At 36.9% G+C, this 104837-nt stretch overlaps 11 protein-coding genes across 20 annotated transcripts; 4 read left to right on the forward strand and 7 right to left on the reverse strand.

Annotated features, from left to right (window-relative positions):
• Positions 1-515: 515 nt before the first annotated feature.
• On the forward strand, positions 516-9913 carry LOC128017229 (thyroid receptor-interacting protein 6). 4 transcript variants are annotated; one of them, XM_052602511.1, is made up of 10 exons: positions 516-612; positions 2330-2552; positions 3893-4050; positions 4384-4488; positions 5210-5773; positions 6909-7002; positions 7103-7272; positions 7377-7555; positions 7758-7878; positions 8159-9913. In XM_052602511.1, exons 2-10 carry the CDS (start codon positions 2339-2341, stop codon positions 8288-8290), a joined length of 1737 nt encoding a protein of 578 aa, XP_052458471.1. In that variant the 5' UTR covers positions 516-612; positions 2330-2338; the 3' UTR covers positions 8291-9913. The 4 variants fall into 4 exon arrangements, with proteins under 4 accessions (XP_052458471.1, XP_052458470.1, XP_052458472.1 ...); XM_052602510.1 differs by lacking the exon at positions 516-612 and adding an exon at positions 629-1052; XM_052602512.1 differs by lacking the exon at positions 516-612 and adding an exon at positions 1118-1440.
• Positions 9914-10135: 222 nt separating this feature from the next.
• Positions 10136-11520, reverse strand: LOC128017231 (somatostatin-1). Its single transcript, XM_052602514.1, has 2 exons — positions 11373-11520; positions 10136-10601 (listed from the first exon to the last, which is right to left on the reverse strand). The coding sequence occupies exons 1-2, from the start codon at positions 11502-11504 to the stop codon at positions 10410-10412; spliced, it is 324 nt and encodes a 107-aa protein (XP_052458474.1). The 5' UTR covers positions 11505-11520; the 3' UTR covers positions 10136-10409.
• Positions 11521-14055: 2535 nt separating this feature from the next.
• Positions 14056-18604, forward strand: LOC128017235 (sorting nexin-15). Its single transcript, XM_052602522.1, has 8 exons — positions 14056-14241; positions 14690-14725; positions 14799-14919; positions 15094-15209; positions 16131-16470; positions 16567-16716; positions 16823-17032; positions 17945-18604. Exons 1-8 carry the CDS (start codon positions 14140-14142, stop codon positions 18055-18057), a joined length of 1188 nt encoding a protein of 395 aa, XP_052458482.1. The 5' UTR covers positions 14056-14139; the 3' UTR covers positions 18058-18604.
• A 6200-nt stretch (positions 18605-24804) lies between these two features.
• Positions 24805-29006, forward strand: prox3 (prospero homeobox 3). The gene is made up of 5 exons (XM_052602515.1): positions 24805-24974; positions 25800-27342; positions 27932-28039; positions 28349-28549; positions 28643-29006. The coding sequence occupies exons 2-5, from the start codon at positions 25819-25821 to the stop codon at positions 28829-28831; spliced, it is 2022 nt and encodes a 673-aa protein (XP_052458475.1). The 5' UTR covers positions 24805-24974; positions 25800-25818; the 3' UTR covers positions 28832-29006.
• Positions 29007-29869: 863 nt separating this feature from the next.
• tmem179ba (transmembrane protein 179Ba) lies at positions 29870-34344 on the forward strand. Its single transcript, XM_052602523.1, has 5 exons — positions 29870-30035; positions 31141-31331; positions 31842-31979; positions 32082-32160; positions 32932-34344. Exons 1-5 carry the CDS (start codon positions 29940-29942, stop codon positions 33085-33087), a joined length of 660 nt encoding a protein of 219 aa, XP_052458483.1. The 5' UTR covers positions 29870-29939; the 3' UTR covers positions 33088-34344.
• Positions 34345-34722: 378 nt separating this feature from the next.
• On the reverse strand, positions 34723-44975 carry LOC128017233 (transmembrane protein 151B-like). Of its 4 annotated transcripts, XM_052602517.1 has the most exons (5): positions 44412-44975; positions 39638-41384; positions 36399-36595; positions 36115-36231; positions 34723-35125 (listed from the first exon to the last, which is right to left on the reverse strand). In XM_052602517.1, exons 1-3 carry the CDS (start codon positions 44469-44471, stop codon positions 36477-36479), a joined length of 1926 nt encoding a protein of 641 aa, XP_052458477.1. In that variant the 5' UTR covers positions 44472-44975; the 3' UTR covers positions 34723-35125; positions 36115-36231; positions 36399-36476. The 4 variants fall into 4 exon arrangements, 3 of the variants coding, with proteins under 3 accessions (XP_052458477.1, XP_052458478.1, XP_052458479.1); XM_052602518.1 differs by lacking the exon at positions 36115-36231; XR_008184385.1 differs by lacking the exons at positions 39638-41384; positions 44412-44975 and having other exon boundaries at positions 36327-36413.
• Positions 44976-45237: 262 nt separating this feature from the next.
• On the reverse strand, positions 45238-50744 carry mus81 (MUS81 structure-specific endonuclease subunit). Of its 2 annotated transcripts, none has more exons than XM_052602521.1 (17): positions 50671-50744; positions 50252-50416; positions 50021-50177; positions 49802-49914; positions 49610-49726; positions 49381-49461; positions 49209-49297; positions 48943-49119; positions 48639-48824; positions 48405-48532; positions 47613-47725; positions 47326-47445; positions 47151-47246; positions 46923-47051; positions 46357-46460; positions 46015-46098; positions 45238-45437 (listed from the first exon to the last, which is right to left on the reverse strand). In XM_052602521.1, exons 2-17 carry the CDS (start codon positions 50402-50404, stop codon positions 45371-45373), a joined length of 1914 nt encoding a protein of 637 aa, XP_052458481.1. In that variant the 5' UTR covers positions 50405-50416; positions 50671-50744; the 3' UTR covers positions 45238-45370. The 2 variants fall into 2 exon arrangements, with proteins under 2 accessions (XP_052458481.1, XP_052458480.1); XM_052602520.1 differs by having other exon boundaries at positions 48639-48827.
• Positions 50745-51623: 879 nt separating this feature from the next.
• ovol1a (ovo-like zinc finger 1a) lies at positions 51624-57661 on the reverse strand. The gene is made up of 4 exons (XM_052602527.1): positions 57060-57661; positions 53984-54222; positions 53458-53749; positions 51624-52551 (listed from the first exon to the last, which is right to left on the reverse strand). The coding sequence occupies exons 1-4, from the start codon at positions 57157-57159 to the stop codon at positions 52214-52216; spliced, it is 969 nt and encodes a 322-aa protein (XP_052458487.1). The 5' UTR covers positions 57160-57661; the 3' UTR covers positions 51624-52213.
• A 3667-nt stretch (positions 57662-61328) lies between these two features.
• Positions 61329-68909, reverse strand: LOC128017241 (E3 ubiquitin-protein ligase TRIM39). Of its 2 annotated transcripts, none has more exons than XM_052602526.1 (9): positions 67933-68909; positions 67309-67425; positions 66100-66841; positions 65618-65713; positions 65164-65397; positions 63474-63621; positions 63168-63212; positions 63012-63038; positions 61329-62111 (listed from the first exon to the last, which is right to left on the reverse strand). In XM_052602526.1, exons 3-9 carry the CDS (start codon positions 66787-66789, stop codon positions 61621-61623), a joined length of 1731 nt encoding a protein of 576 aa, XP_052458486.1. In that variant the 5' UTR covers positions 66790-66841; positions 67309-67425; positions 67933-68909; the 3' UTR covers positions 61329-61620. The 2 variants fall into 2 exon arrangements, with proteins under 2 accessions (XP_052458486.1, XP_052458485.1); XM_052602525.1 differs by having other exon boundaries at positions 61329-62162.
• Positions 68910-69045: 136 nt separating this feature from the next.
• On the reverse strand, positions 69046-80703 carry LOC128017237 (circularly permutated Ras protein 1). Its single transcript, XM_052602524.1, has 20 exons — positions 80486-80703; positions 79798-79881; positions 79314-79400; positions 76850-76945; positions 76561-76647; positions 76378-76475; positions 76094-76294; positions 75944-75994; positions 75764-75853; positions 74750-74901; positions 74392-74473; positions 74089-74213; positions 73242-73326; positions 72032-72138; positions 71789-71898; positions 71498-71609; positions 71047-71187; positions 70880-70973; positions 70032-70082; positions 69046-69863 (listed from the first exon to the last, which is right to left on the reverse strand). Exons 2-20 carry the CDS (start codon positions 79877-79879, stop codon positions 69768-69770), a joined length of 1947 nt encoding a protein of 648 aa, XP_052458484.1. The 5' UTR covers positions 79880-79881; positions 80486-80703; the 3' UTR covers positions 69046-69767.
• A 3774-nt stretch (positions 80704-84477) lies between these two features.
• On the reverse strand, positions 84478-92952 carry tkfc (triokinase/FMN cyclase). Of its 2 annotated transcripts, XM_052602529.1 has the most exons (16): positions 92849-92952; positions 92486-92675; positions 91310-91602; positions 91131-91209; positions 90913-91002; positions 90584-90618; positions 90160-90244; positions 89980-90069; positions 89676-89792; positions 89267-89383; positions 87686-87823; positions 86623-86729; positions 86395-86498; positions 86224-86257; positions 85411-85503; positions 84478-85316 (listed from the first exon to the last, which is right to left on the reverse strand). In XM_052602529.1, the coding sequence occupies exons 1-16, from the start codon at positions 92852-92854 to the stop codon at positions 85164-85166; spliced, it is 1731 nt and encodes a 576-aa protein (XP_052458489.1). In that variant the 5' UTR covers positions 92855-92952; the 3' UTR covers positions 84478-85163. The 2 variants fall into 2 exon arrangements, with proteins under 2 accessions (XP_052458489.1, XP_052458490.1); XM_052602530.1 differs by lacking the exon at positions 85411-85503 and having other exon boundaries at positions 85173-85341.
• Positions 92953-104837: the final 11885 nt, after the last annotated feature.

The following is a 104837-nucleotide window of genomic DNA, read 5'->3' on the forward strand; positions in this document are numbered from 1 at the left end:
ATGCAGCTCATTATGCAGGCCTTTGTCTTCTCAGGTGTAAATCACAATGATATTCATGATAGTTGACGCCTACTCGCATATGACTTTTACCAACAAAAAGTGTTTTAGAAAATTTAAATCAATATATTGTTTTCTGTGAGTGAGTAAACAAGATGATTTTCACATCATTCAGAAAGAAAAATTCTAGGCTACAAGCTCCAGTTCTCAACTTTTCCGGCAACCAATTTTATGTATGTGTTTTATTGCCTTATTCAAGTGATTTAACATTTTTAGTTTTTCACTAACCATGCATAACATTTTTTTTCTCAAAAATACAATCATGTACATGCATGCATTTCACATATTATTATAGCCCAGTTTGTGCTGATTACAGTGATATTAGACTTTACCCATTTAGATATTTATAAGAAACTGAAAAAAGCACAAATGTCAGGGCATGACAAAACTTCTCAAGGCCCCAAAAATACCCTTAGACTCCAGAGGGTTAACAGCAATAGAAATTGATCGTAGTTAGTGGAAAGGTAATTGTAAAAACCGCTTGCCATGTGACGTCACTCGTTTGGACTGCTCCACAAAGGCCTCTGTCAGACACTGCTGGATCCTCCAGGAAAAGTAGGTTGCTAAAATGACACCAACAGAGAACTAAAAAGTAGTTCACAAGTGTATTAGGTCAGCCACAAAACTAAAGCGAACACAACTTGCTGATAGTGTTTACTCACAGCGTGTGAGAGTGTTGCTTTTTAGAAGAACAAATCTCGTTTAAATCAGCCGAGGCGACTTGCAGTATTCGCAATATCTAACAAACAAATAAACAGTGTAAACTGTATTTATTGTTGCTCACCGATAAAGTGAATGATCGGTTATATTTTATTTAATGCATAGATAGTTTATTTATAATGCTTAACAGTTTCATTAATATATACTACTTAGAGGTGCACGGGGCATCTGGGACTACATGAACTGAACTTTACAAATGAAACCCCATAGAAATATCAGCTATGGACGCAGAGGCAGATGCTCGGTTGACTGGTAGTCTGTGGGGTTTTCAAAAGGTACGGGAAATTGTTAACGTCCTATTCCTTAAATAACCCAACACAGGACACAAGTTACATTAAATGAGTTAACGTTATAGCAAACGTTCATGCGCGGTAGAGTCGCGCTTTTATCAGTCGATGTAACTTTGCGATGTAACACGGGCTAATGCAGACGAAATCTGTAGTAACACTATATATCATAGATGAACGGGGTTTAAACGATGAAAAACATTGTCATACATACGGGTGATTCATCGGCCTAACAATCCCCGGCTTTGATTACCAGTTTTCACGGATTGCAGGGAAATCCAGGTCGGTGATTTTGGACATTTCTCTGGTTGCAAACTTGCACATTTGTTTGGATCTTGTTCACTGCAGTGATTAGAGATCAGAGCAAAAGTCACAGGTGAAAAATTCATCTTAAGATTTTATTTGTTTCATTACATGATAGCTGGTTATTATCTGGTTCAAGCTGGAAGACCAGTAACAAACAAACCAGTAAGTAACATTAGTTGGTTATATTAAGGTAGTAAAAGTTTTTTGTTGTGCTTGATAACTAATCAACCAGCTAATTACCAGTTAGAAACCAGCTACCATCTTAAACTGGACTATCCTGCACAGTTTTAAAGGATCTGTTTGTATTTTAATACTAAAGATTGCGTCCTTTTTCTTATTGTGTTTACAGCATTTGTTAGAATCTTATATTGTTGTGAAGTTTATTTCCTTTGTTTTCATAAGCTTATAATAACAAACACTCCTCAGCACTTGGATACACAGGACATTGTCCAGCGGACACCAGATGGCACAAATGAAAAATTGATTATTACACAACATTTCCTATATTATTTTCATGGACAGACTCCGTAGATAAAGGATTGTGGATTACAGTAAGTGTTGGGGACAATGGCTATTGTTCCAATGGGATACTTCCAATGGGAACGAATACATTGCGAAGGCTGTGCACCTGTGGGAATCGAATGCATGAGTGAGAGAGAAATGCAGTTCAACTAAGGAACCCTGGAATTCCCCTTTTGGCTGAGAATGGTTGCCTTTTCCTGCTTTTTAACTTAGCGCCCATTGTTTTCATGGAAATCATGTGTTGCCACTGGAAACCCAACATCAACCTGTTATGTGTAGTTACAGTCATTTATTTTTGCAAGCTTGGACAGCACTGCTTTAAGGCCTTAACCTATAGGTTTGCAGTAGTTTCTTTTCAAAATGCACAAATAAGACACTTTGAAATTTAAGAAGTTCTACAATAGTGACATCATTTACATTCTGTGCTGTCCTTGTAGAAGACTGGTATGTCTGGCCCCAACTGGATGCCTCCAAGAACGCTGGGTAGCCCAGATAGAGCCACAACACCAATGTCACACTCTGGCCACGCTGGCCCCGCTCTCTACAGACCTCCCAAGAAAGGTCTACCCGACCAGAGGCCCAAATATAACATGTATGACCAAAATGGTGGAACAGGAGGAAATAGCATGCCTGTAAGATATATGGCTACTGGACCTTCAGGTAAGAGCCCTATAACAGTAACATTTTAAGTTTTTTTTAGTGCATGTTTGTGCATCACATTTTCTGCTCTGAGAAAATTATTGTATTCTGTTGATACCCTTAAAAAGGATTTTAATCAAGTTAATCCATGTAGTTTAGAATTTAAATATCTTAAATAGATTTCTCTGCCCCGTATCATATTTGCTGAATGAAATCCAATACTTGTTTCATGCCAGTTTTGAGTTGCTGATTCCAAAAAAAAAGTGCCCGTTTTGCTCTAGCATGCATCTCACACTTTCTCAAAAAATATGTTCAGCTTTCAGCAACTGTTGGTGAATAAGGTTGTGCTTTCATCAGCTATGGGTGAATAAGGCTTGCATTTACCCTTAATTACCGGAAAACTGCCACAAAGACATGATTCCTAATTTTCCCTGAGGCATGTTCAAATGGTTTGTTCATTAACACATGTATGATGATTCTGAAGTCAACATTTTATGCCTAATCCTGATTCTGAGGTTAGAATTATTGCCAGTGATGGAATTCCAAATATGACCCAGATGTTTTCTCTGACATCTATGGGTTGCTGCATCCAAACATTAACAGGAAATTACCGGTACAGATTAAAAAAAAAAAAGTTATTTAATATATTTAAGTTATTTAATGTTGAATAGAGCATTCAAATGTATTTCTTTGCATTTTTAAAGTTAAATAATACATTTTTAATACTTGTCATTAAAGGGGACATCAGGTGCCCATTTTCCACAAGTTGGTATGATTCTGTAGGGTCCTTGTGAAATCTGTAACATACTTTGGTTAAAATTCCTCAATGGTTGTTTAAAATGACACCCTTTTTACCTTGTCAAAAACAGCTCTGTTCACAGATACCCATTTTGGTGCATGTCTCTTAAAATGATAAAGAGCTACTGCTCACCACATCCCTTTCTTCCATGGGGCTTATCAACACAAGACTCATGAAAATATCCATATATGGCTTGGAGGTGGTCTTAATTATATAGCTAACTATCTATGTAGAAACCTTCTGCAAATTGAAACGCTGGATGACAGTTCAGACTCAAACAGTCCATGACAAACTGGTTGTGTGTTTTTAGCATTTATTTGAAGACAGACATGCCAGAAACCATTCAAATGCGCAAAAAAAAAAAAAAAGTATTTACATGTGAGAGGTTCTTGTTTAAAATGGTTTAGAAGGGTCAACCTTACAAACACAGTTATATATGAAGCAGACACATTTTTGAAGCTTGTAATATTATGTTTTTTGTTTAATTTGTATCTTAAGACACACTTTGAATACTATTTGACAGTTTGTGTTTCGTATACTGAACTCATGTTTGTGTGCTCAGGTGTAACCATGCAACACCAGCATCAAGATGATCGCTCAGGGTCTACTACCTACCACCCCTTGTCTACACAATCAGGAGACCGATACTATGCTCTAGGCCAGGGACCTAAAGAAGAACGCCACACATGGAAGCCCCACATGGCCAGCCATGAACTTCATGTAAGTGATGCCTGCATCTTCATTTATAATTATTAATTCTCAGCAGGACTTGTTGTGGTGTTCTAAATATCATTGGAAGACAAGTCAGTTGATCAGTTATTCCTTAAACACCCCTAAAAATTGAAAAGGGAAAGTCCCCAGACAATGGAAGTAAATGAGAAGCATACGTTGTTACAGGTTTGGAACAGTTTGAGGATGAATAACTGATGAAAGAATTTAAAGTTTAGTCTGAATTATTTCTTTAAATCTGTTAAAACATTCCCCTCACATTTAGGCATTGTGTTCCTTGAATGTATAAAATGTGAGTTTTGTTTGTGGCTGTTGTTTGCTTAGAATCTGGGATCAGAGAAGCACATCTCTAATATTGATGCAGAGATAGACTCTCTTACGTGCATGCTGGCTGACCTGGACAGTCACCCTCAGAACTCAAGCACACAGGTACAACACACCTATACTGCAACACTTTTGGGTATGCTAAGTGAGTGAATATGTTTAAGACTGAAATACACTACACAACTTTTAAAATCTGAACAGTTTTTTAGTAAACCCTCACTGCAGAACACAAGATCCAGGGGGCATGGTTGGATCCACATCTAAGGGGTGGATATTGGAAGGTTTAGGGGTGGAGATGGGTGGGTTTAGGGATCAGGGGGTGGAGAGAGGTAGGTTTAGGTATATTTAAGGCGGGAGGAGTTGGATCTGGACCCAACCACACCCCTTGGATCTTGTGTTCTGCAGTGGGGACCATATCCACATTTTGAAGGTTGTGTTGGAAGCATCTTCTATAGTTGACTGCCTCAGTCTAATAAATTATTAGACAGGACTGTTTATCAACTGTGCATGAAAAAGTATCATAATGTTTGCTTTTTGCTTGATATCACAGTTGAAGTCTGTTAACTCCAGACTCAGTCTACCCAAAATCTGTAGACTGTCTCAATCACTAGCATCAACTCAACCTGACTGCAAATCATTGTAAAAAGTTGTGTAGTGCGTTCTAGCCTTTAGGAAATGTTTAGGATTGTGTTATTGTTGCACTGATTATAATTGTTCTGATTCTGTTTTTGGTTGTTTTTACGAAACTTTGTTTTCAATTTTAAAAGAAAGTTTACATTTTTGTATGAAAGAATAAATAAATAATAATTTCAAATTTTTTCAACAGTTGTATGACAATGTGCCTTACAGCAAGCACCTCCCTAGTGACCGCTATAACCCTCCCAACCAGATGGGGGCTCCACCACCAAGCAGACAATCAATGGGCTACCCCCCTCCACTCCAAAACCAGTACCACCCCGCCCCACCTTACACCTCTACACCTCAGCCAGACTATGTTTACTCCTCTGTTGCCTCTTCCGTCCACAAACCTTATCCACAACCAGTGCCTGCCTCCTATACCACTGCCTCCACCCCAACCGGTCCACGTTTCACAGTACAGGTGAAAACGGCTCAACCCGTCACCTATTCTCAGAGCGGACGGCAGGCAGAGCAAGCTTACACCCCTCCACCACCCAGCCAGCATGCGTCTTACCCCCCTCAGCAAGAACGGCCACATTATGAGACGCAGGGACAGCGCTGGTACCCAGCACCACCACCTCCTGCACAAGAACCTCATGGAGATCCAGCTGCCTATAAGGGGGGGTCAGGAAATATGTCCGGAGGGCGAGCCGGCCAGGGACCACCAGTGAAGAAGAGTCAAGACCAAGTGTCAGCGTATCAGTCTAACAAGGTAAGACTTATTTGTCGTTGAGGTCGAAGCTGGTTTGTCAAGTTGTGGTAGAGATGGAAATTTTCTGTCATGAATATTAACACACAATTTCTATTGAGTGTCATTTACAAAGAAGAAAAAGTTTTCTGGTATTTTTTTTCAGGTCTGTAACTATCTGTAAGTGAAGTGTTTAATATAAGTTTGTTTTTTTAGCAGTGGGGTTACCCAAGCCTGCTTGAATGCAGTGCGGAAGGTGCCTGTGAGGAAAGATGTGTTGATAATGTGTGTGAGTGCTGCTAAAAGTGTAGGAGAGATTGCTTGGAGGAGGTGTGAGGGTATTGGGTCCATTTTGTATGATGGCAATTAGCTAAACTTTTGAGAGTGCTTAAGTAGGATATAAGAATTTAATAAAAATAAAATTTAATTAAATTTTAAAATTTTAATTTAATGCATTTAGCAGACGCTTTTATCCAAAGTGATTGACAGTGCATTCAGGCTATCAGTTTTTACCTATCATGTGTTCCCGGGAAAAAACAAACCCCCCAACGCTTGATGGCGCAATGCTCTACCAATTGAGCTACAGGAACACTAATATAGCATTTATGGCAAATTCAAATATACTGTAATGTAATTTCTGTTGAAATTTGTATTTAAATTTGTTTGTAATTTGAAATAGTACTTTTAAATGTTCTATTGAATAACACACTACAATTACAAGTACTTAACATGTGCTTTAGTATGCTAGTCAACACATCAAAATAAATGTTCTACTGTAGGACATAAAAAAAAAAATTAAAACAATGATTTAAAAAAACCTTTAAGTAAAAGTTTTAATTTGACATTATTGTGAATTTTATTTAAGTGTACTTAAATTAAGAGTCAAGAGAGTTATATGCAAGTAAAATGTTTCCAATAGGCTTTTAAGATTTGTAGCACACTACTAAGTACATACAATACAATTAACTGCACTTTGATTTCACAAAGGTTGTGAATATGTCAGAAAGGTAGTATGATTTTTTTCGTTTTAACTCTACAGAAAGTATGAGACTGTATAAAGAATGCATCTGTATAAGAAAAATAAAATCTGTACAAAGTGAACAGCAGTAATGTTTCATATGTCCAGTATACTTATCAATGTTTTTCTATGTTCTGCCAGCAGGGGGCAGCACCACACCCAGAGGAAGAGTTGGAACGACTCACCAAGAAGTTAGTGTATGACATGAATCATCCCCCTACTGAGGAATATTTTGGTATGCTCCAATATTTTACATCCTCATTGTTGTGCTTTTGCTTTTACTTGTTTTATGTTTCAATCATTGTAATGGATTTCCCTGTCTATCTGTCTCTCAGGTCGATGTGCTCGGTGTGGGGATAATGTTTTGGGAGATGGCAGTGGCTGTATTGCCATGGAGCAGGTGTTTCACGTGGAGTGTTTCACCTGTATCACCTGTCATGCCCGTCTGAGAGGCCAGCCGTTCTATGCACTAGACAGGAAGAGCTACTGCGAGAGCTGCTATATAGTGAGTTCTATTTATTTGTTGACTTGTGTTTGTTTCTACCCTTTTATTGTATGTTTTTACTTTGGACATTCAAACTTTTCTCACTTGTTCTTCCTCTCTTGCAGAGCACACTTGAGCGTTGTTCGAAATGCTCAGAGCCCATCCTGGACCGGATCTTGAGGGCGATGGGAAAGGCTTACCACCCTCGCTGTTTCACATGTGTGGTTTGCGGCTGTTGCTTAGATGGAGTGCCTTTTACTGTGGATGCCACATCTCAGATCCACTGTATTGATGACTTTCACAGGTACTCACAACTTTTAGTTTTTTTTTTTTTTTTTCTGCTGTTACTGTGTGGTGTGTAGTCTCTGTTTATATTGATTGACAATCAAATGCAAATAGTGGAATGCCATTTTGTTTTTTTGAATGGATGTGAGGTTCTACCAAATGTCTGACCAGTTACTCAGGGATTTTATTATTAAAACCTTGTTTGCTGCTTCTTTGAACAGGAAGTTTGCTCCCCGCTGCTCGGTATGCAGCCAGCCCATAATGCCAGAGCCTGGGCAGGAGGAAACCGTGAGGATCGTTGCACTGGATCGCAGTTTCCATGTTAACTGCTACGTATGTGAGGTAAGATCTTTGAGGCTGAATTTTGAGGCAGGTGTTTTGCCTGTAGTGTCGTGCCTTAATTAAATTATAATAATAAGACATTTTCAGAACTGTTACCGATCAAATGAAATCAGCATCAACAAAAGCCATCTTTGCACTGCAGAGGTGACATATATTTAGTTGTATTTGCACATTGTTAAATGCAATTTTTATACAATTTTGAATATGGAATGATGTAAATGCATAATAATAAGTAAAAAGAACTAAATGAGTGCTACAGAAAACTGTTTTTTGGTTGTAGGACTGTGGTCTTCTCCTCTCTTCAGAGGGCGAGGGCAGAGGCTGCTATCCCCTGGACGGACACATCCTGTGCAAGAGCTGCAGCGCCCGTCGCATCCAAGATCTTTCTGCCAAAATCTCCACCGACTGCTAACGCCCTCGTCCCATCACTCTGTGCCCTTTCTCTCCTTCATGCTTATTTTTCGGAATGTACCACCATCTAAACATCCACCACCTGGGATTTCTTTCTCATCCTTGACTTTACGTGTTGATCGCACAAATAATATGAAGTCGTCCCTCTCAGGGTAGCATAGAGCTGAGGAGAAAAATATAGCTCTTGTGCTTAGGGTAGTTTTACTGGAAAGCTGTTTCCTCAAGAATATAGAAAAACAGGTGGTGAATGAAGTATGATTGTTATTGTGTATAATGTGAGTCTTGTAAACAGGGTGCATTTCTTCCTTTGGAGAAACAGTCACTTTTACAACACTTAAAATAATAACCTTTAATGGAAATACAGTAACAATGACAGTTTTCTCAATGCCCCAATTCTGCTGGCAGTTGGGGTCAATTCATATTGTCTCCATTCACATCATCTCTGTTCTTTTATCCTCTCAAAAAACAAAAACGTGTTGTCAGCGGATATCCAGTGTTCATTTTAATACTTGAAATCATGAATGTTGAAGGATATTATTACTGTATTACGTTTACTAGCTTGATATCGGTTAATTATCATTGTGTTCATCATGATGCGATGATAGTTCTGGTAAAAAGGTGGGAAAAGTTAAACACGGGCAGCTGTTTGGTTCTGATTTCCCTTCAGTATCTAGATGGTTTATGCTGATTTCTGAAACTCTTACAAGAGACGTGTTGTCAGATAATAAAGGGTCAGTGTATTTAATGACCGCTTCAATGAAGGAAATCTTTTGGCAGGTGTGTGTTGGATCAAAGTGCTTGGTTTCATTCTAAAGCTTAGTAGCTGCTGTCAGGTTATTTGAGATTTTTGCTATGTTCGGTGGTTTGGTTTTGGCAGCAGAGTGCATCATTTTCAATGAGTTTGAAAAGTGAGAGAAATAGAGAGTGATTAGTGAAAGAAATCCACTAGGCTAGATGAAACCGAACTCATAACATCAAGGAACTTTGTTGCAATTTTGACTAACAGAATGTAAATGGTCAAGTATGAAGGTTAGGAGGAGGTAAAGCACATACTAGAGATATTACTTTCAGATTGTTACGCGGAGATTGTTACTGATTGGGTATTTGTTTTTTTTACATCTTTTCTGTATTTTCTTTATATTCTGTCAAAATGCATTTTTAATGGTCTGGTATTTGAATAATGTCTAATAGCAAGCATTAGTTGCTTAATGCTGTTATATAAAAAGGTTTCAAATAAGGTGTTTATTGTTTGATGCAAAATAATTAAGTGCTGGGGTTTGAGTTTGATGAATGATGCAATTATCTAGAAACTAAAAGCATAAAGTGGCTCAGATGGTTGCATGCTTTATTTATTGATTTGTCTGGAATAGTTTGTAAGATTATTCCAATAGTGTCCATCTGGTCAATTTGCTGCCAAAAAACTTTTTCTAAACCCGTCATTGCAGATGATTGCTAATTGATAAACTGCCCTGGAACTGCACATTCTGTTTTAATGGCTGATTTACTTTGTGAGCTGCCAGTTTATTTCAGGGCACGGTTGGATGAGATCGCTTTTTTTCCTCTGATGTTGATTGTAGGGAGAGAAAAAGGTCAGTTTTATAAATTCATCTGTTTTTACTGCAAATGTGTATTGACTTCTAGTTTGTACTGCCGTTTTTCTGATTGATGGTTGAACTGATGAACTGTGAGAAAAAAAAGACTTAATGCTGTTTGCATTACATCCCATAGAGCCTATCACACATAAACGCACTTTCCCTGATCACACTTTATTACAGAGGCAATTCAATGACATTGAACCTCTCAAGAATTTTTCAATTTAATTTAAACTTTAATATAATCACTAGCAATCAATTCCACCCATGAAACAAATATTTTATAGCATCCAGTACATAAAAATGCATAAACACTCTTTGTACCGGAATCGTACTACTGGTGTCATGTGCTGGTGAATTAAAGAACATTCTTGGTTAGTACAAGATAGAGGAGAAACCGAAGAACATGGAAATTGGTTATTACAATCCATGATGTATGCACAGGACCAGAAATCCTCTTAGTGTTGATGCCTACACAAGTATAACAATGTTTGAAATGGTATTGAAATTTGAAACTAAGTAGGTTGATTAACAAGAGGTGAAGGTCTTCCAGTAGAAATTCCGGCAGCCTGCTTTGCGTTCCCGCTGGGAGAGGGGAATCTGCCGAATCACTTCATTACGAGCCTCAAGATCATCAAAGCTCTCAAGAGCATCTTTCTCCTCTGGTGCCACGGACTCAGAAAGCTGCTTCAGAAACAGCAGACGAGAGAAATCCTGAAGCTGAAGAGAGAAAAGAACGATGATTCAGAAACTTTTCACTATCAAAAAGAAAAACAAGACTCTACTTTGAAATTGCTTTGGTGCTTAGACAAGCATGTTATTATTTTCTATATTTACTCAGACATTACCTTCACAAACTAAGTGCACTGTAATTTTTTTTTAAGTTGTAATAAAGATTATTGGTGTAGGTTTTACAAAAAAAATACCACTCATTCTTTCAACTTTGAAATTTCAAATTTTGTTCAATGTTTTACTTGCTGTTTATTTGTAATTATTTGTGGTAATTATTAACAATTTCTGAGTAAGGATTGTTTTAAAGCCATTCTTCACTGTACAATTATATTACAAATATCACTCAGTAATTGCTTAGAAAAGGGTTTATTTATTAACATTAAATATTTACATGAACAATGTTTCTTAAATATCCGATATATAGTAATACAAACTAAAATCAAAAGTTGTATCTAATCTGTATTAAATCTGTATTATTTAATGAAAATGAGATAACAGCAGAAATCATGTCCCATTAATGTTAGTGCATTAGCTAACAATTTTCATCAAAATTAACACTTAATTAAACTGAAATAGAAATTTCTTGTAAAACATCCTCCAAAAATGTGTATAAAAAAAAAAACTTTTTTTTTTTTTTTTTTTTTTTTTTTTTACAGTTTTTGCCATTTTTCTCATTGTTCACGGAAAAATGGTGTAGAAAACACACAGAGTCAAATATGGACAAAAGTTGTAAAAATTGTAGAAAGGTTTCTCTCTCACCTCATTCTCCTTGGAATCCACTTCTGAACGTAGCAGCTGGAGCAGCGTGTCTCCTCTTGGAGCCGAACTGACGCTGCAAAGCAGCAAAGACATGGACAGAGTCACAAAAACCACCTGTAATGGGGAGAACATCTTCTCAGAACTGTAATCGCTGCCTTTTAGAGGGGTTTAAAGGTGGCAGGCTTTTATAGGCACCAAAGGTGGGATCCATGGGTCGATTAGAGAACATGTATTGGCCGAAATAATGGTGGGTGGTGGGTGTAGAGGAGCAGGGCTAAAGGGTAAAGAGACATTTTTGCATGGGGAGGGACTCTCAGTCCCAGTAGGAAAGATGTTTGATAAGGTCACACTAAGATGTTACTTTAGCATCAGAAGCCTTATCAATTCTGTCGTTTGCAACAATATATCATGAAAAAATGGATTGTCTAAGACTTAAATATACTCCTTTTTGACAGGTGAAATGTTATTAATTTCAGTGGAAAGGTACTAATGTACTGGTAGGGTGTTAATTATTACAGGGTGATGATGCTGTTATGTTCCGGTAAGGCGTGTGGTGTCACTTGTAATTTGAAGAGCCATGCATTTCTGTGTCTTGTTCTCACTATGAGGTCCTCATTAGACTAAAGGATTAATGATGCAAAGTGACTCAAATGTTAATAGAGGGTGCAGAGGGTGGTGAAAACTGCCCAGCGCATCACAGGGACACCACTTCCTGCTCTTGAGGACATCCAGAGGAAACGCTGCCTACGTCGAGCTCGCAGCATTCTGAAGGACTCCTCTCACCCTGACCACGGACTGTTTAACCTCCTCCCCTCCGGGAGGCGTTTCAGGAGCCTCCGAACAAGGACCACAAGATTCAGGAACAGCTTTTTCCCTAAAGCTGTCTCCTTGCTGAACTCTGCCCTCTGACACCCTTCAACACCCCCTACACCACACACATAGACTCCTCCCCCTCTTCAACACTGTGACTGATTTATTTATTTATTCACAACAAGCAAAAAACAGTAACTTGTTATTACTTGCACTACTGTCTGTTCATCCAGGAACACTGTATAATCCATTTGCACATTGTAATATTTTCTATGCACTTTACTCTCCATTGCAATACTGTAAATTATGTTCATAGTTCTGCCTATAGTGTACATACACTTTTACATAGCCCATCTGTATAGTATGTTCATAGTACACCTATCTGTATATCGTGCTTATAGTATTTAATATCTGTAAATTATGTCCATAATACTTACCTGTATAGTTATTGTACATATTATAGAACTTTATTCTGTACTTACTGCTTATTGCACTTCTGGTTAGATGCTAACTGCATTTCGTTGCCTTGTACCTACATGTGCAGTGACAATAAAGTTGAATCTAATCTAATCTAATCTAATAGGTCTGCTTAATCATTATTTCACACCATCTTCCATCTCTGGTGATTTAGTTGACTGCATTGCATATACAGTATACAGAGAGATCCAGAATATGTGATCGAATGTGAGACTCGTTTGTGGATGATATCAATTATGTTTGCAGCTATACGTGACATTAGTCTAAATCCCTCACATAAACCAAGACTTCGAGATCTCAGAGGGCAATTACTCAGACTTGGCCATCTCAATGGGGGGCCATTAACATTTACAAAGGAGAGTTGGGCTTGTCAGTGCCATCAGCATCATGCTGAGCAAGTAAATCACACCCGTCTCATCCTTGGTTTAATATGCATGAAGTACATAAGAATGTTTTTTTTATCTATCTATCTATCTATCTATCTATCTATCTATCTATCTATCTATCTATCTATCTATCTATCTATCTATCTATCTATCTATCTATCATTATGCTTTCTTTTTTAATATATTTGTATATTATTGTTTTCGTAATATTCATATTCTGACCTGCACTTTAAGCAAAATTCTATACATGAAAAGGGCTGCTGAATTAAATTTAGCTTAATAAACAAATGTTGCTGTTACTGTTCTATCATTATTTATTCATTTATTAAATATTTTATTTTTATATTCTGACCTGCATATTCTGAACTACATTCAGAGCCTATGTGAAAGGAGCAGACAAACCCTTATTATATATATTATATTTTATATTATATTATATATTATATATATAAAATTGTTTATGTGTGTGTGTAATGTATTATTTTATTAAATAATAACAGTAATAATAACAGTAATAACAGTAATAATAACAGTATTTTTTTATTATGTTAATAAATTATTATTTCAGTTTTTTTGATAAATTTGTATTTTTTTTTTTTTTAAAGCATCTTAGCATATAGGCAAAACATAACACAATGTGAAAAATTAAAAAGTCGACATTCTTTCTGCATCTACTTTACCTATGTATAAAAAATATTACAGTTTAATATAAAATAATTTTCACTTAATAGCAGGCAGTTTTGATATAATGATTACAAATACATTGCACTTACATAGTCACATAATTATTTTATTTTACTTATTTTATTTTATTTATCAGTATACACAATCATACAAATATTCCCTAAACAAAGTATTTTTTAAATGCTGTTGATCCACAACTGGGTCAAACGCTTTCATTTATTCGCACGTTCAATGAAGACACCATAACTAAAAATCCTAACTTGACCTGACATGACTTGTATTTTGAAGTGTCGCTGATATCAGTCTGCGCATGCGCTTCTCACAAAGCAGGAAGTATCTGTTCCACACTGACAACAACAACAGTCCAATCACGGGCCCTTCATTCTAATTTAAACATATAAGTGACAGTGATGTCTCGAAAAAACAAAAAAGAGGAATACCACCGCTTCTTCACTGTGACAGATCCACGCACACACGAGAAAGGACACACGGAATATAACGTGACAGCAAGGGTTAGTAGCATCAAATATCACTGAGAGGAATAATACAGTGTCGTTATTAACAGTTGACCTCAGATTTCTGAGTAGTTTGTTTTGAATGGACTGTTGTGCTGATTTCAGGTATGTTATTTATTAATATTATAAATAACCAAGATCTTTATCATTTAACTACTCGTCAACTGCTTTGTACACTTTGATAAACTGTGCTTCATAGCTACAAAAAAAATATATCAAAATAACTGATCCTCATAGAGAGTGTTAATAACTCTTAGTACAAGGCGTTGTTAATCTGGTTTGCTTCGAAACTCGTGATTTAAAGAGTCTGGAACGAGGTCACGTGACTTCAGTGTCTCATGCACCAGTCTCCCCCCTTCCTCATTCATGCTTACAATAATCAGCCCTTTCAAATCCTCTCCCTTCGGTGTAATGTGCTTTAACTGATCTGTGTCTTTCTCCACAGTTTGTATCAAAGACACAGCCGGCGAATGTTAAAGAGGTATGAATATCCTTGTGTATTTGCATCAAGTTGCATCAAGATGCATCAGGCTCATTGCTAGTTTGATTGGCAGGTTGTGGTGTGGAAGAGGTACTCAGAGCTGAAAAAATTACATGGAGAGCTAGCGTACACTCATAGGAACCTGTTCAGACGATTAGAGGAGTTTCCCCCTTTTCCACGAGCACAGGTTTTTGGTAAAGTAAACAGGAATTGCTAAGAAATTATGCAAATAAAATATTTACTGGTTGGTCATTTTTTATGACTTCACTTTTTAAAGCACTTAGTCTGCTTCATTGTATTTTGTTTGACATCTCCCACTGCTCTCTATTCTGTGTTATGTAATGTATTTCTCTGTCTCGCTCTCACAGGGCGTTTTGATGAGGCTGTGATTGAAGAGAGGAGGAAAGCAGCTGAGGCCATGCTGCTCTTCACTACAAATATTCCTGCTCTGTACAACAGCCCTCAACTCAAAGAGTTCTTCAGGGTTAGACATATACAGACATTATGAGAAATATATATTTATATCATTTATTTTGTTTGTATTTTTTTTACCTATAAAATCTTCACACTACAATTTAAAAGTTTGGGGTAAGCTTGATTTTATTTTTTTTTATTTTTTTTATTATTATATATTATTTTTATTTAAATAAATTAATACATTTATTCAGCAAGGATGCATTAATGGGGTTCGTACCCCATCTGTGCCTCAAAAAAAAAAAAAAGTTTACATTGTTACAGAAAATTCTGTTTTAATACTGGTTCGTTTAATCTATTCAGCATAAGAATCACGAAAAGAAATTGATAATAATGAAGGCACATGTTTAAACTGTGACATAAAAACTGTGAAGCTGTGATAGACTAAACTAACCAGTATTTATGTGAAATAATTTTCTGTAAAACTGTCACTTTTCATCAGATCTGCATATTAGAATTATTTCTGAAGGATCATGTGACACTAAAGACTGGAGTAATGATGCTGAAAATTCAATAAATAAATTAAATGTGACCCTGAATCACAAAACCAGTCTTAAATCGCTGGGGTATATTTTTAGCAATAGCCAAAAAAACATTGTATTTGTCAAAATGATATTTTTTTTCTTTTATGTCAAAAATCATTAGGGTATTAAGTAAAGATTATGTTCCATGAAGATATTTAGAAAATTTACTACTGTAAATATATCAAAACTTTATTTTTAGTATTTAGATTTTTTTTGCACCTTCCAGATTTTCAAATAGTTGTATCTCAGCCAAATATTGTCAGATCCTAACAAACATAGATCAATGGAAAGCTTATTTATTCAGCTTTAAGATGATGTATAAATCTCAATTTGGAACAACATGAGGATGAGTAAATGACAAAATGTTTATTTTATGTTTACATTTGTCTTTTTTTCTCCTGTCTCAGGGAGGAGACGTGAGAAGACCAATGGAGACAGCTGCCGTATCTCCATCTCTTCCGCCGCCTCTCATTCCCCTTCCTGAGAGGAACGCTGAGCTGTCCGCTGAAGAGGAGACAGGGAGAGAGGATCCTATCCAGGCCCAGGAGCTAGAGTCCAGCCAAAGACTGACCGATCTAACCCAACCTGAAGTGGCTGTTGAGGCTCTCAGTGACATGGAAAGCAGCCCCACACGAGAAACACAAACAGAAATACAAGGACTGACAGAAACAGAGAAAGAGACTGACATCACAACACATAAGACTAATGGCACAGACCAATACGCTGCTGCTTCCGACACTACAAACCGTTAGTTTGTTACAGTTATCAATCATAAAAAGTCCTTTTATTCTGTTTTTATATGATTTCCATCTTATTTTTTCATTGCTGCTCTCCATCTTCCAGCTGTCTCACTTGGAATTCCCGGCTCTCCACTCGACCAATCAGAAGAGTTTGATTCACTGTTTGACTTAGGATTGGATGATCATTCAGACAAGGCCCCGCCTCCGCTTTCAGATAGAGACCTCGCTATTTTTGACCCATGTGCCAAAGAAGGTAATGAAGTCTGCACAGTTTAACTCATCATTTCTACATATAATTGGTTTTCTTGTTGTTTTTTTTAAACCAAACCTCACTCTCATCACCTTACTCAATCTTTCAGATCAACCGTATGGATCACCCAGCCACGCTGAACTCCTGTCCGTTCCTCTAACCGCTCCAGATGGGACTGAGTCTGCTGGAGATGTGAGCTACGTGTACCAGGCCAACGAAGAGCTGAGTGCTGCCAAGGAACGAGAGCGAGAGGGCAAATACAGTACAGCAGTACAACGATACAGGACGGCTGTTGATATATTTATGAAAGGAGTGCACGGTAAGAGAAGGAGGCTGTTCTTGATAGTAGACAAACCAACTGCAGTATCATACAATGCTTGACATTACTTCATTTCCAGAGTGACGTATGAACTAAAAGTTATAAAGTGTACAAAACTGAGGGTAAAATGCTAAATAGGTTCACTACCGTTCAAAATGTTGTGGTCGGTAAGATTTATTAATATAAAAATGTTTTGTTTTATGCTTATTTAAGGCTGCATTTATTTGATCCAAAAAATACAGTAAAAAAGGCAGTAATATTGTGAAATATTATTATAATTTATAATACCTGTTTAAAATTGTAATACATTTAAAAATTTCATTTATTCCTGTGCATTTTCAGCATTACTTCAGTCTTCAGTGTCACATAATCCTTCAGAAATAATTTGTAATATGCTGATTTGGTGCTCGAGAAATATTTCTTATCATTTCTAGTCAGTTGTGCTGCTCAGTATTTTTGTGGAAACTGTCATACATATTCTTTAATGAATAGACATAACAAAAGTATTAATTTCATTCCAAAAAGTATTTAAATAATGAAATCATACTCAATATTCCAATATTTAAAGACACCACAATGTTTTAATAAGCTACATGACCAAAACATTGCTATTTCAATGAATATAGTAATTTTTTTATTTTTTTTATTTTTGTGTTCCATCTAAATAAAAACAAAATTGAAAAACTGGCGTATTACATATGCAGATTACAGATCCTAAATCAGCCAAATGCCAGTTTGCTGTTAACACAAGGACGTTAACATGCAATGTATTTTTTTTTTCCCTCAAAGCAGGAAACAAGCTCTATTCGGATGCAATACACAATATTTAAATAGTTGGACTAAACTAAACCTCACAGCATCCCTTTGTTCTACCCTTCTCTTCTCTTTCTATTACTCATTCTCTCTCGCTAGGAGATGTAGATTTGAAGAGGAGAGAAGCAGTGAAGAGGAAGATTGCTGAAATCCTAGAGCATGCGGAGAGACTTCTCTCCATACAGACTCCCACTCACGAGCACAATACATAGAGAAACAATTTAAACACACACGCACACATACATACCCACTCAAGCTTCATCAAACCTGGGATACCCAAGCACACTCCCACATACATACTCTCATCAACCTGAGTTTTGACTAACACACACACAAACACACACACACACATATATATATTGAAACCACAGTTTCACTTAAGTGCAACTCGCCGGCCACCCACACAGTCAACACACACACACACACACACACACACACACACACACACACACTTGAGTCCCACACTTACCTTCCCGCTCACTCAGTTACACTTGCAGGATATGTCCATCGGTACTATACTCCCTGCAATGTAAGACCACCACAACAGAGTTTTACTTCATATGACACTATTTTAACTTAATAATCTGATCCTAAGGAACTGGAAATGGCTTTTATTAATCCAGTGGTTGATCTGTTGTGTGTATTAAGCTATGTTATGTAAATGACTGTTTAAATGAAGACATTGCCTTTTCAGTGAATACTGCCTGTTTTGTAAATTAAAACTAAATGAATATATAAATTGTTATTATCAACATGAAATGGCATTTGTGACCTATTTTACTTCTGTTATATGAAAATTCAGTATGGAACAGGATGTTCAGTGACTGTGTGTAGTCAAAATGTAGGGAAGGGGTTTGATTCCATCCACTGGGAATCGATTGGATTGTGGGCGTTTCATAATAGAGTTTACAGTCGATTGTAAAATTATACTCCAGTCCTGAAACTGTGCGCTTCATTTTGGGGAGGCTGTCATTATTGGCTATTATTGCTGTAGCATTTATTACATTAGCATTAGCTGGCATTAAATTGCTGCATGTTCTCATACTACAGTAGCTTAAGGAATATGTTACAGGTTCAATACAAGTTGATACTGTAAAGGAATAGTTCACCAAAAATAAATAAAAATAGCTAAAAAATGTACTTACCCTTAAGCAGATTTGAATTTGTTTCTTCATCAGAACAGAATTGAAGATTTGGATTTAGCATTGCATCACTTGCTCACTAATGAACTCTCTGCAGTGAATGGGTGCCGTCAGAATGAGAGTTTAAACAACTGATAAAACATCACAAGCAATCCACATGACTCTAGTGAAAACTCCATCTTTGTTAGAAAAAACAAATCCATCATCAAGACATTTTGACTTCAAACTGTTGCTCTTCTATAATATTGCTTTCTCCAGTGAAAAAGCTGTCTGAATCAGGAGAGAAATATGCACTGATCGAGCACTGTTTACAAGCAAGAACAGTCTGAAACATAAATATGGATTTTGACATGAAAGGACAACAGGCGATGGACTTTTTCACTAAAGGAAGCATTATTTTGGATTATTGACTGGTACTTTGGCTAGTTTAAAGATTAAAAACATCTTGATGGGTTTGTTTCTTTAAGACATTCAGCTTTGCACTTCACAAGCCATTAATTCATATACTTGAGTCATGTGAATTACTGGATTATTGTATTACTGGATTATTGTAATATTTTCTTAGCTGTTTGGACTCTCATTCTGACGGCACCCATTCACTGCAAAGGATCCATTGGTGGGCAAGTTTTGTAATACAAAATATCTCCAAATCAAACAAACTCATTTACATCTTGGATGGCCTGAGGGTGAGTACATTTATAGCAGATTTTAATTTTGGGGTGAACTATTTTTTAACATAATGAATTTAAATGATTCAGTTCATGTCATGATGACTTGAATGAGTTTGAGTGCAGTTTATTGAACACTCCACCAGATGTCGCTGTTTTGCCTGAACTAGATCAAGACATCAGCGCAGATAAATCTCCATCTCTAGAGCCGTCATGTGTCTTGTGCACTTTGGCTCTGTTTCTGGAGTTGGGTAGAAGGGAAGTAACGAGTATAAAGGACACACAAAAACAGATAACATAGCAGAAAGAACTAAAGGGATGAGCTGAGGATGAGTGTGGATCATCTCTATTGTCAGTGGATGGAAAATTCCCTCTCTTTTCCCTCCTACTGTTGTTTTCTCTCTCTTTCTCGCTCTCCCGTCGGGCTTGTGTATTTGCTGTTTTGGCTGCCTGGGGAGAATGTGGAATGGAGAGATGTTACCGCACCTGTCTGTGTGTGTGTGAGAGATGGAGAGAGTGACAAAAAGGAAAACGGGGGGAGATGGAGTGTGTTTGGGCATTAGCATGCTGAGAGTGTCAGCTCTCGATGTCCCTCTCTCCCCCTCTCCATCCCTCATTCTATCTCTCACTCACCAATCCCTCTCTCCTCAGTGTCCATGGCAATTATACCATCAAAACACTCCAGCCAAAGAGGATAATTGCAACCTGAGTACTGCGGAGAGACTGAGAGGGAGAGCGAGTGAGATTGTGTGTGCGCGGGCGCGTTTTCTCACGTCTGTGGTATCTGTGAGAGTGCGAGTCGGTGCATTTGATTGTGTTCCTGAGGTTCTCCACCGCATTGTGAGAGTCATTTCGGTCAAAGATCAAAGAATATGTTTGCGGTGCTGAGAGGACAAGGACAATCCATTGAAGACATGCACACACTCACAGTTTTAATGATGTGCATTACCGCAGTCAGTTAGTGAAGCTCAAGGTCAGAGGCGTAAACTCGAAACACAGCTTCAGTTTTATCAGAAAGCTGCTGAAACAGTGGCTCGACTGGATCCAGCATCCAGTGTTGTGATGGTTACATTTAGTGATATCTGAGACGCAGGGTGGCTGATATATGCCTATTTATGCTATAGATGACTCTTCATAAAATTCACAGGCTCAAAACTATATTTTAAAGTGTATGCTCCAAAAACTGTTAAAAGGTATAGGGTCATTAATATATTTTTTAAAGCAATGAATACTTTTATTCAGCAAGGATGTTTTAAATTGATCAAAAGTGAGATCAAATGTATTTATGATGTTACAAAATATTCTATTTCAAATAAATGCTGTTCTTTTGAACAACTTTATGTAAAGAGGAAAAAAAAAGCAGCACAGCAGTTTTCAACATTGATAATATATAAAATATATAATAATTTATTAAGAACCAAATCAGCATGTTAGAATGATTGAAGATCATGAGAGTAATGATGCTGAAAATTCAGCTTTACCATCACAGGAATAAATTACATTTTAAAATGTTAAAATAGAAAACAGTTATTTTAAATTGTAATAATATATATATATATATATATATATATATATATATATATATATATATATATATATATATATATATATATATATATATATTTAATAATATTACTTTTATTTATTAATTTTATCAAATAAACGCAACATGGAGAGTGTAAAAGATTTATTTAAAAAGCATTTTAAAAAATCTTGACAACCTCAAACAAATATAATATAGATTAAAACCTATATACATAAACGCTGTTAAAAATATATATAAAAAATATATTTTTTGTTACAGTACACTGAAAAATGACTTTGAAACACTTTTAACTCAGAAATAAACAAAGATTAGCAAAAATTAAACGCTAAATATTGCAGAAGCAAAACTTAAGCAATTATTATGGCTAATTAATTGATGTTAACAAGCTAAACCTTGTTGTAAAGGGGGCTAAAGATATTTTTGAAAACATGATAACCAATGTCATGTGCATAAAGTAATTTATTCCATACTGGCACTAGTAAAATTACCATTTCTAAGTCATTCTGCTCAGTTATTGTCTTCTTATGTCAAAATATTTCAAATTTGATCAGTCTGCCTGATGTATGCATCTGTATAAAATATCCCCTTAAACACGCTCACATCCTGCATGTGTGGATTAGTCGTCTTTGGTGTTTTTACGTCTATGTGGTACTAATTTCTGAGGACTGGATTCATTATTCTGTCCCTTCAGTTTGAATATCCTCCAGTTCAACTGCAGTTGTCACTCATTGTCTCTCCTCAGTCACCTTGCCCAGGGCTGAATGTGTGAGTGCTCTTTCCTCTCATACACACTTTCCCTCAGAGGCGGCCAATGGGCAAACACTTTGCCTGTCCATCGACCCCCTCAAACGTCTATCCCTGCTCCTGCTTTCTCTTTCTCTCTCTCCCTGCTGGAAACCACATTTTCATTCCGCGCATATTACCGACTCATAATGCAATATGTTTGATCGTGACTCATTCAAATGAGACATTTTGATATGTCTCCCACCATTTGAAAGGATCGACATTCGTGTGGCATTTTTAAAACACTGCTCGCAAATGGCTGCGTCCCTTTGGTGTATTTCATAGCTCTTTGTTAGAATTGCTCATGCATTTTAATATTGTTTGCTGTCAGTCATTTGGCTCCAGTTCAAAGGATTCAGTGTGAGTTGCTAATGTAGTTCAAAAGCCTTTCGGCCTGACCTTACAAAAGGTGTGTGTATGTTTACAGTGCAGATGGACTGTATTAGCGGATAAGGAATTTAGCAATGCATTTAACACCTGCATCGCACAGTTTTTACAGAGAAATATAAATGAGTCAGAAATGAAGCAGACAGAAATCCGTTAGCATTAATGCCACTTGTCGAAGTATGCAGGATTTTTTAATGTCCTGTCTGCTACTGTATTTATCCAATATTTATGTTTTCAATTTCAATTACACTTGGATCGCTCTACAGTCGCAAGGACCTTTTATTAATAATGCTTTGTGTCACATTTCTTGTTTCCATAACAACTGGGTTATTGTGAACAGTTTGGTTGGTTGAGGGGTATTTCAGTGAAGTGGGGGAGAGAGGGAGTGATGGAAACAATGAAAGAGAGAGACAAGGGGTGCTATGAAGAGGAGTGGAGGGACCGATAATCAGCTTTCACACATTGAGGGGTGGAGGAGTCTCTGATTATGAAGAGCTCTGTTGCTGCTTTTTCATTCCGGCCTTGGCATACAGTCTCAAAGGGCACATGTCTGGGGGAATACGTAATAATAATAAAAAAAAAAGTTAATTTAGAACAACAAAAAACAGACCCCTTTAGTTCTGAAATATTGTTTATATTATGTATTGGCCAATTATCTACTAACATATTTTTATGCATGCTGGTAGATATTCATGATCTCTCATAACACTCAATACTAAGTCAGATGTTTATTCAAGCTTCCTGACAAAAATTGTAATCATATGTTTCCAACATACTACACTCAGTGTTGTTATGATCTAGCTTGTATGTAGCATTAGTCATAATTGTTATTAAAAAGAAAATGTGAAAAAAAGAATGTGGACAATTCCTATTAGAATCCTGTTATTATTTAGAACCTCTCCTAAAGCATTCTGGTGAAAACAAAAAAGAATCCTCCTATAACCAAATGTGACCCTGGAGCACAAAACCAGTCTTAAGTCGCTGGGGTATATTTTTAGCAATAGCCAAAAAAAGAAAAAACATTGTATGGGCGAAAATTATTGATTTTTCTTTTATGCCAAAAATCATTAGGATATTAAGTAAAGATCATGTTCCATGTAGATGTTTTGCAAATTTCCTATCGTAAATATATCAAAACGTATTTTTCGATTAGTAATATGCATTTCTAAGAATTCATTTGGACAACTTTAAAGGTGATTTTCTCAGTATTTAGATTTTTTTGCACATTCAGATTCCAGATTTTCAAATAGTTGTATCTCAGCCAAATATCGTCAGATCCTAATAAACCATACATCAATGGAAAACTTTCACTTTCACAAAATTGACACTTAAGACTGGTTTTGTGGCCCAGGGTCACAAATATAAAATAAATAAATTCTTACATTTTGCATGATCTTTATCAGTTAACCTACTATTGTAATAATATCTTTTAAATATTAATTTAAAATAGCTGGAAGAGGGTTACAATTCTGAAATATTTTCTTTACATTGCTTGTGATATACACTACCGATAAAAAGTTTGTGCGCTGTAAAATACAGTGAAAACATTAATATTGTTAAAAAATATAAAAAGAACTGATTCCTATTTTTAAAGATAATTTATTCTTATGATGCAAAGCTGGATTTTCAGCATCATTACTTCAGTCTCCAGTGTCACATGATCTTTCAGAAATCGTTTTAGTATGCTGATTTGCTGCTCAAGAAACGTGCTGCCCAATTTTTTTAGGGGAACTGGGATCAGGATTTTCTGATGAATAGGAAATTTAAAAGAATAGCTTTTATTTGAAATATAATGTTTTGTAGCAAAATCTTTACTGCTACTTTAGTGTGTCTTCTTTTTAAGAAATAAAATATTATCACTGACCCCAAGCGTTGAAGCAGCAGTGTAATAGAGACATCTTGTGAACATTGTAGTCCTGTGGTGAGCTTTGTGTATCAGAAAATACATAGATCTACTGTGTGTTCTGCTCTAAGAAAATTCTCTCTTTTTAGCATCACTTTCAGACATAATAACAGTTCCATTTGTTTTAAGAATTATCCATTTGATTTGTGACTTCAGATGAAACGGAAAGCTTCTTACATTACTTGAATGAGATATATTTCTAATCAATAATTAATAAAAATATTAGCAATAACTGTAGTAATTTTGGCAGGGAAAAAAAGGTCACCATTGTAAATGTACCTTATATGTACTTCAGATTATTTTGGTAAATCTGGTCCTTTTTATTGGTGCACGCTAATAACCAGTAGTTGCCCCACGTGGAGAGTGAGAGAAACAGTGAACTCTCTCTCTCTCTCTCTCTCTCTCTCTCTCTCTCTCTGTGTGTGTGTGTGTGTGTGTGTGTGTGTGTGTGTGCGCGCGCGCGCGCGGAGCAGCGGACATCCCTCCCTCACGCCTCGACGCCCACTGGCTGATCACCACGCGATAGAGTGCGCGAGAATGAGAGATGGACAGCGCGAGACGGGAGCGACAGCAATAACAGGAAACTCGGTGGCGCTTTTAACGCTGATGCTGCCGGTGACCAGCGGACCCCTCGACAAGACCCAAATAAAACACGACAGGAAAGCGACGGACCGGGAGATGCTTTCTGACTGACTATTTCGTAAGTTTTTAGATTTTTTTTTTTATTCCTTTTTTATCTTTTGGGACATCTGCGTAGGCTATTTGTTTGTCCTTGTTAACTGCGCCTCATCATTATCTGTTAATGAATCTGCGTCGCGCGCACAGAGGTTACAAATGTCCGCTCGTGCGTTCTGCACCGCTATTCGAGCAGAAGCGGTGTATCTGTCTTCATAACCAGAAGAAAACTTTGATGTGAACTCTGCGATATTATTTACGGCGAGTTGGTTCGTGTGGCAGTAATTAACGCAAATCAGTTTCTGTAATTTATCCATGAGGGTGTTGTCCTTCCATCTGCTACTTTTTTTTTTCATGGCAGTTAAACGGCTTTATATTCGAGCAGTAATCTGATGACATCTGTGGCGTTTGTGCCAATGAGGAAAAGGCATAAACGTCAATTTAGGAGAGTAATTTCTTATAATCTGATTTATCTGTCTATCTGTCTGTCTATCTATCTATAAACAAAACTATTTAGTACTAATGTATGAATTAAGAAAAAAATTCAGATTTAGAGCTTTGGGACTATGGTAATCTCATTAAAATATTTACTGTCTCACCATCCATATATGTGTGGGAGAGAGAGAGAGAAAAAGAAGGATGAGAGCAATAGAGTCAACAGTCTGAACAAACACAGGGTACAGCTGTCAGCGGATAGATAACGCACACATGCAGAGAGGAAAAAAAGAGGTGATGATGATGCCGATAACAATGAGAGGATTATGAACAATTTTTAAACCGATCCAAATAGCTGCATTTTTTTTGTCTGCCATTATGCATTGATTTTCAGCAAATTGTGCTCTCTTTAAAGATCCCGAAACCATAATTGAATGCAAAAGGCGGCAATGGATTCCCCTTCGGATCGATTTCATCAGCAGCCCTCCCAGATGTGTCCCTTCGAACTGTATCGCAGCTTGCCAGATTCCAACCCCTCAAGCCACAGATTTTCCCCCGGCAGTCTGTCTTCCCACCCGCTCTTCTCCCCTCTCATGCACCCCAACAGCGTGTCCCAAAGGTGGGGTAGTTTCCGACAGCGTCAGGGCTTGTTCCCTGGGCTTCTGGTAGATGATGATGTAAGTGAAGAGGACATGTTTGGGAAGAGAGAGTTTGCCGTTAGGGCTACGCCATCATTGCAGCGCTGTCCGGAAGAACGGGGACAACGTTCGGCTACTGAGCCTGGAGACTGGGGGCAGGATTTTGCTAGAGTCAGGAGACTCAGGATGGACTCGGCAGCTAGAAGTGAAGAAGAAATGAGGAGAGAAGGCAAGAGGGGGAGGAAGAGCACTGCCTCGGTTAGAATGGACGAGAAGAAGGCAGCAGAACAAGGGAACAGGAGGGAAAGCAGGGAAGGTAGGAAACGACAGCGGCAAGAACTGAAGCTCCAGCTGGAGGAAACCAGAGGGAAACTTCTAGAACTCCAACGCAAGGTGTGGAAAGTGTACGGAGGGCAGGCGGATGACGAGAAAGGAGGAGAGGAAGAACAAGAGAACGAACCGATCAATCTCGATGAGGTTGCAGAGATGTTTTCCGACAGCGATGATCCGCTAATTGGCAGTGGTTTTTCACCTCCGCACTGTTCGTCTAAGAAACCCAGTGAAACTAATGGCAATGCCGGGATGTTTCCAGAGACCTCTGTGGACCTGGATTTGGAGTTAAATGGTGATCAGGTGTGGCTGGGATGCAGCCTGATCAGAGGTGAGTGGGAGAGCGCAGAAGGAGGTCAGAAGTTTGCTCAAGCCCTAAAACAGGAGCTGGCAAATGTTGTGGCTCAAGTTATTGACAGAGTTGTCCGTCTCTATGCCGAAACCGACCCCTCAGCAGTCACAGTGTCCAATGTTCCCAAAGAAACCAGCATGACGTTAGATCTAAACCCAGACCAGAGGCCGAGACCTCATCTGTCAGAGCAGGTGGAAGCATTGCCACTTCTCACAAAGAGTCCTCAAGACAAGAGGGCCCCTATTGCTCAGAGTGTGCCCAAGGACCTCCTCCTCCCTCGAGCAAATGCGAGCCTCCCTCCACTACCCCAGCCTCCTCTCCCGGCACTATTACCTCCTAGGAGCAAAGACCACTTCCTACCCTCCTATCCCCCAGACAACCCCGTTCCCCTGCCCCTTCTTCACTACACCATGCAGAATCTCTTCGCCCGCTCCCTCTCCAGTTTGCCTCTTCATAAGGACTGCCTGTCTGAATCTTTCATGGACTTCCGTTCACACAACTCTGCGTTCCCACCCCTCCCTTTGCTGGGCCAGCTAGAACCCCCTCCGTCAGATAGAGCGAGAGAAGGGGGGATGAGGGGAGGCGGAGCAGGAGTGGTAGATGGAGGAGATGCAGCACTCTATCTTGCTGCTGGGTCAATATCCTTTTATAAAAATGATGAAAATAGACACGCATATATAAATATATGTACACTGCAAAAGTTTGGGGTCAGTAAGAGTTTTTTTTTTTAAGAAATCAATAGTTTTATTCAACAAGGAAGGATGTATTAAATGTATAATGTAATTCAGTATTTCAAATAAATGCATCAAGGAATCCTGAAGAAAAACATATCACTATTTCCACAATAAATATTAAGCAACTGTTTTCGAAGCTGATAATGATGTTCCTTCAGCAGCAAATCAGTATATTACAATGATGATGATCATGCGACGCTGAAGATTGGAGTCATTTCTGCTGAACATTTAGCCAGGTCATTACAGCAATAAATAACATTTTATTTCAAATATTACATTATTTTAAAATAGAAAACATTTATTTTAAATTGCCATAACATTTCACAATATTAGAGTTTTCCCAGTATTTTCGATTAAATAGCCTTGGTGAGCATGAGAGACTTACTTCAAAATTAATAATAATAAAAAAACTGACCCCAAACATTTGAACGGTAGTACATAGTTAATGTATTTGTTTGTTTATTTGTACCAAACATTCCTTAACCATCTACACTCTCAGGAAGGTCTCTCTCCGTGCCACCTGAAGAAAGCCAAACTCATGTTCTTCTACGCACGCTACCCCAGCTCCAGCACACTCAAGACATATTTCCCTGATGTCAAAGTGAGCATTATTCCTATCCTGAACACCAAATAGTATAGCTGTGTGTTCATAACCTGCACAAATTATATGGGCTAATGACTTATTGAATGAATTTGCACTGACCTATATACAGCAGTGTGGCATGGTTTCCTTTTGAAACAATTTGAATCAATTTGAACAATCAGAAATGTCACTACATTTACAATGAATTAATATCAACGGAATTTTTATTTAAAAAATTACATGTACTGTGTTATAATAAAGCTGTATTGGTATCTTGATTGATATTATGCTGGATCTATCTCAGCGTTTCTGTTTTTCTCTACACAGTTCAATCGCTGTGTCACTTCCCAGCTGATTAAGTGGTTCAGTAACTTCCGGGAGTTCTTCTATATCCAGATGGAGCGCTTTGCCCGTCAGGCAGCCAGAGAGGGGCTTGCATCTGCCAGGGAAAGAGCACTCCGCCTGGGCAGAGACACTGAGCTCTACCGAATTCTCAACATGCACTACAATAAGAGCAATGATTACCAGGTCAGTGTGTGCATGTGCACATGAGTAAAGGCTGTAAAGTGGTGCATGTAACCATTCAGTAATGTGTAAAAAAAAATCATGCCCATTTTCCAGGTTCCAGAGAGGTTTGTGGAAGTGTCTGAAGTGGCCCTGAGGGAGTTTTTCACTGCCATACAGAGTGGTCGGGATGCTGATCCGTGCTGGAAGAAGGCCATCTACAAGATCATCTGTAAATTAGACAGCCCGGTGCCTGACAGCTTCCGTCTGCCTGGCTGCCCCACGGACACCTACCGGATGGGTTAAACAGAGTTTATCACACACACATGCACACACATCCATACCACATGAAACACTGTGCACGGTTTGATATCATGAGTGTGCACAGAGCAGTTAACAAGTAGTGACAAAGAACCAAGAAGGAAATACTAAATTGTTCTGTAAAGATTGAGAACACTGAATAAATGGTTTATTATCATTATCATGCTCAAACGTATTACTCGACTGATGATTCTACTTTAGTCCAGCATTGTTCCAGTTAACACTGAAAAATGTTTTGATTATTTGGAGAAAAATAATCTCATTTTCTTCGCTGTTACATTAATGCTTATTAATTAATCTGAAAATGCAGGCCTGGCTGTCTTTTGATTTATATGTATATATATATATATATATATATATATACATATACATATTACTTGTTACAATTACAATGTTGTTGAGTTTCTGTGAACCTGTGGTATCGTGTAATAAAATAAGTCGACCCTCCTTGCTGGCAGTCAACGCTACAAATTAGTGCTATAGTATAAATTATAATTGTCAAATGTTTATGCAGTCTTACATGTAATACTGTCTGAGTACCCTAAACAACATGAACATTTTATATGCTCTACTGTGAAAGAGTAAGGAGACCCTGGCTCTCAAATAATGAAAATGTGACAGTTACTTACCCTGAAGCTAAGCCCAAACACCTGACAGCTACCACGAGTCTACAGTGGAATGAGCATCTACAGCAGTCAATACAGATGGTCAGATATAAATTAATATTGCCAGCTTTTTTTGCTGTGTGGGACTGATCTGAACAGAAATGAAAATAGTTCAGTTAGAAGTAATAAGGTCTTGATATAATCATAGTTAATCTAGTTATACACTAAAATCTAGTTAGAAGTCGGTAAAACATTTTGAACAAAACATTTATGCATTTACTAAAATAAGGTGGTATGGTTATTATCATAAATGTGACATATTTTGATGCTATTCTTAAAAATGCAAGGGGAATGTGGTTCCAACTGATATTTTGTGCAATCACATGATCGTAGTTAACTCATGATGCGTTTTGGGCGCATGAGGGTGTATGCGCGCCCCCGCGGCTGGTTAAAGACATCGTAGCGTTGTTGCACGCGCACTGCACGCTATGGCGCTTCCGTGGCCTCTGCTGCTGGAGCTGCTGTTGTACGGGAGCTGTTTTATCTGCGGGATCGTCACAGCCGCCTCTGTTACAATCTCACAGGTATCTGCTGTTTGTTATTTCACACATACCTTGGTGATACACGGTGCTCTGCGCCCGGAAACAAAATACAAAATGCAAGTTTCAAACTTTGATGACGTTAGCTGAAAGCTTGTTTACAGTTTACAGCTTTGTTTAGTGCCGTTCTTTGCTTAGAATGTGTTTTTGATGTTTTCTCTAGCAATATCGACATGCAAAATCATAACTTTCCCCTCTGGAGGTATTCTGTGCTCGTCTCACGAGCTGCTCTTAACATCGTCATAGTCATGTGACTGAAGAAAATAAGACAAGAGATGTTTTAAAAAATGTCAAGTGTATTTATCCATGCGTTAGGTTAGAAGAAATAATACGGTTTGGAGGTAAAACCCGGAAGTGAAGACAAACTGAAAGTGTGAGAAGTAACTAATCTTCCACTTCTGTCACTTTCTCCGGTTTTTGTGTGTCATGTGACCATCTAAAGAATCTGCTCCCGAGAGTAATTGGCTTATTAAAGTCAGATGAGCAGAAAAATAGTGTGTAAAAATATTTGAAGGAGACTCAGTCGGGTTTCCTGCTAGCATAAGGAGAAGAATGAAGGAGAGAGAGAGAGAGAACCCTTAAAGATAATTTTGTCCACCAGGGATGATGGTCTTTATGTAGTACAGGCACATTTCACTCATATTCTTTTTAAAGGCTTAGAAGCACACGTCCCTTGTTTGTTTGTTTTTTAGATAATAGATATGTTTGATAGACTATTATCTAACATAACATTAAACATCAGAAGTACCTTTTAATTGCATCAAATGACTATATTTCACTCCTCAATTTGGACTTTGGGGTATTGAACCAACAATTAACCATCTGCATCCAAAAAAATAAAAATCATCCTGACAGTTAATTAAATTGATATTCAGTCTGTTGTTGTAAACAAATAAGTAACTTAATTTTTTAAAATATATTTCCCCATAGAAAATGAATTTAAAAAAAAAATATATACGCTCATTCTATTTTTTTTATTTATATAGCTAAAGGTAAAAAATAAATGTTATATCTTATTCTTAAGAAGTGTTTACTATGGTCATAACAAGATGCATTTTTGTAACCCAGAATTTTCTCTTCAATTAAACAGGGCAGTTTTGATGGGAAGTGCATGCTGTATGGTTCAGTGCATCTGAACTCCTCATCCATCGCTGTGCTTTCATCCAGTTCTCCCTCCCTTTGTTACTTTGTGTCAGCCATCTCCGTGTGTGTGGCCGTCTTCTGCTTTTCACTCACTCTCTACTGGATCTACATCGCCTGTTTTGACGGAGAAGTGAAAAGGTATGTCCAGGAATAAAGTAAATCCAGTTTGATTCAAGAATGAGAACAGGGGTTATCTGAAGGTACCTACGTTTGTTTTTCTGTTATGTCGTGCACTAGTATGAATGGATTGCAGGTTGAACTCTAAACAGACATGATGCAAACTCATAAAAATAAGCTGGGGCCAGAGTTTTTTTATTTAAGAAGTTTATCCTTCTATTCCAGTAAGGATGCATTAAATTGATCAAAAGTGATGGGAAAGACTTAAATAATGTCACAAAAGTTATAATCTATTTCATAATTTCACTTATAACAAAATGATCAGAATCCCCTTAATGCACCATTATTAAATGTAAAATAATAATAATAATTTCAAATCCAGTAAAAGATTTTACAGTAGTCCTGAACTGTCAAACCTAGTAAAACCTTGTTCTTTTAACCTGTAAATTACTAGGAATACTCATAATTAGTTTAATACATTAAGATAAAAAAAAAAAAAAAAAAAAAATGTGCAATGTTGTCTGATATTAGAGAGAAATTATGGATGAATATTACCCTTGGCTTGTGTGGAGTCTTCCTCTTCTTCCTCTTGGTGACGGGATGCATCCTGAAAATCGGCCGAGACCGACTGTGTGACTCAGTGATTCAGGCATTGAAGGAAATAACCAAGTAAGTGTGAGAGAGAGACCTCAGTAATAGCTTTTGATTATTGCAGGCAAACAGTATTGTACATGATAACAACCATAAATGACTTGTTTTGTGCATTTGTAGGTGTGAAGAAGCACAGAATAAGCCTTGGATGAGCCCTACAAATGGGAGCCAGTTCTACACCAGACTACACAGTGCAGAGGTACCTGTAGCTACAAACTCCCTTGATCACAAACATAATAGATACTGTAATCACTTTTCATATGTTCATATAGTTTTTTGAATTACTTGGACAATGCAAAAATAAATTTTAAAATTATTTAATAATCAATTTTTTTATTTGTAATTTTGTTCTGTTTTGGCATTATTATTATTATTATTATTTCTTTGTCAGACGTATTTTTAATATGTCTAGTTAAAAAAAAATTAAATTCAGTTTTAGTTGTCTTAGTACATTACGTTTAACTGATTAAAAATGAAAATTGTTACCTTGACTAGTTAAAAATATTATACATTACACACTACTGGTCAAAAAGCTGCATTTATTTAAGAATGCAGTAAAAGCAGTTATATTGTGACACATTGTTATAATTTAAAATAGCGGGCTTCTATTTTAATATACTTACATTTAATTAATGAATTTTAAATGGAGTAATGTAGTATCTTTTTTTTAGCAGCCAATACTGTAGTCCGTAGTGTTACATACTTCAGAAATCATTGTTAAAAAAATAAGAGAAATTTGACCGATGGCATTTAAAAAAATAAATAAATGTCTTAATAATATATGTAGAGAAAATTAAAATAGAGAAAAAGCTTCATAAAATACCTCATTGTGAAATGATTTTATCATTGGTTATTTATTTATTTGGATAAATGTCTCTAGTTACAATTGCCTACAAATGACTTTTTATTATTTGTTAATTTATTTATTTTGGACATCAACTTTAAGAAATTGTTATTTTTTCATTTTCAGACAGCAGTATGGGTGAATTTCTTCTTTTGGTTGATCATAGCAGTTCTGGTGCTGATCCAGCGTAACAAAGGGTCAGAAGTCCGGACAGTAGATGCAGACCCAGCAGCGACTCCTTCTGAAACTGAGCCCTTGTTCAACCCCGCAGGACACTCTTAGTGACCAGAGACACGGCTAATCTATGTCGCTCCACACTAACGCAGTCTATGTGTTGCCTGAACACACACACTCACTCACTCACTCACTCACACACACATACATACATACGCTCGCATTGACAATCGCACTGCTGGCTAGCAGTTGGATAGTTGAGCCAAGAGGATTTTGGCAGCGCCAGTATACGGTCTTGATTTTGTTCACGAGCATTGCCAAGGGTTAGTTGCCATGGTTACTGATCTGCGGCTGGCAGCACAGACCTGGCAGGTGATAGTGTGCGGTTGCCAGATTGGTGCTGTGACCTGAACTGATTGAGACGCCGCTTTATGTAAAGAGATCAAATCAGACAGCATTGTCAGCGTTTTTATGAGCGGCAAAACAATATAAAAAAATAAACCTGAGGAGATGATACTTAAATCTTCAACAACAACAAAAAAAGGCTTTATATTTCTATACTACGACTCTCTGGCTAAAACACTTCAAGGGTACATAAGTCAATTAAAAGACTTTTGTATAATAACAACCATTATATTGAACCTAACTGACCTGGAGTCAAACCAAGTTAACCACTGTACTGTGACTTTTAACCTTTCTTAAGTAAAACCTGCTTTATATCAATGTACAACTTTTTCGCCCTCTGCTGTCTGTTTATATGAATTGCTCTGTAAATCCCATTGGACAGTGCTCCTATGCCTATTTTGTGGGCCAGGAATGTCCCATAAGTGATCCCCTCCCATATTTCACATTTCTCGTACTCATAGTCCTTGGCGTACTTAACATGGGCAAAACTGCTTGAGAGTGTCTTTCCGAGAGTGTTTCGCTATTAATCTTGTGCCCAGTAGATGTCATTTTTTTAATGGCTTTTTCCTGCACACAGCCATGGGAGGTAGGAGTGTGTGCGTGTGTGTGTTTGGGATGACAGGGACATAAATCCATAATTTGGCCTGTGATGGTATCCGCTTTCCACAGGCGAAGTGCCAAATCTGAGGTGCTGCCCACAGCACTAAAGTCCTCAGAAACACAGTGTCCTTGTCCCCTGTCCACTAAATGCTTCATCATCATCTAAAAATTTCACCTCCTGTTTTCATGCAACTTTTTGTAAGTTTTCATTTAACTTGCAACCATTATTTCAGATTTGCTGGTTATGGATTATGCACTGGCGTTTTTTTTTATATAAATACTAAATCTGTTGTATAACCCTCTATGTCAGAGTTTATGGCTATGTCAACATTTCAAAGCAATTAAATTTATCAACCAAGAGCTTATGGTCTCACAATATGTCTATGTATTAAAGGTGCATGATAATATCTTTGATATTATTAGTATATGGGATTTTATACCCAGGGATTTCATTCGGCTGCTATATGAAATAAGTATATGAATAATAATAATAATAATAATTAAAATATAAGCAAAGAGAAACAATGGCACCCTTTTTCATATAATCTGAGGCAAGATGGACATGAGTTTGTTCCCACAACTGAACAGATATGGAGAAATTTTTTGCATTACATCACTTACTCACCAGTGAATGGGTGCCGTCAGAATAACAGTCAAAAAAAGATAAAACCTCAGAATAATCCACACAACTCCAGTTCACTCTAGCAAATTCAATAAGTAAAGCTTACAGAATCAGAATCATGTTTGCCATAATTAAACTTTATTTATATACTTTTATATAATTGTAGCCTACTTTCTCTCATGCATTCGCTTTCTGACAGTTCTAATCTGTGTCCATTAAAATAGTACTCGTTCTTTAAAGCTGCTTGCTAAGTTTTCGGGTCTGTCTCTCACGGGCCTCGAAGGCATGCTTTGTATCCAGTAGCTCGTCTAGCATCCGTCGGAGGCGGGCCATGTCCAGCTGTGTGGTCTCACAGTGCTCCCTCAGGCTCTGGGTCTCCTCGTGCAGCTCCACTGAGGCTGCAGCCAGCTCCGCGCTGCGCTCCTTGCACTGGATTTGTAGTCGAGCAGCATCCGCCAACATGGACTCCACACTGGACACCACCGAATCAGTCTGTGCCTTTGCTATCTCAGTCATCATCTGGCAGAGGGAAAAAGAGGTGAGCATGGTCATGAGTAAAGACAGGAAGTAAGCTGAGAAGTAAAGGAAGATGGAAGGAAGGGAGGTTTAAACTTTCTGATGGATTTTTTTTTCTTTTGAAAAATGCAATAATAATGTGTCTTTCTTCTTTTGAACACATAAGATATTTTGAAGAATGTGGATAACCAGTTGTTGGTAGCCATTGACTTATCATATAGTTTGCTATTGAAGTCAAATTGCAATGGAGGTCATTGGCTACCATATAAACTGTTTTGCTACCATAAAAACAAGTTCTTCTGAATTCTTTGTTTGTGTGCGTTTTCAACAGAAGAAACTCATTCAGGTTTGGATCAAGAGGAAGGGAAGTAAACTTTGAAAATTTGTTTTTGTGTGTGTATGTGTGTGAACTATCCTTTTAAGATAATATAAACTTTGACGACTCTAAAATACAGGTCTAAGTAATAGCTATACATTTTGTGAAGTAATTTTTAAATCTATATTCGCCAGAGTACTCCTAAATGTCGACCAAAAATACAGATGACTCGTCATTTTGTGGATCCAATATTTTCTACACTTACAACCAACGGAAACTCAGGAGCTGTGTCCCAAAGTGAAATGATGTATATACAGTGCTTGACAAGCGCTGTCATTAAACGCATATTAGCAGACATCAGTCGAGCATTTACACTCGGCCAAAGTGAAAATATGTCAATCATCATCCGTCGTAACGCCTCGTTATACCGCAGCGGTTATCGGTTTGATCCGACGGGTTTGAAGCGGCATCAAGCGGCTTACAGAGGCTTACCGAGCCTCTCTCAATCTCATCTTCAAATTGCTAACATTGTTAAAACACTAGACCCTATAAAAAACAACAACAGCAGGTACAGTATTAACAATTACAGTGATTTAATGACAACTCAGCACCCAAAACAAACTTTACAGCTCAAAAACGCAAATTACTTTCCACACTGATCTGATACCAGACTCACCAGATTTTCCCCTCAGTCTTGATCATGTAGTTTTTCTGCTTGCTGTGCGTCTGACTCGATTCAGAGTGACTGTTAAATCCGAGATTTTCTCTAACGTGTGGCTTAAATCTACTTCACCTCAAATTAAATACGACAGGATTAAGAGTGAGACAGGGACAGACTGAGACTGGGAGAGACATTTTCATAACAAGAGTCTATTTACAATTGTTTACCATTTTGAATGTAAATAGACTGGACTAAAAGAGAAAAGTTCTTACAAGTGATTGAATTAATTTTAAACAGACCTATTAAGAAACTTGTAACACCAGCACTGGCCGCCTGGCGGTATAATAGAACCGTTGTGTCCAACGTCATATCCGGTGTTAAGTTCTTGGTTCGGATTGGATGATCAATGCCGAGGATTCGTTTTCACCACTGCTGTTGTTCCAGGTATGTTGACCTCTTGACCTCCATGTAACCTTAACACGTTCTTTATGAAGAACTTAAAAACAAGACACTTAATCAGTGACAGGGAAGCAGCTCTACACAACCTGTAGACATGTCCAGATAGCATAATTATATTACTATTTGTTGGAAACACTGCAATGTAAATGTCAAATGGATTTGATGAAATAATCAAAAGTATCTTTTTTTATTTGATCAGACTGTCAGATTACATTTGTAACACAACAAGTTACTAAATAATCCCCTATATACTGTAGTGCATTATGTGGCATTCACTTCACAGAAAATACTAACTCTGTGAACAAGTGATCGATTTTAGCTGCAAGTTCAATGTGTATTGAAAGTGTATGGGACGTTTCAGATTCTAGAGAGCTTTTTACTGGACAGAAGATCTGATGAGAAGCTGAAGTGCAGGGTGATGTCATTAAAATCGTTGATTCATTGGTGAAAAGTGAGAGACTGTAAGTTTTAAATACTTGTATCTTGTAAATGCAAATTTTCTAATTGTTTTGGAGCACACTAGCTTATAAAGTTATATTTGTTTATGGCAAAATATTTCTACTACTGTAAAAGCCAAAGAACTTCAATAATGATTTCATGGTCACTTTAAATTTACAAAATGATAACTGGACCCCAAGTCAAAAACAATGTCAAGGCACAAATAAGATTTCAAATATAGCAGTTTATTATGTACCATCAGTATTATGTTTATCATGATCATCATGATCCTTATATTAAGCTTTCCCTCCAACACACACTCAAACAACCTTTCATAACTCCAAGCAAAAATCAGTGTAAAAAGATTTCAGGCAAACCTGTTTGAGGCATTACAACATTATTTTGCTTGCTAACAATCTAGTAATTTTGGGGAGGGACAACTTTTAAGCTATTTATTTCAACTGACCAAATTAAATGTACCGTACATCTCAATGAATTTGGCTACGTTGGAAATGGTATTGTCAAAAAAGTAAAGTATTGGTTTAATTTTTATGCTACTTTTAATATTAAAGGGTTCTTAAGTTTCATCTGTCTGGGGGGAAAAAATGCAAACTTGCATTTCCTTGAAAACACACACACACAGATTACAAACATAAAGACAGTTGATCTCAAAAACCACCTGGACCATCTGCAATTTAAAAGTAAATCTAAAAAAACTCTCATCATCCATCTAAGTGCTAGAAGACAGTTGTGCATCCAGTTGAACAATTACAGTTTCTAGAAATTCAAGAATCTGGAAATCAAGAATTCTGGGAGTCCAGGTTTCCACCATCTTGTTATCAACAACAGGTGAATGGATAAAACGCACTGCACAGTCAAATACAGATGGCATACTTTACATTCTTATTGTGATTTAATTAGACACCACATCACTGTTAGATCAACATTCACGTTGTGACAGAACATTTTGACAGTATTGCAAAAACATGTTCTTTTCCTTAATCAAAGTGTTTTTAAATTATTTGCAGTACAGTTGCAACATTTATGTGACCTGCTAAAGGATAAATGAGAGCGTATCTGCATGCTCTAGGCTTATGGTGGGACGAAGCGTATTTATTTGGACTCCAATGTGTATTTGCAGATTATATTTAAAGCTTGACAGCATAACACAGGCAGGAAAATGTGCATTTGTACACATTTTCCAATTATTAAACACATTCACGTGTATGCTGCAGTGAACTCACTACTACGACGTCACACAATGTATCTTGGCACATTAAGCAGTCTCATCTATGATTGGCCTATTTATTCACATGAACCTTCAGCCAATCAAAGCTGAATGAAAACAGCTACAATGGAGGGCAACATGCTGTACCATTATTTTTGTCTGTGTGGTGCTCTTCTGTGTCAAGTTCTTCATGAGGCAAATTGGTGATACGATGCTGTACAAATAAACAATTACTGACAAACAATACATTGAAAGTGAACACAAAGTGATTACAGCACCTCACAGAAGCAGGATTTAGTTTAGTTCTGTAGTTTCAGCTTAGTTTTTTTTTATAAGTGAACCAAAACATATTACAGGGTCTTGCAAGCTTGCAGAAAGAAAATATTCTCAATAAAGCTGCAAGAAAACAGCTTAATATGATAATAATCCTTGCAATATTAATGGTATCCATTAGTTTTACCAAAAATCCATTTAAAAAGTGAGGGAATTTTTAAAGAAAAAAATGTAATGTCATGTCAACAGTGAAATGTCTCAAGAAGTTGAATCGCAACATTTTGTGCAAATTTATAAGGTTCTTCACTTTTTTTCTTCTTGTTTTTCCTTTATTTCTAAAAAACAAAACTTTTTTGACTTGTGGGACACAGCTCTTTGTTGGCTATGTGTATAGATTAACATTCCTCTTGATGAACTGAACTGTTCTCTTCATTATTTTTGGAAGACTTTCCAATGGTCTTGTCTTTCAATAGCATGCCTTTTGGTGCATTTTGCTCCATGACCAGAGGTGTAGTTTATTCAATGTTCTTCTTTTCTTCCGCATTCCCCTTCATTTTACAAACACTCACTTCCTGTTTCTTTATTGCATAGATAAGTTTATATTAACATCAATCATTGTTTGTTCAATTTATGCATCCATCTTAAACCGATCAAACTGACCATTCTCCAAAATGCTGTCTCAAAAACTTTATTGGCCAGTTGTTGGCATTATTTTTTAAATGCTAGATATTATGGTAAAACATTGGTGCCAGGCCACTTATAATATTAGCATGAGGTACCTGGAGTTGAAATATTTTCCTTCTCTAATCTTCAACCAAATACTTATTGATTCATCTCTATTAAAAATTGGTGTGTCTCTTTTCAGTTTCCTGTGGTCACCATTCACGTTGTGGTTTTGAACTTTTTTTTTTTTTTTTTTTTTTACTCATTCATATGCATGCATAATTTACAATGTAAAAACTCACAGTGTATGTATATCTCTTGTTCTTTCCTATAGTATATTCTGCAAAGTTTGTCTGAATTAGCTCAACTGACAAATTACTTCACATTCTTTTTGGCCATGACTTTTCTAATCATTTCTCTTTTTTCTTGCATCCTCAATGCAATTTTTTATGAGGGGTCTTCAGGAAATGTCCTCACCTGAATGGCAACTCTCCTCTCCATGCACAATCAACACCGGGAAGAAAAAGGCATCCTGATATCCAGGAGGTCCGTCTCCCTCCCTGGCTTCATCATCTTCTGCATCCTCCTGTTGTTCTCTTTCCTCCCCATCTCTCTCAACTCCTTCTCTGTCCACCACATTTGGCACCTCCTCATCCTCATCACCCTCTCCCCCCAGCACTCTTCTGCTCTCTTCATCTTGTCTGGTTCCCAAACCTAAGAAACCACCTCCCCCACTTGCCTCTTCTCCTCTTGTCGCAAGTCCTCCACCGACACTTCGGGAGTGGAAGAGGGATGATGGCCGAGGAGCTTGGAGCCGTCCTAATGAGAACCCACTCCTGCTCAGAACGAGCCGACCCGGTCCTCCAGGACCAACTCCTGATCCACTAGCTCTCATCCCACCCATGGTTCCACTCAGCAGGGCTGTAGTCGGGCCTCTTAGCCGGGATGGCAGGGAAGCACTGCTTGTGGTGCGGTGGCAACGAGGACAATTCTGGAGCAAGTAGGCCGAAGCGAAGGCCACTGGAAGAGTTGGGCCGCCCACTGTTGAGTTAGTGCCTTGCCCAACTGGAGGAGTGTTGGTACCTTGGTTACCGCCTGAACCAGGATCCATCAACAGAGCCTCAGAGTAGCTTGGCACCATCTGCTGGTTGCAGCGAATGTGCCACTCCAGCTCTGTCATGTCTACCGTATTGACACGTGAAATGGCACGATAGCTCGATCCAGTCCCAGATCCAGGTCCGTTTCCATTCTCGTTGCCTCCACCATTTTCAGTTACGTCACCCCTACTGTTATCATCAGCCTCACCAAACAATTTCTCTACATGGTAGTGCACATACGCAGTACGATACTCTGCAACAACCCGAAATGGCCAGGACAGGAGCAGGGTTGAGGCCAGCCAGAAAATTTTACACCTGGCATACCAGGGCTTTCTGGATGAGTCTGGAAAAGCAAGGATGTGCTCACGGAAGTCCACATTCTTCAAATGCATTCCCTCCCGTGCCTCCATGTAATCATCTAGTCCTTCGTTTTCACCAAAAAATCGTGCACGCTGGGTGAGGTAGGCAGCCTCCGCTCGTGCACTGGCGAAACTAAAGCATTTGGTGAAGCGCAGCTGTATTGCTGGGTAATCCATTAGGCCTCTAAGCTCCTTTGAAACATCTTTGACGCCATACCTCGCATAGTCAAACTCAGAGCTTGCAGCATGCGTGTTTACACGCTCATGATACACTTGCGTAGTGGTATAGGCATCGCCGTTGCGGTAGCGCGTTACCTGTCTTGTCCGTCGCACATAGTGATAACTGATGGCCTTCCACCAAATGCATGGTGTTGCTTGCTGCAGCCTCTGTACACGCTCATACACCTCTGCAACCTCTGCTTGAGCCAACATGGCTGTCTTGGAGTAGCAGTGCCAGCATTCCACCAGGTAGACCACATACAGCATGGCCAAGAAAGCGAGAGGAATATAAATGTAGCCGCTGGAACAGGGACTATCCAGATCCACTTCTAGGGGGATATAGACATTGGAGATTGCTGAGGTCGTAGAGGGGTCTCCAGGCTCCACAACGGCAGCCTCTGGCTCTGTCGGAGCTAGCACTGGAACTTTGCACAGCTTGCACCAGACCAATGTACCAAAACACCCAAACATGAGCAGAGTGAGGAGAAGACACTTCCAGTTAGACTCACGACACAGAGAGACAGCCAAGGACTGCTTCACTGGATGCTGCTGCAGAGAGGTAAGGACAAAGAGAATATATCAAAGCCAGCATGTGGACAATAGGTTATAATAATAAAGATATACTTAGGATTGAATATTGCCTGGAGAAAAATAGATCTCATATTTGCAAATTACTCGTTTGGTTAAATTACCCAACACTCATGGCCTGGCCTAAAGTAAATTACATGTACATTAGGTTACAAAAAATAGACTTAATTACTTCATACAAGCCATGAGATTCCAGACAAGTACGTTTTGTACGCAATTTTAAGTCTATATACAATAGTGTTGGTTGCAATGAATTAGTTCTCTAATGAATTCAAAAAGATCTGCCATGACAGAAAATCCTTTAAAGTTTGATGTCACAGGACTATGAAAAAGAATGAAAGAATGAGGAATGCTAAATGCTGCTTTCTTTGTGTATGTCAACTGGGATGCAAGTGAAGTGTTCTGGAAAAAAAAAATCACATCACAGTTAATCTTGTTCATGACATTAAATAAATAAAAGTGCACATTCTAGATTTGAAATTGTCTTGAACACTCTGCATAATGATCTCCTCTCTTCCATAAAGCCATATCCCCTTTTCTTGCAGTCTTTTTCTATTAACAAAACCGCACATTCAGAACTTAAGTAGCAGGAGGATTATAGCCTTTGAATGACTGGTGTAGCTATCTGAATCTTAAGATTATAAATTTGCGGTTTGGTTAACTGAAAATGACTGAAAGAACATGGACTATGCAAGAGTGAGGAACATAACACAAAGAAAGACATTGGAATATGATACATCTTTACAGTCAGAGAGATAAGTATGTTGGCAGGTAGAGTGATATGTCAAAAACAGATACTCTGTCAGCATCCTTCACTTGACTTCAATCTTTCATTATCCTTCAAAAGCCTGTGCCACACTAATGCCATACTAAAATGTACAGAAATGGCACACTATCCGTTGTAGCATATACTGCTGCCATCCAAATTAATTTAAAACTGCATTTCTGATATGATTCACATCTTTCTTCATTTCAAGCGGTCTCCATTTCTATTGATCTTCATGTAACGAGAGACAGGAGGTTAACTCAGCACCAGTGAATAAATAGAGAATAGAGAGAGAGAGGGGGAAATGCTGTAGTTCGTTAATATAGACGGCCTGGAGGTCAGTGCTGACTCTGGTCTTGAGCTTTGTCTCAAATTTGTTGACCTAACCAAAGTCATTATCTGCCTTGAAATAACACAGACCTCCTTTGATCAGATACTGTACCAGTGATAGGACATCTATCAGATAGAAGACCATGACAAATGTTAAAGGGAAAGAGCCAAGTACAGTGGCAGACAAAATGTGAAAGAGAGGAAGAGACATTGCCAAGAAGGCTGGTAGTAAAACAACAGCCCCAAGGGAAAAGCTCTGCCAAGACCTGAGGGAAAAAACCAACATATTACCCTTTGTGAAGAATATGTATTAGGCCTACTTTGTTACACCATTGCATTACTTAAACTGTGTTCTATAGGTTACACTCTTTTTTAGTAACATGTTCTGATTAAATAACGAAGACGACAAAAAAAATTAAATGTTAATTACCAATTTAATGCATCTGTTACTACCATGCCTTTCTTATAGTACCTTATAATAACATTCAATCTTATGTTAAGTGAACATGGCAATCATTCTGTATGACAATATTAGCATATGATACCAATCAATGTACTACTGCAATAATTTTTTTTGCAGTTACATTTTGTGCAAATATGACCTCTGTTTATCCAAGAAAAAAAGAGAGCCCGACTGAGGACAAATAAATCTAGAGAAATTAAAAAATGAAGGCAAGAGATAAAACACATGGTTAACAGGAAATATACTGTACCACGTTCACTGTGGAGGGATATAATATTATATTTATATACCACCAAAACAATTATGAGACTGAAGTACTGGCAAGAGTACAGCTTGACCATGTCATATGGCAAGCTGTTTATATGGCTTATGATATTTATCAACTAGTTATTATTTTATGTTGCAGCGGGAACTGTATTTTGTTCAGTTTCACTAGTAACTCTTCATAATATTCAATAAAATATGTATACTATAACAGTCACTAATACTTATTCATTACATGTTAATTTTAAATAAATTATTATTAATATCTAACTTTGGTATTAGTACTTTTTTAGTAACCGTAACTTCGGTTAAAAGTTTGTTCTAGCATTTTTAGTAGCAACTGAATAGAAACTGGTATTTATTTATTAGACTAATGTATTTCTATTGTTGCTTAACACTTTTAGCTGTACGGTCCCACATATGGGATTTTTATTTTTGTGTCCCTGGGAGTATTGTCCTACATATGGGATTTAGATCATTTTACACATTTATGAAATCGGAATATCAGATTGTTCATGACATGGTATGCAGGTTTATGAATATTTTAAATAAAGGAAACACAAAAATGATCCATTTGTCATATAGTGTTATTGTAGACATGCAGTGTCAGTTGACAAGCCTGACACATTGACAGGAAATAGTAAGGGAAACGTTCTAAAACAATGGTCACCTTAAAAAAAAAAAACTTACTCTGGGGGGACTGCTAGAATATTTTAAACTCAACACTAAAAAAGTTCATCTAATTGGTTATTTTTTAAATTAAATTATGAATAAGCCATTCTGACTGGTCATGACGAAAGTAAACATTCATTGGTAAACTGTAACAAGATAAGAAATGTTGCTAGTAGCAAATGGGATAGATTTGTCTTATGAAGGTCTAATTATCTAAAAAGTACCAGGCTAGTTAAACACAGATAAACATGGAATAAGAACTATGAATACGGTTAAACTGAAAATTATGTCACTGTATTCATTACTGGATTGTTATACTAATTAAAAACTGTCAGGGGGAAAAAAATGTTAAAACGGCTTGCCATACATGTCGTGACAGTCTTCCTATGCACATCAATGATGATTGTACTATACAATACCAGCTAACCTGTCTATGTAAACACAAAACACAATTTATTTACGATTTGGTAGAATTTACACGCCCTCGTCTCACCTCTTCCCTCTCAGCTCGGTTCAGAATGGGCTCCTCTCCATCTGCCGTCGCCTCCTGCATCTTTCCCCCGTCCCTCCAGCACCACGGAGACACCCCGGGGATGGCTTCAGGATGTGGCGGCCCACGTCCGGGTCTTCCCCTGCGGGTAAGTCACCCCATCCGCCGCTGCTCCCGATACGGTTGGTAAAGAGCGGCAGCCCGGGCAAAGTTGCATGAACCACGCCGCATTACCCACCCGCAGTCTGCGTCTCCTTGCCCTTCACACATCAAGTGCATGCATATATTCTCAAGTAGTCTCTCGGATCTGACCATTTCACCATCAGCTTCATCACCTTCACAGTCTCGGTGATGAGGTTGTTGTTATGACTGCATGTCCAGAAACATGGACGATGGGAAGAGAATGCATCGAGTATTTTTAATGCACGCGCCAGTCTGAATACTGGATGCAGGCAGCAAAACTTTAAAACACATTTCCACTAAAGCAACCAGCGTCAATCCAAGGCGCCCTTGTTTGTTGATGAGCGTGTTTCTCCTTGAGAAAGACTCAGAGGACGTCAGCGGAGTCCCCCTCCAATCTCCTTTAAGGCAAAGCAGCGGTTACCTCAACACTGCTTTCTTAACACTGATGTCACTCACATTTCCCATACAGCTAGTCTCAATGCCCCTTCTAATTCTTTGCCTCATTTTAATGCACATTTTGCCTTTTTTTGAAAGCATACGCTTCAGTGATTCACGCTTAGACACAGCAGGTTAGCGTTTTTTGTTTTGAAGCATAGAATTGAACTGCATTGTTTCAGAGGGGAGAGAAACATACAGAACACGCAAGTTTGAAAAACTGTAATTTATATCTTTATTACTTTAAACATTATCTGAGAGTCAAAAAAATGTACAGAATGAAAATGAAAATACGATTAAACTGAAATGCTGCACACATTTGTATTTGTCATAAAGGCGAAAGCCTATGACAGAGGTCCATGCGTACAGTAAAGCTGATATATAGTGCGGCTCAAGGCTGGTCCGAGATTCCTGCAATAATAAAAAAATAAATAAAATACATATACATCATAATATAGCAACTTTAAAAATGCGTGTTATTTAAGTCTCTGAGGCTCAACGAAGAATGCATTTAATCTAAAATACAGAAAAATACTAAAATTGTGAAATATTATTACCATTTAAAATGTCTGTTTTTAATTTTACTTAGTTAAAATGTGCTTGTATTCCTGTGATTGTAAAGCTGAATTTTCAGTATCATTACTCCAGTCTTCAGTGTCACATGACGCTTCAATATGCTGATTTGGTATTAAAGTTTTCTTGTTATTAATGTTGAATACAGTTGTGCTGCGTAATATTTTGGTGGAAACCACAACACATTCTTTTCAAGATTCATCGATGAATAGACAGTTCAAAGAAACAGCATTTACTTGAAATAAAATGTAGAAGCTGATTAATTTATTGCATTCTTGCTTAATAAAAATAAAACATTTCTTTAAATGACTTTAAAAATCATTTTCTTTTGAAATATCTTATTGACTCCAAAACTTATATTTATTTATTCTACATACAGATAGATAGTACAAACAAATTAAAGAACAAAACAAACCTTTTGAGTTTTCCATATTTGATGGATGAAAGCAGCTTCTCTTTTTCTGATTCACTGGAGCACTGATCATATGCTTGCAATAAACTACAGAAAGAATGAATGATAAAAAAAAATTAATAATAATTAAGCAAAGCCAATAGGCTTTTCCAGATGATCAAACCAATGTGTTTTATGACAATGTCGTCTGCATGTGTTACAAATCAGTTGTTACAGAATACAGTAATTTTCATATCATACAAGTGAATAAATGTCTGGTATAGTAGAATATAAAAGAGTGATTTAATGAGTGAGTCAGTGTCTGTGATAGTGGAATGTAAATTAGTTTTAATGAGTGAGTCACACCTGCTGACTGTGCTGTAGTGCTCAAGAACAGTGGCTGCTTTATCACCAGAGACTCCACTGATCTGCATAAGCTGTCGTGCAAACACTTCCCGCACTGTCTGGCACTGTGTTTACATGAGACAGAGATCTTGATTAGAAATAATAGTAGGATTTATGATGATAAAAACTATATATATCCAGTATCAACCAATACTGATAAATTAAATATGTATACAGTTTTGGTTGATACTGGATATTTAATTGCAGGCCCTTTAAGTTAATATTTGTTAAGAGTAAAAAACTAAAACAAAGGCTGTTTTCAGGACTTTCTCATTTCAAAATGAATATTTAACCATACTTCAAAATGTATATTATAATATTATTATTATATAATATGATGTATCTTATGCATCACAATACCAGTACAAAAAGTTTAGGGTTTCATTTTTTTATTTTAGTACAGTTGATTTTGTCATTCATCATACCAGCAATAATTATTTTCAGGTCATCAGGAAATCATATCGGGCATAATTTTAATATCAGTGCAACCTTACTTTCTCATATGTGAATTGATTGGTTGACATTACCTTGTTCTTAATAGCCCCATAGTTAAATTCTGTGAAGGCCATGAGAGAACAAGAAAGGTTTTCCGTTTGCTCACTCTCATCTCCTCCATCGCCCTCCAGTTCTCTGGAGCGACAGAATAACGTGCAATTCTGACAATGAAAAAAGAAAAAGAAAAAGTTTCAATAAAAATAATACACTAATTAAGAAGTGATTCACGCATGCTGCTTTGATTTGACTGTAAAACATACATGGTAGAGTTTCTGGAGGTATCTGGTCATGATGGTGAGGTAAGCAGCAGACTCTTTCACATCCTGTACACGCTTCACAAAGAAGCCATCAACCACCTGCGAATTACACACTTATACAAGCACATCATCGTCGTCATCCACTATTTCATGATGGTCTGTATGGCCTGCTGTATACCTGTGTATTGACTATTGCTTGTTGTAATGTACTCTCAGGTATACTGAGATGAGCCGCCGCTGATCCGCACTCCTCCACCAGATAAATGGGCTTACGCAGACCACACCTCTTCAGTCGAAACTACACATGAGAACATGACAGGAAAAAATAAATAGGAAAAAATTAAAAATACATTTTTAAATTCTTTTCATTATATAAAGAGCAGATAAACAGAGAGTTTATCAAAAAAAATTGGACTTAAGGTTCATTTTCATATTATATATCTATATATAGGTCATGTTTCAAACCTTTTGCTCTCTGAAGCGTCCATCTATAATGCTTCCACACAGATCATCCATCCTCTTCCTCTCAATTATGTAATCAAGCACCAACTCTTTCCCCACAGGTGGACGCAGCTGTCCTGAAGGAGGACACAATTTTTTGGGATTGGTACATGTTGAACTATACAATAAAAAAATATATATATTTTTTTTTACATTTCATTTTTTTTTTTTTTTTCAGGAGGGCCCCAAAAAATTTTTTCATTATTTAAAGGAATAGTTCGACCACAAATGAACATTTGCATAAAATTCAACCACCCTCAGGCCATCTAAGATGTTAATAAATTGGTTTCTTCAAGGGAACAGATTTGGAGAAATTTAGCTTTACATCACTTGCTCACCAATTTATCTTCTGCAGTGAATGGGTGCCGTCAGAATGAGAATAAACAGCCGATAAAAATCATCACAATAATCCAGTTCATCCATATCTTGTATGACCTGAGGGTGAGTAAATTTTATATTTCTTTGGGATTAACTATTCCTTTAAATTGTTAAATTGCTATATTGACAATTTTAAATAAAAATATTTTAAATGTAAAATAAATAAAATAAAGATTTATATATGTATTTATATATGTCCAATATTAAACTTTTTATTATAACACAAGTACATATCAGCTAGGATAGGAGGGTTGAGAACAACTTTATATAAATGTCTTCATTTGACCTACTAAACGTTCATTGAGCAACAATGCCATCTGCTGGTTATCAACTAGTCCTAAATCTGCTAAACAACGGAAAAATAGCTAGTTGACTTACCAGGAACAGGTGTCACTTTCTCACGTGCCACCCAAAGAAAATCGCCCACATTCAGTTTCCTGATGTCAAAGGTCACACAATTCCTTTGCAATTCCTTAACCAATTCTTGTTTGCGACCACTGCTTCCCCTGCCGAGTTCAGAATATCACTGTGATGTAATTCTACTAATTATTTTCTGTTTTATGAAAGACAGTTCATTAGAGAAGCTTGAACTTCAATCTCTTTTCCTCTTACCCTGTTGTTTCGATGACGTCGACACACAACACAATCTCATAAGAGCCAGGTGGAAGATGCCAACCCATTGCTGCTCTCCCCATCTCTAGGGTCTGAGATTTTCCCACAGCATCTGATTCAGAGATCTGACCTCTGGCCTGGTTTACAGAAAGAGCTGGGACAGGCCTTTCTAAAGACTTGCTGAACCTACTGGCAGATGGAAGTTTATACAGTTAATATGTCACCACTGGCACTGCTTCATACCCTCCCAACACGCAAAACATTTTTGGCACGTCTTGGCAAAAGCCAACCTGCTTCTACATACCAACGCTCTTTTTCTTCCTGCTGCTCCTCCTCCTCCTCTAAAGTCAGGTCTACGACGTCTGGTCCATCCTGAGCATCCTCCTCTTCACTCATTTGCTCCACATATTCTTTAGCCATCCCCGTCTCTTCAGAATCCAGCTTCTCGGCTAGAGCCAGACCCTGATCGGTCAATGAATACCTGAAATAAAAAAACAGAAAGAGGGATATGAGCAACTGAACTCACGCTACAGCAGAAATCCAGGGCTGGGATTGCAGTTTACATCTCACCTGGCAGGATTGTGTGTCTTCACCAGAAGGTCTTTCTGAATGAGTGTGCTCACCGAGGACCATGCAGTGTACTTGCTACCAAGATCAGGCTAGTAGTAGGAGAAAACAATATACTTAGGGTACAAGCAGTGGTTATAGTGAGTCTTGTGTAGAAGTGAGCGGTTTGCCTTACCACTGTGAAGGACTTCTCACACAAGGGTTGTGCCTCAGTTTGTAGTTCATTCCTAAACATGAAGCCTTTACTGCCAGTCGTCTAGAAAACAAGGGACAAACTTATACCCTTGCATTTTATAGAGTGAGTAAGCATACGCCATTTATTTGATTGTTTTTAGCAGCCTTGGTTTTGACAATTTATTTAAATAGAACATAAAATGAGATTAAATTAAATGTGCTCGTTTTACCTGTGCGTGTCTATACAAAGTGAGCAGTACAGCGTAACCTCCAGACCTCTTCTGCGGCACATACTCTCTCTTTTTCTTAGTTCCCTTCTCCTTTCTTACTTCTCTTTGTGTTCGCTTCTGCAAAACGAGTCATTAGTTTTCTAATATTAACACAAACAAGTACATGCAACTCTTTTTCTGTTTTAAACCAACCATATGTTCACTCAAGTTTCCCGAAGGTTCATTTGTGGGTGCTTCCATCTGTTTGGAGGAAGCCATGTTGCTCCTCTGGAAAGAAGGAGCCAAGTGGATTGGAGCATCAGAACCTTTTTCAGGAATAATTCAAGATTGTTAACATGAGACCAACAGACTAAACCTTGGTTTAAGATGATTAAAGGTTGTGGGTACTCTAAAAATTTGATAGGAAGTTACCGTCTGCACTAAATTGAGGTCCCTGACCGTTTTCTCTATAATGCTTCTGCAGTCGCTCGTCCAAAATCTTGCAGATCCCGTCACCGAAATTCTGCAGGATCTTCGCCTCTTTCCCGTTTTTCAACGGCAGAGGATATTTTTTCAAAGAGTTTATGGCCTGTTGAAAACAAACACAGCACTTCAGCCACTGAGTTTAATCGGTTACTAATGGATTTATTTACAATCGCTCACCTTCTGATACACGTACTGCGTTTTCAGGCCTTTCTCTTTGGCGCTGTCACGCAACTCTGTTAACCACTGCAGGAATAGAGGGTTTGGGCATGAAGGTACCGGGCGCTTGCGACCCAGACACACCTGATCCGTCGGCATATTTGCATCGAGCATGCAACTTACATCCTATAAAGTAAAAAAACCATCCATGTGCTTAAATGTTTTCAATGCAACTGACTTAATCTCATTATACGAGAGTGGACACGTAACTGTTACTATATAAATGTATGTACTTTCAAAACTAAACGAAGAGCCTATTTGCACGTTTAGTGATTCGCTTGCAACCGATGTACTAAAAACCTAGATGATCATCTTTTAAAATGCATGTAAATTATTACAATTATTATATTATCTGCAGGGTTTTGGGACGCTGTATTTACCTTAGTTTAGCTGCCCACCGCTTCCCCGCCTGTGTTTTCGAAAGCAGTATAGTTCCGTCATTTCCGCCCGACGATACACAGTAGCGCCACTCCAAGGTTTGTGGTGCATTTGAGTAAACCTCGAAACGTAGAAACATGGCATATTGCATGAGAGTTGTTTGGACTACACATACATCATAATGTTTGGATGATGTTTAGATTGATGTTTTGAAGTAATAGGCTATTTAACAATAGTGGTAATTTACCCAACTTGGGCTTGATTAATAAGCAAGCCTACATTTCATCTCAATCTAACTTAGGTTTGTTTTAAACAAGAAATTATTGTAGGTATTATAGTTTGAAAGGGTGGTACTGAATTTGTTAGTGCTGTTGAAAATAACGGTTTAAAGGGATAGGCACCTTTGAGCCGTTAATGCCTGATGGGCCCATAATGAAACAGACACTGAATTCCAGAAACAAGACCAAACAAGGATCTGGAATCCACCAGCAGCCACCCACTGAATCTCTTTCTCTCCTGCTGTCTCTTATCCATGCTCTCTTACATGATAATTCTAAAATGCTTTATTGTTCACAACTGTATGCATGCATGTATGCATGCATGCAATTATACATAAAAGTACTTTAAAACATGAATAATTAAGTTCTTATAGTTGGGTTTCTGATAGTATGTTGCTTATTCCTGAAATAATTCAAGAATGAAACACTTCTTGTTAAACCATCAACAAAAACACATTTATTGTGGAGGTATGTTGTTATAGATTGCCAGAGAGCCTACTTAATTTATCTAACAGTGACAAGAAATTAAAATGTTATTACATTTATGATGCTTTTGAATATAAAAAATACAAAAATAATAATGCAACCCAATAAAACACAAGTATTACAAGTATTAAAGGTTGTTACATGTGAAAGTAAATATATAAAATCTAGCAAAAAACATACCCAAGAAAATATAAAAACTACACCAGGATAAATATAAATCTTTTATGATAAATTTATGCAGGTATATATTACATACAGTAGTACAGCAACAACAAAAAATTAATTTCCTTTTCAAAATCCCTTTTTTCAAACATTCAGAGACTGCTGATATGTAACTATCAGTCGCCACAGAGTTCACAAAAGTATTATTTTAGTGTTGAAACATTGCTACATAAAATCATTGTCACACACACTGCAAATGGAACAATTTAATGTCACATTCATCTGTGTTTTTCTCCTGAGTTGTGTTTCATTACATCTATTTTAATAATAATAGTATTATTATGTAAACTGAAGTAGTGCATACTTATGCTGTAGAAGTTATCAGCTGCTTTTGTGCATTACACAGGGAAAAGTACAGCCCGATTCTGCAGCAAAAGTCTAAGCTGAATCTCAACACACTACCATTTAAACAGCATTTTGCATGACTTTACTTTCCCTTTTTAAATGACCTCTTCCCTTATTGTCTGTATTCTGAATGAAACATAAAATCACCAGAATGCACATTAATGACATCCCTTAATATATACACAAAAATATTGTTTAAGAAACATCCCTCTCTCTACCTCCCTCCTGACCCTACAGTATCATCGCTATTATTAGAGAGAGGGGAACCAGGTTGGGAGATGTCATCTTTAGTAGCATTCCCCACTGGTGACAGTCTTCGTGCCCCCTTGGCCCGCAGGAGGAGATTGTTTGGATGTTTAGTGTGGAGGTGATGCAGCAATGCATCCTGGGTAGAAGCCGTAAGGCCGCACTCTTCACAGACGTACAGCTTGCTGCGGCGCTCTTTGTAAGCGTACTGCTGCATGACACCATGAATCTTCTTCATGTGTGACTCCAGAGAGCAGCGCTGAGTGAAGGCCTTCTCACAGAGATTGCACTTATATGGACGAACACCTACAGGAGGAAGAGAAGAATATTCTTGTTTTAAAAAGTTGAAGATGTTTTGCAAGTTGGTATAAAAGCACTTTTTTCTTTTGATAAAAAAATAAAAAAATCTAATTGAGAAGGAAATTACCCTTTTTTTATTTATATGATTTCAACATCTATAGCAATAATACATTTCTTATTATTTTTAATGTTGAAAACAGTTTTCCCATTTATTTTATTTTATTTTATTTTTTTTGCGGAAAGTGTTATACACTACTATTCTAAAGAAAGTAAAGTAAAATAAATTAAAACATTTTATTCAGCAAGGACAAATTAAATTGATCTAAAGTGACAGTAAACATATTTATAATGTTACATAAGATTTCTATTCATTAAAGAACCCTGAAAAGTTAACAATTTAACTTTAAACTTAACAATTATTAATAACCGTGTACCAAATATAATAATATATGAGCACCCATTAGAATGATTTCTGAAGGACCATGTGACAATAAAACACTGGAGTAATTGCTGCTGAAAATTCAGCTTTGCATCACAGGAATAAATTGCATTTTTAAATATTTTCAAATAGAAAACAATTATTTTAAATGTTAATAATATTTCACAATATTCTAGTTTTTTGCTGTATTTTTGACCAAATAAATGCAGCTTTGGTCCTTTTTAGAAAAACTTTTAAAAATCTGAATTATTCTAACCATTTTTGAACTTTAGTGTATCTATCTGTTGATCTGTCTGTCTGTCTATCTATCTATTTAATTTTTTTGGTCTCGAAATGTTTCAATCCAATTGTCTTGATCTTTCAGTGAAAATGCTTAAATCCCACCCCTCCACAACATCCAAGTCTCACAATCCAGTCAGCAGCCAATTATTTGTGGCAACGTCTACTTCATCGCGAACAAATAAAGCTCTTACCGGTGTGTGTGCGGACGTGCCTCTTGAGATCAAAGGTGTCGTTAAAGCCCTTTCCACAAAAGTCGCACAGGTGTCTCTTCTGCTCGCTGTGACATTTCAGGTGTCTGTTTAGCATGCGCTGGAACTGGAAAACTTTTTGACACACCTGGCAAACATAAGTACCACCACTCAACTGCACTGAAGGCGACTTAGCGGCAGGAGGGGAGCAAGATGTTGCTATAGAAGCAGGTGTACTGGTAGTCACGCTAGGAACAATAGCTGGAACCTCTTTGGGAAGCTCACCTGTGGTGACCTGAAGTGAGATAACAAACAAAGAGGGAAATATAAAGACGAAATTAGTGGTAGTGGTAGTGTAAACACTTAAAATAGTAAAGTGATATGAGTATAACCCAAACACACAAGCGATTTGCAAATCAATAATGTTCAACGGTGGCACAATGGCTCTGCAGCTGAATATGAGCTTATTGCCGCTGTAACTAGACCTTAGATCAATATAGTAAAGGTAAACATTTTCCAGAAGCCTCACCTTTATTTTAGTGCGCTCATATGTATTGTTGTGTGTGCTTCGGATGTGCTCGGTCTCTGGACTCTGGCCTAGAGCAGTGCACGATGGGAGCTCAGCGGCAGGAACCACTGCACCGGGGTCATTGGTGTACATCTGGTTGAACGTGTATATGCTGTGGTCCTTGCGAGTGGACAGGCACAGTGCCACCTCTGCTGGACTGGCTTCGGTCTCCTCTCGGAGCGCAACGGGAGACATGGAGACTAGAGGAAAAAGAAGAAACGATGGCGTCAAATGTTAGAAGTAGAGCAGAAAGCAACATTCATTGTGTCACCACAATATTTGCTTTGCTTATTTGGCCCGAGTATTGTTTAAAGACAAATGATGACAAGCGAAAGATGTACAAATCTTTCCAGCGTAACATCTTGGCTTTGTGAACAAGTGTGGATTACAGCCTACATAGCTGAAGATGAAGGATGTTATTTGTAGACAATCAGAAACTGGGTGTGTATGTGGCTCTCGAGGCTAAGGGGGACAGTTGTGCCTCTGGGCCAGGTGTGTGAAAACACGAGTGTGAGTGGGTGGGTTGGCTGGTGCGCATGAGTGTGTGAGTGTATTGTGCCTGGCTGAAGTCAAACCACTCCTGTTACTGCTTTACCAGTCAGACCAGCTGAGCTAGAGACACAGGCTCGAGCTCCCTTTATACAAACCTCCACGCAACACAATACATCAGATGGATAATCTGCAAATGTTTGCCAGTCTATCATATTCTTTCCTGAGAGGTTGTTCGATAATACTAGCTACTGAGAGAGATTATTCGGTCACTGAGAGAGAAATAGAAAAAACATTGGTTGCATGGAGATTTCAGATGGTCAAGAACACTACTAGTAGTAGCCTGAACAATGAATCTGTTGATTCTGGTGTGGCACAATCGACTGGGTTGCAAATTATAATGCAAATATCTGATGTGTGCAGTGGCTAACGGTAAAATGCAACAATCTATTTCATAACGACCATATAATCCAAGCAGATTTATAGAATTACTTGGTTTCCTGTCATAAAGAAATCCAAGTATTTAGTGGTAGCCTATGTTTAGTAATTAGTTTGATGCTGAAGAGACCCGAATGTATAAATGTGAATGCTATATTTTATAAGTTCTTCTCATTATTATTATTATTAATTTTTTCTAATATAATTTATAAGTTAAAACGATACATAGCAGTGATTGTTTCTTTTTGCCTTTGCCCTGGGGTTTGCCAACACCTCCCTTCACAGACAGTCACACAACAAATATGATATAACCAAACAGGTCTTAAATATCACAAATAGATTCGACGTAGAAAAGTATTTTGGGTAAAAACTGCATTTCATTTAATTAATTTTTTTTTTTATTATTATTATTATTTCATTTTTTATCGTATTACCGACTATGACAAATCCTGGTTTATTAGTCATTCAAGCAAGTTCGTAGCCTATTTAAAATAGCTAGATTTTCAAAATGATTACTATTATTTTCGTTTCTCGTTGTGCTTCAAAGTCAGTTTCACCCTTCTCTGACAATTTCTATGCGTGACATGGCAGGCGAAGTAGAATAAAAAATTAAAAAAAACTAAACTAAACAAAAGTTAAAGAATGGGTTTTAAACAAGAGTCATAAAATGGGTAGGCGACGTCGATAAATATTTAACAATGCTTGTGCTCCGGGTTTATTCAGCAGATATCGAAAAGTGGGGTGAAAGGTACACTCGCTGTGTGTGTGTGTGTGTGTGTGTGTGTTTGCTAAGGGTGTAGCGGGAAGAGGGAGACAGCGCGGCGAAGCCCGTTATTTCCTTTACCGCTGTAACCATTAACCCAAAACCATATCACGGACGATAATCTAAAGGACCACGATGCGTTAAAACGGATGTTGCATAGATTAGAAAGAAAGAAAGAAAGAAAGAAAGAAAGAAAGAAAGAAAGAAAGAAAGAAAGAAAGAAAAAGATAAATTAGATTTTTTTTTCATGTCAGGATTGCTGTAGAGAAAATATCAGAATAAATCCATTATTCACCTACAGTCTTTAGGCAACTTAGCTTTTGTTTACAAGTCGGTAAACGTTATGGCAACACACGGAACAGGTACAACAACCTTCTGACATACCTGCATGAATCAAAGGTATATGTCTCTGTTTCAAGTTGGTTCAGTTTATGAATGGGCTGTTATGCAAATGGATTAAACTTTCACAAAAACTCGCAGGCTGACAAAAAACATCTGAACGCATTCTCTTAAAATGTCAAATTTCTTGCCTACTAGGCTACACACATTTAATTGCTTAATTGTTAACCGTAAATAATAATAATAAAAAACAATAAATACATAAAAAAGCACTACAGTGTAGCCTAATAGGCCTATCTCAGAATATCTTAATAGGTCTGTAATATAATGATAAGTGCAGAGATTGAAGAAGGGGAGCATAATGAACGGTTGTGTCTATTCCGTTAGGTAATCCGCAGTAATCTAAAAAAAAAAACCCTGTAAATTAAGCAATTATCAGTTACTTTCTTGTAATACGAATACATAAATATCACCCACTCTAAAAGTTATTAGTTATTAGAAAACAGCCTTCAAATGGAATTTTCCCTTACTCTCTAAACTCTAAACAAAAAAGGCTAAACCTTAGGCTATAGGCCTAATTTCAGAAGACTTTAAAGGTTTTGTGAACAGGCCACTGGCACCGTGTGTTGCAATGAGTTTCACATTATAAGGAAGACAGCTGGGTCTGAAGGTCAACCAAAAGAGCAATAACGGCCCGCTTACACATAAACTCATTTTATAAGATCATGCTTAGTTAAATCACACACAAAGAAATTGTCACATTTAGATAAGTTTTATATGTAGGTAGGCTACCTTTAATTTACTGGAGCCAGCCAAGGCACACACACAAAGTTAAAAAAATTTTTTATAAAAACAATAGCCAACACAAAATAAGCTATTCAATTACGCAGGACTGTTCCTAACACTGTTCCTGGCAATAAACTCTTGTCTTACTGAATGTGCCATTGGATGCACCCGTACCGTTATCCGGATTGTGAGCTAAAAGTGTTTACTTCTGTATCGTCTCACCTGGAATATAAATGTCTCCGCGTTCATGATCCGGTAGATCGCTCCAGTTTCTCTTGCCGAGTGAATTCCACGTTTTCTTCACTAGAAAAGCTCGTGGCATGGTCTATTCCCGAGGTCCTTCCCCGCTATCTCTCAAAATTAAACGGCAGGCTTTTTAACACCGACTTACTTTTGGAACAACTGCTCCACAATACAAATTAAGCGTAATGTCCTTCTTGGATGGTGTTTTCAATTGCCTTATCCTCAGTTTGGAAAAGCAAAGCCGAGCTCTTCGCTCAATACGGACACCTCTTTACTCCAAACTTTTTGTGTCTACCTGTGCAGGTTTCCGTGGAGCTACGTTCACCCGCTTCTGCGTACACCTTACGCCGTCTTCCGCTACTCCGAGTTCACGAAGTCTTGCTCGGAAATACACTCAGTCCGATAGGTTAAGACACATCTAGGTGTCTTTGTCAAGGCGGGAGGTGATGTTTGTGGCAGGTAAATAGTCCAAACTGCTCAACCGACGGACGACAAAGCGAATTTCAGCGGCTGATTAGAGCGCAGGTACACATTTCGTGAGGAAACAGGTAACAGTGCGCATGCGTCTGAATATAACGGTGACAACAAACCCGACCCAGTCCGGCCTCTGCGTCTTACCTGTCCAACCGGTTTTCTCTCTCTGTCTCCCCCCCTTCCCCTGAACAATTCCGCTTCAAGGTGGCACCGGTGTGAATGTAGAGGTAATAGTCTACGAGGTAGGATGTGACCAAAAAACGAACTAAAAATAAATCTTACACCGATTGTATAGGCTACAGTTAAAGTTGCATTTTACACCATGTGAAAGCGTGAAAGACTGTGTAGTTTCATTCCTTGGGATTTTCTCTGACACCTTAAAAGCATTGAGCATTTAGCCTATAGGCTATATGGTCAAAACAGCTCAATTGACAGAAGGTAATTTAGTTGTTGTTTAGTTTAAACTCATATTGCTTATTGTTCATTAGACTATAAGCATTAGACATGGGAACAGCCAGGTTAGGTTTCTTGCAACTCAACTGCCAAATGCAACTGCACACTCTGTCTTAGTCCCTAAAAAATACAACTTTAACAATGTTGCAGTGAAACTTCTGAGACCCAATCCCTCCAGCATTTCACAGTTTATTTATGAGGCAATTGATAATGGCAGCTGAGCTAACAAAAACACCTCAAGTGTACACAAAACTGCAGTTCATCATGATGCTAATCGAACAATTAGGAAAATACTCAGTTCCAGCAGTTTCGTGTTGGCATGCAAGTTTCAGAAGACCATGCGGTTTTTGTAGTTTTGTGTTAGCCGAAATGACTGCTGAAGTTGCAGTAAACATATTGTATATTTTCCAAAATGATCATGCTGTTCTTCGGCCTCCGTGATATGAAAACCAAATTTTATATGAATTCCTAACATGCTTATTTTTTCTCAGTCATGTGCATTAGCTATAAATGACCTAGATAATGGGAGAAGAGAACAGTTTATAAATGGAAAACAGGTTGAGGTAAAAAGAGCAAACAGGTGGAAAGATGAAGAGATGATAGCACAAATGAGAAAGAGAAAGACTGAGTGAAAGGCAGAGGTGTGCAGAATGACAGGTATGCTGTCTGGGCTGTTGGAGTGGTTGTGGCAGGACATTTGGCTTAAGTTTTTTTTTTTTTTTTTTAACCAGCTTCTCCATCCAACTCATTAATAAAAATGAATCTTAGTAATTATCACAATTTCAAACTCGGGTCTATAGTTCGAAACACATTCTGCGTTTCAAGTGAACAAGACTCATATGTGCAGGGCTTGCATAAGCTGCTATAAATCAGTTCAGCCACCTTATACTGTAACTTTACTGTTACAAACATTGGTCTCAAAGATGGAGACGTTGGCTGCCATGCAAGTAGATCTGGCAGGAGGGCAAGAGTCGTAGATTCAAGTTCAACCTGATAGACGGCCCAAGACCATTTCTCTGACAATCACCCAATCCCTTCCCCCGTTTCTCTTCTTCTCGTCTTGCTCAGAGCCTGCTTAGCTTCATTCACTTCTAAGCCATAACAATGACTGGTAATGACTTTTACTGAAGTTATTTTTATTTTTTTTCCACAGCCGGGTGGAGTTATGATCAGCATTTATTACTGTCACGGTATTTTGCGTGACATGACTTTAGCGTGCGTCACAGCTGTTGACCAGAATCGATTTGCGGTCTGAAAAGGTAGTTTGGAAAAACTCTTCTCACAGATCCACATTCTAGAGTGTATTAGTGAGGAATGTTACCATTGAAATATGGTAATAGTCATCACACACACATGCTGTCTCATTCTGTCATTTGTGTTATTTCAGTTGTTATGTCCTGCTTGGCTTGTTACACCTGTGATTTCTGTTGAAGTTTAAAGCTCATATGATGCTTCCTGGAATGCTATATTCATCACTATCTTTTTTCTTTATTATTAAGTGGCAATATTTTCCACGTGGAATTGTTTTGATGTATATTTCTTTTACTTTATGAGGGTACCCTTCCCACCCACCAATACAGTGTTCTGTCCATTTATGTCAAATACTTATATTGAAACAATTGACTGAATTAATTTTCATTATGAGCTGCTAATGTGCAAAAATATAACAGCACAGTAAGGGCTCTGCTTGAATGCATTTTAAAATAACCAGTTCAAAAACGTTCAGTGTTTGCAGAGCTTTAACGAAATTATTTTAATTAAAAAAAAAAAACACTTCATGTTTGCTATACATTCAACAACATACACCGTACACATAGCCCATTTGACCTAGAATAGAATATCAGTGAAATACATCAATATTCAAAAACAAAAACAAAAAAAGGAATTTTTGTCTGTTTAATTTTTGACCCTGATATATATTTTTATTAATTTCCCTTATAATTTCCCTCAAATTCTCATTTAATGCACACATTTATTTCTCAAGTTCACATGGCATATTTGATTGTACATCTAATTCTACAAGTTACTGAAATTCATGTCTAATTATTTAAAAAGTTGTTTAGGAGTGAAAATAGCAAACATTAATCAATACTATTAAGTTACTAGTATACATTAATATTTAAAAACACAGAAACAGACGGTGCCAGAGAACTTGAACAAGAAGTTTCCATTAAATACAATAAAAAACTAAATGCTAAAAAAAAGTCTTTAGAAAAGTAATGTTTTAATATGACCGCATTTTGTGTATTGATTTTTCAAAAAAAAAAAAGAAAGAAAAAAAAAAAAAGATAATAATAATGATCAGTGCATGTGGGTGAATTAAATAAGGCATTCAGGGAGCTAGATGTTACAATTTTGTACTTCAGTTAATAATTCTCTTTCTGTGTTTAGTGTAGGAAGTCAATTCCTGAATAGAAAATAAAGGTAAAAAGGCTTAAAGTCTTTACTAACAAAAAACAGTTCCTATATTACTCCCCACATTTGCATATAGTGTGGCATGTTGTCAAGCACTCTATTACAAGTTTTCAGTCAAATTTTAATAGTAAAACAATTATATAAAACATCATGTAGCTAGATACTGAGATATTACTGTTGTGAGGCTTCATTGCTTGACAACAAGCCTCAGTCTTATGCTCTCTATATGGATCAGTTTAACAGATTGACAGTGGCATATCTTGGCAAGGAAAAACAGGTTGACATCTGTGAAGTTTGCTTTATATGTAGTTTTATATACCAATAAAAAGTCATAAAGGGCAGTTTGGCTAGATGGCGAAGATGAATGTAACCACGTGTTTGCTTCACGTTAGGGAAAAAAAAGTGTAGTTATAAAACCAGTATGTCTGCCACCTGGCGGTGCGTTGAGGAAACGCAGCCTCGCCGACTCCACGGAGCCCTCGGGTATTTCCTGTCCGAGTCCGACAGTTACTTTTGACATGCTTCAACACGAACGATGCACACAGAGAAAATACCGTTAGGATTTGGTTTGGGAGTTACCTGGAGCGGTAAAAACAACAATGTAAAGGCAGTTAGTGTTGATTACAAGTGTCATAAACAGACACACTGGGGTTGTAGTGTATTATGAAAGTTTAAGCAGCATAACTTTAGTCTCACTCCGCTGTAAATAGGGCCCAGTCTTGGTAGCTACTAGATATATGAAAGAGAAAGAAAGGGTGTGAGGTTATAAAGAGAGAAATTACCTGCAGTAACTTGCCATATGACACCGCAACGTTTATTTCATCATTTTCAAGTACACTCATCTTTACAGAAAATTAGGCCAAATGAACTGTATAGGCCTGCAACAGTGAATGAAGTGAATTTTTTCTTATTGTTTTATATTTGCTGAGGGTAAGAAAAAGTGGTTTGACCAGTAGTGTACAAGCATTGCATAATAAACATTATCAAAATGGATTGGATCTACAGAGAATGGACAAAGCAAATGCAAATCTGCATAAAATAGAAAAAACAAAACCAAAAACTGGAAAGAGAGGATGTACAGTGTCATGTGTCATCTTAGTGAAATTGCCAATAGCAGCAGACAAATCATATATAAGGCAAAAAATGCCACAACATTTTGTATCGGATGCTTGCTCATAAAATGTTTACATCTCACTCTTCAGTCCATAAGGACAGGCTTGATCACCAGCGGAGCATCATTTCTGCCTGTTTTGTTGGTACAGGGACTGAAAAATGGGTAAATAGTCTCAGAGAAGATGTCCATAAATGTGTAGATGTGCATCTTTGCATCCACATTATAAAAGGACACTTGGCCTTTTTCATAGTCCACAAATAGCCCTATCTTCTGAGGTCTCAGGCTCAGGGGAATGGCAGTGGAAGGCTCAGTCCTAAAGGCATAGTTGTTCTTGTCCCGCAGGCTAAGAAACCAATAGCCATTGTTGGGGCTGACTGCGATCTTACCCTTTCTGTTGCAGGAATGACTCGCCACTCCCACATCCCAGTCAGTCTTTCCATCCACCTCCACCTCCCAGTAGTGTCGGCCACTGCTGAATCCCTCGCAGCCCAGGACACAGACTACACAGTCGAAGCGCTCACGGTTGTTGGGAACTTGTTGACGCTTTTCACCACACCACACCTTCTTCTTGTCTTCTGATAGGATGAGACGTGGATGAGCAGTGTTGGTGTCCAGGGTCACATCCACTAGTGTAAAAAGTTCAAATATATATATATATATATATATATATATATATATATATATATTTAGGATGTTTAACACACACACACACACACATACACACACACACACACACATTTATATAATAAACTTGTATTTTTATTCAGCAGGGATGCATCAAATTGACAGTAAAGACTTGTATATATTGTTTTTTTATTTATTAAAAAAAATCAGCATATTAGAATGATTTCTGAAGGACCACCTCAGGAATAATTAACATTTAAAAATGTTGAGCTATATGTAAATTCTAACTTTAATTATATTTAATTATATACAAATTGTATTGATTTAAATTAATTTGTTTAACTCTCTCTATTTATTTAATAAAAAATAAATTATATATATATATAGTTTAGATAAATTAACTAATAAATAGTCCTTTTTGTTTAGTTTAGAAAGTATAATGCACAGAAATATATGATTTCTCTCAGTTGCCATAATGGCATATATATCTGTGTGCATAATAATTCATGAAATAAGATGATAAATTACTAAGCAAATAGCAAATTAGAAAAATGCTTTTAATATAGTTTTTTGTGAATTGTAGCGTGTCATACTACTTGAGAAGTTCGCAAATGCTCTGAAACATTTAAATCGAAAACTACTTGCACAAGAACAAACTGAAGTTTTTATGGCCATTAAGAGATGCAGATGTGTTATGCAAGTATTAACAATCATTAAACTGTTATCTCAACTATTTAGGACTTTATCCATAACAGGGCAAAGGTGTTATAAAGTTTTGGAGAAAAAAAAAAACATCTTTATAGCACCTGCTTATATATACACTGCAATAAAATGCCATCTCTAACACATACCTGCATATTCCTGTATTCTCTTCACTTCTGCAAAACATTGAGATAAGATCATTGTAATTGAAAAAAATGAAGTTTTAAAATGCATTTCATAATTCTAGATATATAGTTATACAATGAATCATGGTAAGACAAACACTTGCCAACAGAAAGTCTTACTTGTGATTGATTTCACAGGTGATAGGCTAGTGGACACAGAGAGGCCTAGAGCAGAAAGAAACTGTCAACCAAAAGAGGCAACTTCTCCATCTGCCACCTGATGGCACTGTAGTGTATTGTTTGACCTGATGGCACTGTAGTGTAGTGTTTGACCTGATGGCACTGTAGTGTATTGTTTGACCTGATGGCACTGTAGTGTAGTGTTTGACCTGATGGCACTGTAGTGTATTGTTTGACCTGATGGCACTGTAGTGTAGTGTTTGACCTGATGGCACTGTAGTGTATTGTTTGACAGGTGTCACTCACAGAATTCAGGTACTTTCTGAAGCTCCTCCTTAAACTGTTCCAGTAGCTGACAGGCAGAGGTGTAAATTGTTATCGTTCCAAAGTCACAGGTCAGTGAGATACCCGTCCAGTCTTTCATTGCCTTGAGAGTGCTGATGTCAGAAAAGCCCTGTTGGAAAAGACCAGGAGCAATTTTTGAACATGTTTGTCGAGTCATGCTTATTTTCTCTCTATCGCCGTAACTGCAACCATTATAAAATGTCTAATAGTATTTTTAACTCCACTGTTAAATATATAAAGAAAGGTTTTCTGTATATAAAACATTATATATTAAAAAAAAAGTGTTTATATATATATATTAACTATTAGATACTAAAAGTTATATACTATATTAACAGTTTAATAGACAGTATTAAATGGCTTTTGTCAGAACAAAACACGGCACAATGCTAAGGGCTTTGGAATTGTGAATTTTAGTGTGTTGTCATGCCTTCACCAGGGTGCTGAGTGCTGAGGTGGTTTCTTATTGGCTCATGTCAATCAAACCCAGTTATGTCTCTGTGATATTTGAAATAGAACATAGAAATAGAAAACTGAAAAGATGGAAGAACTGGAGTCTATTACTCTAGTGTTTCCTGTGCACACAACACAAGCAGGAAAGAGTGAAGAGATACATGGTGAATTTGTTTATTTTAAAGTGCCTGCGGGTGTTACAGGTTCTAGTTTAATTAGACTGTAAAGAATAGAACTAGATGCAAGGATCATTTCTGACTGTTTTTTAACCCACAGAGATGGAGTTTGCTTGCAGTCATGTTGTGTGTAACTGGAGGTCGGAGAGCTTATCAGAAGATGAAGCTAAAGTCTCAAATCAAAGTCAGTTGTAAGCTTTAAAGTCATGAATGAGTTAAAATTTAATATTACAGAACACATAATACTGATATTATGACATGTAAAGAGACAACATTACTCCATGAAGAATAATATGTAAGTATTATTGAGACAACAGTCCAGTTACACATGCCTGGTTTCGATGTCAGATTGGGGCAGGATTTTATTTTTGTGTTTTATTTTTTATATTTTGAATTTTGTACATGATAATTGTTTTACTGTTAAAATTTCCCTGAAACAACATTAAATAGTGTCTAATAGGCAGGTTTCAATTGTGACAACTAGTCCCATGTTGTGTATGGGGTATTTTTTTAATAATTTGGCACAAATAGTCAGTGTGTAACTCCATCTATCCCTCATGACTGCTCATGTGTTTTGTAGGTTGTTCCTCCACGCTTCCCTGTGGTCTGTCCAGAGCTCAGTCCGATCATCCTTACGACAACCGCATTACCTTTGTTCAGAAACCAGGTGAGTAATTGACACCTTGTTTTTCTCCTTAGCATTGCTTTATGAACATTGATTCAAATGTGTGAAGTGGCTTGTATGCTCTCTTTAAAATGGAAAAAAGGGAATGATAGGGACTGTTGACTGTAGTGTGTGAACACAACTTGAAGAAGGATTGTGTCCAAACATCACACACAAATTACTGCAGCAAAATCCTGCAAACTTCATTTTCACTTTGAACACCATGTAACCACAAAAAGTAACCACAGAGAACTTTAAAAATCCAACATTCATGACAGAGCTGCTACAGCTCAAATCACAGACACCAATGCTAAAATGAGGAAAAAGTATGAGTGTGTTGTCTTGACACATTACAGACCTTCAGTCCGGTGATATAATTTTCAGACTGGGCCAGTTTGGCCAGTGCTGTGCTTCTCCTCCTCAGTTCTGTGATCTCCTGCTCCAGCTCTCTGATCATGAGCTCAGCCTGGTGCTCTGCTGAGAGACGGTTTATCTCAGTCACTTCCAGCAGCCCGGCCTGACTGCGCTCGAGGGAGCTTATCAAAGCCCCAAACAGCTGCATACTGCGCTGCACCTCATGCTCTGACAGCATCTGGAGCACAGAGGGAAGCAGAAGCACGGATGAAGGTTTTCATCATGGATCTAGATTTAGGGTGATGTAAAGCCCTGACACTGTGTGACAAAGGTTTAGTACTTGTTATCACTAAATATCAGTTGACATTAAACCCGTAGGTGTTCACTTTTCTCCAAGACTTTGGGGATTTTTGATGTTGTGGCATGAAGAAAACAAGTGAAGCTACTGCGTTACTTACTTTAAAATGAACTAGTGATTGTTTGATCTCCTCCACTTTCTCCATCCTGTTCTTGGTCATCTCCTGCATCTCGTTCTCTGTGATACCAATCTTCATCTGTGTGAAAGAAAACAGGAAATGATGCAGCAGGAAGCGCCCCAGATTACCAGTCAATGCATGGTGGTAATGCAACATTGTACCCCCGAAAGAAAATAATTTGCACAGTTTTTTTTCTGAAAGTGTATAAACAACATTTGATAAGCTAACAAAATCAAATCAAGTGGATTTTTTAATATTATTATTATATCTGTTTTAAAGACTGACAGCACAAACCCAATTTTCAAACAAGCAAAAAAACATACATTTTAAAATGTATTTATTATGATCGGTTTATATATTTTTAGTTTATTATCTTTTTTTATTAACTTTTTTGGTTTAGATGTGAAGGCTTTTACAGATTTTCTGTCATTAGCAGTTATAACTTATTCTTCATTTCATCCTACCTTATGACTTTGCCACTCTTTCTCGGCACATGTGATGTCATGTGACTGGTGTTCGGTTTGTCCACACTCAACACAAACACACTCCGAATCAGATCGACAGAACAGCTCCAGGTTTCGGTGATGTTTTGGACAAAGGGGGACTTTCATGGCATCTGCCGCCCCACTCAAGGTATACCTTCGCAGGGACACCTGTCTGGCAAAACCAGGTGGCTGGGTGTCACTAGTACTATCCGTGTTTGGTGTAACAATTTGTTCAGACCATGATTCATTCTGAGAGGCCAGAGAATTGCTGTGTGCCCTGTGCCGTGTGAGTCTCTGCTTCATTTCCTCAAGAAGATTACCTGGAAGTTGGGCTGGCCTAAGTGTACTACCAACTGTCTCTTGTGTCTTTTCCCCTTCCTCAGCTTCTCTATCTGCCTCGTTCCTTCCAGAAGTCCCCGGGTTTCCCTTCATCCGCTTGAACTGTTCAGTGATCTCTCTGAGAGTTCGATTAATTTGGAGATCTGGCTTTCTCTTGAAGGTCTGCTTGCAGAGGGGGCACTGACAGTGCTTCACTGAGTCCCAGTAGTGGCCGATGCAGGTCATGCAGAAGTTGTGGCCACATGGCGTGGACACCGGATTGTCAAACACGTCTAAGCAGATGGAGCACAGCAGCTGCTCTTCAGACAGGAAGCTTCGAGAGAATGGCATGGCTGTGCAGGGGGACGGCAAAAGATGCACGAGGAGACAAGGAAAAATGGCACTGAGGGAAAGATGCAAAAATGAAAGGAAATGTAAAGCTTTAAATTTTCGTTTTGGTTATTTTAGTACATAAGGTCACTAAATGAAAATATCGTAATCACAAATGGCTGAAATAAAAACAAATAAATGTTTTATTTTATTTCATTTTAGACTCGAGCATTTTGCACGACAGCAAACACAAGTAGAATATATCATCACAACACATTGTGTCAATAAGAAAGCTGTGAGAATAGAAGCAGGTACTAAAACGAGAACCAATATTTAACATTAAAACACAGTATATACGATCAGATAGGGTTGTTATGCAAACAACTGTTAAGTTGTCAATATTCACAAAGCAACCTATAGAATGACTGGATCAGTGAATGTTTGTAGTAATAATCCAGGATCGGGGTTAGTCTCATTGAGATGATTTTAAATGTTTTAAATCTCACTAAATCAGACAGATTATGAAAACTGTGTTCTCACCTCTAATCAGCAGTTTCACACTGGAATGAGGCACTACTGGCTAAAGTGTCTTCTTCAGTGGTATGTTCCTTCCTTAGCTGCCTGTTATCTTAGTCCTGTGGAGCAGCTTAGTGGGTTCTGGGAAACAAATGAACAAAAGCACACAAATGCAACCATTCAGTTGTACTATTAAAACTCCAGAATGTCATTGAATAAAAACAAAACATCAAACCAAGTAAGATCTACTAACAAATGGATGATTTTCTATTTTTAGCCATTTTCCAGTGACTATTAACCAGCTGGCTCATGATTTTAGGTTCACAGCGTTCTTCACCAGTATCTCTGAACCAAGTGTGACAAGTGGTAAAATAGGGTTTGTACCTTTTTACCACTTTAAAAAAATGTTTTTCCTAAGAGGAAGCCTTATGTGCTATCTTTCTTTCAAATAAATACCTGGTTTAATTCAACATCTGATTAATGACATTCATTATTTTTTAGTGTGGCTAAAGTGTCAACAATGTTTTTTGGTAAAAATACTTAACTATGATTAAGTATGACATATCTTTTATAGCAGTTTTTGACTTGCATGCTTAACACCAAATCATGTTATAAAATAGTTTTACATTAAATCTATACGAAAATTACCTCTGTTAGGCTTGTCTGTGTTTTATCCGGTGGTCTCTCATCAGTGCTTGTGTTGTATCCTGATGGTTCAGTTTTACAGGTATTATTTAAACTCTTACATGTGGTTGCTTTTGGCCGACTCCCTCCTCAGCTCTTTCTCTCTCCACCCTCTCTTTCTCCCAGACAGTGAGTTCAAACCTGTCTGATGAGATTCCAAGCAAGATTACATGCTTGTTTCAGACACACTTCAGTGTCAGGTTTTGTCAAATAAATCATGCTGAAACATAAGTAGTTTACATTTGGATGTAACTAATACCGACGATGACCATGACCAAACCCAGACAGAATCTGCAAAGATTTCATTTTATTCAATACAGCTCAAAATCTGTTAATATGAATTAAATGTTCATATGATGAACTACACACAAGGACACCAGTAGGATAAAAGTCATTGCTGAAAAAGTCAGAAAAAATTACTTTATTTATTTTTTTGCATTATCTTTTTGGGAGAAAATGGAGGAATTATATTAAATGGATTTGGATATCGTAAAACATGTTAAACTGAGATCAACATCACAACATGCTAAATGCATGAAAGAATGAATAAATAACAATAAAACGAATAGCACAAGAAGTTAAAGCTGCAAAACCTATGATTCTGCAGAGATCTGGGACTGATCATGACAGAATACGGCTGAATTAAAGGTCTTTTGTGGTCTGTTTGTGGGGTGATTCAGAGGTCACATGAGTAAAATAAAACCTGACATAGTGTTAAATCGGCAGAAAAACAGATGTTTTCCGTAAGGGATCACTGGATGGTGACACAATCCATCTGTAGAGAGACAGATAGAGTTGCCTCATTTCATGAATGCCATTTCAAAATTCAAACGCTACTCTAACTCTGCCATTAACATTAGGGAAAGAGAGAGAGATAAGGAAGAACACAAAGAGTGCAACTGATCAGGGCTTTTTTGTCACATACCTCACTGAAGTTGGTTCTAACCAGTTCTCACCATTTCTTGTTGACATACTTTCACCAGTGTTTATCGCTTAAATCCGCATACATTAAAAAATAATTTGAAGACTGACTGTTTTAAGGTGATGTAAGTAGACAGAGTAAGAAGAATCAGTCTCTGATTTCTATAAAACATGTTTTATTTGATTGCTTTATATTTATTAATACAGTCAATAGTATCCAAGCTGGTAATCTGACAATTGCAAAAGTATGTCAAATATGTTACTTATTCAAAAATGTCTTAAATGCACAAACCAGCCAAAGATCAATACAGAAGTGATGCCATGGAAAGTGAAAGTGAGTAAAAGGGTTGGCAAAATCACACTGGACCCCTCACACCCAGCCCACTTCATCTTTGAACTGTTTACAGCGTACTGAGCACCGAAACAGCCAGACATAGGAAACGTTTCTTCCCTCAGGCCATATACCTCATGCACAGTTAAATGTTCTCCCCACTGTGACTTCTTTCCATACACCTGTTCACATTCCCATGCATAATTTGTATATAGCACATCTGTACATACAATATGCTGTTTACTGTCTCTTTGCCTATTATGTTTTTTTTTTACGTATTTATTTTTACTCACTTTTTTTTGTCTGTGCACTGGAAGCTTCTCTTACCAAGACAAATTCCTTGTGTGTTTAGGCACATTTGGCAATAAAGCTCTTTCTGATTCTGAAAGCAGCTCACCAGCTGGATATTAGGTTATCAACTCATAGTTTGCATATATTGTATATTGCATAAATTCCAAGCAGTATTCATTGTCCATAGTTTGAGATTGATATAGCAGCCTACATGACACTTAAAATGACTGCTCACAACTCTTGATGGCATCTGAGCTCAGTTCTCCATCATGGCAACTCTCTGTCCCTTTCCGCTCATGCTCTTGGCTCTCTTCATTTGGTAGACCACATTGGCCGCTGCATCTGAGAGACTCTGGAGGAGAAGAAAATAATGTGATGATCCATGATATCTAAGCATGATCTGTTCATTTTATGTATAACTTTTCTTCAAAAACCTAAAAAAGGACATATGGGTTTCAATTACATTTAGAATGCCAGATTTTCTCTGTTATGTATAAAGTGTGGGAGATCTTTAACTCACCGCAGTGGAACATGTTCGGGATGCTTGTTTGGCGTCAGTTTCCGTTGTGTTCTGTTTAGAGTAAAAGTGTGTCATGCTTTTAGCACAAGGACATATTTAGTCACAATGATTCATCTAGAATGCTAATATGGCTTGGGGCACTTTTGGAGCTGAGCAGATTTCAAAACATGTTGAATGTTAAAGACAATCACTGACACACATCTACAAGCACGTGAGAGTGTGTCAATCTTGACTGTGGTATGCTGAATTAGGTAAACAATGACAATGCTTGATAAATGCTCTGCTAAAGTGTCTATTTTACTGATTAGTTAAATATTCTATAATGTTTTAATGGTTTAAATATTAATGATATGAAATATTAATGATTATATACCGTTTGGAATTTCTGGAAAATTCCGAAAAAGCAGTAATATTGTGAAATGCTGTTGTAATTTAAAATAACTGCCTTTTATTAAAATGTAATTTATTTATTTAATGGCAAAGCTGAACTTTCAGCGGCCATTAATCCAGTCTTCAGTGTCACATGAATCTTCAGAAATAATTATAGTTTTTTATACTTTTATTTGGCAAGGATGCATTAAACTGATCGAAAGTGACAGTAAATACATGTACATGTAAATTCTGTCTACTTTTACTTTGTACATTTTATTCATCAAAGAATCCTGAAAAAATGTATTACAGTCCACAAAAACATTAAGCAGCAGTTATTTATAGCACTGCTAATAATAAGAAATGTTTCTGACACTGAAGACTGAAGTAATGACTGCTGAAAATTCATTACATTCAAAAATAAAATAAATAATAATATACATATGCTATTATTTGGATGGTTGAGGGTGTATTCAGACCTGGTTGACTGTGGAGAGGTCTTCACAGATCATACTCATGGTACTAATCCAGTTCCCATAGATACTCTCTTCTTTAGGACTCGGCTTCTGTTGACTGTAAGATAAGCATTGAGGGAGACGTGTTTTATACATTTCTTTATACAACCGTCTGGGGACGTTTGCTGTACCTGATGTCTTTGAGAAGGTCCTGCTGGGCTCTGAGTTGTCTCTGTGCTTCCTGTACTCGGCCCTCCATAGTCAGCCGGGCACACAGCTGGGCACAGTGAACGCCCAACACAGATATATTTAAACTGCCTGCCCACACCCAGCTACACACACAGAACCAGACACAGAGATAGAGAAAGGAAAGTTGTTTTATATATATATACAGTATATATATATATATATATATATAAAACAACTTTCCTTTCTCCATCTATATATATATATATATATATATATATATATATATGTATATATATAATTTTCCTTCTATGTCTACAATTAAAATTTCTGCAGTTATTTTGGATGTGAAAGAGCTGACTATAAATCACCATGTAGTTTATGGCAAAATGATTAAGTGATATGTGTCAAGAGCTGTATGTTTGCTGTTATGGTGTAATATTTCGAGTGGTTTGCCTGCTGGTGGTGACTCGTTTCTGATGAGTGATGACTCTCGTCACTTTCTGCAAATCTCGAGTCTTGAAACTCAGCTGCAGTTGAAAAGGGATCCGGTCCTGTTGTTGGAAACCTGAAAACACATTTGAAGATACATAAAAAGGTCTACATTTTGTGTTCCATACAAAACAACAAACAAAAAACACCGTAAACAGTTTTAGAACAACATGAGGGGGTGTAGGAAAAAAAAGAGTTCCATCTTTTCTCTAATGCTTCATTTTCTTTTGATTGCACTGTTTATTTTGTGCTTACTTTCAACTTTTTCTGGTCTGATTGCAAACTGGAAGGTGATCTCAACACCATCTGTTACATTGCCAATCTCTCGTACTAACCGATGATTATCCTCCTCATAGGGGAAGTACCTGGGGCGATCAGAGAAGACATAAACATAGAGACTTTATGAAATGCGTTTATAGTGCATAGTGCGTATGTGTGTGTGTTGTTGCATGTATTTACATGTGTTTGTGTCACTGAATGTCATAAATGGATACTTACATGCCATCTGGTGCCAGCAGTGTTGCCATGACACTAGTTGCTAGGACATTGTCAGCTATAGCGCTCTGGATCTCTGTGGCAACTGTACCAACATTAACAATATTTATCTGGAAAGTGGATGAAAAAATAAATTATTTAGTTTTTTAAAATGTAAGATCATGGCTTGTTTATAATATTGCAGCTCTCCTTTCAAAGAGAAACATGAACTTTTTTAAATATTTTTGTGTTTTTGAATGAAGTCTCTTATGCTCAGAAATAAAGTAATATTGTAAATTATTAAAACTTAAAACATCGGTTTTCTATTTGTATTGTTTTTCAGCATCAGCACCCCAGTCTTCAGAGACACATAACACTTCAGAAATCATTGTAATATGCTGATCTGCTGCTCAAGAAATATTTTGTGTTATCATCAACTGCTCATATATTTATTTATTTATTTACTTGTTAATTTTTTGATGAATAGAAATGCAAACAAATAGAATTTGGGTAAAAATCCTTTGCAAGATTGCAAATGTCTTTACTCTCTTTGATTAATTTAATGCATCATTGCTTAATAAAATATTAATTTAAAAATAAAGAAAAATAAATGAAGAAAAAACGGACCCCATATTTTGAACGTTAGTGCTTATTATTCAAGCTAAGTACAAACTGATAATCTTGTGGTACACACTATGCATGATACTAAAGTTATTGATGTCTTGCACCAGTTTCCTATTATCATTGTTTCAAAGCAAAAATCTTTTGACATTCAGCAGAAGGGGAAATACTGAACTCAAACTCGTTCTTCCTTGCATGTGTGGGTGTCATTTGGTAATAAGTATTGGTTTTTCTAAAATAGGCTTCAAGCTACATGTGTCAAACCCATTAAAACAGATTGAGCTTCTACCGAGGGGTTTTTACACACAAGGTTCAGGATGTGTTAGAAGTATGCAATGTAACAAATGTAGTGACAGCTGCTGTTAGCGGAAAATGTCGAGCGAAGGGTTCATACAGAAAATGTGAGCATTTCTAACATAGTTTACAATGAGCTAAGTGTGTGAGATGTAACCAAATTAGTGAAAGACAACACCCTCAGGAGAAACAGATTGTTGCTGCACTCATAGGTTTCTCGAGGAGTCAGTCTTTACCTTCTCATCGGATATTAGCAACATTACCCAGATCGCTAATCAATAAAAAATCTGACTGCAGATGAGCAGTCGCAGTAACTCACTCGGCCTCCTGTGTGATCTGCCAATCTCCCAACCTCTGCCAAACGACAGTCCTCTCCTTCAAAGGTCATCACAGACACTATCACGCTATAAACAACCACCACAACAGAAATCTATGACTTACTGATCATAACAACACTTGACATGACATGATTTCATTTAGGGTCACTGGGCTAAATTCATATTTTTTCATTAAAACCAGTGTGTGGGATATATATATATATATATATTTAGGTGAACTTGCTTCATATATATAGATATATATATATATATAGATTAAATTATTTTAGATGCATTCAAAAAGCAGCAAGTCTATTTCTATTTTTACAGAAGACTAGGCAGCTATTTCTATTGGTAACTAGATTTTACTCCTTTAAATATATTTTAATATATTTATTATTTTGTATATATATATATATATATATATATATATATATATATATATATATATATATATATATATATATATATATTAAGATTAAGTGATTACATTGAGGTAGGCTTTTATTTTAGATTAATAAAAAGGGGCAATTGTAACACTCTGACTTCTTGCATTTAATTTAATATTATAGTCTTGTCCTTATTAGTGAAAATATATAAACTGTATTATTAATTAGTGCACCTATATTTGTTTCTTGTATCAAAAGCCGACTAGTGTATTTCAAAAAGTCTGTGAGTTATTAAAGAAAATCCCATTTTTTTTTTTTTTTTTTTTTTTTTTTTTTTACAATTGCCCAGGTCTCTCCTAATTAAATGACAGTAATTCATTGCCTAGTAAAGCATTACACCCAACACTGGTTATAACTAATATAATATTCAGAAAGAGATTTGTGGTTTGCAGTCACTCACCCCTTTTCGGCAGCATAATGGGCTAACCGATTGTAAAAATAAGGTGAGGGGTTGGGGCAACGAGAAAACTCCTGATCTAAATGGCCTAGGCCTATGTTGGCCTGACCATCTGTGCAAATTATAACCTGGAAAAAAAATCACACAGACATATAATCATGTAAATGCAGAGCATCAGTAGCTAAATAATGAAGTCCTCTTCTAGACTACGGTTCAACTCATTGAATAGTGGTTTTATCATTACAGCACACATTTATCATAATAAAATAGGTACAGTTTTCAGAACATGTAATAACGGATACATACTTTTGACCCTGTGAACTGAGATGCCATGGCAACAGAGACGAGGGCAGCAGGTCCCAGGGCTGTGGCTCCATGTTCTCTGAGTCTGCAGAGAGGAACAAACCCTAATTAATAAAGTTAGACAGACAACACAAATACTGACTTAACACTATAGCTTGCTTTTCATGAACAACGAAATAAAATAACACTGTAGCATTTTCATGAAACATTAGGATCAGCCAAACATTTGCACTGAGTAAATACAGCTGGATTAAACAAAAATCGTGTCCATCTTCATTTCAGGCTGCGAAGCAACAAAATGTGATTATTGTAAAGGAGGGTGATACTCTTCTCTGCTCGCTGTACGTTCAACGCCACTCACTCTTTGATTTTCTGGGTGAGAGGTTGGATGGTCTCTGCGATGCAGTGAGGGGTGCTGTAGTTCTCGCCCGCCTTCTTCACATAGTCATAGTCCACCAGTGCCCAGTCTCTCAGAGTCAGAGGAACCTTTGTACCATCCCCATATACTGTCACCTGAAAACCACACACATTCATGCTTCTCTAAACTCTGATCTATCCACATCACAGTAAAATAAAGCACTATGTGAGCTAAGCTGGTGCTATTGTTTATCTCTGTATCTAGTTTTCTAAAATGACTTTTCAATGGCTAATCTTAGTAGTTTTACATGCTTCTTAGTTCCTTCATAGTGAATTTAGGTTTCTACAAACCAGTAGCCACAAGCTTGTCAAAAACAAGAAGGGGAAATGCTCAGTCATCACAGTTTGACATCTCAGTAAGTTTTATAGAGCTGCTGAGCTTTGGCTTCAGAAGTACCTCGTTTTACAGGGTATATTAAACCTGGTCCTGTTTTGCCAAAATTTACCAGCATAAACTCTAGGTCACAGATATATGTATAAAGCCATTTATAGCAAATGAGAAAAAGCATGACATTATAAAGAGAACATGTTGACAAAAATAAATAACTGGCCTTTATATTTAAATTGCACATAAGGCAAAGCAAATATTCAAATTCTTTGTATTAAGTTTATCTTTTTTCCTGCCTAACATTAGAATAATGTTGCACAGTATAAACTTAAATAAATTCTAATATGAATGTATAGTGCTTTTCACAATAAATATATTTGCAGTAAAATTACACCTAACAATTTGTTTATATTTAAAAATATTTACATATATCTTACATAATATATAAAAATAAAAAATATTTTTTCCCCTCTCGTTTTTCCCAGAACCCAGTTTAAAAAACAGAAAAACTTCAAATAATAATGTGGCAGTTTTTGCAAAAAAGTTTCCAAAAAAAAAAAAAAAAGAGGAAATCCTTATGATCAGAACTGGGCATAATAATCGCTTTGTGCTTCCCATAAGTCTCTTTACCTCATTGTTAAATGTCACCAGTGCCACTCTTCGGTGAGATGAGGTTTTCTGCAGGGAGGACAGCACCATCTGAAGAGCTTCTTGGACTCCCTGAACCAAAAAAAAAAAATGTGAGTAACTTCACATTTACTGTGCCTGTTTACATAAGCAAAACATGTATTTATTTAATCTTTTTTTTACCTGCAGTCGTGAAACATAAGTGGGTGATCGCATGGCGTTACCAGGAGAGATCTGCGAGGAAAATATATAATATATTTAATGTGAACATTAAGTGAAGGTGTTGAGAACATAATAACAGCTCTGGACGTCTGTAATGAAAGTGATCGGCACCTCAGAAGTGACGCTCATACTTCCGGAAATGTCCACACACAGGACAATAAGCATGTCATCTAGATTCTCATACTCTGTGTCCTCATCGTCGTCCATGTACAGTATATCCCTGCCTGAAGGACTGCGCAGAGAAAACCGGCCTCCCTTCAGCGTAGTCTGAGGGTAAACGTTCTCCTTTCCACAAAACTCACACCTCCATATCTAGAAAAAAAGGACACGAAACACTTAAACAATAAGTAAATGTCATATAATCTGATGGGTTTGCACCTGTTGGTATAACTTACTATTGTTTTATGGTGTGTCTCTGGACTGCTTGCTGAGGACATGGCAGCACTACATTTCCCACAATGCACTGGTTTTTGGCTGCACTGTATAGCAGATGCTAAAGAGACAGTAAGTGAGCTAAACAAATGGAACATTTAGAAAATGTATGCTTTCAAAAAAGATTGCTTAGCAGTTTAGCACACCTTTACTAATGTCCACAAGGCTACCCACTTTTAGCGACACCACATTTACATTAGCTTTAAGGTGAGTCTCTCCAATATTATCCAGACCTGAGAGAGAGAGTGAAGGAAAAATATATATAACGGTTGGAATTAACACAGAGTTGTTGTTGTGTAATTCAGCTCACAAAATCAAATAAAACAACTCATTGTAAAACACCATAGTATTTTTAGTGTATCGAGTATGTTTTTGCATAACAATATTTCCTGTGCTTGTTCATGTTCTGTAGAGAGTGTGTGAATGTCTTCTCACCTCTCGGCGGTAAAGGTGGGGGTGGGAGAGCTCTAAACACAGTGCCTCTCCTTTCTATGCTACGGGGAGGAACAGGTGGTGGAGCCACTGATGGAGCTGTTAAAAATAACACACTCAAATAAATTAGAAAAGATTAAAGAAAAGTAAAACTTCTATTCAGTAAGGATGTAAATGAATGAAAAGTGACAGCAAAGCCATTTACATATTTCATCAAAGATTTATATTCCAAACAAATGGCTGTTTATTAATATAATGTAATAAGAAATGATTCTTGAGCACCTAATAAGGATACAAGAATGATGATTTCTGAAGACTGAAGTAATTTTTGTTAAATATTTAGGATTGCCATCTCAGGATTTAATTACATTTTAAAATACACTAGTTATTTTAAACTGAAATAGTGTTTCACAATAATATTATTTTCATTATATAAAAAATATATATCAAATAAATCCAGAGTTTGTGAGCATAAGAGGCTTATATAAGTGGTTGGACAAAATAATATGAACACCTAGGAAATATTTCTGTATTGAGGTATTTTACCATCATTTGCCTAAAAGGGGTCATGAACGTTTTACATTTAAGAGGTCAATGTACTATAAAAACATCCTGTATGTTTTACAACTCAAAACATTCTTGTTAGTCTAAAAACAAATTATAATGAAGCCAATCTGCCAAAAAAACAGGTATGAAATGTGCCATTTCATGAAGTAATAGTGTGGCTAAACACCGCCTCCGCAGAAGAAGATCAATGCCTGTGAGAAAGGTCTGGCTGCAGACATGTACTTGCGTTCTCAGACACCTGTGCTTTCACAAGTGATGTCAATCATTTTTATTTTATTTTTTATTTTTTAATTGAATCTCTCAACATTTTACAAAAGAAGCCAGGTGGTGTAGACAAGAAAAACTAAATTACAATATCATTTACAATCGTCACCTGCACTCTCTGCTACCTGTGACTTAACTTGCAATTGGCACAAATCGTGCGTGTTGCCAAGAAGCTGTGGTGGTAAAATGATTAAAACTTATTTAGTACCATAATAAACTGTATATCCAATTTGATCTTCTTAAAACATTAAGCCATATTTATTCTCTAAGGGAGAAAAATGCTTAAAGGGTCCTATTATGCTCTTTAACAAAGTCTCGATTTAGTTTTTTAGTTGTTGTTTTTTTTTTTTTGGGGGGGGGGTGTACTGTACTGTATCAAATGAAATGTATCAATATAAAATATAAAGATAAAGATGACTCAGAAGATAACAAGACTTTGAAGACTCTTTCCATTGCCTTCCTTCTGAGCATCCCCCCGGGAAAAAAAAAACAGTATAGAAAATAGCCTATTTCTTCTAAATTATGTTTTTTTTATGTAAAAATCTCGATATCATCAGAGAACAGTACAAAATAATAACAAATGTTAGATCATGACCCCTTTAATTCAGCCTTTTAGCCTTCTTAATAGGGGTGCTCCGTTTATCGGCCGATTATCGCTTTGGTAAGTTTGATTGTCGGTCTCTATGAAGGCCGATCTCAAACATAATGTCCCCTCAGACACAGCTCATGAAATCAGGCTTGTGCTGTGTGTAAGTGAAGCAATTTCCCCACTGTAAACAAAAATGCTCCTGCGTGATCAATTATATATTATATTTTATACTGTATATTAGTGAAATATGTCAAAAAATATCCACTCCTCAATTAAAAAAAATACCCCCGCAGGAGTCACCTAAGAGGGAAATTCCCCTCATTTTCAAAAATAAAATTCTGGCCCTTAATAAATGTCTTTAAAAATCTTGACTGGAGCATCACTATAAATAGTTCTACATGTTAAAATGAAGGCTTCATAAATATCGGTATATGTGATCGTATCGGCAGATACTGCTTCCTGTGATCAACCATCGGTCTCGGTGATCAGCTCATTAAACCTGATTGGAGCACCCTTACTTCTTAGAGTAAATTTATACTTTGTAATAGTTGAAAAACTTTGTAATAGTCTCTATTACAATGTCATTTATTATAACAAGTGGCAGTTGTTTTACTGATATTGGAGGTGTTAATCAGCATCTCTCTCCTCTTCAAACCTGTCCACAGTGGTCGATAATATTCAAATCAGTTGCTCAGAATATCTAGGTTTTAATATACTCACATTATCTTTTTCTCATTTAAGCATTGGTGTCTGTGATTTGAGCTGTAGCAGTTGCTGCTTTGTCATGAATGTTGCCAAACTTTTTAAAGGTCTCTGTGGTTCGTTTTTGTGGTTACATGGTATTCAAAGTGAAAATGAAGTTTGCAGTCTTTTGCTGTAGTAGTTTGTGTGTGATGTTTGGACACAATCCTTCTTCAAGTTGTGTTCACACACTACAGTCAACACTACAGTTTTCCATTTTAAAGAGAGCATACAAGCCACTTCACACCTTTGAAACAACGTTCAGAAAGCAATGCTAAGGTGAAAAACAAGGTGTCAATTACTCACTTGGTTTCTGAACAAAGGTAACGCGGTTGTCGTAAGGATGATCGGACTGAGCTCTGGACAGACCACAGGGAAGCGTGGAGGAACAACCTACAAAACACATGAGCAGTCATGAGGGATAGATGGAGTTACACACTGACTATTTGTGCCAAATTATAAAAAAGAATACCCCATACACAACATGGGCCTAGTTGTCACAATTGAAACCTGCCTATTAGACACTATTTAATGTTGTTTCAGGGAAATTTTAACAGCAAAACAATTATCATGTACAAAATTCAAAATATAAAAAATAAAACACAAAAATAAAATCCTGCCACAATCTGACATCGAAACCAGGCATGTGTAACTGGACTGTTGTCTCAATAATACTTACATATTATTCTTCATGGAGTAATGTTGTCTCTTTACATGTCATAATATCAGTATTATGTGTTCTGTAATATTAAATTTTAACTCATTCATGACTTTAAAGCTTACAACTGACCTTGATTTGAGACTTTAGCTTCATCTTCTGATAAGCTCTCCGACCTCCAGTTACACACAACATGACTGCAAGCAAACTCCATCTCTGTGGGTTAAAAAACAGTCAGAAATGATCCTTGCATCTAGTTCTATTCTTTACAGTCTAATTAAACTAGAACCTGTAACACCCGGAGGCACTTTAAAATAAACAAATTCAGCATGTATCTCTTCACTCTTTCCTGCTTGTGTTATGTACACAGAAAACACTGGATAATACTGTGTTTTTCTGTGCATTTTAAGCAAAACTTTTTTTTAAAGACTTTCATTTCCTGCTCACATGGTTTCTTTCACTTTGATCTCAGTTGCTGAAGGCAGTTACACCTGCAGTAAACACTGTGGCACCGTTCGATTTCCTTGTAAAATGAATGCTGTTTTATCTTTTCTTCTCTGTTCTTTTTCTTTTCAAGCTAAGTTTGCAAAAAACCAAGAGCCAACACACCCTTGTGTTACAATTAATATAAGATGTATAAATAATTTCACGTCATTATGACTCAGTTCAATGGAACTGCAAGCAAGAAATAAATAAAAAATGAGTGAGGTATTGAAAATAATTATTTACTGATACAAAATACATGGTGACACACAGTATAATAGAAACAGCTGAAGTTATTCATCTCTGATAAACTCTGCAACATTTGAAATGTACCTACCTGGTGATGGTAGCTCAAAATAAAGTGTCTGACTTTTAGCTTGCGTAGAAAGCCAATAACATTAAGGTCCTGCTCTCCACACACCTACTGTGCATGTGTAACTGTGTGCCTGATGAAACAGGAAGTAAAGAAACTGTTGGTGCATGACCTAAAAAATTTTAAAGGCAAAGAGAGGAGTGAGTGAAAAACTAAACCAGCTTGATTGTTCATCTCTGTGTAGATTTAAATACACTTGATTTTTTTTTTTTTCACTTTCATCTTACGTGGACTTTGACTCAGATGTCAGAGACACAATTCAGTCATTTAATCATTAGCAGCATGCAAGGCTTTCACACTTAGTGTAATAAAAATAGTCATCACACTAACGTCATCACAATAAATGTTACCCTAGGCTCGAAACTGGATGGTTAAGTTTCTTGTGTAGACATGTATGAATATGCTGGAGGAGGCAGTGGCAAAGCCAGGATGTTTTCATAAGGGTGGCCATGGAGGGGCCAGCAACCAGTCTGGGGTGGCCCAGAAATCTTTATTATTTCAATAGAAAAATGTGTTTGACTATGATGTACTGGACTGTTTTAGTGCCTAAAACACAACAGAGTACATTTAATTTCAACTCGTGAATTAGAAAATGTAATACTGAGTGAATTTGACAATTTGTGCATTATACCTAACCAGGTATTTTAATAAAGGGGCTCACTATAGCTTTATTGCTCATTCAGTTTCTTAAAACTCCCAAATGCTTGCTCTCCAATATTGCATACTTTTAGATGAGACATGCAGATAGTGATAAAATGTGAAAAAGACTCGAAGTTAACTAAATGCTAGAATATAAAATTAGTTATTTTATGCGTTTAAATGGTTTCAATTTGTCATATTTTTAGTATAAGTATACTGTGCTCACATTTATTTGTGCATTAAATAATAAAAAAAATGTTTGTCTGATTGAACCTTATGATCTCGAATTGCAGAATATATTTTAGAACATGCATTTGAGATACGTTATTGTATGCTGCGTATAGCCTACATGCACATTTTGCAGCTTTAATCTTTTTTTTTTTTTTTTTTTTTTAATTTCATGACTTAGCTGACGACAGAATTAAGTATGCTCATAGTTTCTTGAGCGGGTTTTTTTTTTATGATGAGGTGATATAGGGCATGCATATTTTCGTACTGTTGAAGAGTGCACCGTGAACAAAGTAAAACGGCTGATAAGACCGGAAAGTGTGTTTTACCGACATATAGTCTGAACAACATCTCATCAGACCGCAGTTCACAGTTGATCTATCTACTGAAGCTGATTTGGCTTCTGTAGCTTTTCCGCTCGTTTGACTCGCGCCTGATGCTGAGGTGAAGTTCAAGTGCGTGTGATCATAAAGAGATACGCCGGTTCCGCGTCGGGTATTAATAAAAAATGCATTTCTTGTCAAGAAAAAAGTGACAAAAGCTGAAGTTTTGATTGACCAAGCTTTCGTCCACCCCTTGCTCCGCCCCTGGGAGGAGGTTCATGATCATGTAAACCTTCAGAATCAGAATCAGAATGAGCTTTATTGCCAGGTATGTTTACACATACGAGGAATTTGTTTTCGTGACAGAAACTCCACAGTACAACAGAATGACAGCGACAGAACATAAAACACATAATAAAAGAATAAAAAATGCAAATAAGTAGATAGTGAATGACAATATACAAATTGACAATTGTAGGCAGGTATATTACAAAATGCAGTTATGTATGTACATGTGTATTATGTGCAAAATTTAAGTGTATACTAAGTATGTGTGTTAGATAAATAAGTGTATGTGTATATAAATATAAAGTGTAGTGTGTTCGCAGTTATTATCAGCTGTTCATAAGATGGATTGCCTGAGGGAAGAAACTGGTCCTGTGTCTGGTCGTTCTAGTGCTCAGTGCTCTGTAGCGTCGACCAGATGGCAACAGTTCAAAGAGGGAGTGTGCTGGATGTGAGGGGTCCAGAGTGATTTTGACAGCCCTTTTTCTCACTCTGGATAAGTACAGTTCTTGAATAGAAGGGAGGGTTGTACCAATGATTCGCTCAGCAGTCCGGACTACCCTCTGTAGTCTTCTGAGGTCAGATTTAGAAGCTGAGCTGAACCAGACAGTTACTGAAGTACAGAGGATGGATTCGATGATGGTGGAGTAGAACTGTTTCAGCAGCTCCTGTGGCAGGTTAAACTTCCTCAGCTGGCGGAGGAAGTACAACCTTTGCTGGGCCTTTTTCACAATGGAGATAGTGGTGCCCAGGAACCTGAATGACTCCACTGCAGTCACAGTGCTGTTCATGATGGTGAGTGGGGGGAGTGCAGGGGGTTTCTCCTGAAGTCCACGATCATCTCCACTGTTTTGAGCGTGTTAAGCTCCAGGTTGTTGAGAGTGCACCAGACAGCCAGCTCTTTTACCTCCTGTCTGTAAGCAGACTCGTCACCGTCCTGAATGAGGCCGATGAGTGTGGTGTCGTCTGCAAACTTCAGGAGCTTGACAGAGGGGTCTTAAAGGGTTAGTTCACCCAATAATCAAAATTATGTAATTAATAACTCACCATCATGTCGTTCCAAATCAGTTAGACTTCCGTTTATCTTCGGAACACAGTTTAAGATATTTTAGATTTATTAAAACTGTGTGAACGGTATAGGTGTCCATGTCCAGAAAGGTAAGAAAAACATCTTCAAAGTAAAGTTAGTCCATGTGACATCAGAGGGTCAGTTAGAATATTTTGAAGCATCGAAAATACATTTTGGTCCAAAAATATCAAAAACTGTGACTTTATTCAGCATTGTCTTCTCTTCAGTGTCTGTTGTGACAGAGTTCAAAACAAAGTAGTTTGTGATATCCGGTTCGCGAACGAATCATTCGATGTAACCGGATCTTTTTGAACCAGTTCACCAAATCTAACTGAATCATTTTAAACGGTTCGCGTCTCCAATACGCAAATTTTTGCTAATTTTTATTTTTATTTTACAGTGCTGTTCCAATATACATAAGTAGGTGATGCATCAAAGAATCAGTGATATATAGTGCTGTACCTGAACATACTCAAAACAACAAAATAATACATATTATTTTCGGTCATCGTTCCTCTCAAAAGGCACCAGGTAAATGTACTTCATTGATACCCAGTGCCTCTTCTAAAGGCGACCTATTGTTGGTAGGCTGATGGATGCCACATTGGCAAAGGTATCATTATCCTCCTAAACTGCCTGCTTTATTTCTGAAAGCCGTATATCATTACTGGCTCTCACCATTTCCACCACTGGCTACTCCTGCTAGGCGGTCAGCACACGGCCACCCCTATGGGGTTTTCAGTCAATTCTAAGCATAGAACAGGGTATACTGTATTGACAAAGTAAAGCTCATACTGTAAGAATACTGTAACATATTTGATGAATTTACATGCATTACAATTTTCTGTAAGTTTAACGTTAAAGAATAGTATATATCCTCCACACTTACCAGTTTTCTTGGCAAAAAGTTGAATGATAGAATTTACATTTGATCTTTTATATTTGGATCAACTTATCTGGCAGCCACTGCCATAGTAAGGACTCAGTTCACCATACGAGCAACGATGGTGCTCCAGACTTCATTAGAGACAACAGGCCCCATGCCCTCCTCTCTGATGGATCCGTTGTCCACAAGCTCTTCCTATTCCTTGCTGTCTATCTTGCTCCGTGTTGAAAGAAATTTCCAGTGTTGACACACCCACTTTTATATATAGCATCCAATTGTGATTACCACTGTGAAATCAATTAGCAAGGAGTATTCATTGTGTGGTAACATGTAATTTAGATGTTTGTATAAACACACATTTTATTTGTGTAGTTCTCGAAATCCATATACTGCATAGGTTTACCAAACGGTTCAGTGATGAACCATTAAGAGCAGTTGGATTAAGTGTTGGTCAAATGAATTTACTCAAATCAGAAGAGAAGGATATCAAAAGAATTGTGAGCGTTGCATTATTAAAGACAATTACTTCATATGAAAGGTATTTATTTGATGACACACTGATTATGTGTGGTGAAAAAGTTAGTGTAATTTTGTGTATTGTACTTAGTAAATTGAACACATGATTACATGTTAGGAAAAAAACTGCCCTTTTGAATATCTGCTTTGAGTTTTGTACTAACAGTTGTGAGTTTTACCACATACTTGAGATAATACCATAGCGATCAACAAAAACTCTAATAAACAAATTACATGCATTAAATGAACATAATTGTTTACAATAGTAAAAGAGCTAAAAGGCCCTAATTTTAACACAGGTTGGTATTAGTCACACATTGTATCATTAATGTAAGTGCATTGGTTAATTTTTCATTATTTCCAGCATTAAAAGCTAAAGCTAAAAAGTGCAAATTCTCCCAAACTAGTGGCACCAAATTGCAGTGCAACATTTTTTAAAAAGGCTTCTTGGACCAAACTCACACACAAACTTGATTGAGCCAATGCTTCTATGTTGGCCAAACATAATTAAGTGTTGAGCAACAGTTTTTACACTCTTTGTAATGATGTCAACCTACTAAAAAATCACCTTTAACAGGGAACGGAGAATGTATTTTAAAATAATCTTGAAGATCATCAATAATCAAATGTTAGCCATCTCCGTGTTGTGTTTACAGCCTTTTGCATTACTGTTCCTTAAGAAACTGTTGGTGAGCTCTAGGCCTTCAAAGCGCTGAGTATAGCCTTCAGGATGGCAGCTACTGCTACAGCACCAGGGTCAGGCTGGGTCAAATGTTCAGACGCAACGTAACTGGCACGTCCAGCCCTTGCAGTGAGATTGCGTGTAGATTCTGCTCCCAAATCAGCTTTCTGTTACAGATAAGCAAGAGGCTATCTTATAGATTAAAGAAATTATGAGAAAACAGGAAAGAAAAAATGGTTAAAGAGGTATTAAAGTCCATACCTCCACTGCTGATTGTAGTATAGCTATGTGGCCACCAGGAGGCGCCGTGGAAAGTTTCATCAACTCTTCCACAGCAGGGCACAGGGCATCAAGCTAAAAGATAACACGCAGGGTCAGTTTTATCAATGATTTGTAGAGCTATCAAAGACTTGATTTACTGAAGGTCCTCGGATAAGACTATTTCAAAAGAGCACAGCTCAAGAAATTTTTTATTTGGGATCAAATATTGATATTCATAGATATATAAACAGTAGTGTTGATCAGTACTATAATACACAGATTTACCCAATAAACTTGATTATTAAATGTTCAATATATTCTGACATGTAAACAGGGATCTACACAAAGGTCGTGGGTCAGTATGATTTGTTTTTAATGAAATTTATTTTATTTTATTCAGCAAGGACACATTAAATTACTTAAATATGACAGTGAAGAGTTTTACTTTGTTTAAAAAATGTTTTAAATGAATACTTTTTAACTTTATATTCATCAAAGAATCCTTAAAAAAACAGTTTTCACAAAAACTATTAAGCAGTACAACTGTTTTCAACATTACCAAATTAAAAATAAAATGTTCCTTGAGCACCGTATCAGCATATTGTATTGATTTCTGATCGATCATATGACACTGAAACTTGAGCAATGATGCTGAAAAATATATTAAAATAGAAAATTGTGATTGTAAATGTTGACAATGTAATTCATGCATACGTTACCTAATCTACATTTACTATTTAATAACTCAGATTACCACAACTACCACAGTTACTACAACTAAAATATGACTCTTAATTTGTGTTTCAGTCCTACCATGGTCCGGTCCCCTGGTTCAGCACCTCCATATCTGTTGGAAAGCATGGAAAAATGTATATGTGCAATAAAGTCTTTATACTAGAATGTTACTGTAAACTTAACGATGAGTATAAAGAATAAAGGAAAACAATTCAGACTGAAAGTGTTCAGCTAGTATTTGTCACTGACCTCTTCATGGCTTCTGTCCCAGCATGCAACGCCTTCGCCCAAGCTGCACCATCACTGCTTTGCATGAGATGAGGGGCAGCAGCAGACAAAAAGAGGCAGTATAACTGGGGAGAAAAAGATCAAGGGTACTTTGGCAATTTCATGAGAAAGACTATTTTGTTTCAAGATTTTTTTAAAGTAATTAATCAACTCAAGTCAAGTGTTTGAACCTGATGTACATTCACATACCGCCCCTGATGATCCTCCCATGCTTTGCTGAACCAGCAGAGCAAGATCTGCTAGAAGCTGGCCATGGTTCCCAGGGATTCTGTAGGTGCGGAGCCACTCCTGAATGGCTGAAGTAAACCACATTTAGAGGTCAAGTAAAACAATCGTTTAGGGTGCTTTCACACCTGCCTCATTTAGTTTGGTTGAATCGTACCAGAGTTCGTTTCCCGCTTTGGTGCGGTTCGTTTGGGCAGGTGTGAAAGCAGCAATCGCACTCGGCTGTGCACCAAAGGTGGACCAAACAAGCTTTCAAACGAACTCTGAAACGGTCTGTTTGTGGTGAGAATGTGATCCGACCTCGAACAAACCCAACTGCAAAAAGTACTGATCATTTTTGGACTAAACCAGCTGCCGTAGTCAGCTGCGCTGTGCATTATGGGATGAGGAAGTGTTTGTAGGAAGGGTTTGGCAGCTCGTGGACAAACTTGGAGTAGTGAAGAGGTGCGGAGCCTCATAGAAATTTGGTCTGATGACCATGAGCATGTCAGAGTTAAGAAGAATTAATGCACGCTTCCGCTTGAAGTTACGAGCGATGGCCGCTCGCCATTTGCAGTGCATTAGAACGTTGTTTTCAAGCCGCATCCGCACTTCATTATAGAAATGTATTGTTTGCATATCGTGGTGTATACAAAAAATGTAATAGATTATGGCCAGGGACAAAACCAGCCCGTGCAGTCGTCTCTCCATAGTTGTGTTGTCTCTGTGTTTGCTGGCTTTTCCTCTTATGTTCTGACCAATCGAAAAGCAGTTTAGGAAATACGTCATGGCCAATGAGTGATGTGGATGTTGTCATGTGACTGCATTTTGGTTCATTTCAACTGGTTCGGACCAAAGCAATCAGTGTGGTGTGAAAAGGAACCAAAAAAGCTGAAAAATGCTACAATGTATAATTTTTTGCCCTTGGTTCGGACCAAATGAACCGAACTAGAGATGTGAAAGCACCCTTTAACACACATAAAATTACCCAACATGTTGGTTTGAAAGATTGTGAATCAATATGTTGGTTTAAACTAAAATGTTTTACCATTAGCGACTAGAGCATGTGTGCTCCCACAATCTCCATCTCCTGCTGCACGGTCCAAAGCATTGAGTTCCTCTTGGTGCTGCAGGAGGATCTTGCACACGGACTCCAACACCAGACGAATGACTGAAGACAGCGAACCTGTGGATCAGAACCACTGTGTGGAAGTGTTTCAGGTATATACACTACTGTTCAAAAGTTCAGTAAGATATCTTTTTTAAAGAAATTATTTTATTTGACAAGGAAGCATTAACTGATCCCAGTGACCGTAAGGACATATACTATAATGTTATAAAAGATTTATATTTCACATAAATGCTGTTTTGAGCTTTCTATTCATCAAAGAGTCCTAATTAATCAATTAAAATGCAAAACTAATTGTTACTTTAGAGTGTAATAGTTTCTCATAATAGTGGTGTTTCCACTTTATTTTTGATTAAATAATTGCAGGCATGGTGAGCAAAAGAGATTCAAAAACATAAAAAATGTTTACCTACCAAAAACTGATAAAAAAAAAAAAAAATGTATCATGTTAATTTTCATTACAAATATTATATTTATTAGTGGTTGACCGATATTGTTTTTTTTCTTTTTTTGACAGCCGATGCCGATATCTTTGAAAGAAGGGGGGGCCGATAGCTGATATAAAGGAGATATAATTGTTTTTACATTTGAATTCATATATAAGAAATTTGAAATCATTTGATAATGGATTTAAAAATAAATGTGTAAAATAAACATACTTATACTTTTGGTGACAAAGTATTTTTCTGAAATAAATAAGTATTTTATAAAAAATATTATTAAAAAGGAAGTTAACACTGTAACCAACAGAGCACACAGGAAGTTTGTGTGCACTGGGAATAATATTTTTCAAATAAAGCCAGAGTAATACTCATTTTACAGCACACAGAGAAAATGACATGAATATGACAGCAAGCAAATGCATAAACCGTGGCATAATTTGAAATCACGAGTTTGAAGCATTCAATTCACACGGACCGACCGTCACACAGAGAACAGCTGGATTCGACTAAGTTTGCAAGGTTTTTGAAATTAAATGTTCATTAGTAACTCAAATATTTGTTGTAATGAAATAAATGCATATTTGCTTAATGCTGACGGCAAATGAGAAAGTATTATAATGTTTGCCTTTCACTAATAATATAAAAGCAATCGTTATAATACTTTTTCTATACATTAATTCCTTTGTTTAACCGTTCTATCTGATTATTAGACACTTCTGTCCATATTAAACAGAACTGTTAAAGAGGACATCAAACAGGATGGAGAATGTGAGCACTTGTGCGCTCAGGTGCTGCCTTTCTCAGCACAGTCAAAATAAAAGTCCTGCCTCAAAAACATTGACCAGGCAGAAAAACTTATCGGCCGATGCCGATATTTTAAAAAATGACAAATATCGGCCATGGCAATATATCGGTTGACCACTAATATTTATATTACTAATTAAATAATTAGGTTTAAATGTATATTTAAATCTGAACTACATAAAATGAAATGGAAATAAACTGAGGCATTTACGACATGAACAATTAATATATTGTTTGTGTCTCTGTCTCTTACCTTCATTATAATTATCTGAAGCTGCAACAAGTTTTTCTTCAGGTTTTATGAACATGTTCCTCCCACTCAGAGAGGTTTTGCTGAGGTTAGGCCAGGCCGGGGCTGTGGTTTTAGCATCTGAGAAACAAATCAGAGATTCTTTACAATATTTGCACTGCGCTACACAAACACACACGTATATACACACACACACACACACACACATATATATATATTCACTACATTTTAATTTCAGAGAATACTTGCAATTGAGCACTGTTTTTTTTTGCAGTTAAACATTGTTCATGGATTTAATTTGGTATTATTTTAGTTGTATCTATCATATTACTCTATGTTTGAGAATAAACAAATGATTGCAATCTCATCCAGGTAAATATGCTTGTGAAAAATGGTTTTAAACGGAACACACCAAACAGCCTAAGCATCTCTTCATCAACCTTCATTAAAGAAAGAGACATTCCCGCCATTTCCAGTGATGTCATAAATGTTCCCGACATCACCCTGACAACCAGCACACCACGCTCCTCTGAAAATGACAACAATCGAATCAGACAATTTTCATAGTCATGAAAATAAAGAAAACTCTTTGAATGAGAAGGTGTGTCCAAACTTTTGGTCTGTACTGTATATATATAAAGTCTAAATAAAGCTGAATGTTGTACATCTAATAAATATTACAATATATATTATGTTTTGTGCTACTTGAGTCTCACCTAGGCAGTGAACAGCCACTTTAGAAACAACAGCTATTTCCAAACATGAGAGTGCACCAAGATTATTCACACACAGCACCACCTTGTCTCCTGTGCATTTAAACCAGAGAAATACAGGTTCAAATACACACTCACGTAAACACACTCGCACCTTCAGAATCAACCCTGTACACATCTTACCTGATTTCAAGGACAGATGTGATTTGTTTGAGGAATCAGTTATGTGACTTATTATAGTTTGCACAACTTCATCAGCAGAGCCCACCTGTATATATAAAACAAACAAACAAAAAAACATCTGAAAGACCATACACTGCTCTTTATTGTAGGGATTAGTAACCCTTTATTTTAGTGTCTCTTAACTAGTTGCTTATTAGGGTGCATATTATAAGAATATTAGCCATTTATCAGTACTAATTATCACATATTAATGCTTTATTGTTCATCGCTAATCCTACCCAATACCTAAATTTAACAACTACCTTACTAACTATTAATAAGCAGCAAATTAGGAATTTACTGAGGGAAAAGTTGCAGTTAATAGTGAATAAGTGTTTCCTATTCTAAAGTGTTACCGGATTATCGTCACGTTGAAAATACTCACTTTTGATCTCTTAATACCTGGTTCTCCATGGATCCCTATTCAAATAAATATATATATTTTATGAATAAATGTAATATACATACATGCAAGCATTAAATTGATCAAAGGTGACAGTAAACAGACTTTTAGTATTGCAAAAGATTTCCAGTTCAGATAAATGCTATTTATCACAGTTTCCATAATAATATTAACAAGTTCAGCTATTTTCACATTGATAGTAATAATAAATGTTTTCCAAGCACCAGGATCATGTGACACTGGCTGCAGAAAATTCATAAAATTACTGCCGAATAAATTATTTTTACTCTTTAGCTGTTAACCTCTCTTACCCAGTCCCAGCTCCATCTCTCCTGGTGGAAGCTGGAAAGATGGAAGGCATCCAGGCACACTGCATGGAGACAGACTAACACCCAGCGTACCTGTAAAAAAAAACTAAATATTTTTCACATAGGACAGCGGATGTACATCCACACCGGAAACAAATTTATTGCAGGACTGCAACATTTATTCTTAGCAACCCAGAAAGTACTATGCAGGTTTTTCTCACCAATATTTTTTGTTGCTTCGTTCACCCGTGCAACAATTTCATCCAATGGACAGCCTTTCTCTGCCAGAGCTCCAGCGATCTAAATATAAAAAAAGCATTCCTTAAAATAAACAATTCCTGTTTTGCCATAATTGATGATTACTATTCTTTAATGCCGCCACTCAAACTCATTATAGTACCTTATGAATGAACACAGTTCCACACAAGCCTCTCCTGCCGGCCTTGCTGGGCTGAACGAAAGCGCAGTCATCGGCCACAATCACCATGTCCACATGCACACCCTGTAACCGGGCCTGTTCGACAGCTATGCCAAAGTTTAGGCGGTCACCCGTGTAGTTCTTCACGATGAGCAGGACTCCCGAAGCACCTCCCTTCCACAGAGTCAGAATGGCAGCCAGCACACTGCCTGGAGGAGGAGACGCAAATACTGCTCCCGCCACAGCTCCGGACAGCATTCCCACGCCAATATAACCTGAGTGAGAGGGAGATCTGTCAGGTCATAATAGTTCAAAATAAGTGTCTGTCGCATGCATAAATGTACACTACTAATCAAACATTTGGGTTGGGTAAAATTGCTAACTAAGGCTGCATTTATTTGCTCAAAAAATACAGTAAAAAAAACATTTTAAAATCCAATTTATTCCAGTGATGACAAACCTGAATTTCCACCATCCATTACTTTGGTTTTCAGCGCCACGATTCTTCAGAAATCATTGTAATATGCTGATTTGCTGCTCAAGAATATTTCTTATTATTATAAATGCTGAAAACAGGAACAAATATTTTGTATGGTAACTAACACCCCCCCCCCCCCAAAAATAACTGTTACTACAGTTATTGTTTTTACAGTAAAATCATAATAAACAAAAATCCCCTTGAAACTGTACAAGAAGCTTTAATTTCTTTCTTATGATAGTGGTGGCTATTTTACAGTTTACAGCAACACTAGCAATGTAGGTTTATTTCCACTAAAATGAAATGACTAAGCAAAATTAATGTGTAATTACATTTTTTTTTTTTTTTTAAAGTCACCTAAGAGGGTAATTAAAATAAATGTCTATAAAAATCCTGACTGGAGCATCTCTATAAATAATTAAACTAAACTAAACTTAATATTTATATATTTTAAAACATTTATAATAACGGATTCGGATTCCAACTGACTACATTAGGGTACAGCAATCAATGTATTTTTAAGAGCTAAATAAAGTAGAAAAAAATAAGCATGTGCGTGTATGTACCAGCAAGCAAGAGACATAAGAGAGTGACTCGGTTTCAAATGGACACTAGCGAGGGTTTAAGGTACATTTGGGACAGGGCCAGAGAACCAGAAGAGGGAGGGGCTGGTGTATTACCTGCATGCGCGGGTTCGTGGCCGGATCCTCCCCCGGACAGGAGCGCTACCTTTCCCTTAATGCTCTCCAGATCGGACCGCAGCACAACTCTGTGGCCCCGCAGCAGCGCCAGATCCCCGTTACTCCTGACGAGACCCTCCAAAGCCTCGTCCACACACTTGTCATCTGAGTTCAATAGTTTCCTACGCACCTGCCCCGACCAGAAAATATAAATTCAAGGCCTTTGCATGCTTAATTGCCATAATTTAGCAGTTACACACTGTTTTAAAATCAACACAGAGAGACTCTTAAAGTGTGTGTGTTTTGCTCTGTCAGCATTCAACTGTATTTTAAAATATTCATGCAGGAGAACCCGTTACATACCTCCATCACGCCTGCACAACTTTCGTCCTTTGGCTATGATGATCACTTCCGCAAACAAGCATCTAGATGACGTCTTCTTCCCATAGACAGTAAAAGTCTTTTTCTTCTTCTTCTTTTCTGTGGGTCTATTTGGAGGTGCATACGAGCTTTTAGGTGCATATCGCCACCTCCTGTGTAAAATCTGTATTCTGTTCTTAAGATCAACATTTTAAATGTATTTTAAAACATTTCGATTTGTATTTAATACATTTATGACTGTAAATTATTTGCATCCCATGTTAAATCATTCCATTCCTGCTCATACCTGCTCTACAGTCTTGACTTGGCATGTTTCACATAATCCTGTACTATGTTTACCTAGCTATTATATAAAGAGTCTAATTAAGTTTTGTATGTCTGAGTTTTCTAAAATAATTTGATCTTCTCTACTGAAACTATTTAGCCATTTACTTTTTCTAATACTGTTTCATATATTATAAAGATGTCTTCCTGTAATACAAATATTCCACTTTCCATGCCACTTTTTTGATGGCATGCTACTTTAACTATACTTTTTCCTTCCATTTTACTTAATGAGACTCCAAGTTAAGGAGAGTTCAGTTTAAGTGCTTCTTTTTCATTTCTGCTCAATATATTTTCCACCTTAATTTAGAGTCAAACCATATGGCCAAATATTTGTACTTCGTTACCCTTTCTAATGGCTGTTTATAAAAATAGTTTAATATTTTCTTCAATCCTTTTTTTTCTGTAAAAAAAATTGATAACATGTTTTAGTCATAGAGAATATAATCCCACATTCCACTGACCATTTTTCTACAACCTCTTTTTTTCCACAATATGACATTCCTTCCACAATACTCCATCATCTGCATATAATGCATATAATTGTGTCTGAATCCCTTCAAACACATCATTAATCATAATATTATAGAATAATATAATATTGTAGAATATTAAATAAGCAATTTAAAATCCAATTATAAAATCTCCCTTCAATTCTTATTCTCTGCAACTTTAATAACAATCTTTCTCTCCACATATCATATGCCTTTTTAACATCTAAATAGACACCAACTAACCCCTCCTTTATTGATAACGCTTTGCTTATATCATTTTCTTGTCAAATTAATGCATCTAATGTGGACATGCCAGGTTGAAAGCCAAATTGGTGAGGTGCTATTAATTGTTTGCTTTCTAAGACATAAACGATTAACAATCATCTCCTCCTTTTTTTCAAGTCTGATGCCAAAGCAATCAGTCTATAATTTCCTGCTTTTGAAGAATCGTTTCCTGGTTTAAGTATAGGAACTATGATTACTTGTTTCCATGTTTTATTAAAGAAATATATTAACATTTTAAGTTATACTTCACCCATATGTTTAATCATCTTATACCAAATTTGGTCTTTTCTTGGTGCAGTGTCACTGACCCTCATTAAAACAAAATCTAGACTATTAGGTTTCTTAATGTAAATGTGTTGTAGTTGCTTTAAAATGTCTTCCCTTCTTTCCTTATAATTTCCTTGTAGATTATGTGCTTTTTGAAAGGCTATTGCTAACATTTCACCTTTATCCATTTCAGTACCTGTTGTTTTCTTCTCATCGACTAAAGTTGGTATATTTTGAGTTTTATAAACTCCAACCATCTTTTTAAAGACATTCCAAACTTCTCCCACCTGAGTTTCTCTTCCTATTGTAGTGCAAAATGTTTGCCAATATTTCCTTTTAGCTTGCTTAATTATCTTTCCTGCCTCTGTCCTTTTCCTCTGATACATTATTAAAGTTATAGAAATTAATGTTTTCCTTAGCTCCCTTTTAAATTGGCTTATTCCTTTCTTTAGTATAGTCTTCATTCCACCAAGGTGCAATCTTGATTCTGCCTCTACCCTCTGATTTAGGATTCTACAGCTGCTTTAATAATAAATAAATTTAATATAGTACAACATGTGTACATATCTTCTTCAATACTAAATATTGCCAGTTCGTTAGTGCATAAATTTATCCCAATCAGCTTGAACAAATCTCCATGTAGTTTGATTTGTGCTAGTTTGTTTATGTATATCCATACCAATATTACATTGTATCTGTAAATGAACACTTCCTGATGTTGTATGATCTAAATCTTCCCATTTACTCTTCAAAGCTATATTTCCAGGAACTGTTTTAAGTCTAAACATCCAGTGATCGATCTAGTGCCCTTCCCATCATTTTAACTTACTAACCCTTGTTCTTCCATAAACTCTTCTACCCTTCCATTACTATCTGTGAGTAAACTTCCCCAAAGTGGATTATGAGAATTAAAATCCCCACACCAAATCAAATTATCCACAGCCTTGTTTCTTATTATAATGAATTCATCTAGTGATAACTCCTTGCACGGATTATAAAAGTGTATCACCTCTATTCCCCCTTCACATGTCCACACCTCTACAACAACACATTCACTTTAAGCATCTATTATTTCTTTTTTAATAAAGGTTCCACATCCTCCACGACTTGCTCCAATTTGGTCCTTCCTGACAGATATGTATCCAGGAATTGTAAAATTTAATTAAAAATTCAGCCAAATCTCTCGAACGCAGATAATGTCTGTTACCACTATTAACTGATGTACGATTTTTTTAATTCTTAGTCATTCGCAATTAAACTTTGAGCTCACGAGTGCTCATCTCCAGTCTGAAATAATAGGTCTTGAAATAAAATTTTATTTTTAAACAATTTAAGCTAAATTTAATATTAATCTTGAGTTTTATTCTCCCATTAATCCATCTTTTTTGTGTGTGTGTGTGGATGTACGCTGCAATGCAGAGATCAGTTATTCTCGTTTGCTGTTTAGTGTGTTGAATGTTATTGAATATAATAATAAAAATGACAATGCTCATAAAGTTCTCAAAGGCACTTTTTTCTTCTCTTTATTGTTAAATATAATGATTACAATTTACTACGTCACCTATATAATAAGGCACAGAATTCATTTACACAACACTGATGATCCTTGTCATTCATATTTCTTCTTCTTCTCTATTTCATAACACTCAAAGTGTTTACTTAATGCAGATCAACAAAACTAAAACTATTATAGTCATAGTCAACTAAGCAAAGAACTACATTTGTTATAAACATACAGGCACCCAAATTTTTATGAATTAACTTTTCTAGTGCATGGTAGTTTCTTTCGCTTGGACAAATAGACAATGGACTGTATTACAGTGCTTGGTAGCTGTATACATGAATTAATGCCCACTATCAAGTCAAAAGTATCATTTGCTAAATATTTCTTCATAATAAACTGTAAAATTTCTATGCCATATGGAACAGATAAGTTAACTAGAATGACAGTGATGATTACAAATGCCCTCTTTTTCTGACGGTGCATCCCTTCCTTCTGTGTTTCACCAGGATTCGGTCTCAGCAGGACCTTAAGTACTCCTAGACTACAAGCGGTTATCACCAACAGGTTGATTGCTAGGAAAAAAATGTAGACCATAGTTGTGGGACTTGAAGAGATGGAAACAGAAATTCCTCCATAAACCAAAGATGACAACCAGACCAGTCCAGCACCAATATATCTGTGCTTCACAAAGGCTGGTTTGCGGTAAATCACTGGATGAGCCACAGCTATGTAGCGCTCAACACAGATCAAGCAATTCATGAATGGACGTCCAACCAGGTTGCTTCCAGAAAAGAACATAGCAAGAAAGATTCCATTTTGATCATTAAAAGCACAAGCAACATTATTAAGGAAATACACTAGGATCACAATAACCTCCAGTGCAGACAGGTTCATTGTAAAGATTTCTGATGCTGCCAGACGTCCCTTTATTCTAACATTATTTATGCCCAGCCAGAGGACCCAGATTTGTATGGGAAGAAGGACAGTGAAGTCCAGCACTAGCACAGAAAGTTGAATTAAAAATCCTGGGTTGGAAATATTGCATCCAGCAACAAGAGAGGATGTTTGGTTCTCAGAGGCAGTGTTGTTCATGGTTCCTTTCAAGTTCAAGACACATGAGTAGACCTAAAAGACATCACAAATAACAGAATAGCAGCAAAGAAAATGCATTCCAATATAAAAAGTCAACACCTGTTATTCTGACATATGAACAATAAAGAAATGTCACTTACACTTACCTGATGTTGGACCATCAGAGTGGTTTAAGCATTGTTCCTGCAGCTCTTCTCATGTTGGTTTTGTCACGTAGGTTACGTGTATGTTTGCATCTGTTTGTCTAAGTGTAAATTATGAAAGGAAAACATATAAGGAAATATGCAAATATGGAATGAAAAGCAGCATTATAACATCTGTTCACTGGAGCTTGTGTACACAGCTTTAAACGCTCAAAATATGAAGTGAAGAAAGCTGATATTGTAGCATTTGGCAGTAAATTTCACATTTAAAGCTCTGATTTGTGACAATATACTTGATGCTAATTCATGCATCAAAATCTGTCAATGGACATTTTCATTTAATTCTGATGTTTTATTAAAAAATGTGAATGTATTGTATGTATTAGGGATGTATAAGTACTCATCTTAAATGGTTAGTTCACCCAAATATTTAAATTACGTCATTAATAACTCACCCTCATGTCGTTCCAAACCAGTAAGACCTCCGTTTATCTTCGGAACACAGTTTAAGATATTTTAGATTTAGTCCGAGAGCTCTCAGTCCCTCCATTGAAGCTGTGTGTACGGTACACTGTCCATGTCCAGAAAGGTAAGAAAAACAGCTTCAAAGTAGTCCATGTGACATCAGAGGGTCAGTTAGAATTTGTTGAAGCATCGAGAAAAACATTTTGGCCCAAAAATATAAAAAATTGCAACTTCATTAAGCATTATCTTCTCTTCAGAGTTCAGGTATCTTGGGGTCTTGTTCACGAGTGAGGGAAGGATGGAACGTGAGATTGACAGACGGATCGGTGCAGCTTCTGCAGTGATGCGGTCGCTGTACCGGTCTGTCGTGGTGAAGAAGGAGCTGAGCTGTAAGGCAAAGCTCTCAATTTACCGGTCAATCTACGTTCCTACTCTCACCTATGGTCATGAGCTGTGGGTCATGACCAAAAGGACAAGATCCCGGATACAGGCGGCCGAAATGAGCTTTCTCCGTCGGGTGGCTGGGCGCTCCCTTAGAGATAGGGTGAGAAGCTCGGTCACTCGGGAGGAGCTCAGAGTAGAGCCGTTGCTCCTCCACATCGAGAGGAGCCAGCTGAGGTGGCTTGGGCATCTATTTCGGATGCCTCCTGGACGCCTTCCCAGGGAGGTGTTCCAGGCACGTCTCACCGGGAGGAGGCCCCGGGGAAGACCGATGACACGCTGGAGGGACTATGTCTCCCGGCTGGCCGTGGAACGCCTCGGGGTCCCCCTGGAAGAGCTGGAAGAAGTGTTTATGAGATCCATAAATATAAGAGGCTGACAATTAGCTGAATATATCGCATACTTGTTTAATTAGTTTAACTCTCCTTTAACACTTGAACGTGTCAATTAACACTCTAATTTTAAAACCTTGTATAGTAAGGTAGCAACATAGTAGCAACATAATATTGCAATTTCTATGAATAAATCTCTGACAGAGCCAATCACTGTGTGCATGGTTAGTAAGCATGCTTCAAGAATCAGCTTAAAACACATCTCTTCCATCTTTACCTCTAACTTTAGCACTCACTACTCTAATTGTATTCTTCAAAAACTAGCTTTTTGTATTCTTTCTGTTTCCTTTTTATTTATTGTCGTTTTTAAAAGCCCTTGCTACATGTGTTTAAGCTAACTGAGACTTGGTTTAGCACTTTTATTTCACTGCTCTTTTGTTGTTTTTGATTGCTTCCATAGTCATTTGTAAGTCGCTTTGGATAAAAGCGTCTGCTAATGACTAAATGTAATGTAAATGTAGATAAAATGTTTTGTGAATACGGGCCCAGATGGAAAATGTAGTTCAGTGCTATTACAGTAAATTGAATTGAAACCCCTGCATAAGAGTCGTTGCATGCAAGAAAAAGAGAGGATGTTTGGTTTTTGGACAGTTCATGTTTCCTTTCAAGTTGCATGGAGAACAACAAATAATACAATCGTACAATGAAAATACATTTGAATACTATGAAAACAAGACTGTGGTGATGATGAACAATACAGAATTGTTACCAGTAAATTAGACTAACCTGATTCGGGTGAAATGTTGTATGTCTAAGTTTGATTAATGAAAGGAAAATATGCAAATATAGAATGAAAGGCAGGATTTTAACATTTGTGATTGTGTTCAAAGTTTTTAAATATCATATAAAGTGTGCTGATATTGCAGCATTTGAAAGTAAGTTTATATTTAATGCTTTGATTTCAAAATGTTATGATAATAACTGAAAGACAAACTAATCTGGATTTAATTGAAAATGTATATGAAGTATTAGGGAAGCCTGTGCATACTGTATCTTCTCAACTTTATCACCCTTTAGGTTTCAATTCATTTACAATTCATTTTTGGTCTTCTTGTCAAACATATCTAATATCACAATTAAATACAATTCAATTCTTATAGTATTAAAAATAGGATTGGTTTGATTGGATGGAGCTAATCTTTGCATAGTTGGTTTGCGGTAAATCACTGGATGGGCTAAATCTACAGTTATGTAGCGTTCAACACAAATGAAGCAATTCATAAATGGATGTCCAACCAGATAGCTTCAAGAACAGAACTTAGCAAGGATCAATGTGTGTTTATAGTTAGGAGTGAAGGCAACCATCATAAAACTAAAATAGTTATAAGTTCTGATCTCGGATATCGGAGGTTGCCAGATTTCCTCCATTCCTAATGTCACTTTTGCCAAGCCAAAGGATCCAGGTGGATGGGCAGTAGGACCAGGATCTGAAATACTGTAACAGTCCAGTGAAGTTCCCTGGTTCAGAGTCTGTGCTTTTGAAAACAAGAGATGACTCCCATACAATGACAAAAAATAAATAAATTATATACTCTATTATGGTACATGTTAAGTAATGAGGTTAATACTTTATTAATACTTTAATCAGTTAATACTTACATTAATACACACCCAATTCAAAAAAAGTTGGAACACTGTGTAAATGGTGAATAAAAACAGAATGAAATGATGTGGAAGTTTCAAATTTCAATAATTTTATTCAGAATACAACATAGATGACATATCAAATGTTTAAACTGAGAAAATGTATAATTGTAAGGGGAAAATAAGTTGATTTTAAATTTCATGGCATCAACACATCTCAAAAAAGTTGGGACAAGGCCATGTTTACCACTGTGTGGCATCCAGTCTGCAAACGTCTGGGGACTGAGGAGACAAGTTGCTCAAGTTTAGGAATCGGAATGTTGTCCCATTCTTGTCTAATACAGGCTTCTAGTTGTTCAACTGTCTTAGGTCTTTTTTGTCGCATCTTCCTCTTCTTTATGATGCACCAAATGTTTTCTATGGGTGAAAGATCTGGACTGCAGGCTGGCCATTTCAGTACTTGGACCCCTCTTCTACACAGCTATGATGTTGTAATTTATGCAGTATGTGGTCCGGCATTGTCATGTTGGAAAATGCAAGTTCTTCCCTGAAAGAGACAACGTCTGGATGGGAGCATATGTTGTTCTAGAACTTGGATATGCTTTTCAGCATTGATGATGCCTTTCCAGATGTGTAAGATGCCCATGCCACATTCACTCATTCAAACCAATACCATCAGAGATACAGGCTTCTGAACTGAGCGCTGATAACAGCTTGGGTTGGCCTTGTCCTCTTTAGTCCGGATGACATGAAGTCTCAGTTTTCCAAAAAAGAACTTCATTTTGATTCGTCTGGACTGTTTTCCACTTTGCCACAGTCCATTTTAAATGAGCCTTGGCCCAGAGAAAATGCCTGTTTTTCTGGATCATGTTTAGAAATAGCTTCTTTTTTTACCTATTTTTTAACCGGCAACCTCGAATGGCACGGTGGATTGTGTTCACCGACAATGTTTTCTGGAAGTATTCCTGAGCCCATGTTTTGTTTTCCATTACATTAGCATTCCAGTATGTGATGCAGTGCCGTCTAAGGGCCCAAAGATCATGGTCATCCAGTATGGTTTTCTGGTGTTGACCCTTACGCACAGAGATTGTTCCAGATTCTCTGAATCTTTGGATGATATTATGCACTGTAGATGATGATGATAACTTCAAACTCTTTGCTATTTTTATCTGAGAAACTCCTTTCTGATATTGCTACACTATTTTTCGCCACAGCATTGGGGGAGTTGGTGATCCTCTGCCCATCTTGACTTTTGAGACACACTGCCACTCTGAGAGGCTCTTTTTATACCCATGTTGCCAGTTGACCTAATATGTTGCAAATTGGCCCTCTAGCTGTTCCTTATATGTACGTTTAACTTTTCCGGCCTCTTATTGCTATCTGTCCTAACTTTTTTGGAATGTCTAGCTCTCATGAAATCCAAAATGAGCCAATATTTGGCATGACATTTCAAAATGTCTCACTTTCAACATTTGATATGTTATCTATATTCTGTTGTGAATAAAATAGTTTATGAGATTTGTAAATTATTCCATTCCTTTTTTACTCCCAATTTGTCTTAACTTTTTTGGAATCTGGTTTGTACTTGTATTTTGTAAATTAATTGGCTTATACGATTTTAATCCTTGTTTACGCTATAACCATTTTTATATTATGCAGCTCTTAAGCTCATTTATTGAAAAAAAAAACATTTATAATTATTGCTGTTTTTTTTCTTTCCATCCAGGAAATATGAGAGTTATATTTATAAGAAGAGCTTAAAAGCTGATCCCTTGTCAGAAAAAAAGATTTTCCTTTTTATTATTCAACCAACACACCCAGTTCAGGCAAATCAATGTCTGATCATTTTCCCAAAAGAAAAACACTGATGTGACAGTGTAAAGAGGTTGTCACTACAGATTGCATTACATTCAAATGAACTGGAAATAGATGACACTGTGGGTTTGTGCCTCCTGTAAGCACCATGTTTCCATAAAGCCTGTAGACCACATGTTGACAGGGGTGACTACTAAATTATGTCATAGAAAAGTTTTTGCTAATGGGACTTTTGTAAGCTATTCCCTTTTATAACTGGTGTAAATTAGAAAATAGTTAGCCTATCGGTAGTTTACGTTTACTTTTTTTTTTTTTTTACATTAAATATAACTACTAATTTAGAAAAACTCAAATGTTGGGTTTGCAGGGAGACAAACTCTGGAAATGGTTTAAACAATTGTCATCAGAATCGGTCACATTTACCATTTTTCAGCCAATAGCAATCTAATAGATTTCCCCATGCAGATTTCAGAACTAGTTTTGATGCGTTGGCCAACCAAAACCTGCTTGCTTTGAAAGTGATTGCTATTATATAGACTTATATAGACATTTTCTACCAAAGCCTATAGACCACATGTTGACAAAGATGATATTACTAACACCTGGGATTTCACAAAACCACACTGAACAAACACAATTGTTTGAAGTAGTATTTGAAACTTTATTTTAAATAATCATGGTAAGATTGGCAACCATATATTGAAGCATTTACAGATTTATTTTTGTAAAGTATGCAGAAAAAATATATAAACACTATTTAATATATATTCTATATTAAACAACATCTACGGATACATTAAATATTTCTGATGCATGGCAACTTGTCTACTTTGGACAGGTAAAGGTACGGTTGAACTAGAGTGCTTGGCAAAAGGGTCCACCAACTTAAACCTACAAGTAAACAATAAGTGTGGTATGGAAGTGTATCCCTCAGTATAATAACACATGAGACTGTCCCATAGCCAAACACCAGTGTCATCAAAATGACTGTGACGGCTACAAAAGCCTTTCTCTTCAGCTGATATGCTCCTTCTTTCTCCTTTCCATCCCATGGCTTGGGTCTCTTTAAAACCCACAAAATCATAACAGAGCAAGATGAACACACAACTAACATTGCTAGAAACAATCCCATTACAAGCCATACAGGCAGTTTAGGGTAGGAATCCACAGTAAGCCATCCAAACATCATGATTATCAGCCAGACCAGCGCAACAAATAATATTTTAACTTTAGGGGCTTTTATGTATTTTATATAAACCAAGGGATAAACCACAGCCAGGTAGCGCTCCATACAAAAAATGGTTTGAAAAATTGGTCGACCCACCAGAAATGTACTGTTTAGGTAATTAGAGATGAGAACAACAACTTTCTTATTAAGTAAAGTACCTGACAGAAAAACATTGAGGGAAATAGCACAAATGACCTCAGAAACAGATTGGTTCAAAATGATGAAGTCTGACCATACAACAGCTCTGTTTTTCAGCATCAGCCACAGAATCCAGCAGTTCAGAGGCAGAAAAAGGATGACATTCAGCACTATGAATATGCCAGTGAAAACATTTCCTGGATAGGAGTCCATGCACTCATAAAATGGATCACCAGAACAGTTGCTTCCAGGTTGAGAGGTGCAACTGGATAAAAAGTCAACAGTACTGTTCAATTCCATATTCAGTGAGTTTTGCCCTGGTGTGAAATAGAGGAAAAAAATAGTCAATACTTTGCATGCATCATTTCAGAAATGGTCATAGTATTCCGTATAAAGCCACAAACTGTAAATGTTGTACGTTTTGCAAAAAAATGAACATCCATTTTAAATGAATTATATTACCACGGGTTAAGCACACATTACTTTTAGTAGATAATACAGCAAACAGTGTTTACCATCATACCAGATAAACTGATAAATCCATTTTTATTACAAAGATTCAACTGCGTTGAGAAAGAGACCCACACCTGTACTTACGCATGAATAGTTTTACATGTATATGTGCAGGCTGCAGAGCATTGTGAGGTTTTCTCTTTGTATATGATGTTCTGATGGCCACTCCTCTCATACACAGTGAGATGTTAGGTAACTGCAGGAGTCGTGTGTATTTGCCAAACTTGAAAAATAAAACATGCTCTTGTTATAAAACAGATCTGCAAATGAAAGTTAACCGGAGAGCCTATTAGTGGACCCTTGTACCGCTACCTGTCACAAATCAACAGGCGTCCTTGGACCAAAAACTTTACAGTTTTTTACAGCATATAGTTAACCAGTTGTTTGGTCCTTATCAATATACTCTAAATGTTGCTTTGCTCAGCCAAATTCTTTTACTTTGAAAGTATAAATTCAAGGAGATGCACAATGTTGCAAAGTTTTCAGAGATGGTAAAAATATGAAGAATTGAAGAGTTGTTTGAAAAAGTTTATTATTTGTAAATGGAACATGACAGTTCACATAATGTATAGTAATTTGCACTATTTCTGCATTATTAGTTCCTATTGGTTGCTAACTCTATAACACATTTGAAAGTTTTTAGGCCCATTTAGATATTAAGTTAAATGCAGGCTGCTGCATGCCAATCGTTCAGTAACACTAGCATTTTTTTGCTAAACATATGTTGAAGTATGAAGTAATGATATTTACATGCGCTATGACATTAATGAGGGACATATTCAAATGATCAGATTGTTTCTCTCTACCATATGCTCTACAAACACAATGTCAATGTTGTATTAATCAATATAATTATACATATCAGTAAAGATAAAGATACAAAATTGATATCCAGATGTTTTATCAAGTATCATCATCATTATACAAAACCTTTAGATTACAGTTTTTAAAAAAATGTTTACACCATTACCTATACATTATTAGTGCTTTTGTATTATTACACTATTCCTGTTTTATGTTTTGTTTTTTGTTTTTTGTCCTACATAAATCTTCCTTTAAAGGTAATGCAAGACAAGAAAAGTTTCATACACAATGGTAATTCAAAGTGCTTGACATAAAAAGGAATCATAAATATAATAACAACAATAAAAGCAAAGATTAATTTAAAATAAATTAAAACGGTTCAGAATAAAAAAAAAAAGGAGTATATATAAAATTCATTGCAATATTTTTTTTTATATTGTCTTGAATCTGGGAATATTGTTCAAAGAATATTGTTCCTTCAT

The sequence above is a fragment of the Carassius gibelio genome, chromosome A7 (assembly GCF_023724105.1).
Source record: "Carassius gibelio isolate Cgi1373 ecotype wild population from Czech Republic chromosome A7, carGib1.2-hapl.c, whole genome shotgun sequence".
Classification (NCBI taxonomy): domain Eukaryota; kingdom Metazoa; phylum Chordata; class Actinopteri; order Cypriniformes; family Cyprinidae; genus Carassius; species Carassius gibelio.

Coding starts and splice junctions, on each gene's coding strand:
- ovol1a (XM_052602527.1), bottom strand. CDS start 57,159: ATGCCACGAGCTTTTCTAGTGAAGAAAACGTGGAATTCACTCGGCAAG. Junction 54,223..57,059: donor CGGAGACATTTATATTCCAG/GTGAGACGATAC, acceptor TTTTTCCTCTAG/TCTCCATGTCTCCCGTTGCG. Junction 53,750..53,983: donor ATGAGCGCACTAAAATAAAG/GTGAGGCTTCTG, acceptor ATCTCACTTCAG/GTCACCACAGGTGAGCTTCC.
- tmem179ba (XM_052602523.1), top strand. CDS start 29,940: ATGGCGCTTCCGTGGCCTCTGCTGCTGGAGCTGCTGTTGTACGGGAGC. Junction 30,036..31,140: donor CCTCTGTTACAATCTCACAG/GTATCTGCTGTT, acceptor TCAATTAAACAG/GGCAGTTTTGATGGGAAGTG. Junction 31,980..32,081: donor GCATTGAAGGAAATAACCAA/GTAAGTGTGAGA, acceptor GTGCATTTGTAG/GTGTGAAGAAGCACAGAATA.
- LOC128017235 (XM_052602522.1), top strand. CDS start 14,140: ATGTCTCGAAAAAACAAAAAAGAGGAATACCACCGCTTCTTCACTGTG. Junction 14,242..14,689: donor AATATAACGTGACAGCAAGG/GTTAGTAGCATC, acceptor CTTTCTCCACAG/TTTGTATCAAAGACACAGCC. Junction 16,717..16,822: donor TGACCCATGTGCCAAAGAAG/GTAATGAAGTCT, acceptor TCAATCTTTCAG/ATCAACCGTATGGATCACCC.
- prox3 (XM_052602515.1), top strand. CDS start 25,819: ATGCAAAAGGCGGCAATGGATTCCCCTTCGGATCGATTTCATCAGCAG. Junction 27,343..27,931: donor TCTATCTTGCTGCTGGGTCA/ATATCCTTTTAT, acceptor AACCATCTACAC/TCTCAGGAAGGTCTCTCTCC. Junction 28,550..28,642: donor ATAAGAGCAATGATTACCAG/GTCAGTGTGTGC, acceptor CCCATTTTCCAG/GTTCCAGAGAGGTTTGTGGA.
- mus81 (XM_052602520.1), bottom strand. CDS start 50,404: ATGCTCGATGCAAATATGCCGACGGATCAGGTGTGTCTGGGTCGCAAG. Junction 49,462..49,609: donor CTTTGTATAGACACGCACAG/GTAAAACGAGCA, acceptor CTTGTTTTCTAG/ACGACTGGCAGTAAAGGCTT. Junction 49,298..49,380: donor GTGAGAAGTCCTTCACAGTG/GTAAGGCAAACC, acceptor TCCTACTACTAG/CCTGATCTTGGTAGCAAGTA.
- LOC128017229 (XM_052602510.1), top strand. CDS start 999: ATGGACGCAGAGGCAGATGCTCGGTTGACTGGTAGTCTGTGGGGTTTT. Junction 4,489..5,209: donor CTCAGAACTCAAGCACACAG/GTACAACACACC, acceptor TTTTTTCAACAG/TTGTATGACAATGTGCCTTA. Junction 7,879..8,158: donor TTAACTGCTACGTATGTGAG/GTAAGATCTTTG, acceptor TTTTGGTTGTAG/GACTGTGGTCTTCTCCTCTC.
- LOC128017233 (XM_052602518.1), bottom strand. CDS start 44,471: ATGCAGGAGGCGACGGCAGATGGAGAGGAGCCCATTCTGAACCGAGCT. Junction 41,385..44,411: donor ACCGAGCTGAGAGGGAAGAG/GTGAGACGAGGG, acceptor ACCTCTCTGCAG/CAGCATCCAGTGAAGCAGTC. Junction 36,596..39,637: donor AGAGGAGAGTTGCCATTCAG/GTGAGGACATTT, acceptor CTTGTTTTTAAG/TTCTTCATAAAGAACGTGTT.
- LOC128017241 (XM_052602525.1), bottom strand. CDS start 66,789: ATGCCATTCTCTCGAAGCTTCCTGTCTGAAGAGCAGCTGCTGTGCTCC. Junction 63,622..65,163: donor ATTATATCACCGGACTGAAG/GTCTGTAATGTG, acceptor CTTTTCCAACAG/GGCTTTTCTGACATCAGCAC. Junction 63,039..63,167: donor ACCTGTGAAATCAATCACAA/GTAAGACTTTCT, acceptor AATGTTTTGCAG/AAGTGAAGAGAATACAGGAA.
- LOC128017237 (XM_052602524.1), bottom strand. CDS start 79,879: ATGGAGTTTGCTTGCAGTCATGTTGTGTGTAACTGGAGGTCGGAGAGC. Junction 76,648..76,849: donor CCCACCTTTACCGCCGAGAG/GTGAGAAGACAT, acceptor TCTCTCTCTCAG/GTCTGGATAATATTGGAGAG. Junction 76,295..76,377: donor AGACACACCATAAAACAATA/GTAAGTTATACC, acceptor CTTTTTTTCTAG/ATATGGAGGTGTGAGTTTTG.
- tkfc (XM_052602529.1), bottom strand. Junction 90,619..90,912: donor AGAGATGGAGCTGGGACTGG/GTAAGAGAGGTT, acceptor TTATTTGAATAG/GGATCCATGGAGAACCAGGT. Junction 90,070..90,159: donor ACATCTGTCCTTGAAATCAG/GTAAGATGTGTA, acceptor TTAAATGCACAG/GAGACAAGGTGGTGCTGTGT.
- LOC128017231 (XM_052602514.1), bottom strand. CDS start 11,504: ATGTTCTCCCCATTACAGGTGGTTTTTGTGACTCTGTCCATGTCTTTG. Junction 10,602..11,372: donor TGGATTCCAAGGAGAATGAG/GTGAGAGAGAAA, acceptor TTCTCTCTTCAG/CTTCAGGATTTCTCTCGTCT.